The sequence below is a fragment of the Carettochelys insculpta genome, chromosome 1, assembly GCF_033958435.1.
Source record: "Carettochelys insculpta isolate YL-2023 chromosome 1, ASM3395843v1, whole genome shotgun sequence".
Lineage (NCBI taxonomy): Eukaryota > Metazoa > Chordata > Testudines > Carettochelyidae > Carettochelys > Carettochelys insculpta.
Window position 1 is genome coordinate 288,662,958 of NC_134137.1, and position 104,826 is coordinate 288,767,783.

The following is a 104,826-nucleotide window of genomic DNA, read 5'->3' on the forward strand; positions in this document are numbered from 1 at the left end:
TCTCCTTGCTAAGTGGTCTCTCTCTCCAAAGCATGTTTTCTAATCCAAATATCAATATCCTTCCTGAATTGTGAATATCTGAGTTGAAAACAAATTTATCAGAAGTGGTTGCAGCTGTGTGTAGACAAGGAGGAGACATTTTTCCTACGGGCTGATTACAATACCAGGGATTGTACACATAAGCAGCAGAAAGTGATCAGAAAAACCCAAGAGACATATAGAAAAGCCCTGGAGGGAAGTTACAGAATGAGATTTTATTGTACAGTGTGTTGACTAGAAATATAAGCAAGTAAATGGGCTCGTTTGTTTCCACTGTGTTCATGGAAATGAGACTTTGTTGGCACAGTCCTGTAACCAAGAACACGCACAAATATCTGACTCATCAATTTATCCTGATAACAGAAAGAATCCCCAAGACCCACACACTGGCTACCTATTCCGGTCAAAAGGGGCAACAACAACAATAGAAATTTTACACTTGGAAGAGAGATAAAAGAATATGGCCCTTATTAATATGCTGTACTGTTAAGGAGACAGGAAAAATGAAAGGCCATTTTTGATAATCATAAATGGTTTCCAAAGGTTGGCTGCGATTCTTCAAACTTCTCTGGTTATTTGCTGCATCGCATAATACCCATTGTGTGCACACGTGCAACAATTTGTCCAAAGCCACAGGTGTCTAGCAGCAATCACATGAAAGAAAACCAAATCTAGGACTAATCTTCATCCTGTGATTGTATTATGCCCATCTTATTGGACAAAAGTACAAACGAGAGTGTGATGGTTAAGTTTTCCACACAGGTCAGCGTTGCGTACTTTTATGGAATGCTGTGAATAAAAATATTCACTTTTACTTCCAACATGAAAATATGAAAAAAATCATTTATTTTAATAAGCAACCTCATTCAGATTTCAAAAACTACACCATTTTCATTCACAGTACAAAGTGGTATGAATTTCTTTAAACTCTCATTGTACATTTTTAAGATTACTGATCTAAAAGTTGATAGAATAAAATTATTGTCCAAGAACAGTGATAAACAATAAACCAAAATGCAATGTCATGCTATGACAGTTCTGCTGATCATGAACCACAGCTGACACTATAGGAACATTACTTTACACACCCATGACAATTTTAATGCTTTACAGTCTAAACATAAAAAACTGTCAGTAAATACAGACCGTACAATTAGACAAACAAATACTGTATTAAATATCTTGCACAAGGCCTGAGTTCTCTTTAACACACTAGAGCAGTTTAGATTTACAACGTCAAGCCTGAAAATCTGTACAGTGGTTAGAACTGCCTGAATTTTAGCACTTGAGACCAAACACCTTTTCTGAATCAGTATCAGGGACCCTGTATTTTATTGATTTTTGATGCAAGGACTGGAATACCAAAGGAACTTAGGGAAACTAATCCTTGACTTTAACGTCTCATATTTCTTCCTTGCACATAGGTCAGAAAGAGGTACAAAGCAGAATCTTATTGCACACCAGATAGTTTGAGAGAATTTACCCAAAAAGCTGTTACAAAAGAGAAATCATCAGTATATAAAATCCACCATCTCACATTTCTGAGAACATAAATGAACGCAGGGTTACCTGCGCAAACATTTCTTTAACCTTGAACTGCACAAGGCAATCAAAAAAAAAAAAATCCAATAAATCACTTCTCAAGTGCAAGGATGAGAGCCAGTGTTCATAAGCTTACTTTAGGAAAAAGCTCTCTCTCTTCCCCTTCTGCTGTAAATCAGGTAGATAAAAACATACTAAACTCATTTACACTCTCAAATCATTATACAGAGAGGCTGCATCTACGCCAGCCCCTTCCGTTCAGAAGGGGCATGGTAGTGAGCGAGTTGGGAAGATGCTAATAAGGTGTTGTCATGAATATGCAGCACCTCATTAGCATAATGGCAACAACATGTGATTCAAAAGTGTCACTTTTGAAACACGTGCCACCCATGTAGACGGGGACCTTCCAAAATGATCCCCTCAGGCTTCTAAAAACCTATTTGGTTTTAGGAAAAAGGGGCTCTCAAAGTCCAGGGGGGTCTTTTCAAAAGGCCCCCATCTACACAGGCAGCACGCTATTCAAACGCAGCGTTCTCGAATTGCATGCAGCTGCCACCATGCTAATGAGGCACTGCATATTCATGGTAATGCCTCATTAGCATCTTCCCAACTCACTCATTACCATGCCCCTTCCGAAAGGGGCTAGTGTAGACATAGCCAGAAAGAAAATAATCCTTTTTCCACATAGAATGTAGGTGAATTTTGATGTCAATCCCAAAAGTGTCACATTTCATTTTTGTTCTTACTTGGAAATATAACCATGACAAGGGATATCATGGCCCCTAAACATATGCACACCTACAAAACATGATACAAAGCCCTGTTGTTACTTTAAAACAAATGTAGTATTTAAGAAAGCTTTGAAGTAATACCATGTCACAAAAGGATAAGTTACTAGGAAGATACAGTTTTTTTCTACACAGAGCATGAAATATTTGACATTTGTTTGCACCAAGACCAAGCCTGTCAGTCTCACACTAAAGTACCTGCACTGTAAAATCCCTCAAAACTATGGTACTCCAAGGCCACACCTATCACTACCCACCCACTCCCAGTTAAATTTACCCTTTTCAATAATAGTGGCTCCTCAGTACCTTTTTAAAAGGGTCTGAAGCTATTATCCTTCTGCATATACAAGAGGTCCTTAATTTTCCACATCGGCTGCTCTGCTCCCTATCCCCATCCACCCCAGAGGCCAAGCAGCAGCAGCTCTGTTCCCTCCCTCCACTAGAGCTGCTGGGGGGAAAAAAGTGAGCTCAGCAGGTACTTTCTCCTTCTCAAGAAGTGGCAGTTTCATGGCCCCCAGTCAGCTCATTTGCCCAGGCAAACTCTTCAAGTCCTGTTAAATATCGTGGTATTATTTAAAAGCATATCTCATTTTACTGATTTTGTTTGCTTTTCATATAATTCTCCAAAGACTTTAGAGTACAGGTTCTCAAATTGTGGTTCATGACACCAATGTGGATTGTGGCACCATTTTAATGGGGCTGCCCGGGTTGGCTTAGTCTTGGGTGGGGTTGAGGTTACAGGCCTTCTGCAGGGGCCAAAGCACTTATCTTTGGTTTTTCCACCTGGGATAGTGGGGCTTGGGCTTTGCTCCTCCATCTGGGGTATGAGCACACAGGCTTTGGCTCAGGCCCCTTTTTGGGTCGTTTAGTAATTTTTAGTTGTCAGATGAGAACCCCTGCTTTCAACTACAAAAGGGTCTGAACCAGAAGCCTATGACTAAGCTTGTAGTCAATAATTAATAATGTTATGTCATAACAGGCATAACCCATAATAATGTATGCCATAACTGACAATCAGAGGAAATGCACCTATATTTTGCCTTTACAATAAAAAAGTGACAGTGAAGTTGATCAAAGGGTAGCTTGCTCCTCAATCTCTTTTTGCTTTGACATATTCACTCCAGTTTTCAGTTCTACCAAATGAGTGTCACACAACTGGACTTCAGTAAGAAGATCCAGACCTAAGCAGAACTCTATTGCAGTCAGTGGAGGTCTGCCTACACAGGCATAAGTGCAGGATCAGGGTGTTATGTAAACTTTACTTCATGTATACAATGTTTGCATGTATTTTTAAGTTCATTTGAACGTGAAGTGCAGAAATGTGAAACCTCCATTAACTGTTCCAGGCAGCAACATTTATATTACAGTGGATGTCTATTTTGGTGAGCCAAAATAAATACTTTCTACACATCACCTAATGCAAATATCAATTTCTAAAGCAAAAATTTTCATTTTGTTTGAGGCCTAACTTCTTGGAATGGAATAAATAACACAGATATAGCAAATAAAGAGGTAGAGTAGGTGTGACCCATATTCCCAACTTACCTCTGAACCCATGGCTAGAAATTGGCAGGCCTAAATCATGGCCACCTTCTATATTGTCTCTGTGTTTCTCTCCTAGTCTTCCCCTGACACCTCAATGGATTCCAGATATAATGTTAATGATGATCCAGCTTTATTAATTTAGGCTACATGCTCTACTACTGTGTGCAGTTCAGCTCCTCATTGTGGCTTGGGAATAAGCAAAGGCAACTGGAGACATCAGTGTGAGATGTGCAAATGGGCTATGATGTCAAAGCCCAAGCAGTGTTACGGAGGCATACACCTCTGGATTTTGGAAGCCATGCCTTATTTCACAGAGAAAGCAGCAACTTTGCACCAAAGGGCTGCACAGAAAAAAAAATCCACACTGAAGCCCGGCAGGAACTTTTATCCAGTATACTACCTTTGTGCACAAATCTTTTTCTCTCTTAAAAACAAACTATACAGTGCATAAAAAAGCTTACAAAAAACTACCCTGTACTTTGAACTGGAGATTGGCTGAATCTAAGTCATAGATCCAAAATTCAACCATAGAACCAAGATTGCAAATTTTGCAGCTGTCCCCTCTCTTTAATAACTGAGCCAAAACCCTAAAGTTGAATGCCCCCAAAACTCTATGTGTGGGAAGGTTAAGAAAATGGGAATGGTCAAAATCCAGAACAGAATTTTTTTGGCTTGAGTCCATCTCTTCTATGGATATGAGATTTTACAATAAGCTATATTAACAGCGATCATTTTTAACACTGTCTTATTTCATACATAATTCAGGAGAATGAAGACAAGTAATTCTTTAAAGTTTTACTTTAGATTGCCCTAAACAAAGGACATCTCTCAGAAATCAGATATGCAAACTGATATATATATAAAAAGACATTAGGATCATCCATAGCATAGAATGTCATTAACCATATATCTCAATCTCTCTCTCTCAAATGTTCAGCAGTCCGAGTATCACATTTAAATTATGCCACTAGTTCAATGTAACCTACAATATCTACCAACATCACGAATAGCACATTCAAATGCGCATTAAAAATGTTACTGGTCCCAGATACTTTAAAATAAAAGGACTAAGGCAGTCGCTATAATGCACACATTTTTTTTAAAACATACAGTTAACATTTTTACAGCTTAAAATTGTGGAAATATAATTTAACAAAATACAAGTCACATTTACAGCATAAGGCCCTTTGGTTTCTTAAGCAGCAAATGAAAACAATTTCATTAGTGAAAGGCTTTGAAAAATAAAGTATAGATTTTCTATTAAAAAAGTTAACTAGTTCTTTCCTTCTCAAAATAGCCAGCAATAGTCCTCAAATTATTATGTAAGAAAGTTCCTGAATTTTCTTAGGAAAGAAAGAGTTAACACCAAACAGCAGTAATTGACAGAACAGAGATTCTATCATGGACAAGCTGAACATCTATCTGTTTGGAAGCAGAAGAAACTACTGCTTAATTTTCTCAAGAACTTTATTAAATTTGGAGCAATACATTAAAAGGATTTAAATAGTTATCTAGTCAAATATATTTTACTTCTTACAGTTTTGCTTTTGATAATTTACTTCATATGCATTTGTCCTTCACAAGAATTTGACAGAAAAAAATCTGAGAGTAATTGTGTAGTTTAAGTCAAGGCAATCGTGGCAGACTGCTTTTTCCACACACAGCGCTTGTTTTGAGCCATGCTCTTCAGTTTCCTCTAAAATAGGCAGGAAATCGTTCAGTGATCCAAAATGTTTCCATGTAACTATGTAAAAGACACCCAATTTTGAGGAAGATGGTCTTTGTCGCTAAAACACAAATATCTCACTTACGATATACATGAAAAATTAAGTTACCCACCATATCTTAGACAGGATTTAGAAAGGCCTAACATCAATGATACATAGCTCTTGCTCTAGTACTGAAAATTGGGATTCAGAAAGTAAGGAGCAAGTTATAATCTAGCATGACTATTGTAGCGGTGCTTTTCTGGGTCCTAAGCTGGATATTGCTTAGAGTTAACATGACAATTTCACCCCCAAAATCCCCATTCTGTTTTATTGAGAACTAGAATGATCACCGTTAGGGCCATTGACCAGTGGGCCTGGAGCTCCAGGCTGTTCTCAGCACAGTGGGAACAGCTAGAGCCACACAAAGCACAGTCCAGGCAGTGCTGAGGCCTGGGAAAAGGAAGCTAGCCCCCAGCCCTGCCACCTTCCTCTGGAGGTGCCACCTCTTCTGATAGGGGTCAGAATCAGGCCCGCCACACTGCTCCTACCAGGGCTCGGCAAAGCATATTGCCAGCCCTGGTCATGATTATCACCTTACTCTTGTTGAGCACTACTGCTGCATTCATCCCCCTTGTTCTCTAACAAGAGAAAGAGAAACCCGAAACATTTCCCTTCAAAACCTTCACCTCTTATACATGATTAGAGAAACTTTCATCCAACATGGCTAAAAACCAGAGAACTGAATACTGTAACAATTAACTCTGTCCATGGTGTGTCACAACACAACTGAGGGTCACATCAGATTTAAGCAACACACATCAACACATCAGGATTTAGCAGACATTGAACAGAAACTTGCATATTGTGGGGGCACCAAACAATATAAATTAGCTTCTTAAAATTTAACCATTTTTGTTCAATTTAGGGAGTAAAACGGCACATAAATCTGAAAGCTATCTGAATAAATCTCTGAATAATTATAAAATATTTTGCTTCTGCTTTTATGAATGGATGTATGCAGATCAATATACCCTAACTTAAAGCCCCGAAGTTGGGGGGCAGGGCCAAGTTTACTAAAACAACTTAACAATTGCAAGATTCTACTCCAGTACCAAGACAGAGTGAAAAACGTTCTGTTTCCTATGCAAGTTTTTATTTTGTTAGGTGGAAAGTTTCCCCAAGTCAAATTTTTACCAGTCATATGAAGAGGTTAATCAGCTTACCGCCCATTGTTCAAATTGTATCAATCTCTGAAGGAAAAAAAAGCAAGTTATTTTACCCAAAAAGATCTTTTAAGTCATTGCTAGCCGAGCTGCTGTTTGTCATGGTGTTTGTTGGCTGTGCAAAGTTCTGAGGGTTAAAGAAAGGATTACTCTGCATACCAAAGGCAGGTTGTCCTAGAACATTCATCTGTGGTCCCAAAACAGAACTGTTTGCACTTGGGGAACTTTGAGGGGATACAAACTGAGTAAGCCACTGGTTTGGTTTCTGTTGTGACAACTGGTTCATACTAACTTTGGGTTTTTGTGGACCAAAAAGGCTATCTAAAGCAGACATGTCTGGGGGCCTATTGTGTTGTGTTGACGGAGAGATTCCAGATGTAACACACACAGGGTTGTAGTTTGGCAAATTGGCAGTTGGTAACACGTTCATCTTGGCCAATCCAGTTGTGCTTGGACTACTGAAGAAATTCTGGTTTGTAGTACCTGCCCCAAGGCTGAATCCAGAAGTTTGAAATCCCATATTAGTGTTCAGTCCATTTGCTACATTTCGCTTTGTGCTGTCAACAGGCGATAAAAACCCCATTCCAGCACCCAAAGATGGGGCAGAAGAGAAGCTACTCGAAGAAGCAACTTTAGGTTTGCTGATGGAATGGCTGGTCAAAGATGACATATTATCTATTAAGGTATCTGTCAAATCCTTGGTCTGCAAAACACAAGTATGTTTACATGATTTTTCTACATATAGAGACATGAGCAACACTTCATTACATTGCTTCTGCAGTTAAGATACAGATGGCATTTTTTAAACCACAGTTTTCAGAAGCTGAAATTAATTCTGTTCCATGCTTCATGCAATGTTGGCATAAAAGGTAATTACCTTACACAAGGACAATTTGGTTATTTTATCTTTCCGGTACTCGGGTGTTTGAGTTGTTGCACAGATTTGGCATCTGAGACTGGCAAATACTGTTATTCTAAATTAACATTTTGAAATTGCTGGAGGAAAATTTTCAACATAGCTTGAGGAAACTGAACAAAACTGCTTCCACTGAAGTCAAAGGGAATCACATGGACAATGAAATTACTATAATGGGCTTTAGCAAACTTTTCAAGTAAATTAAGGTATGCATCTGACCAAGTGGGTCTTTGCCCACGAAAGCTTATGTTTCAATAAATCTGTTGGTCTATAAGGTGCAAGAGGACTTCTGACTGTTTTTGTTGGTATGCAAAATATTCATATTAAAATGTAAATCATATTCTGAGTATTCCACCAAAGCCTTAAAAGTTGATGATATCAGAAAATAACCTCTGTATCTACCATCAACACAGCCACAACCAAATAAATATAAATTTTTCAAATGTCAAATGTGCATGCTCTTCTTGTACCTAAATATCAAGCTGGATATTTTTTTCTTGTACATCACTAGACAACAATGAAGAACCTTCTGAAGTCATGCGAGCTGACAGGGGAAGAAACAAAACCCCATGATAGTCTTCCCAAGCCAGGCGCTGCTGAGAATCCCAAGTCCATAAATATTTTCCAGAAGAGCACACAAGAAACAGACTTCTGGGCTAGAAGAGCCTTTTACAACCACTCAGGACATCAATGATATCAGACTTTTATTTTGTAGTCTGAACTCCAGGCATTCATTCCTTTATTGAGTGATTATTTGCTTCAATCTCATCTTCATCAGATGACAGCTCTCTTGTGTCCCCTACCCTTCTGTCCTCCCTCTTTCTTAATCACCTATTTGATTCTTTATCATTAAATAGCTCCCATCCCGCTAGCCGTTTTCCTGCTCCTTCACCATTTGCTACCATAGTTCTCTCTAAGATACACAGCTGCGCAGCTGTGCACAAGAGAATGAAGAGCCATGCCCCTAATTAATGGAGCCATGCTGGCATGGCTCCAATAATTAGATGCCTCCTGGACCCTGGAGATGACATGAAAGAAGGTGAGATTATGGGGGGAAGTGGAGGAAGATGGGGAAAACAAGGGGTGGGTGAGGGTTAATGCCGGGGGGAATGGGGAGTTTGAGGTATCTTGATTCCCAGCTGGGCTGCAGCAGCAGACAGGAGAGAAGAGATTCAGAGTCTATCAGAATAGCAGCCCCAGCTGGGCTGCGGCTGCTAGGGGAGACACAGGACTATTGGGAGCAGGCTGCACAAGGGTCTATGCAGGTGTGCAGATCAGGTTGCAAAGAGGAGTTCAAGTGGGTTGCTGGCGTGCTGAGGCATGGGAGGATGTGGCTACATTGGAGATGGAGTGTTGAGGAAACTCTGTCTAGTTAATGCATCATTGGGAGTTCAGACATCTTCCCTTTTCTTGCTGTTGAGGTAACTATGAGGCTGGGGTGAAGGGGACTAGTATATTACCCAATGACTGGTGATATAATTTCAAGAACTGAAACACAGGAAAAATATGATGGGGAAGCAATAATGTGGCATTGCTAATCTTCCCTATTAGAATTATAGAGCAAATACAGAAACGGTGACTCCTCTGTAGTTCTAGATCAAAATGCAGCGAAAGATAAAGAGCTTGCTTTTCACCATTTTGTATTTCAGTTGACAGATGGCCATCAACTGATTTAATTAGCACTGATGTCATGCTCCCACCTCTTTTCTCTCCAGCATCTGAAGATGTCAGCTGTATCGCACAAAAGCTATGCCCCAATACCCTAATATATTTGTGAGAATTTAAAGGGCCACTGGACTTGTTTATGCTGAAACAGATTAACACAGCCACTCCTCTGAAGACTGTCATTCTTTTGGAGTGTTGTAGACAGATCTCAAAATTGTGATTTTAAGGATTAAAATATCTATCTATCTATCTATCTATATCCTGCGTTACTAATTAATACATGGTAAATTGTTAAAACTGGAAGTATTTTACCAAAATATTTTTGGGAGTAAGAGCACTTTGAAATTGCTTGGGTACTTCGACGAGCCCGTGGCTACACAGTATGCCAGCGCTTCCAAGTTGTGTGGGGAGAATTAGCCTAATGAGGTGCTGCATAGTCATTGCAGCACTCCATTAGTATTCACCGCTCAGGCTGACTACCATGCACCCTTCTTCAAAGAGGGCTAATGTAGACACAGCCAATATCAAGGTTTGTAATTAGGAGAAATGTTTTACAGTTCTTGTTGTACTTGAATATCATGGATCCTAAACACTCAAATAAAATACCCATAACCAACCACCTGATGGTTTACTTCCCTTTGTATTTTCAGTGTTGTCATTCTTTTATAGCTTTATTTGCTATGTTGCTTTATTACTCACTTTTATTGTTCTGTGTGTGTGCAGTTTTAATCATATTAAGAGTTGGCACCCCAGAGAAAACTATAAGCCTGAGCGAATGCCTTTCACTCTTCTTTACAGCATCAGAAAATAGTGTATTAATATTTGTTATGAAAGCGTTATTTCTAGTTGACTCAAATTTGTTGACTCAAAATTTGCTTAGCATCTTAAAGCTGAGAAATGTATGCAGCGTGCAAGCAAGAGGGATAGTTTTATGAATGGCAGGAGTCCATAGAATGCTGGTGCCTTGGCAGATGCTTCATTTCTGAGAGCTGCTTCCCTTGAGGACTTAATAGTCAGATATTATGGTAGGAATAGCTTATTAAGTAGCGCCTGTAGGTGTATATTTTATGATTTTATTTCATGCACATGACTGTGTTTTATTTACACAGCTGTTGGCAGTATGCTCCATTTTGGTGCGTTTACTAGGTTGAGTTGCTAGGGTGATAAAATACAAGTACTCCCAGCAGCAGTGCTAATTTTCTTTTTACTTGATTTCACAGTAAATGAACATATTAACCAACACACCTTGTTAATTATCATTTGGTGTAATATTTTTCTTTTTCCATCCCTATATATCTGGTTTTTGTTTGTATTGGTTATGTAGATCCGCACATTAACTCGATACTGGTGTTGCACATAAGAAAATTCAATGCTCACGTGGATGGAAATCGTGCTATCGTAACAGAGAGGAAGCCGTATAGACTAGCACGGCTTCCTCTCTGTTACTCTTCAACGTGGATGGAAATATTAGAGGAAACACTTAACTCATCTCCTATAACCTTACATGACTTGTAAAAAGCATAATGAACACAGCATGCCAACCACCACTCTGCTTGCTTTGTTCATATGTCACATTTCTGTCCTCCTCCCGCCCTTTATTCTTATCTAATTAGGCTATAGGCTCTTTGGGGCAGACATTGTCTTCTTGAAAGCTTATAATGTACCTAGAGCAATGGGACTCAAAATCATGATGTTGCCTTTGGATGTGACTACATCTTAAATATTATTAATATTGCTATTAATGCAGTGGGCAGAAGAGAACACAGTTCGTTACTGTTTAGCTATAATGATTTTAAAGTATCACCACTGAAAACAGAGTGGCAGAACTCAGTAAACCAAGAAGTTGAAGATATAGAAAATGATCATTTGTATAACCCATACAGTACTTGTAAAGAAGTAGGGATAAGGTTACCAAGGAAACTTAAGTAGAGATCTTTTCTCACCTGTTTGAGTGGAGCTGTGATTGTATGTGATTGAGGCTTAAGTGGTTGCTGGTTCTTCAGTTTCTGTGCCTGTTCCTGTTCTTTTGCTAATTTTTGTTTTTCTTCAAGTGTAAGTGATACCTTTAAGAACACAAAGCATTAGCATTAACATGGGATAGTATACTTCATGACTGAGATTATGCTTTAATAATAGGTTTTTTTTTTGGTTTTTTTTTTAAAGAGAAAAGGTCAAGGACAGGTCAAAGGCAGTAAACAAAAATACTACACTTGTGACACCAGTTGGTCCTTGGGGGTGGGAGGAGGGAGTTTGGCTGGACTGTCAGGATCCCTACCTGGCTCTCTGGAACTGACAACAAGTTCTTCTTTTAGCTCCTACAAGAAGGCAAAGCCAGTAACCCTGTGCGTGGCCTCCACCCAGAGTACCAGCTCTACAGCTCCCACTGGCCAGGAAGCACAGTCAGTCAATGGTAGCTCCAGGGTTGGGGCCCGCAGGCAGATGCAATGGTCAGAGCTCTGTGGCCATGCCTCCTCCTAGGAGCTGAAAAAGGAACATTTCACTCCTTCTGGTGAGGCCCCTTCTACCTCCCAGGTAAGTGCCACACAGAGCCCACAATCCTTTCCACACTTCAGCCCATAACACTGCAACTGCACGACAAGACACCTTTGGAAAAAGAGCTTACCTTTTTCTGTTTTGATGACAGCCCATTCTCTTTACTTTCTGACCCAACAGCTGGAATGCCACTTCCAGTACTGTTGAACACTTTGTCAATCTGTTCAAATTGAAACAGTTATCCATGAAGAATTTTAAATTTTGTAATTTATAATTAAAATAAAACAAATTATTTCAGAGATAATTTCAAATGTAATACCCTTGTTTGTAAGCAATGCAAAATATTCTCTTACCTGATTACCTGTAGTATTAGATTTTATCTCTTCAGATACGTTCATTTGACTGGTTATATCCAAAGATCTGTAGTAGAGTACAAAAATTACAAAAAGGTGACTGTCAAAGCCAGGACCCTAATTCAATCAAGTTCATAATTCAAAGAGTGAACACAGAAGACAACTTTTCTTATCACAGTACTGCTATGTGCACACATGTATGACATTAGAAAAGGCCATGTTTTATATTGGAATGAGTTATTTAATGCCAATTTCAAATACTCTGTTTCTCTCCTAAAGAGGGGTAGGTAGTATGGCTAGTTTAGCTTAATTTGATTTAAACCCATTTTAAATCCTGTATGATAGCCCTGGCGTCTTCAATAAGTTTTGTTTTTGAAAGGACCCGAATTTGCTCCAGTGTAATTTTTAGTGCTCAATAACTACTGAATAAACCAACTGTCTCCATATATTTTCATACTGCAGAACTGTACTGGAGATCTTACAGTGGATCATCATACTGCATGAATTAGTTAGGAAACTAAACAAACCACTGACAAATGCATTTAATTATTACAATACTTTGTAGTAAATTTATGGTATTATATTTTATAAGACGAATTAAGTTTTAGTGGCAAAACCTCAGTACAGGATTCAAATCTTTGCTAAGAAAGTGGGGAGAAGTGTGAAGAAGACGACTGCCCATTTATCAGAGTGATCAATCACTGAATTAGAAATTAGCAAGGCTCTAGTGCATGTGCTGCCATTGCTAAATGTGTTTCACTTCCGCTAATGCAGGTAGAACTGAAATTCATTACAAGACACCCAGACTTACTTTTGCTGTTCTTGCATTATATGAAGTTGTTCAAGTTTGGTCCTATGTTCAGCCTCCAATCTACTAAGCATATCTTTTATGACAGAAATGAAGGAATTGAACTATAAAGGAAATGGGTGAAAGGTTAAAATTTTACATTGTGATTATTATATATACAAAAAAAATTGTGTTATTGTATTATTACTAAAAATCTAGCTATATAGAACGCTAAACAGTTGTTCCATATAATTTTAAAAACCTACATTACATATTCACAGGTATGGTAAGTTTTCCAAACTCTTGTTAAATCTGTTTTTGCTACTTTCCATGGTGTACCCAACTATAAGCAGAGTAATGCGGTGTGGAAACTGAAATAAGTCACAGAAAGCAAACCAGGACAGGATTGCTCAGGCAGCTCCAAGTAAAAGATGGGGTGTTACTTAGCCAATTTACTTTCTAAACATTTCCTCTTAGGAATTCACTTTTCCTTCTTAATTTTTTACAGAAATATAATTGCACTGCTACAATGTTGGCAAGCCTCATAAAGAAAGCTGACAATGGAAACATTAAGAATGCATTGTAGCATTTGAGCATCTGTATTTATTGTTATTAATGTTAGATGGTTAATTACATTTAGAAGACATTGCATTATAATGCTAGAGTCCTTTTTATTCCCTGATGCTTTTATTAAATCCCAATAAATTTTGTCCTGAATCTTTGTGCCATATCTGAGCAAGACCATATGTTTGCTAATGTTAAATTTCCCATTAGCCTTATAAAGTTATCTTGTTTAGAATTTTTCCAAAGTGTTTATAACATCCATCATCCACAAACTCAGACAGCTTTCTAGTCAGTCTCTTGATTAAATCATTGTCTACAGTGTAAAAACAACAGATGAGTAGAAGGAGTATGGCTCAGGGAAGTGAAAAGCTGCTTTCAGTTCCTCTGTTTTTAGCTCCACAGTTAGAAATATTTACTTTTTTGAATACTAACATTCTGTCGATAAAACCAGAAATGCTCCAAAATACCAGAAAGCAAACCTGGGTCTGTTGGCTGTTATTCTGAACTATGTACTCTTTCAAGCTTCTAACAACAAGTCTGTTGGCTGACAATTTCTTACGTTTGAAGATCACATTTAGAATCTTAAATTAGAATTACTGAACCGAGCCTCTATATAAATCCTGCTTTTTAAGTCAACCAATTCTTAGTATCAATGGAAGCATTTATCATCAATTATAGAGTCACACTGAAGTGTACTAATGTATAAAACTATTTTGTCTAAGAACTTTTACTTTTTTTTAATCTACATCTAGATTAGTTCATTAGGTAAAAGCGCACATAAATGATTAAAACTGTTCATACCTGATTGAGGTTAAGATTGTTCTCAATACTAAGTGGAATTAGATGGGGCAATACCTTCCCTGCAAGCTGCTCTTTGGTAATTCCCAACTTCTTATGAGTAAACGTACATTTGTAAATACCTGATATGGAATATTAAAACAGCAAGAATGGTAGTTTAGTAGTTAATATTGTGAATGAGCTCCAGGACAACTATACCTACTGTATGTACTGATAACTGAACACAGAACTCAAAGACTAGTATATCAGGGAAAAAGCTCCACATAAAGAAACTAAGTCGTTTGCAACCAACATACAACCAATAAAAAGCAAAAGTGAAATACTGAACTCATGAACTCCACTGTAAACTCGTTCTAAAAAGAAAGGTTTCCCAACATTTTCCAGTCATTTTGAAACCATTTTATCCAACCTAAGTGTCACAAAGTAAACTTGGTGATTAGAGAATCCTGTCCATTAGCATCTAGACAGAAACTGCATAAGAGAACACAACTGAGCGGTGTAAGGGCATTCTTTGCTGGACAGCAAAACTGTTTGGCAAGACAGATGGTACAATTCAACTGCCGAAGAAGGAATGGGAAATGACAGGGATTTACAGTGCTCTCAGGCAGATTCAGATAGCCCTTGCAATTGTGAAGACTTAAGAACTCAAAGAAGCTCCATAAATCAACAGTTGTGGAGGACACTTGTGAATGAACAGAGCCCACAGACTACAAATACATCTAACAGACAAAAGAGGAGCAACAGGAATAAAATCTGGAATAAAAGGAAATCTCTGAGAAGTGAAAAACCACCAGTAGGCTTTTACATAAATTGTTAGCTATAGAACATATTCCGTACTGTCAATATACCACACAGAGATTACAACAACAAAACTGTAAAAAGGAGGGACATTAAATATCCATTACCTAAAATTCCCATAAGCACTGCAGGTTCCTTGGATGGAATTTGTTGTAGAAAGGGCAGAATGTCATCAAGTACAAACCACTTATCTAAATATTCCAAAATTTTTCCTAAGCACACTAAGGAGTTTACTCGGACCTATTAAAAATGGAACAGAAGTTAAGTAACATCTCTAGTCCATATTTAAAATTCATGTATTTTAAGATGTTAATTTTAAATCTTTATAAAAATTGATTAAATACAAAAATTAACTTCTATTTTAACAAAAGAGTTAACACAAACTAAAGTAACTTGACAAACTACATTTTTACAAGACTGAAATAGCTTGAATCCAAAGTCCTCTAATACCGTTACGATTAAACATTACTTTAAAAATGACATCTTGAATCACAGAAATGAAATGCTAAAGGTGATCAGTCATCAAGTCCCGCCCAACCACTTTAAAAGAGAGATAAAGGCTACGACTACATTTGCCCCCCAAATTCGAAGGGGGCATGGTAATTAGGGTGATGGGAGATTACTAATGAAGTGCTGCACTAAATATGCAGCACTTCGTTAGGACAATTCCCCCCCACGGCAACTTCAAAGTGTCACACTTCGAAATGCTGGCATGCTGTGCAGCCACAGACACTTCAAATTAGCGCGGGCACTTCAAAGTCCCTGTAGCTGCACGGCATGCCGGCACTGTGAAGTTTGACACTTTGAAATTGCCGTGAGGGAGAATTATCCTAATGAAGTGCTGCATATTCAGCGCAGACTTCATTAGTAATCTCCCATCATCCTGATTACCATGCCCCCTTTGAAGCTGGGGACAAATGTAGACATAGCCTTTATCTATCTTTTAAAGTGGTTGGGCCGGACTTGATGACTGATCTCGTTTAACGTTTCATTTCTTTGATTCAAGATGTCATTTTTACAAGTAATGTTTAATGTATTCTGTCTCCTGACCATGGCCAAAAACGGACGCTCCAGAGGGAATGAGCAGAACAGGTAATTACCAAGTGATCTCTGGTGCCCATTCCTAGCTTCTGACAGAGGCTGAGGACATCATTCCTACCCATCCCAGCTAACCACCACTGATGAAATCTACACACAAGGTATTTATTATCTAGCTCTGTCCTGAATTGAGACAGTAAGAAATTTCCCCTGGTTACTAAGATAATTTAAACACTGCTGCTTTGCTTCAACATTTTTTTCCAAACATAAAAAAGGCTCACATAAATATTAATATAGATAGGATTTTTTTTAAAATGGATGTCTAAAAATTAGGATCCAAAGTCAATACTTAGACACTGTGACAGGGTTAGGCCAGAGGGCTGCTACAGCAGTGGGGAAAACAGCCCAAAAAGGGAGAGAAGCACCAGCTCCCTTGATAATAAGAGATGGATTACTGCAGGACAATCAGGAGAGCTGGCAGGGAGCTGGGGCAGACAGATGAGAAGAGAACCCGCTGACTCCACTCAGAGGTCCATTGAAGGCCTGTGGCAGGTCTTTTAAAAGCTGCCTCAATTAGAGGGTGGCTGTGAGAGGGAGAGAGAGAAAGGAGTGGTAGATGGTGAGAGGGGAGAGAGAGAAAGATACCAGTAAGAACAGCACTAGTCACTGTGAGTGAGAAATAGGGTGACCATATCTCTCATGGCCACATACGGGATATGGGAGGCACTCCCCCGTCCTTCCTCGAGCCTCAGGGAAGTGGCTAGGATGGAGCAGCCGCAACACTCACCTGCCCTTCCCCGAGCCTTGGAGAAGTGGCAGGGACAGGGCAGCCATGGTGTTCCCCCCGCCCCCTTCTCCGAGCTTCGGGGAAGCATCTGGGAAGGAGCCGCCGTGGTGCTCCCCCTGCCTTCCCTGAGCCTGGGGGAAGGGCAGAGACGGAGCATCCATGGCGTTTCCTCTCCCCCAGCTAACCTGCCAGCTCCCTCTGTTGGGCAGCATGTACTGATGCACAGTACGTGCTCTCAAGCAGGCAGCTGTGCCTGCACAGCAGATATAGAACAATTAGTCCCTTGTTAAAAATAAGTCGGGTCGCATTTTTGGCATCCCAAATACAGGACCATCCTGCCAAAAACAGGACGGATGGCTATCCTAATGAGGAACAGCTGGGAGAGGGAGTCCAGAGGGAGTAGCCAGACTCCCTCCCCAGAAAATAGCTGTTAGCCTGACCCCTGATGAAGAGAGATGGCTGCTGGCCGCAAAGACTGGTGGTTGTGGTGAAAGTGGGGCCGTTGCCACAATACCTGTTACTTGATTTTGAAACTTGATGGGTACCTCATTTTGAAAAATCTCTCCTTTGCAATGTGAGAAATCAAGTAAGACAATGCAGCTGAAAAAGTATATGTGAAATCTACTTAAATTAAATGACATATTGCTTTATCAAACAGACTCAGCACTGAATGCAAGAATAATTAACCACTCCAATTTTTCACATTTTGACAGTACATGTGGCATATGGGGGAGTGGAATCCATCACACTACTATGAAAAGTTATAGAAGTCATACAATTACTTTTTGCATTAGATAGCATTTTAATATAACAAGAAGTATTGAAAAGAAAATCCAGAACAGTTCTTTTTGAATAACTAAAGAACGTTTTGCAACACTGAAGCACAAGTGATTGCTTAGCAAAGTGATGTAGAAAAACCTGAAGTGAATGCACAGTGTTAAGATAGGTGTTGCTCTGACTTCTGCACAAGGTTCCTACTTTCCAGAAGCATGCTGGTAATAATTAGGGCAACAATAGAAAAGCCAAAATGATCTCAGGACCATTTTGGGGGGCAGGGGATGGAGAAACGAATATTAGTTTACTTACAGCAAGAGAGGAAGTTTGCAAACACGCATTTTTAATTCTTGGTATTAATGCATTTTTCATTGATGGGTAGTCTATTAGGTTGGCAAACGTAGGAATTATGTTAAGGCAAAGTTCCTGTAAACAAACAACCACAGGAGTTTTTGAAAAAACTTCACTTTAAGACATACACACAGAGCATATTGTACAAGTTTTCATTCTACCTTCAGCAAATAATAAGCACGGTCACCTAATTGTTCACTCATTTCCTTTTAAAAAGCTAGGTCTTAAAATAGTCTGATATACCAACAACATATATTTTATATTAAGTGATACATTATTCAGTACTATGATAACATTATATATTAATAAACACTAAACTAGTATTACTACTACTACTAAAGCATACTTTGAGATTCATGATTGGAACACACTTTGAATTAAAAGAGCTACATTAGTATCGTAACTACAAAATATCTGGATTGTAAATACTATATTTTCATAAAGCAGTGCTTTACAGAAAAATAATTTTTAATGCAGAAAGATCACAAAATTTAAATGTATATTTCATTTTTACACATGAAAATTCACAACATATGACAGCACTTCAAATACCAACTGACTGCTACAAAAATACCTAAGCAATGAAGAATTACCCAATTAGAGTACACTCATCCCTTGTTTAATGAGTGCTTTACTTATGAGTACTCACTAAAATGAGGAACATATATACCTATTTTTATTCACTATATGAATGAACTCCCCCTGCTTATATGAGCAGGATCCCTGGCTGTGGGGCGGGGAAACCCGCAGCCCTGAGGCTGGCTCAGCTCCAGCCACAGGGTCCCTGGCTGGGGGCAGGGAGACCCGCAGCTGGAGACCCTCCCTTCCCACAGACATGCAGCTGTCTGACAGCCTTTTAAGTGAGAAGGCTCTTAGCCTGGTTCCCTCCCCTGTAATGGAGGGAACATGAAACTGACCAGCCATGAGCTGATCAGTTTCCTGGCCCTGCAAGCCATGGTGAGACTGGAACCAGCCTGTCCCTCGTTCCCAGTTCCTGCCACCCTGGGAGCCAGGAAAGTGACCAGCCCTTGTGGTTCCTGGCTCCACTCCCCTTGCAGGAGACTTTGAGTTATGGAGGGGTTGCAGGAACAACCCCTGGGTAACTCCAGGGTTTATTGTATTTGACCCCCCTGACAACCCCACCCTGCAAACCTCACCCTCAGCCAGGTTTTAACTGCCTCCCACAGTCCCAAACTGCCTCCAGCCTTAAACCTGCCCAGCAGCCCCAAACCTCATCCAGCCTTAGACCCCCGCCCTCAGCAGCCACAAACCACCGCCAGTCTTAGAGCCTCCCAGCAGCTCCAAACTGCCCCAAGGCTTATACCCCCCCAGCAGCCTCAAACTGCCCCCAGCTTTACATCCCCCCAGCAGCCCTAAACTACCCCCAGCATTAGACTTCCCCTGCAGCCCCAAACTTCCCCCAGTCTTAGACACCCCCCTGAATCCCTCAACATCCCCAGCCTTAGACGCTCCTTCTCCTCCCACAGCCTCTTCACCCAGGCTGCTAGACTGGGTGGCTCCCCCAGCCCTCCTGCTCCCAGCAATTAACTCAAGTGTTAAGCTTTTAGCACCTAGGCATCAGGTAATTGCTATTTCTAGTGATACAGACAGCTGCCATCTCCAGCAGTTATCACTACTGATAGATATTTGCATGAGTCAGCAGTATTAAGAAACTGCAAATGGCTTCTTTAACAGCCACATGCAGCTGGAAACTGCCCAGCTGCGACCTTTAACAACTCTAATGGGCCCACTTTGGGTCCTGATCCAGGGATTGGAAATCCCTGCTCTACATACATACACACACACACTCCATCCTATTTCTGGTGCCAAACTATTCAAATACATCAGAAAAGTACCTAAACTCAACTGGTTAATGTCACGTTACAACCCCTTAGAACGAATTGGAGACTTTTACATGTATTTTAATGGGACTTTAGTGTTGCTCTTACGAGTTTTTGCCTACAAGCAGAAATTTGGGAACCAATTGTGCTCATATAGCAAGGGATGAGTGTAATTACTTAAATGAAACCATGAGCAGTACAACTAACCTAAGATATAGACACAGGTAAAATCTGGTTAATTAAACCTCCAGTTACCCAAAATTCTAATTAAGTCACAGCTCAGTAACATTCACTTATGACTTCTTGACTTTGTAGGAGTGAAGCCCCCATTTATCTGAAACCTACATTATCCAAATTGTTTTGTGGAGGCTTCTGGATAAGTGGAGTTTGGGGAAATATAAAAAGTAAATTCCAAAAAGGCTGAAATTAGAAAGACATTAAAGCAATAAAAGAAACTTTAAATACTCATTTAGGCAACTGACCTGAACATAAAAACTGTCACTCTGACTAAGCTTTTCATACATGGAAAATAGTGACTCAACATTTGAAATTATTTGATAAATGCCACTTTTTATTAACTGTTCTCTTTCTAGTCAGGTGAGGGGTGAGAGTTCAACACCACAATCTGGAATTAATGCATAATCCTTCAGGTATGTTGTACAAATTTTAAACTCTTCAGAGGAGAGAAGTTATAGGGTATACATAATTTGACAGTATCCCTTCATAGCAAAGAGAATAATTGTGCATAAAATTTAAGAAAAAAAAATGCAGTTATCACACCTGAATCTGAATTGAAGGTGCTTCTAAGGCTCTATAAACCATTGGAAGAACACTATTTTTTATTTCATCTGGTGGAGTTTTGGTTAGGAGCAAGTCCATTTTTTGCAAGAAAATCAACAAAATCTATAAAAACAAAGCAACAAATTGTTATGAATGCCTAAGATTTTAATTCTACATCATTATATTTTTCAATCTGAAGTTTATTATTGCAATATAATCTTGAAACATTAACAAAACTTTTTCATAACAGAGTCAATGGTATTTACACTCACCATGTTGCTAGCCTGAAAGCATGGAAGGTAAAAAAAAAAAAAAAAAAAAAAGCGCTTGGACTTGTTAATGCATTTTGGAAGCCTCAAATAAAAATTAAAACATTCTACACTGACCTTTTTAAAAAGCCAAACATTATTCTTGTGAATGTTTTAATTCCAATTCAAAAATAATCCATTATTAAACTTTAGCTATAAAAACATTTGTGGACATACATACCATTATGCAAATCACTAGGTTCCAAAGACACTTTTGAGTCAAATTCTGCTCTCAGATGTATATGTGCAATCCCCACTTACTTCAGTTGGAGCTGAGTATGTGCATCAGAAGGCAGAATTTGGACCTTACTGAAGGAGCACAACAACATTACAATGACACTTTTGGCACAAAATAGCTTTATTAGTAAAGTGAAACTGAATTTGACATAAAAATGTGCAATTTCTCAAGCAAAATACCACACCAGGGCAACTTGATTCCTTCTATTAAAAAGCAAAACTATAACTTACATTAAAACCTCCAAGCCTAACAGCTTTTCAAAAAGGCATAAAGGGTTAAGGAAGGGTCTGGACATTTGACATCTGACACACTACCACTTAAACATTTAGGTCCGTTTTAAGTCCTTGAGCTCCCCATTCCTTCTTCTAGCTGTTAAACCACTTTAAAATAAAATAACCACTTATATTTTGGTATTTTTTATACAATCCAGGTTTGTCTTACACAGCAGAATATCATTTATGCAATCATATTCAAAACCATTATTAATCACTGAGGGAGGATGAAAAATTAAATTATTTTAAGGTTTAATCAATTTATTAAAATACTATATTGTAAGAGTCATACAAGCACGCATAATATAAAAATAACTTCACTGACTGCAATCAAACAGTATTACTAAATGATATGTCGAAATTAATTTGTGAATGCTGAATCTGTGACTGTTCAGAGTGAATCTCTGTTCAAGAGCCATCTTCACGCATCACACCTATAATTTGCTTCACTGATTTTTTTTTCTTGAAAAAAATATGGAAGCATCCTTGCTTGTAAGCCTTTTGAACTCCAGAACGTTTTGAGTCAAAATTTTTGGAATAGGGACTATCTTTTCATTGTGTACACATGTATGGCACCAAGCAAGATGGGGGGGGCCTCTCAGTTCTACCCCAATACAAATAATTTATTTAGCTGCTGTTCAGTAAAAAGGTTTTCAACTTTTTTCAAAAAGAAAATGAAACTAAAATAAAATGCAAGCATATCAAAACAATCAAGAGTTTGGGTCAACACTAAAACTTTGAGGAAACTACAGTTGTTTGTCTGCTATACTGTAGCAATAGAATTCTGTTCTATATCTGTGGAAACAAGAAATGAGAGTTCTGCTTATTCCTTCTAGTGCAGGGGTCGGCAAACAAAATAGCAAGAAGAGCCATTTTTTTTTCCAATTTGGTAACAAAAAAAAAAAAATAAAAAAATCAACAATTCAAGAACTACAATGCATGTGAATATGAGACAGTGCTTAATAAATAACATCAAATCATATTTTGTAACCCCTATTTCAAGAACAGCATGCACACAATAATTTGTAATGCGATACATGTTTACTGCGTATTCTATTTCCTCACACTTACGCATGTATTTGTATCACTGTCTTCCTGACTTTCACTCCCGAATTGTCCCTCTCTCTCTCTCTCTGGAGGATGCTGGGGGGAGTTATCCAAAGATTTGAGATCATGTATCAGTTTCTATTTAGATATGAGTTGTTCATTTTTGGGCTTTTAGACATTCACTCTTTACCGAAAATAAATCAAAGTTTTTTTTTTTTTTTTTTTTTTGTAATTATAGCATCAGAAGCCACAAAGAAGTCCTTAAAGAGATGCATGCAGCTCCAAAGTCACAGATTGCAGACCCCTGAGCTAGTGGGTACTCTGACTTTTAAACCGCCTATCAGCAGTTGCTCGGACTGAAGCAAAGTGAGTGTAGGATTTTATCAAAGGGCATCAGAGTTACAGGATGTCTAATGCCTAAAAAAATCCCTCCACATAGTCATCATGAGCGTACTGTTAAAAAACAAGATGCATGTCCTTTACTACCCTACAGGACTGCACTAATTGCTTTTGCTCATGTCACAATGGGAAAATATTTTATATATATAAAATTTACATTCATATATAATTTATATTTTATATATTTTATCCCCATGTTTCTCCTTGAGGCTTGTCAATAACGGGGAAAAAAACCAAACATCAACCATACCCATAACCTTTAAATTACCGAACCCACAGTTCCACACATGGTAGCAAGATTGTGGACACTAAACAAAGCTTAGGCTCTCTTTTATCCTGTATTGTTTAGTTTTCAGAACAAGTCTAGACCACATGGTAAAAACAAGCATCCAATAATGCCAATGCTTGCAGAGCTTTCTGGTGGTAAATTACAGTCCTGATTTTTTCAAAACTAGATTTACTACATCAGTCTAATTTTATGCTAAATGAAAGGTCTATTGCCCCTTAAGAAAGGGAATAGTTTATCATGCTAAAATTACATTCCAGATCAGGTGTCCTATAAAGGCACTTGAGGGGATGAAATGCCTGGCTTCACTCAAGACAGATCTCTTTGTACAGCTACAGCGCAGGACTGAGGTTTGGAAGTTCGTGATGGATTAGAACATGGAAATAAATAGAAGATTTACTAGGATTGTATCCGGGAAAACCTTGAAGAGAAAAATGAGATTTACTTTTAAAAATGGCATTAAATCTACCTGGATTGGTTCTTGTTGTTTAAAAACAGGGCCAAGATCAGGCAGAATTAGCTTGATATACTCTTCTTTGGTGCACTCCTCAGCAATCAGCAGAACATTAGGCAAAACAAAGGGAACCATATCAGGGTTCAAAAACTCTGAGGTCAAGCAAGGTAAAATTCGCTGCACTATAACACGCTGAAAAAGAAAGACAAAGATGTGTCATTTGAACTGCAATAAAATACTGTTTTCTAAGTTTATTTCAGCAAAATGATCTTCTTAATATAAATGTTGGGGTTATACAATAGTAAGCAAATGAAACAATCACTTCTGAACTTTAAGGATAAACTTGAGCTTTGTATACAATGTACTATTCTGCTTTCTTCTCTGTTTGTATTAAGACCCAGTCTATCCAAATGGATGCTCAAACATCTTATTTTAATGCCATTTAAAAGCTATTAATTATAACTTAATGAGGCTATCACAAAAGAAAAAAGCAGTCCTTTAGCACTTTGAAGACTAACAAAATAATTTATTAGGTGATGAGCTTTTATGGGACAGACCCACTTCTTTCAGACAGGGCTTCTGATTGGCTTTGTGTGTGGCTGCACTGTTAACAGAAGTTTCGTAAGGAATTCTCTGCCAACAGCGACTTCTATCAACAGAGTGCTGTAGTGTAACCATGCCTTCTGTGATTCATATGGTTATGTAAAGGATTCAAAATCATGCATACAAATTAAGGGAGCAACACACAATACTAAGTCCTGTGGCACCTTACAGACAGACAGATATTTTGGAGCATAAACGTTCGTGGGCAAAGACCCGCTTCATCTTTGCCCGTGAAAGCTTATGCTCCAAAATATCTGTTAGTCTATAAGGTGCCACACGACTTCTCTTTGTTTTCGCAGATACAGACTAACACGGCTATCCCTCTGATACATAACATACAATACTGTCTTTCTAAAGGCTAGCTGAAGAATTACTAGCAATAAAAACAGCTTTCCCAAGAATCCAAGGTTCACTAGCTTTCAAGTGTATAATCCTAATATAAAAGAAAAGCACTTCCTTCCCAGAGCCAAATACCACCTCCAATCTTGGCTTCTACTTCTGCTTGCAAGAAATCTGCAGACATATCTAGCTTAGATAAGTAATCCATGATGGTGACGACTTTAGAAAGCCTATTCATTGAGATGTATTAAACACTGATAAACTACCACCAACAGAAATGCAGGAGTGAGCGGAACCCTTAAGATTGAATAGCTTTCCTGGGTTTTCCTGCCTTCTCTTTCATGATTCTTGGAAATTTTGTTCAACAACAAAATCTCATAAAAGTAATGCATCAATGGAGAAAACTATTACATTTAAAAAGACACTGCTCAGCATCAGATCTTCCTGTAGTATGATTTTATACTGCATAGTTCAAAAAGAAAGTTTTAAAGAAATTTAATCATGTGTGTCACAAATATTACCCTGATGGGGCAGGAGGAAGAAAGCTTTACATCATTCAGCTACAGAGAAGCAACAATTGACCCTAATAAAGAGCTCAGTCAGTTGTACTGCACTGGAGGGATGCAGAGGATAAAGCAATGGGAAAGGGGAGCACAGGGAAGGAGAGATCTTTTGTTCCAACTGGTTTGAACAGAGAGGAGGAAAATGAACTCTTCTAGGCAAACTTCACTACCATGAGAGTTCAAGTTTGTCATTTTTTTCTGACCTCCAAGAGTATCAGCTGCTGCAGGGTATTCCCATTTAAAATGTTTGTCATGGCTCTTCTTCCATATTATGTTCTACCAATCCCACTGCAACCCATTATAAAACAGTGGGGTACAGACCTCAATTCCTCTTCATTTAAGACTATTAAAAGAAAAAGAAAAACATACCTTAGGCAGTTTTGGTAGAACCTTTGGTAGCCCTTTAAAGAACTGTGATTTCTGAAGATTATCCCTTTGGAATAAAGAATCAAAATATTGGAGTGTCACTGCTCCAACATCATCAAAGAATGGTATCTAAAAATAAGGGATTAAAAAAAAAAGTTGATCTTTGAAGGAAATCACCATAAATGCTATTGTAAACCTAACATGTACATATTCACCTAGTTTAACTTCTCAAGTCCATTATATCAATGCACGTTTACAGTACACAATTAAGTGGCTATTTCTAACAAAGAACAAAGTACATATTTACACAATAAGTAGTATTTTCCTTTTCTAAATCAGGACTTTATTAGCAACACAATCAAAACACAGAGGGGGAGTTATCCAACGTTTCAAGATGACATATTGCCTACTATTTAGATGAGTTGTTCATTGTTGGGCTGTTAAGACATTCATCGTTTATCAAAAATTATCAGGAGGGCTTTGTTTGTTTTACTTTGCAATTGGGAGCCACAAAGAAATCCTTAAAGAGCAACATGTGGCTCCGGAGTGACCTAGTTCTTAGTTACTCTCCCCGAAAATTTATAGCCATGCTTTGATACACCAAGTGAATGCCATAATCATTATAAAACAGAAAATAACCAAATGGAAAACATTTTAAAATTTAAATTGAAAAGAGAAACAGTTTAAAAAAGGCATATATATTGTTTGCTTCTACAAATCATATATTAGCCTTATTTCATGCAGCTACAGTATTTTCTAGACACTAACCTTTGTCATTTGATCTGCATCTGGTCTGACTGCAGGAGCTACATTTAATAGTAGTTTTACATGTTCACGTACTTCCTCTGGTACATTCTGAAGCGTGCTGGAGCCTAAGCGACTCAGCTACAGAAATAATTCAAGCACATGAACCACAAATACAGAAATTCTACACGCATTATTTTAGACAATTGATTTGATGGCCTTTTAATTCTACTTTCATTAGCCACATTTTATAAAATGTAATATTTATAAATGCAGTCACAAACTTCAGCTATGGTCATTCTCACTTGTTTTCCTACAGTGACACTGCATGCTGACACTGGTTCAAACCTGATTTGCCTAAGGCCTTGTCTACGCATAAAGTGCTCAGCAGCACACTGCAGCCATGCCGCACACTGTGCCACTGCTGTGTGTGTTGTGAAGATGCCCTATGCCAACTAAAGAGAACTCTCCTATTGGCATAATGAAACCATGAGTGGTAAGAGCTACGTTGCTGGGAGAGGCTCTCCACTGAAAGCACTGGGCACACGAGCCACTCTCAAACTTTATTGGTTAATATGTTGCTCAGGAGGATAGAAAGGTCACAACCCTGAGCAACATAAATGGCAGTATGGATACAGCTTAATTCTCTAGAGCTGCCGAACTGAACTAAACGGCTCTCTTGCTCTTTAGCAGTGCATTGTGATCTGCATGTCACAACAGAGTATTAAACATGTCTGAGGCACATCTGTATAATTTAGCATCTCTTCTCATCTCCAGTAGACAGGAGGTGAGGGAAGCAAAGAACCTCTCTTTTTTCCTCTGAATGAAAGTGAGAAAGGGCATCTTTCCAACTCAAATGTTGGAACAGGAGGAAGGTATCACATAAGATTTCTTATCCATTTCATCATCTTTTATTTAAACTCAGTAATTCTCACGTCTAACAAAATTATTCATTGTCCTGTGGCTGCTATCCCGTTTGTTCTACTCACTGTCAGAGCAGCACATCAAATGTCTATCCCACTTGAGTGGCCTAAGGAGCCACAAAGAGCTCCAGGCAGAACCTCAGCACTAATAATTTATTCCGTCAATTTGAATAATGCATCTATATTCATTTCAAGTATTCTGTAAAGACTGATTTTAAAGAGGTAGAGTGCAAGAGGCGAACTGTTATTGTAAGCACTACTGTGATTCTCAATGTTGTGTTCTTCACTGAAATATCCATTTTTTAAAACAAAAAAACCTGACACAAACATTTAAATTCAGAACTTTTTGCTACATATAGCAAATACCTGATCCAGCTGTCTACTGAAACTTTTATAGATATCTTGCTTGTTGACCTCAAAAATAGGTTTCCCTTTATTAAATACTGCATACATGACAGCTCCTAGAGAGTACATGTCACTGGCAGTCTCACAGCTCACTGAAAGAATGTATTCTGGTGCCAAATACTCAGGATTTTGAAGACACAAGGATGGCAAGTTTGGGTCCCATTCTTTACAGAGGAACTTCAGCTGCAAGAACAGTGAGAAAAAAACATAGTAGTTGAAGACTTGACACTGAAATTGCTCAGGCAGCAAACAGTCAAATTCACTCCAACTCAAACAGAGACACAGTGAAGCAAAACTGATTAAGTGGCTATCTAAGCCAAAGGCACGTATTCTGATTGTTGCTGATATCACACCAAGATGATTCAGAATTAGGAAACATGATGAAAATTTCAAAGGACAGTTTACCAATTTAGGCACAAATTAATCTCTGGAATGAAGAGATACAGAACATATTCTACCTCATTTTACTTTAGGAAATTAAATGTGTTTCTGGACAAGGGTTGTCAGTAATCCCAGGTGCACTGCACTGTCAAATGAGATGCTATTGATTCATCTTGGTGCCAAGACTAGTTGGTGACCTGCTGCCTCAAAGAAGGTGCAGCAGGAGAAAAAGTGGTGTCTTAGGCTGCATCTACATGAGAAGATAAATTCAAATTTAATGCAGTTAGCTTGATATTACCACAACTGTCTTCACTATAAATATAATTAGATCAATTTAGGGAGCACTAATATCAAAATTACAATATTGCAGTTACCTGATGGGTATAGCATCAAGCTCAAATTCAGAATTTCGATTAAAGGAAGCGCCACGTCTTAAAATCGAATTTATTAGCCTCCAGAGGTGTCCCGTATGCAAACCACAATGCTGCTCACTGCTCTGGCCGCTGCTCTCCAGTTAAATTAGGTAACAGGAAGACGGTAAATTTCAAAGTGGGAACAGCAAGCCTGTGGCTGTGGGGTCATGTTTGTATGAGAGCCTGAGAAATGTCTCTTTCTTTGCTGTTATCGCTGTGAGCCTCTGCTATACTGTTGACAAATTTAACATCTCATTACTAATTCCCTGTAGCATTAGTATTAGTAGTAGTAAGCCTCTTCCACTCCCACATCTTGGGGCACAGGTCATTGATGACCAATTGCCAGTGTCCCGTCCTGGGTGACCTTTTCCAGTTCTGACTAGATGTATCCTGTCTTTTTAGTGTCTGCCTTCAGGTCTCTATGCCAGGTGTTTCTTGGGCTCCCTCTTTTCCTTTCTCCTGGTGGGTTCCAACCTAAGGCTTGCCTTATGATGCTGGTGGTTGGTTTTCTAAGGGTATGTCTGAACCATTTAGTCCCCTGTTAATCCACTCTTAAGTGTTTTTGAGCAACAACTATTAAGTGTGTAGTATTTCTGCAACAAATAAGGAAGGATGATGGTAGACACTTGTTTTTAAAGTTCAGGGAATTTTTCAGTGACCACTACACTAGGCATGGAACCCAAAGCACCATAATCCCTGGTCTAAGGAGCTAGCTCAAACTCATTTCCAAATGTGAGAAAAGGCAAAATTTAAACATCCAGACCTCCAGAAGTAAAGGGCTGATGACTATCATGTCATATAGTGTCTCCTCTAGTTTAAAAAAAAAAATTAGCGTAGAGAAATGAAATTAGTAGGTGATACAGCACTAAAAATAGCAGCTCTGCATCCAGTTTCACACACCACCTAAATTCAAAGGAAAAAGACAAAAAGCAAAGCCTTATTACCTCTTGTTCTGATGGATTTGTTGACTGAATGCAAAAATCAAACCCCATAATTTTCCATGCTCCACTTTTATTCAAAATTATATTTTCAGGAGTAATGTTTCCATGGACCATTTTCACACTGCTATGCAGAAAGGACAAACCTTCAGAAACCTGTTAAAAATGAAAGTTATTTCACATGTTTAGCATGTCTTTCAAAACACTTGTAAAATATTTACATCAATTATGTGTCATTTATCACAGCAACGTTTGATCTCCCGTGCTCAACTGGCATATGTTTAGGTAAGAAACAGTCAAGCCAATCTACCACCAGGGAAGAAAAAAAATTCATATTAAAATCTTTGAAATCTTGACTGTATCAAGCAAACCAAATTCAGGTAGAGAACTTGCTCATGGAGTTACTAATGTCAGTTTTACTGTCACAGGGCTTGAAAAGCCCGCTTGCCCAGGATGAGTAGAATGTCTACCAGATGAGTTGGCTGAATGGGACTGTGAAGCCATGTCATCCTTCTTGAGAAGAGAAGAACCAGAAAAGATGCAAAGCAGCCTATGTGCTGGTGCTTGTTTAGTAGACAGGAAGACTGGAGAAAAAAAAAAAAACAAACCAAACCTGCACGTGTATAACAAGGTTTTAAGAAGAAGGTGGGGACAAAGCAGTTAGCTTTGTTCTTTCATAGAATGGGGAGGAGGTGCATTTGAAAGTGAAGTGAAAGAATGGAGTGGTTGGAATATATTTTTAAAAAAAGCATAATGGAAGGATTTATCAAGACCTAGTGACCTCTATGCCACTGCTCATTACAAAGTAATAGCGAGATAGCAATAGAGTGCTCACAGATTGAAGAACTCCTAAGTATCTACAATGGTATTACCAGGAGGAACAGCTTAGGGGACAATCTCGTCACTTAAAACAAAACATTGACATTGAATTATGTGGGTGGGAGTGGTATGACTAGGAGAAAGAAAAAAGGCAAATTTATGTTTGCCACAAGTTTTAGAGTTACTTGAAAGAGCTAAGAGGCCACAAAGCTGAGGCTCTAAATACAGGAACTCACATCACTGTTCATTTACAAAAAAAAAAAAAAAAAGGAGGTGGGGGGGATAGGAAGCAAAATGGTGAAATGTACAATTTCAAATTCTCTACTGAGATTGGATAGAAACAGTAGCAATCCAGAGCATTCCATCAAGCACTGATTCTTATCTCTAATAAAGGGCTTTCAAATCATTGTGGTGTCTCTCCTCGTAATTATTTCTTGTCCTATGTGTTCTTTTAAGGCTGGGATATGCCACATAGCAAAATAACAAAGAATGCTGTTTGCTCCACGGTTCCTTTGGGCCATCTCTTACCCTTCTTAAATGTTACTGCAAAGTTGTCTCATAAAATTAATCCATCATCAGTCTTTAGATTACTTGTCAAAACTTATGGCCCACTGATGATTCCTTTTATTTCAAAAGGCTAACTCCAGCTGAAATCTTACAGGATAGAATTTAAACTAATATCAGCTATTATAAAAAAGATACAATCCCCTGAAAAACAGTATATAATGGAACTGACAACAAAACTTTGGATACCTCAGTGATAAGCAGCACCACTATAATATTTATTTATATTTTACAAATATTTTAAGAAAGTTTGTCTATCTGTCCATGAGTCCATTTTTTCAACAACTCCTCTTAAATGATAAAAGCTAGGACCATCAAATTTGGTATGCAGACTTCTCTTATCCTAACTTAGAGCAAGGTCAAGGTTTGGTTGCACCAGGAAAAAGGGATGTGCTGGAATGGGCTTGCCTTCCATGACACAGAATGGGAGGGGGCTGATAGGAAGGAGAGTTATACTGCAGAGCGACAAATGGGGTCAGCTATACTGAAGGCTGACCATTGGAATGGGGGGGGGGGTGAGGGGAGGAGCTGCACCAAGGCTCTCCAGGATGGCCACCAGTGCCCTAAGTAAGTGGCTCCTGCCACAAAGCCCTCCCTCCCACCCACAACTCCAGCTGGGGTGGGGCTCCCGCCAACCAACAGACACTCCCCCCATAGAGTATACCTCGGTCCAGGCTGCCCCGCCTCTCTCCCACACTCTCTGGAGCAGCCAGAAGCAAGGGGCAGGTACTGCACTCCTGGCCCCTCTGCTCTGTCCCACAGAGAAGCCAGCAGCTGGGACTGGCCAGTGCAGCACTCCCCACACATGGGAAAGAGCCAGGGCGTGTGGGTAGGGGGGCGGCAGCAGCTGCATTTTTGGCCCCAGCAAGCACACAAACTTCCCAGCACAGGCACCCCTACAGCTCCCCCACTATAACCCAACCCCCCACTTTTCCAGAGCCAGGCACCCCCAGAATCCTCCTTCCCCTCACCCACTCAATGCTGGCAACTCACCAGAGCTACAGCCACCACTGCCACTGCCCCAGAGCTGCCACGACCATGCGCTTCTCCCACCAAGCCATTGGGCACATACGTGGAGTGGCAGACAGCACTCCCAGTGCATGCCTCTGAGGCACACTAAGCACTGCTTTTCAGCACACAGTGCGCCACGGCACATGGGTTAAGGAACACTGGTTTAGGTGGTGGTTGGTAACATTAACTGGTATTCTGTTAATCCACAGGTGACGTGGCTTTGAGCAAGCTCCCGGCAGCAAGGGTGGGGAGGGGGGGCTGAACTCCCACTTCACATGTCAATGAAAAAATTGGTTTGTGTGCCACACTTGGCACCCATGCCGTGGGTTGTTGACCCCTGCTCTAGTACATTATGGCTGGAACCAGCTCAGGGTTCAGTACCCTCATCTCACCTTTCTCATCCTGAAGATGGATTTACATGAAACAATTGTCACAAGGAGATGAAAATAGACCAAATTTGCCAAGAATAGCAAAAGGAAGAAACAGTATGTGGTTAAGGAATTGGACAGACCTAGACTCAGGCTATGTTCTAGTCTCAGAATCACCACAGGCTTCCTGAGTACCTGGAGCAAGTTACTTGACTTAACAGTGCCCCAGCTCCCTGTAAGATAGACAAGAATGATAGTTTCCTACTACAGGACTCTTGTAAGGATAGATTCATTAATGTATCTAAGATGCTCAGAAACTATAGTGATGTCCATTACAGGAAAATCTCCAATTAAAAAAATTTAGCACCAATGTAGCAGTACTAAACACCACAGACTTCAATGGAGCTAAATGTACTTAAATCAGCTATAATTTTTTAAAAGATCTTATCAATCCTGATTGCGCTGATAGAAACATCTTGTGCTTTTAGATAAATAATTCCAGAATTCCTAAGCAAACTATTACACACATGCTCATTTTTACCCATAAATTACTCACAAAGGTAAACCTGCACAACTTAACAAATCCTGGCTTACGTTTGTAAAGCAGTATCAGACATGCAGGAAAAAAAATATGTAAACATAAAAGCATTAACTTACCTGAAGCAAGCCATATTTGGTTTCCACATCATAAAGTTTGTATTCCTTAATATCAGATGGTAAAGGAGAGGGAAGGTTGTCCCAGTTGCCAAGAACATTCGCTAAACTTGCAAAGACTGGTTCTGTACAAAATGCTAGACAATCTCTAAAAAGAGAAGAGATGCCCAGTACACCCAGTAAATACATTTAAAAAGCTCTTGATCATTAGTCAGAATTACAGGAAGTGACATCTACATGCTATTTCAGCATAATAATCTGTATTACTTCAGCCATGCTATATGTCAGCTTCTGAAGAACAGCATCTCAAACATTTTAATTTTGTAAAAAAGACATCTTAGACACGTAAGAAATCTGCAGTTGGTACTGATCAGAGTAAGACACTTACTACTTTGCACAGAGTACTTGAAATGTTAGTGTTTCATCGCTCCCCTCACCAGAGCCTCTCAACCAGTTTCCCCTCACACACAATTTCCCTCCCTTTGCTGCAAACTCAGATCAATTTCTCGAATTCCTTCTCTATTCCTCTGCCCCCTACTCTCTTCTCCCAGAACACATTTGCATACACAAATTTATCTTCATTTCAAAAACAGTCTGAAGTACCTTCTTAATTTTCTGCTGTGCTAAGATGACATTTCTTCAAAATAAAAAGATGTCTTTGGCAAAGGCAGATTGTAGTTACATGTATTCATTTCCAGAAATCTACCAAGGGTGAGTTCCAAATTAAAATGTCTACATGTTGCTCATATTCCATAGCCATAGGTGAAAACTGGCTGACTAGCAACCCACTTGGGTACCATGTACAAACACAACATAATCAGTTTTGTGCATGAGTGTGAGGCTGGCCATGCTAGAGAATTTTCTCCACAAAACCTGGGGAGCATCCACATTCCCAGGGAGTTCTGTTGACAGTAAATCAACAGAATACAACACTTCTCACGACAGCATTCTGTCACTCCCCCATGATACACAATGCCTCTGACAGATTTTGTTCAAAGAAAGCTGGTCTGGACATTCCAAGGGGCCCTCTGTCAACCAGACAGGGCTTCCGGGACACCGGGCAGCCCTGTTGGCTATGATTCCAGTTGGTCATTCTGTTGAGAGAGCGGTCAGGTACTCCAGCCACACACTGCTGACAGAGCAGATTGCTCTTTCCATCTGCTTGGCAGTTTGGCCATGATCTGTTGACAGAAGTTTGTCGAAAGACATCATCCAACAGAAACTTCTGTCAACAGATTGCTCTAGTGTAGACATATCCTTGGGCTAAAGCTCATCTGTAGAGTTTAGCTTTAGGGAAGCAGTACTGAAAATGTTTAACAAAGGGTCTCAGGGTGTAGCAGTGTTAGTCTGTCACTTCAAAAAAAAAAAAAAAAAACAAAGCAAGAAGTCACAGCACCTTACAGACTAACAATTTTATTTATTACGTAATGAGTTTTCATGGATAAGATGCAGACACCAGGCATCACCTGAAGTAAAATGTCAAGGAACAGACCTGCTGGTGTCCAGTCAGAGCCACAGTTTAACCCAAAAGATGTGTGCAAAAGATGTTGGTAAAGTCTGTCAATCCCCCCACCACACCCCCAAGAAGCTACATCTTCCCACCAATATTTTGGTGAAACCACCCCAAATTTATATGACTTTATACCCAAATTTATACCCCATCCCATGAGAGACATGTGCTTTCAAGGGAATCTTAGGCTACATCTACACTATGAGATAAATTCAAATGTCTTAATATTGATTTTATAAAGCTGGATTTTATAAATTCAAATCTGACCATCCTCACTGCCCCACGTGCTAAACACAAAGTTGACTTATTGCTGACACATTCAATCAACAAACGTCCACTGTTGCAGTAGCGCACTGTGGGAATCTATCCCACAGATCCGTCATCCCCGTAGCATTCTGGGTATTTTTGCTGGTATTTAACATATTCCCACATTGCATTGCCCTCATTCCCCTCCCATGGTAAGCAAACACCCATTTTTCCAGGCAGAAGGAAGGAAAGGTAGGGGATCAACAAAGATTGCCAAATTAACAGGACTCTCTTTATTCCAAAACTGAATTACTTTTTAAAACTGTAGCTGTAACTGCATTATCAAGGATTTTATAAAAATCAGCAGGTGTGTGTTTTCTCAGCTGGCCATCCACTGACTGTCCCCACCTCCCCGGCTGCATCTGATCCCTGAAAATAACACAGGGACAATGAAAAGCACAGAGAAAAAGTAGATAATAAAGATTTGGAAAAAAAGTTGTGAGGAAAGGGTTTCTGGGTTCCCAGTCCACTATACAGCTTCTACAAAGAGACTGTGCTCTCAACTAGCCCTCCACCCACTCTTCCCTGCATGAAGGGGTGCAAAGTTAGAAGAAAGAGGATAGAAAAGGCTAAGAAAAAAGATTTTTCTCTTCCCTGCATGAAGGGGTGCAAAGTTAGAAGAAAGAGGATAGAAAAGGCTAAGAAAAAAGATTTTTCTCTTCCCTTTTCACTACACAGGCATTGCCACCAGCGGGGAGGGGCTTGCCAAATTTCATTGCCATTGTGGGGCAATTTGGTGTTTGGGAGGTTGAATGGCTGGTTGACATTGTCCCCAAAAATCTTCTTTGGCTTTGGGGTGTGGGGTCTGCAGCTTGAGGGCCACTTGAAGCCTCCCCCATTCCCTCCAGCAAGCAGCAAGCCCCTAAAATTCATAGCTGCTGGGGAGACTTCTCCCAGGCACCACCAGAAAGGCCCCAGAAAGCTCGGCAGCCTGGGGAGACTTCCCCCTGGTGGCATCTAGCCTCCTGGCTCCTTGTTGGGGCATGGGGGGGGTCTCAATAAGGGGGCCAGTTGAAGTAGTCCCTGCGGGCAGCTGCAAGACGCTGAAATTCACAGCTGCCAGGGGAGACTTCCCCCAGCTGCAGAAAGGCCCCAAAAATCTTTCCCGTCCTTGAAGCCCTAACCATATGCAAGCAAGCCAGGACATGGTGCTGCCTGGCCACATGGTCAGCACCGAACAGCAGGCACATCCTTTTACTGGGTTGGGGACTAGCCATGTAATGTAGCTGAGTGCAAGAAAGACCCCGACTGCATGGAGCCTGGGGTGGGAAGGGAAGGGGGTTCGCACACAAATGTAAACCACTGAGGAGAAGTTTCTCAGCCTCTTATGCAAGCACGACCCCCACAACAGCCTTGCTGTACATGGTGCGGCAGGGCAGCAGATAGTGCCAGTCAGCACAGACAATCGTAAATGGACAGACAGAACCAGAAACTCCCTGCAAGTGCTATTTGTAACGGGTAGATGTGCTAACGGTGCTAACAGCAAAGAAAGAAAGGCATTTCTTCAGCCTCTCATACAAACACGACCCCACATCAAAGGCTTGCTGCTCCCACTTTGTAATTCACAGCCATCCTGTTACCTAATTCCCATGCACCTGGACAGTAGCAGCCTGGGTGGCATTGTGGGTCACATATGGGACACCTCTGGAGGCTAATATATTCGATTTTAAGATTTGGTGCTTCCACATCAGCCTTTATTTGAACCTTTAAATTCAAACGACGCTACACCCAACAGGTTCTGACGATATTATGATATCAATATTAGTGGCTCCCTAAATCAAGCTAATGGTATTTACAGTGAAGATAGCTCGATATTACCGCATAACTAACTGCTTTAAATTCAAATTTATCTCATATTGTAGACGTAGCCTAAGTAACTATGCACGTATAACAGCACTTTCAAGAACTGACCTCAAACGATAAAGTTTCCTCAACCTTAACTACTAATGAACTGTTACACGCTGATAAATTTTAGTTTTTTAAATCATGGGTGGGCTCTGCTGCTATATTTCAGGCAAAGAGTGTAAAAGACTCAGGGAACAGAGGATGAAAAAAAATATACCATGAATGTTCATATTTATGAATTTTTACAAAACAGAAGCCTCAATAAAATAACCACGAAAAGCTCTTAGCTTTGGCAATAACTGTGACTTCAACCCTCTTTCAAGAGGCAATATAACTTGGCAAAACAAGGTTTTTGTTTTAATAAACATTTTAGCAGTCAACGTCAGTCACATACGGTACCTTCAATAGCATGGTGAATAATATCAGGAAGACTGACCTTTGTGCAACAGTGCAACTTGAACATGCTGACATATGACCTAATTATCTTACTCTGTGTAAATCCTAAATCCATGTCTTTTGTTATTATTTCTCCACATTCTTCCAAATGCCCTAGACATCCATGTCCCTTCCCCTCACCCCACAATAAATTATACTTAAATTTTACTGAAATTTACCTGGATTCTTCTAATGGATGTTGGACAGTAACTAACCGAGGGTGTCGAAGCCTTGTTAGCTGTTGAACGCCTCGCTTTAATGAATCAATAATCTGATCCTTTTCAAATTTCTGATATTTGTCTATTAACTTTTTATCAAAGACAAAAACAGCAACTTCCTAAAAATAATCAACATAATTTAGTCAGCATTACCAAAGCCATGCAGTAAAGCTGATTCAATATGAACCACTAAAGTAGAAAGTACTTCATTATACATTCATAGCCAAATGCTATAGTAATTCACTTCAGCTATAATCAACATGATTTTTTAATCTCCTTTTAGAATATATTTTTCCTGAACCAATAAACTACTCCTTCAAACATTATAAACAGTGAATCAACTACTACCACAAGCCTGTATTAGCAGCATCAGCACTTCGTATACAAGGAGACAGCAGCTGGGCTGATTTTAAATAAATTCGAGCTTCGGATACTCAGCATGTGAAAGTTAGGTATTTGTACTTTAAATAGTTTGAAAATACTTATTTGTTGAAATGATACTTTTTTATGATGGACATTTATATTTTTCCTTAAGTATACTGTAGAATATGATATAAACCTTTTCTAACTAAATCTCTTTTCAGTTTACCTCCTCACTTACAAAATAAAAAAGCAGCCCTGGAGCACTGTAAAGAATAAGAAATAATTTAGTAGGTGATGAGTTTTCATGGAACAGATTCACTTCTTCAGATCTGAAAATTCTGTCTATGACTCTTCTCTTAATCCTGAATGATATTCTCTCATCTCTCATCATGAATGATTCTCTCATCAGAAAGCAATCCTCAATGCCACAAATGGTTCAGGATTTAAAACATTTAAATTCCCACACCATTTGCCACCTTTGTTATATAGGGGTGTACGGGGTGTCCAGGGAGGGGTAGCACCCCCAGTGTGGGGACTTGTCGTGTCTCTTTGGGGGCAGTTCGTGCACCTTTGGTCCCCACCTGGCTCCCAGATCTCACCTGCGGCCCCAAGAAGCTGTACCATGCAGTGGCCACACCCTGATAAACTGCTTTGACAGGCGGGCTAAACCAGGTGAGCGTAGCTGGCAGGTCTGAAACCTGCGGTGAGATAGGGAATTGCCTATCCCAGCATGCAAAGTTGGCCCCAGCGTACTGGACAGATGAGATCAACAGCAAGATCCAACAACCAGGAAGGAGGTTCTAAAACGCTCTGTGGAGAGCGAAGGGCATGACAAGGCACCTATGACAGCATGCCCATCCACTGCAGCCTAAGAAGTCCCAACTGTGATGACTTTTCGTACCACTGGAACCAGGCTTCTGAGGTCGAGAGAGTGAAACTGCCCCTGTGCAACGGCTTTTCCACTTTAAACATTCTCCCGCTCAGGTTCTTTGTGATGTTGTCGTTGGACACGATGGACTACCTACAATTGTTATATAGCAGATGCCATACACCAAAGTTCGGCCTAAACTGCAGACACAGACTGAACCTCTCAAAGCTGGAGTTCTCTCATCCAGCAACCTCTGTTATTCAGCAGGACCACCGATATTACTGGATCAGACACTCTTGGCTGGAATGTTGGTAGAATAAGGGTCTACCTGGAGAGAACCCACTGCCGGGGCTGGCGGCCCTATGCAGGGAAGGACAGGGGTTTATGTCCCTGGAGCCAGCTCCCTAAGGGCCAAAGGGTAAAGGCAGCATCAGCCCACCAGGGTCCAGGGGCTGGCTGCAGGTCGGGGGATGAGAGGGTGACAGAGGCAGGAAACCTCCTTTGCCCGACAAATTCCCTCATTCAGGACATATCAGGCCCTGCAGGTGTCAGATGAGGGAGATGCAATCTGTACCACAAGAAGAATTTTCTTGTAACTGCTAAGAATTACAGATCTATAAAGACCTTAGTTACTCCAGTTACTTTATGAGGTAATAGGATGAGAGGCAAAGGGATTCCCCCTCCCCCTAAAAAAAACACCAAACAAACCACAAACAAAACCAAAAACTGTGCTATTTTTGGAAATACAGCTCAACAGTTCAGAGTCATTCAGAATGGAGAGCAAAGATACTTGGGTTTCTCACAGCAATGAAAACAATTAACAATTATAGCACAACACAACATTCCTCTAAATCAAGGTTTCTCAAGATGTGTCACTCATGACAGCTTGCAGCCAGAAGGAAAGGGGAAGAGAGGTACAGTGTGGGGGTCGGGGGCGCAGTACACAGGAGAAACTCTGTAATGGATTTTATTAATTTTTTTATAATAGGCTAATCAGATGAACCCTTAAACTGTGTGGGAATTTATCATATAAAATACGGTAGTTATTTTACTTAAAGATGTATGAATGAGAACACAGACATACAGAAACACTGACTTACATGCCTGCCCCAGGTAGAGTCCTCATACAGGGCTGCTTCAGTTACCCAGCAACTGTCCAGTCCAATTGAGCTCAGAACTTTGGGGGTTTTTCCCAGTTACATAGGAAACCTTTTCATCTCGGCCATTCTACCACCCAGAACTCTCTAATAACTGGCATTTAACTCTAAGTAAATTCTAGTTATTTCCATAAGTACAGTACCATGAAAATAAATACAAATAAACACAGCAAATACAGTGTAAGTTTGCAGTGTACAATACTACTGTTGTTGGTAAATAAAGGACTCTGCACACATTTGTTTGTTTCTTAATATCTAATCTTGATTTTCTTTAGTGTTATGTTGCTAGCTATAACCTCTCTATTATCCATAATATTTGAATATCCAGCAACCTCACAGTCCTGGGGCTAGGGGATATGAAAGAGTTTACTGCAGACGTCACATTTTTCTGTACATTACAATGAAGTATGGACAGCTCTAAAGTAGTTATATTTTATTAGCAATAAAAAGGGCAAGGATATGTGGGCAGTTGATAGATCTGGAATTATAATATCAAGTTATTCTTACAGACTCAGGAAGTTAAAACCCAACAAGTACCTACCATCTTATATATTTGTAAATTGCCCAATTTAAAAAAAATATTGTCCTATAAACGTTCAAGAACAATTTCACCCATTATCAAAATAAAATAACCATTAGAAAGGCACCCTTATTGCTATATACTAGTGTAGGAAAAGGAAGTTTAAAGTTTATTTTATACAGTTATACAATTAAAGAAATAGGTAGGTAATCAAAATATAGCAACCCTCACTGAAATTTGGTGAGACACTGGGATAACACTGGCTAATCACAAAAGAAATGACAAACTACATTTAATGTGTATTTAATGGATAATGAGGACCCCCCAAGTAAAAATATAATCTTTGATCATTACTTTCTCTTCCTGATGTAAAATTTCTGCACTGAGCTAAAGTAAATGGTATCAAATGGTATCAATGGTATTTCACTTGGTTATCAAAAAATAACAGAGATAATACAAACAGGAAATTTGAGATATGTCAAGTATGCTTCTAAATGATAGACTCCATGACACAGAGATGGAGGCATTTTTTAAAAGAAGACTCTTTGCTCTAATATAAAATTACGTAATTCAGAAAAAATTCTGTAGTTAGGTCCGAGTTAAAAACCACTTTCAACAAAAAAGAAGCTGGGAGAGGGGAGGCAGGAACAAATGGGCTAAGAAGTTTCCAAGGAGTCTGAATACTTAAATAATGGGCCTGGAATAAATAATTAATATGTCTAATCTAGAATGCAAATCATTAGAGAGAAGCTAATCGGTTTAGGTGCTTAAGAAAGGAGACCACAAAAAAAAAAAAAAAGACAAAACAAAGTAAATTAACGAAGACACAGATGATAATCCAGGAAGATGACCAACTTTTACCAGACAGTTTTGAAGCAAAAAAAGCCATTGAATAATTTACTATATTTTGAAGCAAAACTGGAAATCTGTTTTTTATTATAACAATATTACAAAAAGTAATCAAGCAGCCCACAAGCTAGAAAGTGATGCAGCAAAGACAAAAACATAAGTTGAATACATCTGAAGCTCCCACAGGAGGGCTATAACATAGTTGCCAAATATTTTATAAGGGTTATTTCAAGTTAAATCTCCCAGATACAACTAGTATACAATCAGTAAATAGAAATAAGTCCAGTCCAACATATTAAAATAATCTGAGATTTTTTTTAGGCTGCTGTGTGTCTGATTCATAAAAAATTCAGTTTCTATGCAAGATTCTCTTCTGCAAGCGTTCACTTAAATATGACAAGTAATTGTGTTAAAAATTGTTCAAGGTGTTTGCTGAGGACTTCACTTTAACAAATTACAAATACTAGCATTAATATTTATTGTCTTTTGTGTATGTTGACTATTACCCTGATATTTTATAAAAGAAAATAATTGTGTGCCATTTTCCAGCACACAGCCAAGTGTGAAGACTATACAAAAAGACTAACGACTGACAGCCCAATTGACAAACAAACCAGTAAAACAGTTCGTGTGTGTTTGTGTGTGTGTGTATGTCTCTCCTAATATTTTGAAATAGCATGTGTGTTTTAAAGGGTACAGAAGGAATTGTCCCTAACATTTTGGATATTCCCAGACAGGCGAGTCATATCAATAATTCTTGCAGTCCTACACAAATTCTTTCCTGAAACTCTACAAAAAACATTTATATTTATAAAAACTTTACAGGGACACAGAAAAGTAAACTCACATACCAAGGTATTCTCTCCTAAACCAGTAAGGAAGTTTCTTTAGAATAAAACAACAACTGTTTTAGATCTTCAAAAGTTGTTTCTACCATAGCATGGAAGCAATGGCAATTATGAATATTACAAGTTGACACTTTCTCGTCTGGCAACATCCCTTGCCTGGCAGGAACATGGATGTTGCTGGACCAGAGAATATCTGAACCAGAGCGCTCCAGCTGTGTGGTTGCAGGGAGCCCTGCTGGTAGCCTGCTCTGGGGGCTGGGAGCAATATTGGGGAGCTCTGCTAAGGGAGTCTGGCTGGGGTTGGGAGAGCCCCACTGGCAGACCTGCCGCCACAGCCAGGGAGCCCTGCAGCCTTGTGGTGGGGAGCCAGCTGGGGTGGGAGAGCCCCCCTCCAGTCTCCCCCTCAGCTAGCCTACAGCCACAGATGGAGTAGGGAACTGACTGAGGCATGGAGCCCTGCTGGCAGCCTCACAGATGCAGGAACCCCAGCTGGGACCAGGGGAAGCCTGGCAGCCTGTGGCTGGGAGCTGGCTGGGGCATAGCACCCCACCAGCAGCCCTGCAGCAGCGGAATACCAGCCAGCGCAGGGGAGCCCAGCAGGCATCGGTCCCCCCACTCCAGGCAACCTGGGAGCCTGACCTCCCCTCATCAGGTAAATCCCCACGTTCTGGACCACTCAGGTCTCCAGGGTACCAGATGAGGGAAGTACAACCTGTACTTTAAAGATTCACGAATCATCACAGAAAAAAAAAATTCCTTTACGTCAATTTGCTTTCAATTTTTTCATTCTAATCTAAGCCCTTCACTATACAACAAGGTGTATAACCACATTAATTGCAGACTGCACAAGAGCACTGCTTTGTTTTTGTCTGGGTAAACATTAAACCACTAAATTTGTTCCTACTTGTTATTCAAAATGAGTCACTTTTTGTACAGTTCTTTAAGTTTCATCGTGGAAACTGATTTCTGAAGACAACGTGTCAGCATTGGCATGATGACTCAAGGAAAGGCAGTCCTCAGGTATTCTAGTAGAACAGAAGAAATGCTAGGCGAAAATATTTTGCCGACTCTCAGGCCTCTAGAACACATTTCTCTTCCCTTTGCGCAGACATACTAGTAAAACCCCAAAAGTTAAACTCATATCCTAATGCACCCATGGTTCTCCCTGCAGTTGTAGCTCTGGACTGCTGCAGGCCCTTCTGGGTCCAAGCTCAGGTCCACATATAGGCACCAACACTGAGAGCACGAATCCTGTCTCTCCTGTGCTTTCACAGATTCCTCTCCTGGACCCATGAAAAGTGAAGGCGGAAGCTGCTTTTTTCAGACGCAGAGATAAAAAGAGCAAGACTTATGCAGTAAACTGGGACAAAGCAGGAAACAGACTGGAACCTAGGAGGGACGGGGAACTTGGGGAGAGAGGAGCTGGTTAGGGAGATTAACAGATCAGATGGAGAGTTGGGAGGAGGGAAAAATTAATATTGGGTGAGAATGTGACCAGTACTGGAAGGAGGATTTCAGAAGCATAAAACTAGGGACTGAAGAGACCAAAGGACTGGGCTGAGGATGAGAAACATATGGAAAGAGGGACTGGCTAAATGAAGAGAATGAAACAGGGAAGAGAAGCCTGGGGTGGAAAAGACAGGGTTGGGATATGGGCAAGTTGGAAGGGATGGGCAAAAAAAAAAAAAAGTGATAGTCGAAGGGAATGGTTACGCCCACTGGAGCACACACCCTTCTTCCAAAGCCTGGAATGAAAATGAAGACTTGGTGTTCTCTTAAATATGTGAAAAATGTCCCTTCCTGATCTAGAGCTTTATCTACTCAAAGGAGAGAATGACCACCCTACTTATTCCTGGGGCAATTCACGTGCACATGCCCAGGATGCAACCTCAACATAAATCGAGGGATTACTGTATGCAAATTTCTAACCCTTGACATGAAGAAGATGGTTTGGTCAGAAAATTCTCTTAAGTGTCCCATTCCTGGCTGTGTCCTTGCAACTGAATTTCAAGAGGGGACTAATGCATCCTTAGGCCATGCAAAAAATACACAAAATGAAGTTCAAAGCAAACAGATTAAGTAAACAAATTCCACAATAGACTGAACAAAATGTATGTGTGTATACTCTCACACACACAGAAATATTCATAATACATACTCATATCATACATGTACATGCTATCATCTTGCATATTTACTTACAAAAATTGGATAGCAAGCAAGCAAAAATCTGATACTCCTACATTAAGTTATGAGAATCCTAGTAAACTAAGAGAGACAGCAGATCCAGGAGGGCAGCAACAAGTTTTACCCAATTAGAATACCATAATACCACTTCTAAAAGCATTCACCCTTAAGATGCCAGTGATGACATTTTCAAGAGTGCTCAGTATTGAGTGACAACCTCCCACTAACCAAAACCGAGAGCTCACACAGGATTGTGCTTTGAACTGTGTTGGCCTATCTCACCCACTTCCACAATAGACGTTACCTCCACTTATCCAGGGAACAAGAGATTTAAGATCAGTTCCCTCTTTCCCACATGAAAACTCAACAGTTCTGTGCAAAGGGTTTTAAACTACAGTAGAACCCCAAGATACACACAACTTGAGTGCATGTATCTTGGGTTAATGCGACTGAGTGGCTGGGAGCTGGCACCTGGCTCCAGGTGCCCACTTTCTGCCAGTCAGAGGAGTGGGGAAACTAACCACTGACAGGAGAGGCTGCTGCCTGACAGGAGTGGGAAAATGGCTCGGGTCTGAGGCAGCAGACAAGAGCCTCTGTCTCTGTTGGGCAAACCACTCCTGTCAGGGGTGGCTGCCTGATTCTCAGCTGCCGCTCCTGACAGGAGTGGGGACACTGATCAGCCCAGCAGCACCGGTCAGTTTCCCTTCTGTGAGCAGAGGGCAGCCCAGAGCCAGGCTCTCAGCAGCTTGCCACTCACAGGAGACAGAAAACTGACCAGCACTGCTGCGCTGGTCAGTTTCCCGGTTCCTGGGAGTGGCCGGGATTCAGCTGGCTCCCGGCTTCCCTCCACTGGTGGAAGCTGGAAAACTGACCAGCTATGTGCTAGTCAGCTTCCTGGCTCTCAAGCACAGGAGAGCTTGGAGCCAATCTACCACCTGGCTCCCAGCTCACCCTGACTTGCATGAAATGTGAGTTACCCGGGAATGCAGTCGTCATGTAACTCAGGGGTCTATTGTATGTGCATTGTTGCAAATTGAATCTGTAGCCAGATGGCCAAGGAATCTATATTTGAATACTGAATACCTATACGTGGTGGAAAGAAAGTAATGTTGATGGCTCCAGTTCTTTTGTCAGCAGTATTTGAAACAGGATGCTCAGAGACCATTTAGAGGAAGTATGTCATCTGTGCCTGTGACATCAGTGACAGCCACTCACAAGCTGCAAGGTGGACGGGCAGAACGAAATAATAAGACAAATACTTATGAACAGATACTACGCAATATAATAACTACACTATATTTTGCTGTATGTGTCATAGCATTGTTTGGAAGAACTCTAACAATACAACTCCTCAAACACAACTGGCAAAAGACGTCGTTCAAAAAGCAATTCTGATATTTAAACAATTGTTGGAAGCCTTTTCCCAAACAAAGTACTTGCCACGCTGACTAATTTTGTTTTGTGGCATCAGACTGAATGCTGATGTGTGTGTCAGACTTAACACTGTGTATCTGTCATGGTGGTCATAAAAGTTATGAATTCTGTGACTGCTGCAGGGGCTGGTGCATCTGGCTCCAAGGATGCTTGGTAGCTCAGAAAGCCCCTGGGCCAGCTGCACCAGCTACTGCTGGTGAATTTGTGGGCCAGTGCAGCTTCCTGCCCACACAGCAATAGCTTGGGTTTGGGAAGGGGCTCACAGCTGGGGCAGGACATTGGAGTGTCGAAACGCTGGCGGGCCTCTTTGGAAGCAGCTGGCATGTCCTTGTAAGATCTAGATGGATGAGCCAGGGGTTTCTGTACACTGCCCCTGCCTGCATTCATAGTCAATGGGAGGTGCAAAGACAGTACTTGTGACAGTGGCAGAGCGTAGAGCCACTCTGCCCTTCCCACTCACTAAGTGCTTCAGGAAGAAGCCGGCTGATTCCAAGGAGCTTCACAGAATCAGGTAAGGAGCCTGACAGCCCGATCAATGCTCCCCCTCCAGCAGCAGCACTTGGGCTACAAGTCACTGCCTGTCCCTACCCATCCCAGCATTAGATGAGGTCCTGGGCTACTACCCAAGCACTCATGGTTCCCCTGCCTACTCCCCCCGACCCTGGTACACCTTCAGCCCAAGTTTTAGTCAGGGATATACAGTGAGAGTCATGGACAGGTCATGGGCCTGTGAATTTTTGTTTTCTGCACATAATTTTTATTAAAAGTACGCACAACTAAAATGCAGTTTTAATGATGACTGGCCAAAAACCACAACTAACCATGTAATAAAATGCAGATTCCTTGTAACACAGAATCGGCAATGTACTTTTAATCAAATCAGTGACAAAATAGCTGCAGAAGCATTAGTCAGGATTTGCTTTACCACATTTGGAGACAAATCATGTAAGACCACCCAATCCAGACTTAAATAACTTACCCCAGGAACTCCAGACTTTGAACTAAGCTTAGTAACCTGAATCAAAGATATGCATGGTGCCATAGCTCATGTCCCCACAGTCACACCTATACTGCCTTTCCCCATGTCCACACAGTTATCCCATCGATTAAGCACATTTAAACTGTAAATTAAAACTTCCAAATTTTAAATCATCTGCTAGAGATAGTCAAACAGGAAAAATATTAATTCACTATATTTCACAAAGTACATATTTAATCATACATTTATCAATGCAATTTTAATAGCAAGAGAACTAATAGAATACCACAAAAATATTTGTTCAACAAGTTACTCAATGGGACAATCTCTAATAATGTTTCTTCTGCTTTTTAATATAGATTCTTTTCTTTCCTATAATAGATGGAACATCTTTTCTCAAGTTGTCCTCTGGTGTCTGTTCCCCTTTTTCCTTTTCTTGGAGAAAGCAATTGTGCTCTAAGTCACAGATTCTTGACCTTTTTCTGAAGTCCCTTAACATGCTTTTTAAAACTCCAGAGCCCAGTCACGGCGGGGTGAGGTTCAAGCATAGGTATAAATTGACTTCTATATTTGAGATCTGGCCGGGCAGGGGGGAGGCAAGGCCTCAGGGGCTGAAGTCAGCTGTGTATGGCAGGGTCCAGGGAGAGCATCCATCTGGGAAAGAGGATGGGTGCTACCAAAAATATAACTGAAGAGGGGGCAGTTGGCAGCTCAGCTGAAAAAAACCTAGCTGTGCAAGCAGTCAACAGGACCATGGAGCTAAGTAGCAGTTGCAGCCACGTACTAACAGTAGGAGGAAGAGATGGGGAAGCATCACAGCTGACTGTTCCATGGCACCAGCTAGAGCAGCAGTCACCCTGCATTGTCTGGTTCTGGCTTCCTGTCTCCAACCTGGACAGTGAGTGGGGCCTCAGAAGCATGGGGGAGAGAAGGCAGAGTTTGTGTATGAAGGTGTCCCAGGTTCTCTATTTGTTATAGCACTGTGGTTGGAGGATGAAAGGACAACAATCCCCCCCATGCCTCCTCCAAAATCCTCACATGGGCTCACACTTGAGGCCCCCCAAAACCAACTAGCGGACCCCCCTGGAAACTGGCTTGTGGACTCCTGGTTTAGGAATTGAGTTTAACTGACCTCATTGCCGAGCATCTACTTAACTAAAGCACATCACTTTTTACCCCACCTATTGCATGCTAAAAATTCTGCGGCGCTTTCAAGACTAAGAAGAGACTTATCAACTGTACTGTACAAAGACATCCATGCTGTGAAGCCTAAGTTTGCCCTCCATGAGAAAAGATTACTTTAGATTTAAAAAAAAAAAGTGATTTATTTGAATTTAAATAGAAGTAGCCAGAGAATACTTATATTAAAATTTTAAATGAATAAAATATGCATTCTTAAATTACAATAATGAATATATTATTTGCAGGAATGAGAGCTTAATAGCAAAGACCTGAAAGTCATGTGAATTAGCATGAGGCCCACCCCCACATACTTATGGTTAACAGAATTCACGCATAACACTTCTTACTGCTCAATTTTTGCTTATCTATTGATTACAAAGTGATCCATGTTTGTCTGTTGTGATTAAATAAGCAGCAGGATCCTTAAACAAATTAACAGATACCTTTTCTGTCTTCATTTTATTACACAAGTGGTAGCACTAGCACCAATTTATACAACAAAATACTCTTCTTAACCTTTCCCAACAGAATTGTCAACATTCCTCAAGTATGATTTAGGATATTCATAATATAACTGTAGGAGTTGACCTGGGATCTCACCTGTTTTGTTGACTTTTTAGTTCCATTAAATATCTTCCAAGCAAGCCCATTGCCACCACTGGCAATATGTCGGCCAACATCAAACTCCCTGGTAACAGGATTTCCCATGACCGCACTGGTGACATCAGCTGTTACCTTTGTAACAGTACTTTTCAACTTATTCAGCATGGACTCCATTGTTCCAACTGTATGCTATCACGTTTGCCTACAAACAGAAGTGGGGGAGAATCACAATTCTTTCAATTTCTATTAAGGGAAGGTCCTGCAGATGGTTAGTTTATATTACTCAATACTATTAAAAACACAGAACACAAGGCCAGCTATGAGAAATCTATACTTTAAAAGAAAAAGTAAAGCTTTATTTTTTTCCTCTTTTAGGAAAAGTATGTTTAAGATCTCAGATCATTAACAATATAACTATATATTCACCCTGAATACATTTTAAAAAAATGAATCCTCTCTCTAATACTGTACCTGCCAAAATTCATGCTCAAAAGTCAGTGTTTTATCTGAAAAAACTGCTGTTACTAACATTTTCTGTTCTGAAGTGTTAATGAGTCCATCAGCTGATACAGTGAAATTAGAGAAGCTGCTTTTTTATGCTGTTTTAGAATTAGTGCTGCTACATGGTTACATAATTTAAGGCTACATATACACTTATCAGGAACGTCGACAGCTGCTACTCAATTTTAGGTATGCCAATTGCGTACCTAAAATCAATTCTGCAACCTTCAATATTGGTCCCTGTCTTCACCGCAGAATGGCGATGGGAACGCTCCTCCTGCCAACAATCCTTAATCCTTGTGGCTCACAAGGAGTTCTAGGTTCAACATTTATCCTGGAATGTGCCATTTCGCCCATGTGCAAAACAGCACCCAGGAAGATCGAACCTGTTTGATCTTCCGTGGCTAGTGTAAACCTAGACAAAGAGGTGCAAGAATCTGGTTTAGAATAAAGTTTGTTTTCATCCATGCTATATATTACTATAATTTCTTCACTTAATTCAGGTATTTGATTACAAACCACTATTGCCAGAAAAACACTAATGTCCAGTAGTTTAAGCAATTAATACATATATTCATTCTCCTGCTGGGTGTGTTATTGAAAGAACAGGACAAGAAAACAAACAAACTAGGAAGGAGACATACCTACCAGTGATAATACGTGAGGCAAATATGGAACACAAGAAGAAATTAGTTGCTAGTAACAGTTAACATACATACAACACTCCAAAACAAATTCTAAATACTGCAAAGAGTCTCCAACTTCATGTCAAAGAGACGGTATGGAGGAATACCCATTTCTCCTCCAGACAAAAGAGAATCAAAATTGAAAAATAGAGCATCAGGGAAAACGTAAGTGTGTGCACTCATACAGTGTAAATGTACAGCCTTATTGGTCACCCACCTAGGTCACTACAATATTATTTTTAAAATAACTAAGTCATTATCTTCTGGCCAGCCTGCCTCATCAGATGGTTTAGTACATCTAGTTCCTATCATCTTCAACATTTCAGACATATTTACATGGCTTCAGGGTATCATTTCACCCACTTCACTCTAAAGAGTAGCACTGTATTTTCCAGATGGAAAAAGGGTATTCTGGGGTGATATTGCAGACACTTTCAAAATTATGAAAAGCAAGTGATAGAAATCAGCAGGAGACACCATAATTTTAAGTAACAATTTTAACTGTTTCATTAAAGATTAATTTCATTTTGATCATGGAGGTAAGTGAATTTAAGTGATTTGTTTTCAGAGATCAGAATTGTGAGTGAGTACTGTGGAAAAACAGGTGACAATACTCCCTAAATTTAGAATTATTACATTAGTAATCCTTTTCATGTTTTTTAAATTTTTGCTGGATACTTCACTGCAGTTATGGTGGGTGGCGAAAAAGTGGTTTGGAAAGGAAGGGAGAAGTCCACTTCGGTTCCAGTCTTATAAATTTCTAACCTTAAGCTCATGAGTAAACTCATTGGTTTCAATGGAACTAGCCATATGCATAAAATTAGGCTTATAAACTTTTGTGGGATGAGAAGTTTATTTAGGTATGAAGCTTTAAGTATTGGCAAATACATTTTATCTGTAGCAACTGAACTACATGAGACAGAACCACACCAACACAGCAGAAATTTCCTGTTCAACCAGCTATTGAACAGGAACAGGGAGATCAAGTAATAAAGATGACATGTATTTCAGAGTAATTATGTATTTAACTGAACAGTGCTAATGCTCTGTTGGTCGGGTGAGTGAAAATAAGAGAAATTTAATTTTTAAACAGACATTGCATATTGCATTCTGGTAAAAAATATGATGCAAGTTGTAGTTATGTCAGCCAAGATAAAGAGTGATTGTCTCATACCTAAGCTTCCCAAGCGAAGGAAAAGCAGTTGCCCACCTGGGAAGTAGGAGAAAACACCATGCCTCTTAGGACAGCCTGACATAAAGAGATGTTGGTACCTATAGTCCTTAAAAACCTTATTCTGCAGACATTCTGCATGGCTGCTCCATGTGTAAAAGTACTACAGAAATCAGACCCAAGCAGATAACAAGATAAAAACATGCAGTATTTGATTTTCCAAAATTGCTTTTTTCCTGTAACTGAAACTTTCATTCTGATAGGCAAAACCCAACATATATCATTTTAATCTCTTCAAAGTGTCTCCATTTATTAAAAGAATTTTCAGGCAAATTTGGGCCCAATCATGCAAGATTCTGAGCAGCCTCTAACCCCTTTGGGGGTCAACAGGGTGGCCACACTCAGTACCCACTGAATTGACCCTTTACTAAGACAGCAATATCATCTGAGTTACAGTGGTAAACTTTTAGCTACACCCTGTCAGAGTCTCACTGTGGAAGGGCAGCATATAGGATGTGCAACAGGGAATTCCAGGGTACAGGATGGGCACAGTGAGCAAAGGACTATGGTAGAGTACTGTGACACTAGGTTTAAATATTAAATGAATATTTGTGTGTTACCTCAATCTTGTTAAATAACAACTGAGGTCTAGCTTACTTTCTGCCAATTATATTACTTTTGTACGGTAAGATCTCAGGATACGTGAACCCAGAGTATGCAATCCCGCTCTTATGTGGCTGACGCCCAATCCCTACAGTGAACCCTGAAAATGGGCAAATTCCAGTTGTACTTAACTTGCTCCCTGCCAGCCCTGGCTCAACGCCCCCAGCTCCACACGGCCCTAGCTCAGCCCTGCTCACCACCAGTGCATAGCTCCTGTTCAACGCTCACCCTCACCTCTGGCGCTATCTCACCACCCTCAGGTGCAACTCCGGCTCAACCTGCCTGGCCCTGGTTCAACACCTCTGCCAGCTCACCACCCGCGCGCAGCTCCAGCTCACCACCCCCATGCGCAGCTCTGGTCCAAATCCCCTGGTGTGAGGCCCCATTTCTAACCCCCTGCCCCCCCCCACTCACCACCTGTGCACAGCTCCAGCTGAACTTCACCCCTCAGCCCCCTGCAGCCCTAACCCACCCCAGGCTTAGTACCCCCCCTCCCCCCGCCTGCCTCCCACAGCCCTAACCCACCTCCAGGCTTAACCCTCCCCAACTGCCCCCTTCACTCCAGGACTTACTTTCCGCTGCTTCCCTGACTGCAGAATGTGTGTTCTGCCAGAGAAAAATACAGACCTCCCTATTACGCAAAACCCAGGTTACATGAGGGTGTGCAGAATAGAACCCCACATATTCTGAGACCATTGTATTTCATTCAGCGTGAACAACAAGACTATACCAGTTTCTTTTTATTAACCCACCAGCACAGCTTTGTATTTGAGGTCACAATATGGAAAAGGCGTGTTTAAAAACCTGATTACACTGTCAAAACAAAAAAGCAGTCAAGTATTTGCTTCCTCCTCCAATCTTTTCAGTAAAAGGTCTGAAGAAGTGGGTCTGTCCCACAAAAGCTCACCTAATAAATTATTTTGTTAGTCTTTAAAGTGCTACTTGACTGCTCTTTTGTTTTGATAGTATATAGACAAGCACAGCTCCCTCTCTGTTACTGATTACACTGGAAGTATGAAGTAAACAAGTTCTGGGTTATAGTCTCTTTTACATGTTCAATGTGTTATGTATGCTGAAGTTTGGAGAACTGTCTTGCTGCTGAGAGGTGGAAGAATGGATGACATTGTTTCCAGTTAAACTGGAGGAAGCACTCTTTGCCAGAGGTGGCTGTTCCATCTGGTAATTTTACTGAAAAGATTAGAGAAGGCAGTAAGCAAGGATACTAACAAAATATTCTTATCTAAAGAATGAGAATTTACAAACAGACCTAGTTTGAACATGTGTGTCCACTACTTGGCACAGCACAAAGTTAAACCAATGACTAATTCAGAGGAAGAAAAAGATCATGAGCTAATTTTATCTCTCCGCATGCAGACTGTTTTCATGAATTAATGTCTGCTAATAGTGCCTGCATATTTTTATAACACTTTATGTCAACAACTGACTGAAATCAAAGTCAGGTTTTGTTTTATAAAAATAACTGATTTATTACCAGTTTCAATTATGTCACATTAAACGTCAGTTGTAGCAATACATCTGGACAGGCAATCCATTTGGAGCATGTACATAAAATTTTTTAACTTGGAAAGTGACATCTTCAATAATACAAATTTTAGACTAATAGTGTATTTAAAAATATTCAAGCTTAAATAAATCATACAATCAGCTTCTCCAGCACTATATTCAAATCGAAACTTGAGCTACTATACATGAAAAAGTAACCATCACAAGACAATGAAGTAATAACGTCAAGCATCCACAAGGTATATGTACAGTAAATCCTCGATTTAATGGACTTCAGAAATAAGGTACACTGCCCGCCAGCTCCGCCTGCCCCCCACCAAAATAAATGCGACTCACCAGAGCTGCTGCCGCTGGCTGCTGGGGCTAGAGGACTAGTGGCGGGGGAGGTGGAAAGAGCAAGGCCAGCATAACTGGGAGATGGACCTGTGAGGGGAGAATGGGGTAGGTGGGGGAGATGAGAAGTGGGGGCAGAGGACAGGAGTGAGTGATGGGCTGGGAAGATCAGTGCGTCATCATACAGTATCACCATTCGGATATAACGAACTTTTGGCATTAACGGACACCCCCTCGCCCCATTAATCCATTAAATCGAGGGTTTGCTGTATTTTACGCTTGAAAATGAAAATAAAAGAAACAAAAAAAACTGCAATATGTTAGTAAGTATAATACTTAAGCAATAAGGAGTGGGCACCCTAGAAATATTTAATATAAAACTTTTCTTGTCCCTCTTTAAGTGCAATATCTACACTATATCAGGTTTAATCCTATAAATTGGTGGGCATGGGTAAGCCCTTACACTTGCTTGCATGGAACCCTATTACAGTCACCAGGGCCTCTGTGCTCCTGTTTGCCAACATAGATTAACTTGCAGAAAGGAGCCTTATAATTTTGCCAAATGTAAACATGAGGCACAAGACCGGGGACATTAAGAATACTGAAAAATGAAAATAAAACCAAAACAAATAAGCCCACACCAGCTCAGCTTTCATTTGAGTAATCACTTTGGTTTGTCTCTTCGGTTTTCTATTGTGATCATGCTGGATGGAGGGTATTTTGCACGAAACCAATGCCACCCATCCACATGGCTGCATCAGTGCTCAGCCTGGATTGTGTCCCCCATGGCAAGGCTGATACTCTGAGCAAAGGAGCTGACAGACCTAACTCCAACCTACCCACAAGTGCCAATCCACAGAGCTGACTAGCCACACACATAGGTGCAGATTACTCTCCAACAGCGGAGCACAAGTGTAATTGGTCCTCAGTGGGGTATTTTTGATGCCCAGTGGCTCCCAGAAGTCTCCTTACAATCAAGCCTTTATTTGTAAAAGCGAGTCAAAGCACATTTTTGAAAGGCATAAACACGACGGACGCTGTCGAGCACCACTGACAAGAGGAGGAAACGCACCCGCATTTCGTGAGGTCTGTGCCACCGGACAAGGCCGAAAACCCGAGACCCTGCAAGCTGCCCACCGGGCAGACGCCAGGCACCGCGTTATTTATCTCAGGCGCGGGGAAACAGCGGGAACAACCCCAAGTGCCACACGGACACAAAACGCCCCGCGCGTATGAACCCCCTGAAGGGGTCACGTGTTCTTCACCGGCGAGTCCTGCCTCGCCCACAGAGCCACGTACCGCCGTCCGCAGGGGCGGGCACAGCACCGACCGCCCCCTCCCCTCGCCCTGACAGAGCTGTGGTCCGCACCTCGCCCACACCGCCCCCCGGGGAGCGGCGCAGCGGAGAGCACCTGAGCCCCTCCCCCCGGGGGATGACAGTCGGTCTCTCCGCCCGCCCCGGCGCTACGGCCCCGCACCAAACACCGCCCCGCCCGGGAGCGGCTCCAGGGCGAACGAGTCCGGCTGTCGCTAGGCCACAGGCAGCCGCCGCCTCTGCCTCTCACCTGCGCCCAGGGAAGCCGCGGGGGCCGTGTCCCGCCGTCTGTCCGCCCGCGCCGCGCGCCCTCTGGCCCCGTCTCCCCCTGCGGCTACTCCATGGCGACCGAACCAGCACCCGGGTCCCCAGCCCCCTGCGCTCCCTCACTTCCGCCACGGCGGGGGGGCGGGACAGGGCGGCACCGGAAGTGACAGTGCGGGGGCGGGGCAGAAGGTGGCTGGTTATGGCGGTGTATTTGACTGCGCGGTTCAGGAGGCTCCGCAGCCGGAGCGCGCTCGGGCCGGGGCTTGGCGGTATTCACCAGCCGGAGCCGGAGCCGGAGCCGGAGCCGTCTGTCCCCAGCCGAGGCCGCCAGCGCGGCGTTCCCCCCCGGAAAGTCCAGGTGGCCGGCGGGTCCGAGCCCTGCAGCGGCCGTTTAAACCCGCTGGGTTCCGCTGTGCTTGTCTCCTTGCCCGCCGCGTGGGAGCCCGGACAGCGGAGCCTGCCGGGGGAGGGCGCGCACCGGGGCACAAGCGGGGGGACAGTAGCTGTGTTAGTCTGTAGCTTCATCCCCCAGAGAAAACCCGCCCGCAGAAGCAGTTCTGTAGCGCCTTAGACACTAACCGTTTTAATTATTCGGTATTGAGCTTTCGTGGGTGGGACCCACGTCCGATTCCTTGCGTCCTTCCAGCATTCAGGTGGGTCTTGCCACGTAAAACGCTTAGTCTTTAAAGCGCTACAGCTCTGTTTGTTTGTGGAGGGGAGAGGGCTCGGTGAGTCTTGGGCTCGGTCAGGCCTTTGGGTCTCACTGCGACGAGACACTCGCCCTATTCAGCTATGGGAGTGGGGCAGAGGTCACCTGCCCTCCTGGGGCGAGGGGCGGAGACTAGGGACGTTAGGGTATTGATACAGACAAATACGGGGTTGCTGCTTGCAGCTCCTCCACTATAAAAACTGTTCTGTCACCCCTGTCATGGGGGAAATACCGTATCCCTTTCTGAGCTGCCTTTGTAAGACTTTGTGCCACTGTCTGCTCTTGCGATGCCAATACGTCGCCTGGTACAGTATTTTGATATAAATGGTTAAAGTAGTTTGAATAGAAGAAAAAACTATTTCTGTAGGCCATATAGGGTGACTTAGCAGTTGTGGGAAGGTCTTGGGAAGGGTTCACTGTTAATATATGCATAAATTGAAGCCAACTAACATATAAGCACTCCAGGATTTAGTTTTTTCTTCAGTATCTTGAGCAAATGCTTATGAATGTTAGTTGCTGTTTGAATATAGTAATTGGTTATGATTTAGGCTTTTAGGCATGTCTGGAGCAATTGTATAGGGCTTTTGGATTTAATAAAGGGGTTTGTGATTAAACTAATGACTTATGGTATCCTTTATTACTCATAGCTGTATAATGATTCCAACACACATTAAGATTGTTTGGGTAAAATTAAAAGAGAGGGTTTTGTTTTCAATTTACCACCTTCTTGTTTTTCTCTGCTGGCATAAGGTTGTTTGTCTGTAACCTAATGTAAAATCATTGCAGAAATTAGTTTACTATTTTGCTACTGCTTTTTACTGTGCTTTGAAAAATTAAATTTCACTTTGGGAGAATGCAGCCAACTCACTCCCAAAAGGAAAGATTAAAATCAATACACTTAAAAGTTACACTATCAAAACAAAAAGCAGTCAAGTAGCACTCTAAAGACTAGCAAAATGGTTTATTAGGTGAGCTTTCGTGGGACAGACCCACTTCTTCAGACCATAGCCAGACCAGAACAGACTCAATATTTAAGGCACAGAGAACCAAAAACAGTAAGCAAGGAGGACAAATCAGAAAAAGATAATCCTGCACACGTGACTAGATCCATTGTTTACAGTCAAGCTCTTAGGTACCATTGCATTTGCTCTGAGCCAACTGACAGAGACCAAAAACTACAAGAACTTTACCAAATATTCATAAACCTGAATTACCCACCAGGAGAAGTAAAAAAACAAATCGACAGGGCCAGATGAAAACCCAGAGACCAGCTACTCCAAGATAGGCCCAAAAAAGCCAAGAACAGAACACCACTGGTCATCACCTACACCCCCAGCTCAGACCACTGCAACGAATTATTAAAGACCAACAACCTATCCTTAATCAGGATGCTACACTCCAGAAGGCCCTGGGTGACATGCCTGTTCTCTCCTACAGACAACCTCCCAACCTCATGAGGATCCTCACTAACAGCCACAGTCAATACCCCAGGAATAGCAGTCCTGGAACCTTTCCCTGCAACAAAGCCCGCTACCAGCTTTGTCCACATATCTTCTCTGGAAATACCATCACTGGAACTAACCGGGTTACTCACAGAATCACAGGCACTTTCTCATGCTCCTCTACTAACATCATATATGCCATCATGTGCCAACAATGCCCAGGTGCTTTGTATATTGGACAGACTTCTAACTCCCTTTGACAAAGGGTCAATGGGCACAAAACACACATCAAAACACTCCAGATCCACAAACCAGTTAGTCAACATTTTAATGGAAAGGGGCATTCTGTCAATGACCTAAAGGTATGTGTGTTACAGAAAAGGAATTATCGCTCCATTTTGGAAAGAGAAACATCTGAACTGGCTTTTATATTCAAATTCAGCACATTAACACATGGTTTAAATCGTGATGGGAACTTTCTGAGTCACTATAGGGGCTTGTCTGCATACTTGGCTCAATCTAATTCTTGACCTTCCCCCCCACCCCTCCACTCTCTGATTTGCTCACCCTGATTATCTTTTTCTGATTTGTCCTCCTTGCTTACTGTTTTTGGTTCTATAGTAACAGAGAGTAAGCTGTGCTAGTCTATACACTATCAAAACAAAAAGCAGTCAAGTAGCACTTTAAAGGCTAGCAAGATAGTTTATTAGGTGAGCTTTCGTGGGACAGACCCATCTGAAGAAGTGGGTCTGTCCCATGAAAGCTCACCTAATAAACAATTTTGCTAGTCTTTAAAGTGCTACTTGACTGCTTTTTGTTTTGATAGTTTATAGACTAGCACGGCTTCCTCTTTGTTACCATTCAACATTAAAAGTTACAGTATATAAGGATCAGTAATGTGTTTAGTTACATGAATGCTTAAATATTTTTTTCAGGGAACAGTGGCCTCTTTCAAGCAACTCAGTTATGGAATAGCATTAGTCATGCTCTTCAAAGCCAGGCAGAAATTAAAAGATGACAGCAGCATCTAAGGACATATATGAACTGTTTTACTGGCTCCAAAGCTGTTGATGTGGTACTGAGCTGTGTTATGCACAGTACATACCTAAGTAGTAATGATCTTTCTCGTCTGAAGGGAGTCCATCTGTGCTAGGCTCTGATGGGTGACAAGATTTTTGAACCATTTGGACCTAAATTATTCAAAAATGAGAGAACTGGAATTTGAAGACACAAGTAATAGTCCTTATAGATTTATGGACAGTTGTCTTTCTCTGCTTGTACTGAAACAGAATGGATCTATTGAGAATTTGCCCCTGTGGATATCCTTGTCCTTAAGGAGAGAGAATTTTCGTGGTTAGTAATACAAATGTACATATTTAAAGAGTCTTTCAAAGGTGGGCCCAGTAAATACAACAGAAATGCCGCAATGGTGAATGGGAAGAAATGCTTTGTGAGATCTGTTAGATGTTTCCTATACTATGAAAAAAATCTGAGACCCATTTCAAAGGAAGATATTAATTAAGGAGGAATAGGAAAAAATTCCTTGATCTTTATCTTTTGAAAATATCTACATTGGGATTTAAGAGGTCCACTTGTTCAGATCCAGCTTGAGTGGGGGGAAACTAAAAATGTAAATACTAATTCCAGTTTTTACTTTAACTGTTCTTAGTGCTTTATCTTTCAAAGAGATCCATGATTTTCATTCAGAAATTATGAATAGTCAACAGGGTAGCTGGACTTTAATCAAGGCAATTTAAATCAAAGTTTCCCACTGTTACTTCATGTGTTTCTTAACTAATAGTGCGAATCTGATCACTAACACATGTTAATGCACAATTCAGTACAGCATTTTACAACATCTACAAGGGTATACTTTGTGTAATTTTTTAAAAAATAACTCATTACCTGGGTCAAGTTGCAGATGGAAAAGCAGTACATTAGGAATGGTAAGAAGTAAATCACACACAGATATAAGAGCACTTTATTTTATTAAACTAAATCTTCACTATTACATAATGTTTCACATTTGCTATTTCTGAAGTCTCCTGAGTTGATGGCTGACAGCTATCTTTAAACTCCTTTTTAAATTTTCAATTTTTATTAACTCTAAGAGACAAGTCCTCAGAACTCTAAATGTGCAATGTCCTTAACAACTGCAACTACCTCTCATCTTTCCCACTCCTACTATTGTTTTAATTCATAGACTGAAACAGAAATATGAGTTTTTCTGCTTTTTCAACCTTGATCTTATAAACTCAAAGTTAATTTTCCACAAATGTTTTGGTAATTCAACTTACCATTTCTCCGTGTCAACTTACTATGTCTCCATTGCCTTATCCAAGTTTGACTGTGTGAGGAACACATTGTGGGTACTTACCCCACATTGTCTTAGCCCTGTTGAATTCTGGGGTTTTGTATCACTGGGCTGTGGAGAAAAAATTGCGACAATTGCTAGTGGGCATTTGATGTCACTATTCCAGAATGCAAAGCACTCTCCCAGAATTCAGAGCACTTCCTAACCATACAAAAAATGAATGGGAGATCATGCCATTTTTTCCGACAAAGCACTAGCACAAGCATGGATGCGCGAATGCTTCAAGTTGTCGCACAGGCCATTATGGCATCTTCCTGGAATGCCACACTGTTTGTCGTCCAACAATGGCTGAGGCTGATGCTGATGTTTGGAGAAGTAATCGCTCAACTGTGGACTAGGAAATGACAAATGCTGGCTGCCATGGATGCATTGCTGACAGCGGAGCTGCAGTTTTGGACTTGTGAAACCAGAATGCACTGGTGGGACCATGTATTTCTGGAGTCCTGGGATGACCAATAATGAGCACAGAACTTTTGGATGCGCAAGTCCACTTTTATGGAACTTTGATTTGCTGCTCTCTCCCCACCCCACCCTCCGAAGCACAGAGACACAGAAATGAGAACAACAAGAAGTCTTGTGGCACCTTATAGACTAACAGATATTTTGGAGCATAAGCTTTTGTGGGCAAAGACCCGCCTCATCAGATGCATGAGTGAGGGGGTGGTTTCAGAGGGTTATTTGAAGAGTGGGGTCCCAGTAAGAGGGAGGGCCAGAGCTGACAAGGTGTATTCAGCCAGGTGGAAATGGCCCAGTATCAACAGTACTTACCAAAAGAGGAAAAAACATGTCAGATGAGACATCAGGCATGTGATCAGACATCCCCACATGAAGCCTAAATTTGCCTGAATTAGTTACAAAAATATGTTTTATAGAAACTTAAATAATTTGGCATTTTACAATTTGACCACGTTAATTTCACTCTGGCTTTTAAGACTTCTTCTCTAGCTGAGGCTGTGGCTATGGCCTCTTGTGGCTGAGGCTATACCTTTTGACTGGAATAGCGTGAGTATGGATTACTCTGAATTATCGTTCAGAAGTAGCAAGGAATTCACTGAGGCCACAGCTCTGAGAGAGCTCAGAAGACGAGGTATTTGACATAAGCAAAAATTAATTTTAACATAAGAGGACAGGTAAACACTCATCCCTCTTCAATACTGGACAATTCATGGCTAAATGCTTCTGATACAAGTACATGTGGGAAGTGGATTAAGTCAACTTTGGTCTCATTTTAGAGCTCTCATAACTGAGGCACCTCGAACAGTTTATGCACTTGAACCTCCTTAATTGAGGTGTACATGAAACAGAAGGGGGAGGAAGCAGCTCTGCCATTCCTGCTCTCCCATGCTTCCAGCCACACCGTAAAGTCCTTGTCCAGAGGCTTTTCCCTTGCTGCTACATTAGCAGTGTCGGGGCAAGGATCTGGGCACCAAGTAAGGTCTCCATCCCCTTCAGTCCCAAACCCTGCACCCACTCGTGTATTCTTCCAAGATCCTGTACCCTACCAGTATGTTGCAAAATATTTTCATCTTCAAAACAAAGTATGCATATTGTCTGGCATACATGCCGTATGTAAACAAAAGATATGGCAGACCCCTGTAATACACAATTTTTCAGTTTCAGTTTTGTTTAATATACCTATTTAATGGTGACAAAACAAGCTTTAATAAAGTGCAACAATACAAAAAGCATACGTACTGTACTGTCTAGCACAACTTTCACTTGTAAACATGAGAAATGTCAGAGTACTCTGGAGTTATTGGTTTTCTACTTAATTATCTGGGATTTGTCTTATGACGTGTTATATTTGTCCAAAACTCTTTAGTAATAGACTTTCTTTACCCTTCATTATAGCAAACACTCATAATTTGAAAAGTTCCATAATCCGGTTTAGCCTGTTTCCCAAGGTTTCCAGATTAAAGAGGTTCAAGTGTTCAATCCTTTTTTTGATGGTTTTAAGTGGAGGTGCGATGTGTGTGTAAAGCAAATGGAAAAACCCTTGCTACATAGAGAAAGGGAAAGGTCCTGCTTTGACAAGGTCGTTGATCTCTAGGAGGATGGCGATATGGTGCCAATTTGTTTGCCTTTTCAAACTTTCAGTATTTCTGAACTATTGGTGTTAATAACATCTGGGTTGATGCATTTTACCACATTTATGTTTATCTCCAAATACCATTGTTTTTGTTTTATCGATGTTCATAATCAGTCTGTTCCTCTTCCCTTCTTCGTTTAACACCTGCACCGTTTTCACTAGCTTCTCCTCATCTTCCTCAATGATAACTATATCATCTGCAAACCTCAAGTTGTTAATTCTTTTCCTGTGCACAGATATCCCTTCTATCTCTTCCTTGATCTTGTCCATCCCTTTCTCCAGATGTGCGATGAAGATACTTGGTGATATTGGATCTCGTCTCATACCTCTACTTGTTTTAATCCAACTTCCCAACTCCCTCCTCGTTCTCACTGCTGCCTCCGTGTTGTCATTGATATCCTTCAACAACCATATCAGTCTGCTATCTAATCCGTATGACTCCAACACTGCCCAAGTCACTTTCTGATCTATACAGTCAAATGCCTTCTGAAAATCGATGAAGCAAGCGTATACATTCTTGTTCTTTCGTCAAGCTTTTTCTGCTATCAGTCTTAGTGCCAATATCTGCTGCATAGTATTTCTATCTTTTCTGACCTCTACTTGCTCATCTGCTATATGTTCTTCTATCTGAGATCTTAGTCTCTCTATCAGTATCATCATCAGCACCTTGCCTAGATGTCTTGTTAGGGCAATTGTTTTGTAGTTGTTGCAGTCCAATGTACTTCCTTCCTTGGGTATTGTCACTACAGAGATCTTGTCCATTCCTTAGGTGCCTTCCCTTCTTTCCATGCCATATTACATAGTCAGTGGATTTTCTGAATCATGCTTTCTCCGCCATATTTGATGATCTGTTCTGTGATCTTATCATTTCCAGGGCTCCTGTGGTTGTTTAGTCGTTTCACTGCTTTTCCTACTTCCTCCTTTGAAATATTGGTCTCACTGTCGATGCTCGGTGGAGATATTTCTTTCAGTTCTTCAATCAGTCCCTCTGAGACACTCAGGTCCAACTGTGCTTTGTATAGATTGGTGCAATATCTCATCTATCACTGCACAATCTTCTCCTTGTTCATGAGCACTTCTTTGTTCTCATCTTTGATTGCCATCTGCTTCAGTTGCCATTTCCTATTAATATTCCTAATTGTCTTGTACACCTCCCTGGTCTTACATTTGCCGTAATACCTCTCTATACCTTCACATTGCTCCTCTAACAATTTCTCCTTATCCTTTCTGGCAAGCCTCTTCTTAAGTGCCCTAAAACTGGAGAATCAACCACTTCCCTAAACAACCCATTCCAGTGCTTCACTGCCCTCCTAGGCTATGTCTACACCAGCCCCAGAACTTTGAAGGGGGCATGATAATGAACCTAATTGAAAGATGCTAATGAGGTGCTGCCATGAATATGCAGTGCTTCATTAGCATAATAGTGGCCATGGCACTTTGAAAGTGCTGTGCCTGCAATTATGCCAATGAGGCACTGCATAGTCATGGCGGCGCCTCATTAGCATCTTTCAATTAGGTTCGTTATCATGCCCACTTTGAAGTTCTGGGGCTAGTGTAGACGTAGCCCTAGTGAAATAGTTTTTCCTCATATCCAGCCTTGATTTTCCCCACAACAATGTGAGACCATTGCTGCTTTTCTGTCAGCTGCCACCAGTGAGAATAACCTGGCTCCACCCTCTTTGGAATCCCCCTTCAGGTAGGTGAAGGCTGCTATCACATGCCCCCCATCACTCTTCTATCGACTCAGCCTCTCCTTTCAAGTCATATACCCCTGCCCCATAATCATATTTGTTGCCCTCTGCTGGAATCTTTCCAGTTTCCCCACATCCTTTCTGTAATGGGACCCCAAAATTAGATGCAGTAATTCAGATGTGGCCTAACCAGTGCTAACAGGACAGGAACAATCACTTTTCTCCATCTTCTGGCAATGCTCTTACTAATGCAGCCCAATATGCCTTTAGCATTCTAGATAAAGGCACATTGTTGACTCATCCAGCTTCTCATCTCCTGCAATCCTTTTCTGCATAACTGCTGTGTAATCAGTTGGTCCCCAGCCTGTATGAAGTGGTGTCTCAGGACATTAGACTGAAAACAACCTCAGCTGCCCCTTTCAATTCTGTGGTGCTCTCTTTCAGTTGCATTCTTTATGGCAGGCAACAGAGAGGTTAACTACTTGGAAAAACAGTTACTGGTATTTTCTTTGCTAATGCTGCCTGGTTGGATGTGTGTACCTACATTGGATCATGAAACATTTAGAAGACTATTTCTTATTGGAGCCATAAGTAGTTTCTTTTAGGTCCTAACATTACAAGAAGAGGGTTGCTGCTGTTTTCACTACACATAGCTGTGTTACTACTAGGATGTTAGAGGGACGAGATTGGTGAGGTAATCTCTCATATTGAACCAACTTCTGTTGGTGAGGGAGACATTATTTTGATATTACAGAAAAGATGGTTCAGGTCTGGGCTTCAGAAGAACTGTAAGCTCAAAACCTTGTCTCCCACTGAAAGAAACAGGTCCAGTAAGAGAGAGTACCCCAGGCAGCTGAGGATGTTGGAACCATCTCTGTGTGGTGCCACTGCAGGCAAAGGCGAGCTGTAGTACTTATTTCTTGTTTCTTTCTACTTAATTGTTGGCTTCCTTTCATTTGTCAGGGTTGTATTTGTTTTTTTATCTTTAAATTGAGTGTCTAGTTTCCTTGCTCCTTTCAATTCTCAGTCCCTGAGTTTGGTTGTACAGTGGGGATAATGTGTTTTTTTTTTTTTCTGGTGATGGCTGAAACTGACTAGGCAGGACTACTCTCTCACAGTTTGCACTGCTGAAGTCCTACAATGGACTGCAGCATTGTGTTTTACTTTGTCTAGGGGAAGGCACATTTCTCCCACATTGGTATTAGTGTAGCGAAGGAGAGCTACAGTCGTTAATTCCAGAAGTAATTCAGTGGACTTAGTGCCACTACATTCCTCAATTGCCTATTAAATAAGAGGCATGATGCTGCTGCTTGTATGTGCCTGGGTAATTCTTTCTGAATTTTACTTTAAATAAAGCGTGTTTTTGATCCTTAAATGCAAGTACTAAAAATAACTTTCTCTTCCTAGGCTTGACAAATGGCTTTGTGCAGACATTGAATGCTTGGAGTATTTTCCAGACCAGCTAATGCTGATAGTGGACCAGCAGTTACTCCAAATAAGTAACAAATCAAGTCACTTGAATTTACACAAAAAGATACCTTTTCATGTCATAGGAAAATATTATAATCATGTGAGAGACCCCCTTTTCACCATTCATGATCTTGATATTCATTCAGGAATTGTTGAACTTACAGGTAAGTACATAATCTTTATTTACACATTAAGGAAATTAAAATTTAGGAGTAGAATAGCTTTGTGCTACAGTTTCCCTGTCAACTAAAAGACGGATTCATAGCTTATGGACTCCAATTTCCAGTAATAGCAAATAAACTAACAAAGTATGGGACCAGAAAAGTTCTTAGTTCTAAGATTCTAATTCAGGCTATAAGTTCTTCCTGATTCTGCAATCTTTCTTTTGGGAAGATATCTGCAACGACATCTTCCCAAAAGAAAACAACAACAGAGGTTACCATAAACTTGGATACTCTATCCTGAGTATCCTTGTTTGTACCCCTCATGTCTTGCAGAATGTATGGAATGTTACCTAAATGCTCAGTTTTCAGAGAAACCTGACTCAGCTTAGTGCTCATGATATAGAAGACATTGATCATTTTCCTCCCTCGTGCTGACACTTGGCAATGAGACCCTTCTTAATTAAAATAAATGAAGGGAGCATAAAATGTGTGGTAAGACTACAGTTAAGTTTCCAAACTATAATTACTAATTTGAAATTATCTTAGTTAAAAAGGAATTCTGCCCTACCCTACTTGCTCATAAAACAGGGAAAGAGTGGTGACATAAATCACTGAAAGAACTCATGTTTTTGATGCCATAGCTACCTCATTATTCCTCATTTACTTAAAATCTCTTCTTGAGATCAACGATATGTCCTATGAACCTGCCATAGTAGCTTGTGTCAGTCCTGTTTCACTTCCCAAAATGTAGATAAAAAAAAATCTGACTGGGGAACAGTTTCTAATACAGTTCCAGTGTAATTTCCACTTTATTTTGCACAAGTGGTGGTCAATCCTAATTTTGTAATTAAGTAGAGGTCCACTTCTAAATATATCCTGTGGTTCTTTAGGTTTGATTTGTCTTCTGGTGGTCACAAGAGGCACAGCTCAGACCTACATTTGGTGGAGCTTATACTGAAAGTGCAGGCGGTAGAGTTGATTAGAGTTGCCTATATATTAATCTTTGTTTTGCTGGGTGACGCTTTTCAACAAAGTGCTGTAACCCTTTCTCAGATACAGGGAGTGTTGATCTTTTACTTCATTAGGACTGCTGGACTGGCCTAATTTAGTTGTCTGTTTCGCATGGCAAATTTGGTCCAGGACAGTGGGAGGTGAAGGGGAAGAGGGCAGGATGGTGATTGTGTGAGCATTTGCACAACCAGCAAATTCTAGGTCTGCAAGCACAGTTAGCAAAACTACCCTGTCCCTGGAGACTGTCTTGATACAACAATCTTGCAGCCCATTGAGATGGAGGGCCTCCCATGTAGCCCACTCACTAGCCTAGGTTGCCCCTCACTAGTGTGCGGTATTTCACTGCATTGCAGAGAATCGAAAAAACACCACAAGCGCTGGGGGCATCACAGCTTCACTTAAGATTACTGATGGCAAACATCCAAGGAGAACTGCATAGGCTATTGACATTTATGGCTGTTGCATCAGAACCTGAGGGCTATAAGTTACAAAAACAAGTGAGTATTGCAATGAGACATAGTGTAGAAATTCAGTCCCCTACAGTAATACTATAAAAATTAACAGCTACTGAAACTGAACCCCAAGTACATTTCAGCCTTTAAAATCTAACAATTTTTCACTGTGTAGATTTGTCACCTGTTTATAACTGTAATTTAGCTAGCTGCAACTGCAAGCAAATCTAAGCCAGATCATTATTCTTTTGTTTTCTAGTTTGACAATAAATCAGTGATCATCAAGGCTGTGTCTACACTAGCCCAAAACTTCAAAATGGCCATGAAAATGGCCATTTCGAAGATTACTAATGAAGCACTGAAATACATATTCAGCACCTCATTAGAATGCTGGCAGCCGTGGCACTTTGAAATTGACGCGGCTCGCCACCGCAGGGCTCATCCAGATGGGACTCCTTATCGAAAGGACCCCACCAATTTCAAAATCCCCTTATTCCTATCGGCAGAAGCCCAGCATTTTGAAATCATTTCTTTATGATCAGCATGGCACTTGCATCTAGCCATGAGCGAAGGCCTTAGCATGGAACCATCAGGACAGCCAGGATCTCATTTCAACTGGGGAGCTAGCCCCGACCCTACCACACCATGTAGTGGCTTGACTGTGGGGACCAGATAGCGGCACATCAGACAACGGGGTGGCATGCAGGATTTAGCAGGAAAGGTTGTGAAACTTCTTTTCTGCACTTCACATTTGTATGGGGCAGTGTGCCCCCCGCTCGCTCCCAGGCACCATGCAGTTGGAGGTCTACCCCCACCAGACCATGTAATTAACCACCCCACCACCCAAACTCCATGCAGCTGGTGGGCCAGACCCCACCCCCACCCCACCATGTGTCATCTGGGCTGTGGGGGTTGCTCTTGCAGACAGCAGCATGTCCTGCTCTGTGCAGAATAAAGGCTTCTGCGCTTCACATTTTCTCAGGGCTCACTAAGTGCCAGTGGTGAATATTTTTGGTGGCTGGCTGGCCCCTGAGAGGCAGCCCCATGGCAGCAAATATTTTTGGAGACTGGCTCCAGGGGGTGGCTTCTTCCACAGTGGGAAACATTTTTGGGGGCTGGCTAGGCTCGCCTGTCTAATAAGAAACCTGCTGACCACACCATGTCAACCGGTGCCTCTGCTGGCCCCTGCCGGCTGAGTTTTGTTGCAGGGCTGGCCCCTGGGCCTTCCTCCAGTACTGTCCCTTCCCAAAGCGTGTGGCTTGGGGGAGAGGGCAGCATGAATTTTCTGGGCTCCCCCCCACACACCTAATAAGACATCTGCTGATAGCATCATGTCAAATGGTCCCTCAGCTCACTCCTGCCAGCTGAGTTCTGTTAAGGGGATTGGCCCCAGGGCCCTGCTCCCGTACTCTCCCTTCCCAAAGGGTGTGGCTCAGGGGAGCCACAGTCTCTTTAGTGGCCTGCTTGCTGTATGTATGTATTGGGGGAAAGGTAGCTGAGTGGCCTGTTGATATGGCAGTCAGTTGGGTGCTCTCAGTGCACATTTATGAAAGGTTCTGCAGCTTGTAAAGGCCACCAGCTGGTTGGCTTTCTTTCCCTTGGGATTCCCCACTTGCCTTCTCTGTGAATAATATTAAGTCTTTCCCTATTCACACGGTTACAAATTCTTCCACTGTTTGGTGTTCCTTCACTGAGGAAAAACTAGCTGAGTGACCTATTGACATGGCACAGTCAGATGGGTGCTCCCAGAATACATGTTTTAGTATGGGGGATTGACAGGTCCATGACATGCTTCATCTTCACCTTCTGAAGCCCACTAGTTTGGTTCTCTTTCGCCTGGGATTCTCTGCTTTACCTTCTGAAAAATGGCCGTTTGCTTTGAACAGGAGGGGAATGACAGTTGGTGTTCTCAGGACACAATTGATTAAAAGGTCCGTAACGTGGATGACTCATTTTTTCATTGGAGAAAGAGACTTTTGAAAAATGGCATTTGTGGGATGATGACGTCACATACCCACAACCACTTGCAGGGCATTTTTCCCCCTAATGCACCAGCAAAACAACCCAGAACGCTACGGGGCTGAGGGAACTGTGGGATAGATTCCCACAGTGCACTGCTGCAACAGTCAAACTTTAGCACACTAGGTTGATTTTGCAGGGAAGGGCGGAAACTCAACTTCAACTTTAGAAAACCCACTGTTACAAATTCAACTTTGATAAATTCAACTTTATTTTGTAATGTAGCTGTAGCCTCAGTTTTTTTTCCAGTTGCAAAACTAATTAAAAAGAGATGGTAGGAAAATGGTACTTCAGACTCCATCTTGGCTGCCTGAAAATGGTGACAATCAAGTGGTAAATATTCTCTAGGTAGTGTCTGTGGGGTGGGAGATGGGGGGGGCGGGGTGGAGGGAATCCTCATGTAAAAATCAACCTTCTGTGTGAAGCCCAGGGTCGGTAAAAATTTTTTTAAAAAAATCATAATCAGATTTTTTATTTAAATCACATTTGATGTTTTAAAAATCAATTAAATACTTAATTTAATTTACAATTAAATCTCATCACAAACATGCTATACCTACACTTAGTCTCATAAAAATGAATTAATGGGTTTCGTCTGCCCAGCCTAACTACTCGCTCTTGTGTCTTAAAAGTTCTGGTCTTTCAATTTCTGTTTCTAGAAAGAACAACATATACAAAGAGACACCCAGGCTGGACACGATTTTTTTTCTGTGTTGATGTGGTAGTGGACCTGGGACAAGCATGGCAGAAAAATTAAGACGTCTTAAAGACAGAGACACAATATAAAGGAAAGGACAAAGGCAGCATAGGAAGGAACTGTGGAGTGGACTGGGAAGAAAAAAGGGGTGATGCTGTTCAGCACACACATACCTTCTTATATTCCCCCACACTTTAGACACAGAAAAATCGTCATGCATTCTGGGTGTAAAAGACACTTCCCTCTGAAAATATTTTGAAGATGTTCATTCCCTGGCTGAAAAAGGAAAATGTGTCAAGTGTAAGCAGTGCAAGAAGTTGATGCAGGATCTAACTGCAAGAATAAGTAGTTTTACTTATGTTTTATGGGGAGAAAATTATGCGGATATGTCTGAAAAACACAACTGATAATAACAAATAATTATCTTTGCTATGCATCATTTTTCAAGACTCTCTCTCTGTGCCTTTTAGTATAAGCATGATTTGACAAGTACATTCCCCAGCTGTTTGCTATATTGAATGTTGCTAGAAAAAGAAGTTTAGCTTAGCTAATCCTTATGGCTTGTTTAATTAGTTACCTATGTTTAGAATCTATCACCCAAGTACACTGTACAGAAAGCTGCAGTAAGAGAAATCTAGTTAACAGTTGACAATGTGTCCTTTTCTTATTTTATATAATACTTGCCTGTTATTTTGGAACATCATGGCCTAGTTAACTAATTAAACAAGCTTTAAGGATTAGCTAAGCTAAATGTTTTTGTTTCTAGCAACGTCCGAGATAGTGAACAGCTTGAGATTGTATGTGTTTAAATCCTGAAGAGTGATGCATTGCCAAGTTGATCCATGCTGTTCTTCAGATTTCTCCACATTTTCTCCCACTACAAAAAGTTTTCCTTATGATGTGAAACATCTTGCAGCTAGGCCCTATATCATCTACTTGCACTTGACACGTCTTCCATTTCTACCCAGGGACTGAATATCTTTGAAATATCCCCAGAGAAGTATCTCTCTTACACCCAGAAGCAAGACCGAAGCCAAATCTCAGAATACTAGAATTGAAAGGTAACTCCCATGTATATCATTCCTATTAGATATTAACCTGTTCTGAAATATCTCCAGTGATGGCGATTCTACAACTGCCCAAGGCAATTTATTCCAGAAATCAACCACCCCAATAGGAAGCTTCCTAATGTTCAACTTAAACCTCTCTTGCTGCAGTTTACAATAAGAGGCTAAGAAGAATAAATTTTTCTCCTTTCTCCTTGTAATACCGTTTTAGGTACCTGAAAGCTGCTATTGTGCCCCCTCTCATGCATGCAAATGGCCATAATGGAAGTGTGACCCTAGCAGGTGGGGTTTGAGTGAAGTGGCAGTTCTCATGCAGCTTGCTGTCTACGGATACCTATCACCGAACATTTAAATCTTGTTATAATAGAGATTTTGATATCACTAACTTAGATGGAAAAAAAATTGAGCAGATGAACATCAAGAACAGATATCTTTAAGAACTGTACAATTTGAAAGTCAAAAAGTCTGAACTCTTGACAATCTGGAATGCAAAGTTTTAATACTAACTGAACAACAGCAAAATTAGTCATCCAAACAATTTGGATTTTTATCACCGCTTTTAAAACAGCCAAAATTTAATTAGTGCAGTAAAGTTTCACTTATTACTGATTCCAACTAACAGGTCATGTTACTAGGAAACCAAACTCTGACATTGCTATAAATATACAGCTTATGGTCTTGATCCTACAAACATTTTATATATATGCTTGCTTAACTTTGTTATAAGGGGAAGACCCCTGGAAGCCACGCAGAAGTGAAGTTAAGCACATGAGTGTTTGCAGGATTAGAGCCGAAGGTTTCATTTAAAACAAAACTACGCTAGACTTTCTTCTGAATTATGTATGAAGGTAAGTTTATTGGAGGAGGGGAGAAAGGCAAAAGTAGGTTTGGTTAATTATTACACTTCGTTTTTCACTCGCTTATTTCAACCATACACTAGAATTCAAAGGAACTATCAACTATATTTATCAATATTTTTGGCAGAACTACTTAATTAACAAATACCGCCTTTGCATCTCTTTACTGAGAATGCATTCCTACCATGATAGCAACCAAATTAATTAAATAATTATCTTAAGATCTTTCAATTGTCTGCAGGTTTGTTATGGTGTTAGGGAATGCATGAGATTCAACTCAGCTCAGAAGAACACCTCTCTAAAAGGGATGGATAATATTCTGCTGTTAACAAAAAGGTTCAGTTCCCCTTGCTAGGGAAACAGTATCTTTGCATTTCCAAATTCTTCAAGTCTCAGCTAAACCTCCATTTCTGTCCCTCCTAAGTTATCAGCTTACAAATGCAGATCAAACCATTCTCACATGGAGTAAAACAAAGTGATATCAGAAAAAGCATATACTGGCAGATGACTCAAATCTAAACCAAGAAAGAGTATCTACCATTTGAAAGAGAAGGCAGCACATATTTAAGTAGCTGACATACTACTGCTACTCTTCTGTTGCCACTGTTTTGGTCCCAAGTGCCTGCTCTTAAACAGCATTTTATATAAGTTGTATGAAGCAGAATTTCTGAATGATGGCACAATGAAACTCTATGGAGTATACAGACACATACCCCGATCTTCAGATCTAGCTAGTAGCCCATGAGTTGCTCTAAGTCATTTCCATCTGCTGCAGTGCCCTGTACCCTCCCTTTAAAACATCAAGGCCGTGTCTACACTAGCCAAAAAACTTTGAAATGGCCATTTCGAAGTTTACTAATAAAGCGCTGAAATACATATTCAGCGCCTCATTAGCATGCGGGTGGCTGCAGTACATCAAAATTGACGCGGCTCGTCCAGACGGGGCTCCTTTTCGAAAGGACCCCAGATACTTCGAAGTCCCCTTATCCCTATGAGCAGATGGGAATAAGGGGACTTCGAAGTAGCTGGGGTCCTTTCGAAAAGGAGCCGCGTGGTGGCGAGGCGCGTCAATTTTGAAGTGCCGCAGCTGCCCACATGCTAATGAGGCATTGAATATATATTTCAGCGCTTCATTAGTAAACTTCGAAATGGCCATTTGCATGGCCGTTTCGAAGTTTTTGGCTAGTGTAGACATAGCCCAACAGACAAAAACTGTTTTGCCACTCAGAATTCTTGAACCAAATATCGATAGTATAAGACTTATCAGTTTTGACACAAGACAAGAAACCACTCTCATTTAACCCTTGCTCCTATCCCTCTGGGCTAATTCTTTTGAACTTTAAGGTTCACTTGCCTTCTTAATCCACCAAGTGCCTGTTATTGAGTGGTGGCCACATGCTTCCTTGTAATTGATCTAGCCTAATTTTTCAAATGCTTATATGACCATCTAGGATTCCTAGCCATTTAATTTTTTTCTAGCTGATCTACCCTTGGTTGGTACCATGTCACTTAATTCACTAAGCCCTGTGAAGCTACTCAGAGCAATCTTGGGGTACCCTCAACACCAGAATAATTACATTTTGAGTTTAACCAGTCACTGAGATAATTACAGCAAATTAGAGTAAACTTTTTATAGGCTTTTTTCCCCTCTAGGATACGTTAAAGTGAGTCATCCCTCTACATTCTCCCTCTCCCCCACCAAGTTAAAGAGTAGTAGTTCAGTAAAAGACATGAGCATTCATATTGGAGGAGAACAATGTCTGAACTAAAGTTTCATTTCCATGCACTTGTTTTACACTAATCTTCAAATTATTTGTTTCATGTCATTAGTAGTTTAATTCACTTTTTTGCAATAAAAACACAACGTGTGGAAAAATGTTAAGAACAGAATACACTAAAAATGACAAAGGTTAACATGTAACAACAGTATTAAATGATAATTTAAAATCCTTGAAAATAAAGCTATTTGCACTAATTCATTGTACATTCCTAGTGATAGGAAAGAGAACACAGTTCTAATTTACATAAAATAGGTTGTAGTTCAGGTAAGTTCCATTCAAAGTGAGTGTCAATATGTATCCAAATAGGTCACTTAAATATCAAATTTCTCTTCACATATACAGTGTCCATTTTCTTCATAATCTTCTCTGGTTACCACCATATCCTCAAAATCATCATTTTCAGAAATCAATTTTCCACCTTCCCAAGAGTAAGTAATAGGGCTGGAGGGGGGAAAAAAAGTTACTATACATGCTCATTTTTAATACTTCAAATTATAGAGCAATTTGAAAAAAAATAGATCACAGTTTTAGAGCTTCTATTTAGAACTGAGACACAGTCATTAACAAAATGTAAAACCAGTAGAGATGCCTGTAACCAAATGGTAAATTAGTCTTGCATCAAGCTTCAGCAACACATTCTCGATAAACAAAACTGGTTTGGAGTCTGTTGGTATGATACAGTGGTCTAAGCATTTGGGTCAAAGGAATGTTTCAAATGTAATGTTAAAATTCTAGTTGGGCTGACTAAATTTTCTATACTTCAAAGACAGATAAAATTTCCATACAATGTATTTATTTTGTGTGACAGTCATTTGGATGACTTCAAACCTACATTCTAGCTACTCTGCATAGACCTTAATGATTCCACAATGATTTTAAGAGAGGGAATATCTGTCTCAGTGTTCTTTTCCAAAATTATTTCTCCAGACACTGTTAGTCATCCGCCCAGCTGATAATTTCCAAATCCCAGAAATGTTGCACGTACCAATATGATATGAAATGAATATGGACTTTAATACTCAAGAATTCTTCAGAATAAGACATGAAAATCATCCCCAATCTTGCAAACACACATGCAATATGTCAGACTTGCCTCTGTGAGTGGTTTTATGAATTTAAAGGGAACTACACAGAAAAGTACAATTAAGCACATAAGTGTCTGCAGGATTGGAGGAAGCACAAAAACAAACTGTGCTGAATCTTTTCAATATAGCTCTGCCAATGCACTTCAGATACTGAATACTTCTGGTCCAGTTTTAAGCCACTTGGACAGATTAAGTTAACCAATGGAATATAAAGATGAGAACGCAGATAAGTACCTTCATTGCAAAGAATACTGCTGCACAATTCATATTCTGTTAGAAGAGCCAAATAATAAAATAGATGCATTTTTATTTATACTGTTTAGGACTTACTTTTGTGGCAGAACAACAGAAACATCATAATCAGTTGGAGTGAGGCATCGAACTTCAGAGTAGACACGATCCCTGAAGCCTGGGAAAAGGGTATTCCCCCCAGTCAGAACAATATTCTTGAAGAAGTGAGGCTGCATTTCTTTAAAGAAAAATATATGTATTAGTGATAATAGCTTAAGATTCTCCAATTTTTTCATGAATATCAAGTGGACAAGAAAATAATGTTCTAAATAATACATACTGATTATATTTAGAGAAAGGCCATATAATGTACACACATCAAGAGGCTTCACTAGTATCTGATAATCACAAATGTGAAACTAGTTTTCTCGTATAATGTGTAAATTTGATGAACCAATGCCCTTCTCAAAAAAGAAAACTTACATTAGTGTCCCTCTATTGTGTGTAGTTTTCAAAATATAAAAATACTGGATTTCAGGAAGGCTCTCAAACAACTCAGTTTGAATTAATAATATCAATGTCTGAGATTTTAATCTTCATATTTTAGAATGTAGTTTAGTGGCTTTGATGTTACAACTGTGAAGTGATACCACACAGCCATGAAAATTTTTCCCTGCAGAAGTTTGGGCATTTTTATTAAAAATATTATCTGTATACCACGTAACATGACAATTCACGTGTTACAGGTCTTGCTTCCACAGAATATAAACACATGGGGAAGGGGCACTAGTTTTCACTTTAAAAATTTAGTGGTCTCATTTACCTCCTTTCCCCAGGCCCCAAGTCATTTTGAAATAAGGATGAAGCTAAACTTAAGTACAGCCATGAAGATTTCATCCTCAGATGAAAGAAAACAATATTATTGTGCTTTGTACTGGAAATAAACTAATGAGGTTTCCATCCGTATTGCCATACTTTATCTGAAGCATAACTAGAATCCAATCAAAGTGAGAATGCATTTCTACAACAGAAAACATTAAAGGAAACTTCAAAACAGCTCTGGAGTAACTGACATTTCCAAGGGAGTTAAAACTGTTACACTTGAAATCAATTTTAAGTTTCTTAATACCTAGCACATCAAGTATGCTGAACTTAACACTTCGGATTTTAACAAAAACATTCAGACTTCAAGAATAAATTTCAAAACATCGCTATCACTGTACCTTCAGGCAAGTTCTGAATTGAATAAACAATGGCTTCAGGAATTCCCATTTCTTGAATGCCAATATCTGAAGGATGGAAGAGAATTTCTGGAACAGCAAATCTCTCATTTGCTAGACGAAGTATTTGTTCCCCAGTCTTGTATTTTCCACTTAACATCATTTCTTCTCTTGGCTAAATTAGGCAGACATGAACGATAATGACTTTTAAAAAGAGGGGAGAGCAAACACAAGAGGAATAACTTGACAGATCTCACTGTTTACATATTATTCACCAGCTATGGGATGTTTTGAAGGTAGAATCTTCTATATATTGAGTCACATATCTCACACAAATCTTTGGGGACTGACAACTGCTCCGGACCACTTTAATCCGCTACTCAAGACTTTTAGCATGAGATTTGTGTCCAATGTTTATTTTTTACTGCCATATTGATCAGACAGTGGTTTCAACTTGAACAGCACATGAAAACATTTTGGTGCTGCATTTTTGAAGGAGCCCTATTCTGGCCTCTGCACCAACATCTACAGTTTTGCCTGTGCAAGATTAGCGGACACTTCTGTACTTTTGAAAATTTAACCTTACTTCTCTAAATGACACTACCTATAAAATGCCTTTCAGATTTGAATAGTCTAGCAGGAAAACTTTTCACCGCAATAGCTCAAAAAAATTCCTTGATCTTTGCAAAAAATACACTGCCTTAGGATGGAGTGCAGGTATGGAAAAATTCAGCCCTAAAAAGCGAGTATGAATAAAAACACAACACTACTATAGAAGACAGTATCCCATTCTTAAATTATCACTATTTCTACTGGCAACTATGTTAACAAAATTAATGCACAATACTTGTTTATAATATGTACAAGTTCCAAGAAATAAAGAAATTCTCAGGATAGCATGTGAAAACAGGTGAAAGATACCAGAATCAGAACTATGATTTATGACTAGACTTTGCTACAAAACTATTAAATTAGACAAAAAGTAATACAGTAAGGTCTCAGAGTACACGAACTCGGAGTGCGCAGCCCCGCTCTTACATGTCTGACTCTGACCCCGCCCCCGGCCCCATTTAAACCAACTGCAAGCAGCTCTAGTTCAAGCCATCCCCGCCGCCCCACGGGGCTCTGGCACAGCTGCCCCGCCAGCTCACAAGCTGCCTGCCTGCACCCCCCCGTGTGGCTCCAACATGACCCCCCGCCAGCTCACAAGCTGCCCGCCCACCTGCCCCACCCAGCTCCAGCGTGAACCTCCCCTCACACCAGCTCACAAGCTGCCCCCCCGCAGCACAGCTGTGGTCCTGGCTCAGCTCCCCACCCCCCTGCAGCACAGCTCACCTCCTGTGCTCAACTCCACCCCTCACCCCCCTGCAGCCCTAACCTACCCCAGGCTTAGCCTCCCCCGCCCGCCTCCCACATCCCCAACCCACCACCAGGCTTAACCCTCCCCACCTGCCCCCTCACCCAGCCCAGTATGTACCTTTCAGCTGCTTCCCCAGCTGCAGAACGTGTATTCTGCCAGGGAAAAATCCAGACCCCAGCTTGTGCAAAATCCAGGTTTATGCGAGGGTGTGTGGAACGGAACCCTCGTGTACTCTGAGAACTCACTGTATTTAACTAGGATTGGCAGTTTTTAATTTTAAAATTGATAACTGCTGCAAACAAGATTTCAGATGACACAATGAAATCGAGAAAAAAAATCATCACAAGCAGTTGGGATGCCTGTAGAGATCAGTTGCCACTGGCCCTGTAACGGAGATGACCAGCCAGTACTGCCAGGAGGAGGAGTTTTCCCCAGCCACAGAGAGATCACCCTGATGCTGAATGGCTCCATCCCCAGGCAGGAGCCATTAAAAAGCAGATGGCCTCCCCTGCAGCAAGGGACACCTCCTCCTCCTAGCAACCCCATGAAAGGGTCTTTGTTATCCCCCACTGGGACCCCAGCCTTCCACACACCATGTACCTGCAGGGATTCAATGTAATTGGCTCCACAACTGTGCAATGGGCCCTCTGTGGCTTCACTGTAATAGCCTCACTTGCCAGCAACACTGCTCATCAATGGGGTAGTCTCACATGCAACCACAGCCTCACCTCACTTTCAGTTCCATTTGGGTAGGGGTCCATGCTCCTTCAGGCCAGAACACTCACAGCCTAGCCTACACCTTGTACCTTTTGCCTGCAGAAGTAGCCACCCTACAGCCTTGCTCTCATCACTGTCCTAGCCCCAACCCTACTCTCAAATGCTAAAATGGAAGTTAAAAATCAGTAAAAATCATATTAGAGAAATGAAAATCAAATTTTGATAAGCCTAATTATAATAAGGTGACCATCCATCCTGTATTGGGCAGGATGGTCCCGTAATTTGGGATGCCAAAAAGGTGTCCTGACTTATTTTTTAAAAGGGACTTGTCCTGTATTTGGACCACTCCTCCCCTTTCCTGCTTCCCTGAGCCTGGGGGAAGCAGGGAGAGAGTGGGTAGCTGCTGCTTCCCCAGGGCTTGGGGAGCGCTGGGAGCTGCTGCCTCCTTCCTGGCTCCCTGGGGCTTGGAGGAGCTACTCCTCCCCCATATCTCCCTGTCCCATATCTGGGAGAGGGAGATATGGTTACCGTAAATTATAACCATACAACAAGCAAACGAGAAGTCAGTTTTGAGAAGATGATCAAAATTAGGGCATAATGTACTTCACATTCTCCAGCAGAATAGGAAATACAGAGCAAGACTGATATACTGAGTATGACATAACTGATTTTCAGATGTTAGACGCTATTTTTAAAAGTATCTATGTGATTTTGAAAGTTAAAGCAGACCGCCGCATCACATACATTTTTTGGAAAAATGTTACCAACTAACTAATTCAGAAAATATTACAAGCAGTATCACCCCGTGTGTGTGTGTGTGTGTGTGTGTGTGTGTGTGTGTGTGTGTGTGTGTGTGTGTGTGTGTGTGTGTGTGTGTGTGTGTGTGTGTGTGTGTGTGTGTGTGTGTGTGTGTGTGTGTGTGTGTGTGTGTGTGTGTGAGAGAGAGATACTGATTTGTAATATTTTCTGCATTAGGGTTAGTTTATTGTAATATATCCATTCTTCTTCCCTCACTACTCAAGTATTTCAAAAAAGAACACAGTATTCCAGAAAAGCCTCAGAGTTATAGTAGTTACCTTACAAAATCCTTTTTTGATTGTGCTGAAGTCTGGCAAAACATAGTCTACCATCACTGTATTTTCTTCTCCTTTCAACCTGGAGAAGACAACAACTGAGACTACAACATAATGAAAGTGTGTCAGATCCTGAAGTCCTATTTGATAAGAGTGTCTTTCATTTAAAGGGGAGTTTTGCCTGAATAAGGATGGTAATATTTGGCTTTGTACATGTTTAAATTACCTGGAAGTGCCTACTTTTCAAATTTAGCAATATAGTCAACATACTTCGCAATCTCCATGTCTTTGTAAAAATCCTGAGACACATAACATACATCTTCTTTCACTTGATTAATTACGTGTGTTTCATCCATAACGTGTAGCTGCCTATGAAAAAAGAAAAAGAAAAAAATTAGAAAAAACTGATCAACCTGAACATACATGACTTATAATTTTTTTTATTACTGGTTAGTTTTCATATTTCAAGAAGTTTATATTTTAATATGCAGAGATTTATATTAACTTACACATAAGCAATTTTGACACGTAGAAAGAAAAGGATATTTTTTAATTTTTCATTTTATGTCAGTTTTTACTCTTTATAAATTCTAACACATCATCTGCAGTGCACTTAAATAATGCATAACTACAAAAATAATATGTTCACTGTTCCAAGCATTTGGATCATTTTAAAGACCTTATGATTTATTCTTTAATCAAAAAACAGAAAGCCATCAACACTAAGAACTGTGGACGTGATCATGCATCTGGTTAGGCTAGCAAAGACCCCTACATAGGCATGAGGTTCCATCACAGAGGATCCCAATACAGCATTCCAGCCTTAATGCAGTAGTTCCAAAACTTTTTACTAAGGCAGGGATTCTTAAACTTTTGGGCCTGACGTCCATCCTGCTCAGCACAAACCTTTCTGTAGATCACCAGCCAACCACTCATGATGACAAAGTGCATTTGCTTATCTCTAAATACCTTAAAGACTAAATTATTCATATTAGGTTACAGGATCATAAAAATGTAAGCACACAGGTATAACATAAGGGAGAAGAGATTTACATCTTACTTTTTATATTTTATTACATAAGGGGGCATATACTTTAAATCTTAGTTTTAAATAAAGTAAAACATTAATTTCTGTCCAAATAAATTTTTCAACATTTTCTTTCTTTATGGCAGAGGTGGTGAACCTTTTTGGGGCTGCGGCCACTAACCCACAGACAAATCAGTCGGGGGCCACACAAAAGTGAGAAGCCCCTACCCTCACTGATGTGGCCCGACTGAGATTCCTCACTCCCCTTGCACTCCAGTCGCACAGGATGGGGGATGAATGACCAAAGTTCAGGGTTTCCCCCAGGCCAGATTAAGTCTTTTGGGGACACAGAGCTAGTAGATTTTGTGGGCCACCCTAGGCTCTGGGATGGGGCAAAAATGAGGGATTTTCCGGGGTAGGGGGGCTGCCAGGGAGCAGGATGGGGGTGCAAGAACTGGGCAGGAGGGAGAGTGCAGAAGCAGGGCAGGGGGATCTGGGTGGGAGGGAGGGGGCAGGAAGGGGCGGGGCGTATAGGAAGGAGGAAGGGTGCAGAAGCAGGGTTGGGGTGCCAGGTCTCGGTAGGATGAGGGGATGGAAGTCACTTTCCTGGTTCCAACCCCACGCTGTTCCCATTGGCCAGAATCCAGCTAATGGGAACAGTGAGGAAAGACTCCTAGCAAGCAGTTTCCTGCACTGCAGTTCCCCAAGCTATGGGGAAGGGGAGCAGCAGTTGTGGAGCCGCTTTGTCTGTCTGCCAGCCACATCCAGCCCAGGAGGCTTCGAAATCTTTGACCCCCGCAGTGGGAAGCCAGCGCTGGCACTCCAGCCTCGCAGGTGGAATATTGGGGAGACATGCAGGGCTGGAGCACCACCACAGGCTCCCTGCTGCAGCAAGGGGAGGACCGGGCGACCCCACAGCCCACCTGCAATGTTTTCACAGCCCATTTTGGTAACTACTGTACTAAGGTAACTTACCAATGCCTTTTTTTTTTTTTTTTTTTGCACCTCACCATCTCAGCCCCAACACCATAACTCTAATTCCTCCCCAGTGTGCAGGGAACACCCCAAAAGAGGAGAGGCTGGACAATCAGCCTACTACAAATGCACTCTGCAGCAGCTCCTGCCCTGTATGACTGGGCTACACTCTAGCTGGCCAAGCCAATTTGTATGTGAGTGAGTGGTAAAGAAAAGGGACATCAGAGTCAGACTTGAGTGGCACTGCCATACCATGTGGCTGATTGCAACACTAAAAATGAGGAGCCAGACCCAGAGCAGTGGACTACAACCTTTGCTATGGGGTGAATGCAAGACAAACTGAACCTCTGACTGCATTCCTTCCTCCCAGTGCATCTCCTCCACATTGTGCTGGGGAAATGTATTTACCTAGGGCCCCTGACCCTTGTTAGAACCTTCCTTCAACACTGCCTTACAGAGTTCTATTCACTGTTCAATACAATTAAACTGTCCATTTCTAAGATGGGTGCCATCTTATCCACCAGGTGTAAAGCTGATTGTAGCCTTTTTGCTATTATGACATCTCAAAAAAAAAATCATAGGCTGTGATTCTATAAAGGTATTTAAGCATGTGTGTAATATGAGTCCTTAATCTTACACAACTGCTTTAAGTACTTTGCTGAACTACAGCCATTTCAACAAAGTGTTAAAATTGTAGCTTAAGTTCAAGATATCATCTGACACAGGCTTTTTTCTTCCTCAAAAAGGGCTTATTGCAAACCACTTAAGTTAATTAAAAATGCTGATTGACTTTAATTGGCTTCTGGCCAGGTCTTAAATGTCTACATTTAGTACATTTTACCTGTAAGAGATGATCTCTTTCAGATGATTGGTTAAGAGCTTTCCTCCAACATTAATCCTGAAAAAAAACAAAACAAAAAAACCATTTTCAGTCAGAATTCACTTTAGACATATCAAAGCAGACACCTGAAAGAAAATAAGGCAATTTACCTAATAATTGCCTCTTTCTTCTTTTTACTTCTGCAGTAAGGTACGATGTGCGTAAAGGAGTAGCCACTGTCCACAATGATACAACATAGCTCAGATGGATTGTCCCGGAAATACCTATGTGCACTGAGAGCCCCAGCTGAAACACAAAAATGCCAACCCATATTTACATGTAAAATCTAAAATGTATTTAATAGAAATAGTACTTATCTTGTATTAAATTACCAACGATCTGCCAAAGCACCTAAATACTGGATAGCTCCAGGAGCATAATTTCGTCCACAGCCAGAATTAAATCAAACTTCCAATTCTCACAAAAATATTAGACTTCATCCAGCTCTAGCCTCCCAAAAGTCCACATAGCTGGCTTTTGCAGTGTGCCCAGGTGATTAATAGATTCCAGGGCCAAAAGGGACCATTTTGCCTGCCTAGTCATCACCTCCTGTCAGGACTTCCCCAAAATAATTCCCAGAGCAAATCCTTTCAAAGTAAACTGCCCATGATGGAGACTCTACCACAACTTTTGCTAAATTATTCTAATGGTAAATACTCATGGTTAAAAACGTATGGTGTATTTCTAGTCTCAATTTGTCTATCTAGTCAACAATAATGTGAATTATATAACATCTTTCATTCCCACTGTGCTTTATATAACGGAGTAACTTAACCAATCATTGAAATACAGTTTCTGCTGGGGTGGAACATGACAACAATTTTAATAGTAACATGACACAAATTTAGGGAAGGGGTTAAATGTTGGAAAGGAAGCATTCCTTTTAACATACTTGTAGAACAATTATACAGCTTTCTTTCTACAGATACTACTTGACCAGAAGGCTATATTTTCAATTAGATATAGTCCTTGAACACTATTTACCATAATAACCTAAAAAAACCCAAAAATCTAAAAAAGTAAGATTATAAACTCCCTTCACTATGAACACAAAACAGGTTCTCCTTTGCATTTTATTTAAAATAAAAATGCATGAATAAAAGGAAATACATCTCTCTCCCATCCTTTAATTGTATGATTACATTTTAGATGATAAATCTCGTTTAAATTTCTGACCAGTTCCAGTGCATTCCCTTGTTAAAATATATGTAAAAAAATCTGTTCGAGAGCATGAAAAAAGGATTGAACATCGCAAGATGACATTTTCAAAGTAGGAATTAAAAGTGGTTTGGGGAATGACATTGGCCCCTAATTCTCATTTGGGTATTTGTGATTTTTACAGTATCAGACAGAGGAATTTAAATATTATGTAAAACAAACTGGAAAAAGGGAAATAGTTCTCCTCCACCAGCCTTCTAGTTACATTAGTGTGCAAATTCATTTTGTGCTCCTTTAATTATAAATTACAGTTCTACTGATTTTTTTAGCTTGACTACAAAACTTATTCTGCACTAAACTCAATATGGCTGGAAGGACACTCCAATTCTAATTATGCTGGGTATTCTGTAGAGTTATAGGAGCCACAAAATATACAAACTCACAAATGGATTAAAGAGGCTTTTGAAAAAGCCAGAGTGCATCATAACCTGCAGTTATCATTATAAGAAAAAGCATAATTTGAAACATTTCCATTAGTACATATACACACCTTAAAAAGTACAGTAGAACCTCAGAGTTATGAATACCAGAGTTATGAATTGATCGGTCAACCACACAGCTTATTTGGAACTGGAAGTATGCAATCCAACAGCAGAAAAGACAAAGTGAAAAAAGACAATATTACATTACATAGAAACTCCTAACAATACCCCTCTTATTTCAAGGTCAGTTTTAAGAAAAGATGACAAATACTTAATTTGGGTTAGTCTGTCTAAAAAGTGATTAAATAGTTGGCAGTACATGTGGAGAAGGTCTTTGCAAAGTCAACCCTCCCCTACTTTTACAGTAATATCAGAAAAGGCACTGTAAGATGAGTCGTGCCACCAATTTCATGTGTTCTGGAGGACTGGATGTATTATATGATTGCAGTATTGTATGTCATGGGGCCACTTCAAAAGGTGAATGAGAACTGTCAGAAACGCCATTCAAATCTAGCCGTGAAACAAGGGCTGTGTCTACATTACCACCTTCCTTCGAAGGACGGATGGTAATTAGGGTGTTGGGAGTTTACTAATGAAGTGCTGCCGTGCATAAACAGCACTTAATTAAGCAAATTCCCCCACCCCTCACGGCAACTCCGAAGCTTTAAACTTTGAAGTACCGGCACGTGTCTAGCTGCGGTGCACCCACTGGTATGTCGAAGTGCCGGGGCATCTTCCAAGTCCCCTTACTCCTCAAAATTTTGAGGATAATAGTAATTTTAGGGCGTAAGGGGCACGGCGGCACTTCATTAGTAAGCGCCAAACAGCCTCATTACCATCCTTCCTTCGAAGGAAGGTGGTAATGTAGACACAGCCCTTGTTTCACGGCTAGATCTGAATGGCGTTTCTGACAGTTCTCATTCACCTTTTGAAGTGGCCCCATGAAATACAATACTACATCATATAATACATCATATCCTCCAGAACACATGCAATTGGTGGCACGACTCATCTTACAGTGCCCTTTCTGATATTACTGTAAAAGTAGGGGAGGGTTGACTTGAGAGTACATGTGGAGAAGGTCTTTGCAAACTATTTAGTTGCTTTTTAGACAGACCAAACCAAATTAAGTATTTGTCATCTTTTTTAAAGCTGACCTTGAAATAATAGTTAACTATCTTAGACTTGAATATATAAAATAATTAATTTTAACTTTTTGGCAGGGAATGTCTTATAGTCTGTTTTCTTAGTTTCTGGAAAATAATTCAAAACTTTAAGCGTCACTGACCATAGATTTAATGTAAACTATTCGTGAATTTTCCATTATATGTTGAACGCTGTGTACCTGATCATGTTGCTGTTGACATAAATGGGAGAAGAATAAATAATGGGGCCCTCTGTGTGAATATTTCCTCTTTGGAAGTACAGTAGAACCTAAGAGTTATGAACACCTCAGGAATGGAGGTTATTCATAACAGAAAAAGATATTGTTGTTTCAGCTGATCACTGACTAAATACAGTTTTGAAATTTTACTGCGTAGAAGAAAAATGTGCTTGTCTCATTTAAATTATAAGCAGCAGAGTTAAGATAGAAGCTTCCAGGCAAAAGTGACTTTCTGTAAAAGTTCTGTTTTAAAGTTGACTTCTCATGAGAGGGATGTTGAGGTGTGATAATGTATGAGAGAGACTGCACTACTACTTGGCTGTGTCTACACTGCCACCCTCCTTCGAAGGAAGGATGATAACGAGGCTGTTTGGAGTTTACTAAGGCTGTAGTAAACACAGCCAAGTAGTAGTGCAGTCTCTTTAACATATTACCCCACCTCAACATCCCTATCATGAGAAGTCAACTTTAAAACAGAACTTTTACAGAAAGAAGTGTCCAGGCAAAAGTGACTACCTTAATACACTGATCCCTCCACACGTGCTTTCACCTTTTGTTTCTTGGTGTTACATATCAAAATCCTCTCGCTAAAATATAATAAATGTAGAGGAATATAGAAGAAACATTAGAGGAGTATGCATAATTTAACACCTGTTAGAGAACTAAAAAGTTATATACTAGCCTAGAGGCAGGTAAACAAATGAAATAATCTCCTTAACACATTATTTTTAAAATGGGATATTAACCTGGAGCATATTAATGTTGAGCAACAAAATATATACTCACCATTTACTCTAAGAACTGCTTGAAACTGATATTCCTCAAATAAAATTTCATTCATAGAGTCTTGTATTGAACTGAAGTTAAAATAAGGCTCAGTAATAATAATATTTGTATCTACAAAGTCCACCTATGGGAAGGAAAAAAAAAAAGTGTTCCCAAACAATTTTTTAGAAACCACTACACATATTACTGGCATTCTGGAGTATCTAACAACTACCATGCTACAGAAAATCACCCTCAGCCTATAATAGCTATCAGTGATACCAAGGCAGCTGCTTGGGGCACACAGATTTTATAAGTTAATTTTTAAACAATAAACAGTATGTGCACTGTCACTGCTAAACCACACATCTTACAATTAATTTCCCTGTCCTATGTCCCTATTTTTAACATTTTGACTCGTAAGAACAACTTATCCCTTTATAGTAACAAAGAGGAAGCCGTGCTAGTCTATACACGATCAAAACAAAAAACAGTCAAGTAGCACTTTAAAGACTAGCAAAATGGTTTTTTAGGTGAGCTTTCGTGGGACAGACCCACTTCTTCAGATGAAGAAGTGGGTCTGTCCCACGAAAGCTCACCTAATAAACCATTTTGCTAGTCTTTGAAGTGCTACTTGACTGTTTTTTATCCCTTTATCTTTTATATTTCAATGAGCAATAATTGAAAGAACATCTAAAAATTGTGTACAAGAAACTTTACTAATCACAAAAGAGAATTTCCCTTTTATACTGTTATTTTTGTAGAAGCTTGCTCCCTGTAGTACTCTAGGCAATATCCTGGCCTCAGTGTGATGACAAAGTTCACATTGTTTTCAGTAAAGCCAGGATTTCACCCTTGAGCTGTGTTTACAAGTGCCCCCTCCAAAAGGGGAGAGCATGTTAATGAGGCACTTCAGAAGATGCTAACGTGGCACTGACATGAATAGGCAGCAGCTCATTAACATAATGACAGCCACACAATTCAAAAGCGCTGCTTTTGGAATGCCGTCACTGTGGAGACAGGGGCCTTTCTAAAGGACCCCCTGACTTTGAAAGCCCCTTCTTCCTATTTGGTTTTAGGAAGAAGGGGCCTTTCAAATCAGAGGGGTCCTTTCAAAAGGCTTATGGTTACACAGGTGGTAGTATTCCAAAAGTGGCAGTTTGGAATTGTGCATGTCTACCATTATGCTAATGAGACACTGCATATTCATGTCAGCACCTCATTAGCATCTTTCAAAGTGCCTCATTAACATGCCCCCTCCAAAAGGAGGGGGCACGTGTAGACACAGCTTTGGTCTTTCTGCAGTTACTATGTTCTCAGACTTCCTAACACCATCATTCACTTAAGTGCTTTTATCATTATGGAGCTCAATGGGAACTAGATCACACAGATCAACAGTTCCTATTTCAGTGCTCACTCTCCAAATCAGTACCAAAACCATAGCAATGAGTATCCTTATTGACTCCAATAGTTTAAAATCTTAAATCAGCCCAAAATTTTCTACCGAAATCTACAAAAGGGTATTTTGTGGAGTTAATTTGACTCCCTACATCTTCCCCTTCAGGTGCTGTAAAGACCAGCTTTATAAGTTAACAGCATCTAATTTATTTCTTAGGAAAAATTTCTGGCTAGAACCACAAATGAGTTTGCATGCTAAACCATGTTGGTGAAGTGAGAAAATGAATATTTTATTAAAACACTTTTTATAAAGTCATCTTATTCATCATAAGAATGATAAAAATCATGCACAGAAAAGAAACCTACTTGAGTCTAAAAAACTTCCACAATGTAAATCTCGACCTTCCTTCCACTTTGGTAACTGGCTCCTTCAATATCCAGCTTCTCCTGTCAACCTCGCTTACTCCTCCTGTCTCACAAAGGCTGTGTCTACACTAGCCAAAAACATGCAAATGGCCATTTCAAAGTTTACTAATGAAGCGTTGAAACACATATTCAGCGCCTCATTAGCATGCAGGTGGCCGCAGCACATTGAAATTGGCGCGGCTCGTCCAGACGGGGCTCCTTTTTGAAAGGACCCCAGCTACTTCGAAGTCCCCTTATTCGTATGAGCAGATGGGAATAAGGAGAATTCGAAGTAGCCAGGGTCCTTTCGAAAAGGAGCCTCATCTGGACAAGCCATGCAGCGGCGAGCCGCATCAATTTCGAAGTGCTGCGGCCGCCCGCATGTTAATGAGGCGCTGAATATGTATTTCAGTGCTTCATTAGTAAACTTCGAAATGGCCATTTGCAAGGCCATTTCGAAGTTTTTGGCTAATGTAAACATAGCCAAAGAGTACAGGGTCGACTGCGACCCAAGAGGTTGATTGTGCACATCCATATCAGATGGGGATGACAGTGGGAGATACAGACACTCAAGGCTCCCAACTGTCAACCAACCCTAGAGTCAATTTTTTGGACTAGTGTAAACATAGCCTAAGTCTATGAAAATACTTGTAAAGTAACTTTTACTAGCTGAAGTTTTAATCTTGCAAACACACATTGAACTTTGCTCACATGACTAATCTTACTCAACTCACCCAAACTACTTACTTGTGTGAATAAAGTTAAAGATGTTCTCTAGTTTGTATGGTCACAGGCTGAGTGAACTAAGCTCAAAATCATAGGTAACTCTATTTCCTAAATTTGAGGTGTGAGTCTTTGTTGAATTCTAATGCAAAATTCTTAAATTAGTGAACCTACCAATATATCCATGATTTGGAAAATTTTTATATTATGTCTAAGAGATTTAGTTACCTGATACATTTCCTTTCCAAAAAGATAATCCCAAACTTGTCTCTGAACATCCCAATTCACCAAGTAACCCTATGGAAATTTGAAAAAGACATTATTTATAAAACAGCACTGCACATTTATTAATCACTCAACATCAGCAGGATTTCAGGCTTACATTGGTAACTCTTGGATGGGTTCATAGCCTAATAAAATTTACATATCAGAGCTGCTGCTTCTTTAAGATTATGGAAGCCCTTACAAACCTATCAAAGGAGTAAATGTTGTCCAACTACAAACCAGAATATCCAAAGATAAGCAATGCTGTACTCCATTGCTCCCTATCATTTATTTTAAATTATTGTGTAGTAAGGATACTATAATATAAATCATACTTCTTACCTAAATTAGTATATGGTAGCAGGTAATGCAAGCCATGCTTCATGCTTAATTTTGAAGCCATGCTGCTCTGATATTTATTCTAAATATTGTTTATGCATTTGTAGTTGTAACATATCATATAAATTAAACATAAATACTCCTTAACTAATGGGCTGTAATAGACTGCATTGATAAACTATAAAACATCTGAATTACCTTCTGGAAAGGGAGAATGTAAAAAAGTCCAGAGGGATCTTTAATTTCATCCAACTGATTTGCTGTAAAAGTTTTCAAACGTGCTGTCTTTGATCTAAACTGGCAGTTGGGAATAACACTGTAAAAAATTTAAGATTGTTTTCTTCCACATCACATCATATATAAGATTAAAAAAATCATATTGTACAATTTAATACCAATTCCATAAATAATTTCATTTTCTGCGTCTGCCTTTTTTTAGAAAGTAACAGTTATCCTGGTTACTAGAACTCCACAAGACAAACAATCAAATTAAAAATACATTCCCCCACTTTATTTTTTTTTTTAAAAAAAGAAGCACAGATGATTAACAATTGGAACAAACTGCCAAGGAAATAGTGGATTCTCCAACTCTTGATACATTTTTCTAAAAGACATGTTTTAACTGGCAAAGTACAGGGCTGAATATAGTGTTAACTATCTGAATCTTTGCCCATGGGGGTCTCCAATAATGAAGTAGGAACACTGTTGGTACACTAGTGAAACCTAAGCATAAGGGAATTACCCTGACTTTGCTAATTCCCTCTGCCTTTCCACTCAAAGCTGGCCTACTCAGTCACTGCTCTCTCCTCCCTTGTGATGCAGGCAGCAGCAGTGTTGCCAAATTCACAAGATCAAAACCATGAGATCCTTAAAAAATAAAGAGCTTAAAAGAAATCACATGGGTTTTTGTGGTCAAACATAACAGTTTTTAGGTCAGTCTTTTGATTTTGGAAGTCTCCCTAACCATCCCCAAGATGGATGCAAGTGACAATCACTCCCTGTGTTCAGAATGCACCACTAATACAGCCCTCCTCCCCCATTAATTTTGACCCTCCTCAATGCTACCACCCTAAAGCCCTGGCCATAATTCAACTTTCAAAGCCTCACCTCTGCTTCTCTTAGGGGTTTTCACCCTCCCCAGGTCTGGAAAGGCTACAATGGGGACCCACCTACCAAACTGACATTGGGGCTGGGGTGACAGTTGCGAGCCCCTGGGGTGATGTTTGGGAGCTTTGGATGTCTGTATCTCCCACTGTCATCCCTGATTGGCTGGTCATGGGGACACCAACCAGGGTTAGCTGACAGCAAAAACATCTCCATGTGGTGACTGGGGTTGCTGCTGGTAGCCCGCCCTGGGGCAAGCGGTCAGTGGGCACCTAGCTCCCCCCAAAGGGATTCCAGCAGGAAGGGCTCTCACAGTTGTCTCCAAGTGTTGTGGCTCCTACCCTCCCCACTGACTGACAGCAGGAGGTCCGGCCACCAGATACAGACTAACAGTGGAACGAATTCTACAGGGTCATGGCGAGCTGTTTGCTGGAGCTCTGACGGCCACAGCACGTTCTAATAAAAATTAATCCCGGTTTATGTTCTGGGGCAAAACCCCCTAACTCCGTGTATGCTCCAGGTCTCAGTCACCCCTGGGAAAAAAACGGGTTACCCAGAACCCACCAGCTACAGGGGTCTAGCTTCCCATCGGGTCTTTGGCAGCTGGAGGACACGCTTGGGAAAGGGGAAGCAGCAGCAAATGGGAGTGAGGAGCCTGGGGTAAGGGGCGGAGCCGGCCTCTGGTGACAGGGCAGGGAGGTGGGGGCGGGCCCCTGCGCCCCTCCATACACGGGAAATTTAACGGTCCCGCGATGGGCCGCTCGGGCCGTCCAATGGACAGGTTGTCCCCAGCCACGGCCGACCGAGGCCGGAGCCTTCGGGCCTCTCAGAGCCACCTCTGGCACGCTCAGCTCCGGGCGTTTGGCACGTCCGCCGCCGCCGCCGCCAGGGCAGGACAAGGGGTTCGGCGGCGCCGAGCACGGCCCAGAGCCGCCCGCACACCAGGCGCTCGGCCGCGAACGCACCGCTCTCACCTGACGTGCTCGTGGCTGTAGCCGATCTTGGCATGATAAGCGCCGTTATCCAGCACCAGCGTCGCCATCTTCCTTCCGCCTCCTGCTCGGGGAACCCTCCAGAGCTTATAGCAGAGGCCAGGCCGTGGGCGAACTGCATGATGGGAAGTAGGAAGCGGCCAGGCGAGCGGTTGTTGCCGCACGCGGGGCCTGTCACGTGGTTCTCAGTCCCTCCTTCAGCTTCCCGGCGCGGGGTGGTCGAAAGTTGCGGGGGGCGGGGTAGAATGTGACGTGCCCATTGCTCGAGCTCTGGAAGGAGGGAGCGGCCGGGGAGAGTCAGGCTCTGGTGCTGCTCCTAAAGTGCTGGGCGGGGTGGGCCGTGCGGCCCCGGAGTGCCAGAGATGTGCGGGGCGGGGAGTCAGGGGGTCCGTGGGCTGCAAGCGGAAACCCAGTGGGATGCGGGCAGCTGCGGCCCACTGAGATGAAGGCGGACCCCTCCTGTAGTCCAGTGACTCTCCTTGGTTGCCCATTGCAGGGCTAGAGAAACACCACAAGACGTCCGTCTGCACATTTTGTGTGTCTTTACCAGACGCGTGGAATCCATCTCTCTGGAGTCTGCAGTCGACCCCCACCTTGACTCCTGCCCTGGCGAGGAGTAAGAGAGGTCAACTGGAGAAATGCTCCTGTCAACCTCCCTCAGGGAGGGCAGACCTTACAATCTACTGCAGGTACTTTGACTTTGGCTACATAATTACTGTAGCAAGAATTGCATAGCTGCAGTCAGCCTAACGTCTAATGTAGACCAAGCCTGAGTAACAACTGTGCATCCACTGCATTGGGGGGGGGGGGCGGGAATTGAGAATTGTTGCTTTGTGCAATGATATCCCAGGCCCCATCAGGAAAGAGGCAGAGTGAATAAGGTACTAGGCAACTGAGATACAGTAAACTCTTTTGCAGCTGGCATTCTGGAACTCTCAGATAACTGGCATGTTAACCATAAGTAGTAACTGCTAGTTGTTTTCCATAAGTACAGTACAGTGAAAGTAAATGCAAATAAATGCAGCAAATACAATATGCGGTTACATTGTACAGTACTGCTGTTGATGGTAAATCAGATACGCTGCATATACTTCTGTTTGTTTCTTAATATCTAATCTTGTTTTACTTTAGTGTTATGCATTGCTTGGTATACCTCTCTATTATCTAGAATATTTGAATATCCAGCAACCTCCCATTCCCGGGGCTCCGGGATATGAATGAGTCTACTGGATTCTCAATGGTTTGTTTGTTTGTTTGTTTGTTTTTAAAGTAGCTTATGGAACAGTTTAGATACACAACTGATAATTTTAGTATCTTAAACTGTTATCACTAAAAAAATATGTAATTGTTAAACTTGCAAACTAGACCTGCTTTAAATGAGAACAACAGAGGGTAAAGTGAATGTATGCTGTTGTTCCTCTTAATGGCAAAAGAATAAAAGATACAGTATCTCTTGATTTCTCTTCTGAAAAAATAACCAAGGGTTAAAAATTAAGTCTTGGTTTTAGAAGAGTCTGGGTACAGAACTACTTCTGAAATTGACATCTCAAGAGAAAAGGAGCAGTGCAATGGAAAGAGGGAGGAAATCTGATCAGATTCTTAAAACAAATATTAATCAATTTTAAAAAAATTAACTCCAATACCTAGCAACACATCAGGGGAGGATTTAATATTTTAGTGTCTTCAATTAAAATATGTTTGTCAGATGATCTTTTTTCCACAAAAAAAATTCTCAGAAAACCAGGAAAGATCTGTCTTGACTTTCTGGCAAATTGTGTATCTTTCTTTGAGTTTGTTTCAAAATAGGATATTTTGGCATGTGGTACTGTCTAAACAGCACCAAATATTGAAATAATGCACTATTTCAAAGCATCTCTGACTCCTGCTGCAATGAGGACTACAGGAATGCCAAAATAGTGCACACATTATTTCAAAAAATAACGGGTGCATTTCACAGATATGGAATTGCTATTTCAGGATACCGAAGTGACATGTAGGCCGTGTCTACACATGCCCCAAACTTCGAAATGGCCACGCAAATGGCCATTTCGAAGTTTACTAATGAAGCGCTGAAATGCATATTCAGCGCTTCATTAGCATGTGGGCGGCAGCGGCGCTTCGAAATTGATGCAGCTCGCCGCTGCACGGCTCGTCCCAACGGGGCTCCTTTTCGAAAGGACCCCGCCTACTTTGAAGTCCCCTTATTCCCATGAGCTGATGGGAATAAGGGGACTTCGAAGTAGGCGGGGTCCTTTCGAAAAGGAGCCCCGTCGGGATGAGACGCGTGGCGGTAAGCCGCGTCAATTTCAAAGCGCCGCTGCCGCCTGCATGCTAATGAAGCGCTGAATATGCATTTCAGCGCTTCATTAGTAAACTTCGAAATGGCCATTTGCGTGGCCATTTCGAAGTTTGGGGCATGTGTAGACGTAGCCCCTATGATTCAAAGTCGTCCAGCACCTGACACACAATACCCAAAACTGAATAATCTGGTAATGTTTGTGAACTCCATTCCCTAGCAGTCATTGGCACTAGAAGCAACGTATATCCCATGCATATTTTTGAAATACTTGTTCCTGGTTAGTAACAGCGAGGTAGCCATGTTAGTCTGTACTCCAACAAAACAAAACTGTAGAAATGTATTACATTTTGTTAGTCTTTAAAGTGCTACATTTCTGCTGTTTTGTTTTTTTCCTGATTGTGCAGCTTGGTGAGCTCTCCTTGAAGTGGTCCTTGTTGGGTTGGGCAGTTGCACACAACATAATGGCTGTATGCACTAGATGCACTCCTTTCAGGAGTAGACAATAGCTATTGCAGCTCCTGGGCCTGTGGGAAAAGAGGCTGTGCAAGCGCAGCTATGGACTATCTGTGCAAACACGGCTAAGAGTCCACCAGCAACCTCAAAACCACCTTGGAAAAGCCTGAGATAGAGATTCCTGCTGTGAACAGTGAGGAGGAGATGATGGGAGACACAGCATAAGGGTCCAAACATATCATGAGCCAGGACCTGTTCTAGACTCCATCACAGCCTCACCAGTCTCACCAGCCAGGTATGGATGAACCTGATGAAGAGGTATTGATCTAAGGTACAGATGTGTGCGCAGTTTTGGTTACAATATTTAGATGAAATGATGGTGCCCACCCAACCTCAGGTTAACAAGGCCTGTCAAATATTGTGAGGATTACTGAAAAATCATGTTCATATAAAGAAGGTTCTACCCATTGCAAAGGATGAGACACAATACCTCCTAGCTCAACTGTTTCTGACATGCTTCAAAGAAAAGTATAAACAATGAAATTACAGTTGTTTCATTTAAATGTTAATATTTCCTTTTTTATCTTTAAATTAACACATATAGTAACAACCAAGAACCATCTCTTAACAAGGTTAACACAGGCTCTTTCTTTCTACCCCACTGCTTCCACGAACCTAATGCTATTTTGTGGTGATCTCGAGGCCTTCTTTTTTCGTCATCTTCAAAGAGAATACTCCTACCACACCAGTGAGCATCAGTCTAACTCACTAGATCCCCCGTACCAACACCAAAAGAAGAAGAATTCTATGTGGACTGCCCCGAAGGACATAGTGACAGTCTAGATTTCTATATACAATGCTTCTGGAACTGTGCACAGATTGAAATTCTATGCAAACCACACCAAATGAAACACAATCTCAACTGTGTTGAATGCTGTGCTGTCCAGAGTCTCAAAAATAATTCAGCTATTATAATCAAGGTGGTTGAAAAGGGAGGTGCTATTATCATCATGAATAAGTCAGACTATGAACAAGAGGCAGTTAGACAACTCTCCAACACTACATTTTACAGACCTCTTTCCTCAGATTCCACTTTAGAATTCCAAAAGAAACTACACCATCTACTTAAAGAACTCCCTGTCTCTACTCAAGACCAAATTTACTCGGACACACCATTTGAGCCCAGACCTGGATTATTCTATTTACTGCCTGAAATCCACAAACCTGGAAACCCAGGATGCCCTATCATTTTAGGTATTGGCACACTTACTACCAGTCTGTCCAGCTATGTAGACTCCGTCCTGAAGTCCTACACCACCAGCACTCCTAGCTATCTCCAAGGTACTATTGACTTTCTGAGGAAATTGCAAAACATTGGAAACCTTCCTGACAATTCCATCCTTGCCACCATGGATGTAGAGGCTCTCTGCACCAATATTCCACATGAAGATGGACTACAAGCAATCAGAAATACCATCCCTGGTGTTACCACAGCAAATCTGGTGGCTGACCTATGTAACTTTGTTCTCACCCGCAGTTATTTCCTATTTGGGGACAATTTATGCCTCCAGATTAGCAGCACTACTATGGTCACTCACATCGCCCCACAGTATGCTAACATTTTTATGGCCAGCATAGAATAACAATTCCTTTGCTCTCATCCCCTGTTATCCCTCCTTTACTTATGCTACATCACTTACATCTTTATCATTTGGACTCAAAGTAAAGAGACTGGAAGAATTTGTGGACCACAGAGATTTTAACAACCTGCACCTGACCATCAATCTCAGCCTTGACTAATCCACACAAGAAATGCATTTCCTGGATACCACAGTACAAATCACTGATGGCCACATCAACACCACTCTCTACCGGAAACCCACTGACTGCTACACTTACCTACATGCTTCCAGCTTCTATTCAGCACACACCATATGATCCATTATTTATAGTCAAGCCCTTAGATACAGTCATATCTGCTCTGATCCTTCTGACAGAGACTGAAAACTTCAACACCTCTATCAAGCATTTATAAAACTTAATTACCCACTGGGAGAAGTTTTTAAAAAAAAAAAAAAAAAAAGATTGACAGAGCCAGATGAATATCCAGAAACCAGCTACTTCAAGAAGATCAATAACTGAACACACTTGTCATCACCTATAGCCCCCAACTCAAACCCCTGCGATGCATCATTAAAAACCTACAACCTATTCTAGATCATAATGATATGCTCCAGAAAGCCCTAGGTGACAGGCCTGTCTTCTCCTATAACCTCCTAGCCTAAGAAAGATTCTCACCAGCAGTCACAGGTTACACCACAGTAATACTAATCCTGGAACTCTGCTCCCAACTTTGTCCACATATTTATTCTGGGGAGATACCATCACTGGACCTAACCATGATAGTTACAAGATTAAGGGCACATTCTTGTGCACCTTGAGCAGCATTATATATGCCATTATGTGCCAACAATGCCCTGTCACTATGTACATTGGACAGACTGGGTAAAACCTTCGCCAAAAAATAAATGGACACAGAGCAGACATCAGGAATCTCAATACACATAGGCTGGTCATTGAACATTTCAATGGAGTGGGCCATTCAATTAAAAACCTGAGAATTTGTGTCCTAGAAGAAAGAGAATTTAAAAACATTACATTGAGAAATTTGTGAATTGGAATTCATAATCAGATTTGACACATTAACACGTGGTATGAACAGAGACGCCAATTACCTCACACATTACAAGGACTGCTTCCCTTCTCTTGATGCTCACAGTTATCTCAGGCAGGGCACTTAACATCCCTCCTCCCTCTGCCACCTACTTCAGTCCTATGTACTTGATTTGTCAGCTTTTATTGTGCTTTTTTTTTTTTTTTGGTCCTCTGTACTTACAAATGTCAGTCTGTATTGGAAATGAAATTTATTTGATAAAGTGGGTCTGTCCCCCAAAAGTTCATCACCAAATACATTGTTTTGTTAGTCTTTAAAGTGCTACATTTCTGCTGTTTTGTTTTGTTGGAGTAGAGACTAACAGGACTACCTTTCTGTTACTATGGTTAACATCTATCTAGTAAGATATAAGTAAATACCAAAGGTGAAAGTAGGTTGGTGCATTCTTGCACGCCATACCGGTAAGTATGGGTCTGATTGGGGGTGGGGCTCTCGATGCTTAAGAAAAAAGATCTCTGGGATGCCAAAAGTCCAGGTTTTTTTTTTTTTGTGGGGTCCCAGCCTACAGCCACTAAAGCCCTTGTGATGTCAATCTGGCTGACTGCCAGGGTGGTAAGGTGGCTCTGTGCACTGCCATTTCCCCTTCCCTACCCATTGGGCTGGAGTTGTGAATGCCAGCTTGCCGTTAACAGGGAGGGAAGCCCCAGCCATCCACATGCTACCTTGCTCTTGTTTGCAGGTGATGTCTGCACAGCTCCCATTTGTTGAGAATCATGGCCAATGAGAGTGGTGAGGGCAGTACCTGCAGGCAAGGGCAGTGCGTTGGGCCACCTGTCCCCCTCTGGGCCTCGCCCAGGGACATTCCGGTCGCAGCTTCCAGAAGCAGTGCAGGGTGAGGCCAGGCAGGGAGCCTACCTCTGGCCTGCTGCACAACTAAATGGGAGTGCCCACTGTAAGCATTTGCCACTCCAAAGCCCAGCCCTGAGCCCCTTCCTGCACTCTAGCTCCTGCCCAGACCCCCACCCTTACAACATCCTTCTACCCTGAGCCCATTCCTGCACCCTAACTCCTGCCCAGATCCCGTATCCCAACCCTCTGCCCTAGACCTGAGCCCCTTATGCACCCTATCCCCCTCCCAGACCCCACACCCATACCCTAATCTCCTGTCCTGAGCCCCCTCCTGCACTCTGAACCTCTTGACCCAAGCCTGGAGTCCCCTCCTGCAACCAGAGTTCCCTCATGCACCCTAACCCCCCACAGGCCCACCCTAGAGCTTACACCCCTAAACCCCGAGCCAGAACCCTCCTCCCCATACCCCAACCCTCTATCCCAGCGGGGAGCCACCTCTCACACTCTGATCTTCTCCTGTTTGGCCCTACCCTGGACCCTAAGGGAAGCCCCAAGAAGCCTCCCACCTCCCCCCCATCAACATGTGATCATTTTGTTTTAAATTAGAAAAAAGACTTCTATACAGAGGCCCCACAAAATCTAGTAGCCCCAGGCCCACAGAAGATTTAATCAGGCCCTAGGCAGGGTTAGCAAACACAACTGGGACAGCCCAAGCCCTGAGTCCCCTCCATCATCCCAACCCCTGCTTCAGTCCTGTGCCTACTCACACAGAGCCCCATTCCCCAGCTCCCTGCCCTGAGCTTGTGTATTGTAGGGCTTTGTTTGCCACACTGCAAGATTATTTTAAAGAAAAACCCTAATGGGAATGGAGTAACAGAAAATCAGATTCATGGCTTTAGTTACATAGATTTTACATTCACTAAAAATAAAAGGAGGATTGCGATATGGCAGTGCATGGAAATTATTTTCATCCCTGGAACACAAAATTAGTATTACTTTTTATTCTGTGATTATGCGGGTTTGCATTTCAAAGCTCCAGTCTATTTAACATGGCTAAACTAGCTATTGATATAGAATAGCCCTTTTTTCCATTTACATACAGGTTGAACCTCTAAATCCAGGACTCGTTGGTCCAGCAACATTTGGTAGGACCACAAATGGTTGTGGACCAGAGAGCCCTGGGGGCTGGGAGAGGATACCAGCTGGGAGTCTTGTAGTGAGAGCCCCAGCCAGGGCCAGGCAGCCCTAGGCTGTAAGGGCCAGGAAGCTGCAGCAGCTGGGGAGCCACAGCTGGGACCTGGAAGCTGGTGGTGGAGGCTGGGGGCCCAGCATGTGGGCAGAAGTCAGGGAGCTTCAGCTGGCGTGGGAAGCTGTAGACAGGCTGGTAGCAAGGGGGACCAGTGGCCAGGAGCCCTTCCAGATCATAAGTGGAGCTCAGTGGCCCAGGCTGATGGCATGGAGGAGAGCCATGGAGCTGGTCCTGCAAGTCCGTGGCTCCGGACCTCCCAGGTTTCAAGGGTGCTGGATCAGGAAAGTCCAACTTGTATGTCTGTAACATGTCTTTAAAGGTTGAATTCGGGTCATTTTGCCTGCAAGTTGCTTATTTCCTTCTGGTCCTGTGTTACAGTGAGTCTAGCTGGCATGTCTAACTGTAATTGTAAATTGGGAAATAGGAAGGAAAGCTGTGCCTTTTTATAGCTTTGAATTAGCAATACTGTTTTAGAAATACATAGAGATAAATACTTAGATTATAACTTTCATAATTAATTCTCTTGTCTTTTTTGCCTTCTTGTTCTGTTGTACTGGTATGAGCAGGAACAAACAGAAGTATATCTAGTTCTAAAAGAGGTAAGTGCTTTCTTTGTTCTTGGTAACCCAAAAAGTGACACAGAAAGAAACAAAGAACTTTATCTATTAAACCTTTCAGTGCCTACAAGCAGGCCTCTACCACATATATTGTGAGAACAGCAGTAATCTTATTTCTTATTGATGACTGACTAGGTCTTGTTTCATTGAATTCCATGACAAGCTTCCAGTGAGTACATTTCCAGCGTGAAAGATTTTATATGTTTTTGTTTAATTTAACTTTGTTTGAATTTTTGTTATTATCCAGTAAAATTAAGAAAAAAGCATTATAATATTCTCATTTTTTTTAATATAACTGACTTTCTTGCAAATACTGGCCTTAGAAAATGATTGATATAAAATGTTTCTGTATGAGTCACAAATAGAGGCTTCTTTGTCAAGCCTGGTTTGAAAGCAGAATGTCAGACATTCTGGTTTTAGAACAATCCTCTTTAAGTTCTCCATGTCAGAGACTTAACGCCGGCATCCTTAATCCTTGCTCTAACAGATCTATATTTTGGCTCTTGAAGAGAGGTGTTAGGACATATCAGAAGACTGTTTTCCAGTTCAGCAGTTTCTGGTTTCCTCTTAACATTACATAAAGGAACTTCTAAAATGTGGGCTGCTTTCCTAACATGACTGTCAACTGCCAAAGTAATAAGTGCTATCAAAATTAATTAATTATTTTTAAAAAGATCTGGAAAACAGAAGCACACATTTTTAAAGTTTTATAATTGTGACATTTTAGGTCTTTAGCATTCGGAAATGCAGTGCTTTTTTTGTGCTGGTACTTGCCAGTACTGAGTACTGGCACCTCAGCAGTTCCGGCCCTGGGATTGGCTGCAGGAGGGCAAGGAGCTGTGTGAGTACTGACTCCTCCTTTTTTTTTAAATACAGAAAAGGCACTGCTTACATGACAGTCCAAACTTTCAGCTACCCATTAGAGTTTTTATTATACAACAGATATACAAGTTATCACCCCACCTTTGTCATTATTACATCTTATTGATAACATGCAATACTTACAGAGAGGTAGCTTTGTTCATACTCCAACGAATAAAGCAGCAGAACTATAGCACTTTTTAAAGACTAAGAAAATTATTTATTTGGTGATGAACTTTCGTGGAACAGACCCACTGCATCTGAAGAAGTGGGTCTTTCCCACGAAAGCTCATTATTGAATAAATAATTTTGTTAGTCTTTAAATTGCTACATTTTTGCTGCTTTGTTTTGTTACAATACTTAAACTAGCGGTAGAGGTGCAAAACTTCAGAATAGCTACTGCTAACTTTTCTATGCTAATGTTTTCTTCTCTGTCCCTGGACAGGCAGCTCAGTCACTACCTAATAATATCACACACGGTTAATTGTTTGTGTTATTTTAAACTCAAATTTAGAGTTTTGTTCCTTTTTAGGACCTACAAAAATTGCAGTTTCAGCATCAGATCACAGTTCTACCTACTTGAACCAGAACATGTTACCCTGTCTTAGGTCCCCTACATTTCTAGGAGCAAATGGAATATGGTATATTTCTTATTACTAATCAGGCCAGTCTTGGGGGGGGAGGGGTGGAGGATGGCATGTGAAGGATGGGAAGGAACTTCCCCCACCCTTACCACCCCTTAGACACAGGCAGCTGCTGTAAGAGTCAATGCCTCCTCTGGGTCATAGCACTCAGCATCTCCCCAGGACTTCACACAACTGCAGCTTGCAGACACATGACTCTTCTCCTGAAACTGGGTCTGTTAATTTAAACATGGAAACCATTCCAGCTTGTTGGACCCATTAGCATAACACAGAACCTGTGAAAGAGACATTAAAAGGTAATTACAAGCATTTAAATGTAAGTGCCAACTGTGAATATACTGACGAATATCAGAGAGGTAGCTGTGTTACTCTGTATCTTTGAGAACAACAAGAAGTCCTGTGGCACCTTATAGACTAACAGATATTTTGGAGCATAAGCTTTTGTGGACAAAGACCTGCTTCATCAGATGCATAAGTGGAGATGGGTGGGTGGTTTCCAGAGGGGTATTTAAAGAGTTGGGTCCCAGTAAAAGGGAGAGCCAGAGCTGACAAGGTCTATTCAGCAAGGTGGAAATGGCCCATTATCAGTAATCCGTATCAAAAGAGGAAAAAACAAGCCAGATCAGGCAGGGAGATGTAGCCCATTGTCAGTGTCCAGGGCAGAGAAGCTGCTTTTGTAAGGGGCCAGCCACTCCCAGTCTCTGTTTAATCCTTCATCAACAGAGTCAAATTTGCAAATAAATTGCAACTCAGAGATTTCTCTCTCTGTTTGATTTTTGAAATTTCTTTGTTTTAGGATTGCTACTTTTAAATCTGTTAATGAGTGTCCAGGGAGATTGAAGTGTTCACCCACAGGCTTCTGTACATTACCGTTCCTGATGTCTGATTTATGTCCATTTATTCTTTTATGTAAGACTGTCCAGTTTGGACAATGTAAATTGCAGTGCAGCATCGCTGGCACATGATGGCATATATTATATTAGGAGATGTGCAGGTGAAAGAGCCCCTGATGGTATGGTTGATGTTAGGTCCTGTGATGATAACACTGGTGTAGCTATGTGAGCAGAGTTGGCAGTGAGGTTTGTTGCAGGGATTGGTTCCAGGTTTAGAGTTACTGTGTTGTGATCTATAGTTGCTGGGGAGGATTTGTTTAAGGTTGGCAGGCTGTCTGCAGGCGAGGACAGGCCTGCCTCCCAAGGTCCGTGAGAGTGAAGGATCCTTGTCCAGGATGTGTTGCAGATCCCTGACTGATGCGCTGGACAGGCCTTAGGTAAGGGCCGTATGTGATGGCCAGTGGTGTTCTCTTGTTTTCCTTGCGAGGCCTGTCTTGTAGCAGGTGGTTTCTGGGTACGTGTCTGGCTCTGTCAATCTGTTTCCTCACTTCCTTAGGTGGGTGTTGTAGTTTGAGGAGAGCTTGGTAAAGGTCTTGTAGGTGTTCGTCTCTGTCTGATGGATCAGAGCAAACACAGTTGTACCTTAGCGCCTGGCTGTATACAATGGATCGTGCAGTGTGCCCTGGATGGAAGCTGGAGGCGTGTAGATAAGCACAGCAATCCGTGGGTTTTTGGTATAGGGTGGTGTTTATGTGACCATCGCTTATCTGCACAGTAGTGTCCAGTAGCAGTCCTAGAACAGAGAAATTTCAAAAATCAAATGGAGAGATAAATCTCTGAGCTGCAATTTACCCCGGTGAACCCCCCCCCCCCAACTCATGCTTCTGATGAAGCGGGTCTTTGACCATGTATGTTGGAGTCGAAACTTTTATTCTCTTTTAAACTTTGAATTTTAAGCTTAACAAGGCAGCAGTGTCAGGTAACATATTAACACATGTAACACTTATTGATTTTATTGATTAAGTTCTTTAATTGACTATATGCCTCCTGTTTTAGAGTTTCGTGAATTTAGTCAGTAAGTAAGAGACAGTTTGGCATTGTGTCTGTTAATAAGATTACAGGATGATGTTGAAGGCTGAAGCCTCAATGGTTTGATTTACAATGCCTTTGCTCTGCTTTTCTCTGAGAGTCCTTGTAAGAATTGTTTACATGTGAAAGTGATATGTCTGTGTTGAGATAAAGGTGTGAAGGTTATACCCAGAGCCAGACGGCCGGCCAAAGAAGGAGGGGTGAAGCGTGGGTGTAGACAGACTTCCTGGCATCAGAGAAGGACCATCAGTGTGTACCCCTGGTCAAGAAGTGATTAGATTGGCAGATTGATGACTCTAAAGCATGGAACAGGCACCCCAAAGGACAATCGATTACAGGGTGAGCCTTTCGGAGATGTTTTGAGAACGATTGGTATCAGAAAGATAACACAGCAGTCACAGACTAACACAACAAACCTCAATGGAGGAAAGGATTGTAAAAGCAGGGTGCTTTGCCATGGGACGTTGGGTTCATCTTGCCACCAACTCCAGGAGAGCATTGGATCCCAACCAACAAGGCACCGCTTTCCCTCTGTGATCAGTCTAGCTGGCCACTAGATTGATCCAGGATCTGGTTTGGTAACTATAACATTGTTGGGGGGGAGGGGGGAGTGTGTGTGACTGAAAAGCTTATGCTACTGTTATATTCTCAATAAATGTGGCATACTGCCTTTTCCCCTATAAAAGATCTCATGTGCTTCGTTTAAAGCATAACACTTATGCTCCAAAATATCTGTCAGTCTATAAGGTGCCCCAGGATTTCTTCTTATACTGATGAAAACAGTTGTGTATTATCACAGAGAGGTAGCTATGTTAGTCTGTATCTGCCGTAAACCCCCAAAATGTGTGACTTTGAGTTTGTGCTTAACTTAACCAGATGGGAAAAGCCGGGTGGGCAGCCGTGTTAGTGTGGCCTCTCCCCAGCTTCCCCCATCAGGGGGAAGCCACACTGCTGCTGCTGTCTGCCTGGTGTGGCTTCTCCCACCTGGGGAAAATTGCGGAGAAGGACAGCTGAGCCACTGTGGCTTCTCTCCAGCTTTCCACAGCTTTCTCCTACCTGGGGGAAGCCAGAGAGAAAGACAGCTGTGCCACTGTGGCTTGTCTCTGGCTTCCCCCAGTTGTGAGAAGCTGGGGAAAAGCCATAGCTGTCCCCCAAAGTGGCAGGGAGCCAGGAAACTGACCAGTGATGTGCTGGTCAGTTTCCCGGCTCCTGCCAGTGAAGGGGAGCTGGGAGAGAGGCTTCTGCCTGGTTCCCCTCCGCTTGCTGGAGTCACAAAACTGACCAGGGCATTGTGTGGGAAATTTGGCTTTTGGAGGGATCTACTGTACACAAAACAAAAAAGCAGTCTTGTAGCACTTTAAAGACTAATGATGATATGTTAAGTGATGAGCTTTTGTGGGACAGACCACTTCTACAGATCTACAGGCTGTAGATGTGAAGAAGTGGGTCTTTCCTATAAAAGCTCATCACCTAATCATGCTGTTAGTCTTTAAAGTTGTGCGTTATGTCTACATGACCTTTTTATTTTAAAATTCGCTTTAATTGTATTATTAGTTTGTGTCTGAAGCTTCTAAAATAGCAACTCAGAAAATCCTTTCATAGCTATTTAGATGCACAGTCTGAATATTCAGCTTTAGCCTCAAATGGTTGGATCTTTACACTCTCTTTTTTTCTTTTTAAATAAATTCTTCAGAAGACCACACTGATTTAAAACCAGCAGCCAGACAAGATAATCCAGCCACAGGTTATCCTCTCATTCCTAGCTCCCTGCCCTGCTCCCTTCCCCTGACCCCCTATTGCCCTGTACTGAGCCTCTTGTGAGCCCTGATTCTTTGCTCTGGGCCCCTCATGCACTGCAATCCTTATTCCAAACCTCTGACATCCCCAGAACCCTACCCTAACTTCTGCACCCTCACACATTGCTAACCCCAGCCCTGAGCCCCTTATGCACCCCATTCCTGTATTGCCATGTTCCTAGCACCCTGCCCTAACTTTTGCACCTCTTACATACTCCAACCTGAGCTACACTCCCACCTCCCTCTCTGGGGGGAGAATAGAACCTGAGTCCTTACTCCCACCCCTAAACTCCCAGCCCTGACTCTTGCACCCTGATATCCCCAGCTCACTGGCCAGCTCATCGGCCATCCTGTAATTTTTGGGAGTATTTCTAATTGACTTGTTGATTTGCATAGAATCTTAAAGCTGAGGTGTGTGTGGATAATATGCATTTTGGAGTGTTCACTGGCTTGAGTTATTAGAAAGGATCAGAGTACAGGTACTCAAAGAGCAGTGTTCTTTTTTTAAATTTGATTTCATATTAAATAAATATAAGTATTGCTCCTGATTAATTATCCCTTATTTTCATATATTTTTCCACACCTGTGGATGGTTTACAATATATATTTCTACGTATGTTTTTTGTTCATACTGGTGGTGCACATCCACGCATTACCTCACTATTGGTGTTGCACATAAGAAATTTTACTTGCCCAAAAGAAAATTCAGTCCAGCCCAGGATGGAAAATCTTAGAGGGAACACTACTCTCCTGCCCTGTATGCTGTCAAGAGAGCTCTGGTTCATGTACAGGGTTGGGGGCAGCCAGGACCCCAATGTGCAGGGCAGGTAGGAGGTGGGAGAGGAGTAGGGCAGCAGGTGAATCTGGGGGAGAAGGGGAGGGCCAGGCTGGATGGCTGGAGAAGTCAGGGAAGCGGGGGGGGGGGGGGGGGGGGGCATTGCCAGCTGGAGAGCAGGAGGAGGAGAGAAGGGCAGGGCCTGGTGTGTAGTGAGGGAAGGGTGGTGCCCATATTTACAAAAGTGCACCCTCTTCCAGAAATTCCTGTGTATGGGCCTGCCAGTTAGTCTCTATACATTGCATGACCCATAGGATAACCTAGTTATTTTAGTTAATGGAGAACCTACTAGAGACACAATTATTAAGCCAGAATAAATAAATATAACACTCAAATGGCTGCACCAGAACAATTTACAGCTGCTATTCTGAACAGAATTACCGTAACTAGCAGAAGCCACTGAGCAAATATATCTCTAATTGAGAACATGAATCTTGAAAGTGTGACTGGAGCTGTATTGGCAATGCTCAATTCATCCTCACTTGAACGACTTGTTAGCTGCTGGAGGAAGAGGTGCGCTGGGTTGGGCTCGAATACGGGACAATTTGTCCCTTTTAAAATATGAGTCGGGA

The 104,826-nt window shown here is 41.3% G+C and overlaps 3 protein-coding genes across 6 annotated transcripts; 1 reads left to right on the forward strand and 2 right to left on the reverse strand.

Annotated features, from left to right (window-relative positions):
• Nucleotides 1–280: 280 nt before the first annotated feature.
• SCYL2 (SCY1 like pseudokinase 2) lies at nt 281–54,753 on the reverse strand. 4 transcript variants are annotated; one of them, XM_075011281.1, is made up of 20 exons: nt 54,634–54,716; nt 53,072–53,158; nt 48,898–49,106; nt 48,188–48,392; nt 37,162–37,319; nt 32,890–33,034; nt 29,477–29,626; nt 27,700–27,921; nt 26,435–26,551; nt 25,670–25,795; nt 23,811–23,987; nt 20,792–20,914; nt 18,132–18,245; nt 15,328–15,460; nt 14,426–14,544; nt 13,085–13,185; nt 12,274–12,340; nt 12,051–12,140; nt 11,371–11,490; nt 281–7,549 (listed from the first exon to the last, which is right to left on the reverse strand). In XM_075011281.1, the coding sequence occupies exons 4-20, from the start codon at nt 48,362–48,364 to the stop codon at nt 6,899–6,901; spliced, it is 2,790 nt and encodes a 929-aa protein (XP_074867382.1). In that variant the 5' UTR covers nt 48,365–48,392; nt 48,898–49,106; nt 53,072–53,158; nt 54,634–54,716; the 3' UTR covers nt 281–6,898. The 4 variants fall into 4 exon arrangements, with proteins under 4 accessions (XP_074867382.1, XP_074867369.1, XP_074867375.1 ...); XM_075011268.1 differs by lacking the exon at nt 53,072–53,158 and having other exon boundaries at nt 54,634–54,747; XM_075011274.1 differs by lacking the exons at nt 48,898–49,106; nt 53,072–53,158 and having other exon boundaries at nt 54,634–54,753.
• A 96-nt stretch (nt 54,754–54,849) lies between these two features.
• On the forward strand, nt 54,850–72,461 carry DEPDC4 (DEP domain containing 4). The gene is given in 8 exon segments (XM_075002759.1): nt 54,850–54,919; nt 57,737–58,007; nt 58,009–58,154; nt 64,350–64,593; nt 65,956–66,097; nt 66,312–66,343; nt 70,047–70,117; nt 72,346–72,461. Coding segments are annotated over 8 exon segments (1,092 nt in total).
• ACTR6 (actin related protein 6) lies at nt 71,810–90,168 on the reverse strand. Its single transcript, XM_074983978.1, has 11 exons — nt 90,038–90,168; nt 88,158–88,275; nt 87,585–87,653; nt 84,852–84,975; nt 81,152–81,287; nt 81,003–81,059; nt 78,430–78,528; nt 78,163–78,241; nt 75,013–75,184; nt 73,889–74,027; nt 71,810–72,914 (listed from the first exon to the last, which is right to left on the reverse strand). The coding sequence occupies exons 1-11, from the start codon at nt 90,103–90,105 to the stop codon at nt 72,785–72,787; spliced, it is 1,191 nt and encodes a 396-aa protein (XP_074840079.1). The 5' UTR covers nt 90,106–90,168; the 3' UTR covers nt 71,810–72,784.
• Nucleotides 90,169–104,826: the final 14,658 nt, after the last annotated feature.

Bases quoted from the DNA above. Each gene is read 5' to 3' on its own strand.
- SCYL2 (XM_075011274.1), bottom strand. From the start codon at position 48,364: ATGGAGTCCATGCTGAATAAGTTGAAAAGTACTGTTACAAAGGTAACA. The intron at 25,796-26,434 runs GTTAGTGTCTAG...CCTTATTTTTAG, and splicing joins ATGCAGATCAAATGACAAAG to ATACCATTCTTTGATGATGT. The intron at 14,545-15,327 runs GTAATGGATATT...ATTCCATATCAG, and splicing joins AGTGCTTATGGGAATTTTAG to GTATTTACAAATGTACGTTT.
- ACTR6 (XM_074983978.1), bottom strand. From the start codon at position 90,105: ATGGCGACGCTGGTGCTGGATAACGGCGCTTATCATGCCAAGATCGGC. The intron at 74,028-75,012 runs GTACAGTGATAG...TTTTCTTTAAAG, and splicing joins AATTCAGAACTTGCCTGAAG to AAATGCAGCCTCACTTCTTC. The intron at 72,915-73,888 runs GTAAGTCCTAAA...TCCCCCCTCCAG, and splicing joins TCTGTTGTTCTGCCACAAAA to CCCTATTACTTACTCTTGGG.